This window comes from Coregonus lavaretus (genome assembly GCF_964263955.1).
Source record: "Coregonus lavaretus genome assembly, chromosome: 1".
NCBI classification, from domain to species: Eukaryota; Metazoa; Chordata; class Actinopteri; order Salmoniformes; family Salmonidae; genus Coregonus; species Coregonus lavaretus.
This window is the reverse complement of record NC_139988.1, coordinates 73,136,573-73,280,751: the sequence shown is the minus strand read 5'-3', so window position 1 is coordinate 73,280,751 and position 144,179 is coordinate 73,136,573. Positions and strand designations below refer to the sequence as shown.

Below are 144,179 nucleotides of genomic sequence, written 5' to 3'. Positions count from 1 at the left end.
TCCTGAACTTATTTAGGCTTTCCATAACAAAGGGGTTGAATACTTATTGACTTAAGACATTTCAGCTTTTAATTTTATATTAATTTGTAAAAATGTCTAAAAACATAATTATGGGGTATTGTTTAGATCAGTGACACAAAATCTAAATTTTATGAATTTTAAATTCAGGCTGTAACACAACAAAATGTTGAAAAAGTCAAGGGGTGTGAATACTCTCAAGGCACTGTATATTTAAAATGTGATATTGAATTGTGTTTGGTTGTCAACGCAACCAAATATCAACATTTGAAGGAGATCCATCTGCTACACTGACTTAGTCTGGCTTTAATTCCAGTTTGTCTACAAATGTATAATTTACATGTTGGATTGAAGCCTTTCAAATGCTATATAGGTCTAAATATCATCATTGATGATTGAGCAATTATGGTCACATTTAATTTCCCTGTAAAACCTACCCTTTAGAACAGGGGTGTCAAACGTACGGCCCGCGGGCCGGATCAGGCCCGCAAACGGGTTTAATCCGGCCCGCGAGATGATTTTGAAGAAAGAAAAAAAAAGATTTTTTTTTTTTTTTTTTTTTTTTTAGTATAAAAATGCGCTGCAATTTTTCAATAAAATAAACTGCTGTTCCAATTGCGTCCACTGGATGGCGCAATAGCAATTTTGTTAAGCAAGCAAACTGTTTATATCGGGGCAGAGCAAGTAGGTCAAGCACGTGCAGCCAATGAGCTACTTTGTTTTGCCCGCGATATTTATTACGGCTTCTACTTTTAACATTGTGTGCTTTGGCACCCTCATTGCCCCAATATGTCTCTGTCAAAAAAGAGAAAAGTGGACGCAGAGTGCAGAGTGTTCCAAGAAAAATGGTCATCCTATTTAATCACGGAATTGAATGGGAAAGCTGTATGTTTGGTGTGTTCAGAGCATGTTGCAGTGCTGAAAGAATATAACCTTCGTCGCCACTATGTGAGTCTTCATGCCGACAAATATGACAACTTTCAAGGACAGCGGAGATGAGAGAAGGTGAATGAACTGTTGGCGGGTCTGAAGAAACAGCAGTCTGTGTTTACTCACAGCCGAGACATCAGTGACGCTGCAGTGAAAGCTAGCTACCTCATTGCTAATGAAATCGCAGTGGCTTCAAAACCATTTAGTGAGGGTGAATTTGTAAAAACATGCATGATGAAGGCAGCGGAGATTGTGTGCCCTGAAAAGCGGCAGGCTTTTGCAAATATCAGCCTGACAAGAAACACAGTTGCAGACAGGATTTCCGATCTTTCAGTGGATTTGGACAGCCAGTTGAAGCAAAAAGTAAAGTCATTTATTGCGTTTTCGGTTGCAATTGATGAAAGCACGGACATTACAGATGTTGCACAACTGGCCATTTTTTCATCCGCGGAGTTGATGACACATTGACCGTCACCGAGGAGTTTGTGGAGTTGGTGCCGATGACAGATACAACGACAGCAGCTGATATTTTTACCGCACTCGTCGGCGCGCTGGACAGGGTCGGAGTGGACTGGTCCCGCGCTGTCAGCCTGGCTACAGATGGTGCGCCCTCAATGATCGGGAAAAAAGCAGGCGTTGTGACAAAGTTCAGAGAGAAAGTGCAATCTGCAAATGGAGGACGTGATTTTTTGACTTTTCACTGTATTTTGCACCAGGAGGCTTTGTGTTGCAAGTCATTAAAGATGGATAACGTCATGAAGGTGGTCATCCAAACTGTTAATTTCATCCGATCCAGAAGCCTGAATCACCGTCAGTTTGACAGCCTTCTCAGAGAGAAAGACCACATCTATGGCCTGCCATACCACACTGAGGTAAGATGGTTCAGCCGAGGTGCTGTGCTGAGGCGTTTCTTTGATTTACGAGAAGAAATTGAACAGTTCATGGAAGAAAATGGCAAACCAGTGTTAGAATTTCATTCCGCAGAATGGATGCCGGACCTTGCATTTATGGTGGATGTTACAGAGCACCTGAATAACTTGAACAAACAGCTGCAAGGGCGCAACAAAGTTGTCACGCAGTATTATGACAGCATACGTTCTTTCAAGTTGAAGCTGTCATTGTGGGAGACGCAACTTGCCGGTGGTGATGCAGCTCACTTCCCCTGTCTGAAAAATGTGTGCGCGACCCAACATGTGGCAGACATGAAGCGGTTCAAAGATAAAATAACTGGACTGTTACGGGAGTTTGAGCAACGCTTTCAGATTTATGTTTATATGTTTTTATGTTGATGTGCTATTGTTTTTAATTGATTTTATTTTATTTGTATATTTAACCTATTCTTGACTCTGTGGTTCTTGCACTTGTTTGGGGAACAGGATTTCATTATTTTTATCTACATTTCTGCCTGAGAAATGACACCCTGATATAGTTCTGTGATCTGTGAAACAGTTCTGTTAATCACTGAGGCATTGTGTTCTTTTTCTTTAGAATTTTCAAATAAACTTGACGTGTTTTATGATTAATAGTGATGTTGTGCTTGTACTATTTTGGACACACTGTCCTCAGGCTCCAGCTTTATGTTGTATGTTGATCGTATTAAAACAAAGAAAACAATCTGAAGTTGTTGTTTTTAAGTTATATATACCATGATTTTTCCGGTCCGGCCCACTTGGGAATAGATTTTCCTCCATGTGGCCCCTGAGCTAAAATGAGTTTGACACCCCTGCTTTAGAATGACTTTGATAGCAATTTAGTTTTTAAGTGGAGATCTCGCAACAATCATTCTCACAATAGCAATGGTAATAGTCAAGTGACAAATATCATAGCAAAGCTGGGCTTGGTTAAAACCTTGGATGGGAGACCAAAGGGTCTTTTGTTTCTGATAGTGGATATAACTTTGAAAATCTGACATTGTTTTAAATGTACAAATTCAACATATTTTATTCAAGGTTTGTCTATGTTTGTAACGTAGACGCAGGGAGTCAGGAAGCAGGTGCAGTCGGCGAGTTTAATAAGAACGAACATAGTGAATACATGAACAAGTAGTGTCTGAACATAAACATAGAAACAATACTGCCTGATGGGTGATAACAATGGAGTACTAGATAAAGGGAGAGTGATCAGGGAAGTGATGAAGTCCAGGTTTGCCTAATGATGAGACGCAGGTGTGCGTAATAAAGGTTATCAGGTCTGCGTAATGATGGGTTGCCAGGACCGGTCTTTAGTAGACCAGCGATGTTGAGCCCGGATGTGAGGCTGACCGTGACCCCCAGCTTCTCCATAAAGGCTCTCTATTCCCGCGACGTGAATTGGGGACCACGGTCGGAGACGATGTCCTCTGGAAGACAATAGTGCCGGAAGAGCTGCTGAAATAGTGCCTCAGCGACCTGGAGAGCGGTAAGGAGACCAGAGAGAGGGATAAAACGGCAGGATTTGGAGAATCTGTCCACAACAACCAGAACAGTGGTGAAACCATCAGATAGGGGAAGATCAGTAACACAATCTATGGACAGATGGGACCAAGGCCGCTGAGGCATGGGGAGGGGAAGGAATTTCCCTGCTGGAGCCTGCCGGGAGGATTTGGTTTGAGCACATACGGAGCAGGAGTTGACGTAGCGGGCGACGTCCTGTGCCAAGGTGGGCCACCAGTACTTAACGGAGATGGATTGAGTGGTGCTGGTGATGCCTGGGTGTCCAGCGGCAAGGGATGTGTGCGCCCAGGTCAATAGCCGATCCCTTACCTCCGTGGGAACGTAGGTGGGCTCCGGAGGACAGGTAGCAGGCGCGGATTCCCTCTCCAGAGCCTGGCGGATGTCCACGTCTATGTCCCAAAGCGCGGCGGCAATGACTCGGGAGGGAGGTATGATGGGCGCACTCAGGACAGGAACCTCTGCCGAATCATGGAGACGAGACAGGGCATCGGATTTGATGTTCTTTGAACCTGGGCGGTATGACAGGGTGAAGTTGAATCTAGTAAAGGATAGGGCCCTCCTTGCATGGTGCGGGTACAGCCGTATGCACTCCAGGTTCCGATGATCGGTGAGGATGAGAATCGGGTCCGTGGCGCCCTCCAGCCAGTGTCTCCACTCCTCTCATGCCAACTTCACCGCCAGGAGTACGGTCACCGACGTCATAGTTCCTTTCTGCAGGAGACAGTTTTTTAGAGTAGTATGCACATGGGATACAATTTTTGTGGATTACCTTAACGTTGTGACAGAACGGTCCCCACGCCCACTTCTGAGGCGTCCACCTCCACCACGAAGGGCAGCGTAGGGTCTGGATGTTTCAGCAACAGGGCGGAGGTAAAATGCCCCTTCAGTAGGCGGAAGGCCTCATCGGCTGCAGGACTCCACACCAACTTACGGGGACCACCTTTGAGGACAGAGGTGAGGGGAGAGGCGATGGAGCTGAAGTTCCTAATGAAGCAGTGGTAGAAGTTGGAAAACCCCAAAAACCGTTGTATTCCATTTATGGTGGTTGAGTCTGGCCATGACTTGACTGCATCGACCTTCTTCTCTTCCATAATCACTCCCTGCGAGCTGATCCGATATCCCAAGAAGGAGACGGGGGCCTGATGGAACTGACACTTCTCCGCTTTGACGTACAGATGGTTCTCCAGGAGGCGTCCCAGGACTACCCGGACGTGGGTGATGTGCTCCTCCAAGTTGTCCGAGTAGATCAGGATGTCGTCGATATACATGACCACCTGATGCCTAAGCATGTCCCAGAACACCTCGTTCACGAATGCCTGGAACACCGACAGAGCATTGGCTAATCCATAAGGAATCACCAAGTACTCGTAGTGCCCAAACATTGTGCTGAAGGCCGTCTTCCATTCATCCCCCTCCCGGATGTGGATCAAATTGTAGGCACTCCGCAGGTCCAGTTAAGTTTAAAAAACGGGCCCTGCGGAACTGTTCAATGGCAGCCGGTACCAACGGGAGAGGGTAGCGGTACTTGGTGGTGATGGAGTTGGGACCTCTGTAGTCGATACACGGACGTAGACCACCCTCCTTTGTCACGAAGAAGAAGCCTGCCAACGCAGGGGAGGTGGATGGTTGGATTAAACCTTGTTGGAGCGCCTCCTGGATGTACTCCTCCATAGTTTCAGCCATCGACAGGGGGTAGACACGGCTGCGCGGAGGCGCTGAGTCTGATAGCAGGTCAATGGCACAGTCCCAGGGGCGATGAGGAGGGAGACATGTGGTGCTGGTCTTGGAGAAAACCTCCCGGAGATCCTGGCAAACCTCCGGGATGTCGGCCTGGAGGGCAACAACAGGACTCTCAACCGATGTGGAACCACAGGGTAAGGTATTCTGACATCCGGGTGCCCAGGCCGTAATTTCCATCCTCGACCAGGAAATGGTGGGGTCGTGGCGTTGGAGTCATGGGAGGCAGAGGATGACTTTGTGTACGGGTGCCTGGATGATGAGGAAGGGAATGCTTTCTTGGTGCAGGGGTCCCACAGTGATGGTGAGTGGTGCTGTGATGTGTGTGATTATCCCAGATCCCAGTGGTCGGTTCTCCAGCGCTTGAACCGAAAACAGAGAGGAGAGCGGGTATGATGTTATGTTCAGGGAGGAGGCAATAAAATTCCCCATGGCACCGGAATCCATTAGAGCTGTAGAAACAACACGAGGGACAGCCAGCTAGTGAAATCGGTACTACAAAGGGTTTGGTGGAAAGTGATGATGATGGAATACTCACACCTACCTCAGGAGATGGATGATCATGAGGCCGTCCCTCTGCTTTAGTGGCTTCCGGGTTGGGTCGTAGCGGACACAGTTGAAGCTGGTGCCCCTCCTGACCATAATAGGGACAGAGCCCCAGCTGTGTCCAATGGCGTCGCTCAGCCACGGGGAGGTGTGGCCCCTACCTCCATGGGTTCAGGCTCTGACTCAGAACGGTCAACGAAGGAGGGAGAGAGGCGATGGGGGTGCCGACGCTCCCGAAGGAGGTTATCCAGACAGATGGCCATCACGATGAGTGTGTCCAATGAGAGGGTGTTATCTCAGCATGTCAACTCCTTCTGGACCTCTTCATGCAAATCTCTTCTGAATAAGGTGCGGAGCGCCGGCTCATTCCATCCGCTGGATGCTGCCACTGTACGGAAGGTGAGGGAGTACTCCGCAACGGTCTGGCCATCCTGCTGTAGTTGGAGTAGGCGCTCACCCCCCTTTCTGCCCTCTGGTGGATGATCAAAGACTCCTCTGAACAGAGCCATGAACCCCTCATAGGAACCCAGCTCTTCCTCTCCACTCTCCCAGATGGCCGTAGCCCACTCCAATGCCCGCCCGGTCAGCAGGGAAATAAGGAGGAGGAAGCCATGGCATTTGGATGGAGTCCCATCATATTAGTCCGGGAGGGACAAATAGGCACCGCTGTTCTGGGCGGACTGCTGAATGGGCTGAAGTGCTGGCTCGCTGGGTCGACTCATGATGGAGAATCCTCCGCTTGTTGAAGGTGACGCTCATTGAGGAAGATCTGGACGTTGAAGAACGCGGAGGACCTCTTCTATAGCCGTTCCCAGTTGCGCCAGCTGGTCGTGGTGTTGGCGAAGTAGGTCTCCCTGTTCGCCGACCATTTGGGAGATGTCTCGGTTGGCTGCTGCTTCCATTTTGGGAGGCAGTATTCTGTAACGTAGACGCAAGGAGTCAGGAAGCAGGTGCAGTCAGTGAGTTTAATAAGAACGAACATAGAGTGAATACATGAACAAGAGTAATGTCTAAACATAAACATAGAAATGATTCTGCCTGATGGGTGATAACAACGGAGTGCTAGATAAAGGGGGATTAATCAGGGAAGTGATGAAGTCCAGGTGTGCCTAATGATGAGGCGCAGGTGTGCGTAATGAAGGTTGCCAGGTGTGTGTGTGTAATGATGGGTTGCCAGGACCGGTTGTTAGTAGACCGGCGACGTCGAGCTAACAGAATTTTGTATATATTTTTTTGCCTGTCGATGTATTACAATCCACAAATGTGGATTCAGATAAGAGTTGGCGATCTCCATTCATTGGGATAATCTTTGTTTCATGACACAAAGCAGTGTTTCATTCAGCCATTTCTTGGGAGAACGTTTTCTAGCTAGCTATAATAATAAAGAACAACTTCATGAAATGTGAGCATAATGTTTATTTATTCAAAAAATTATGTTGAAATGTTCAACTAATGACTTTCATATGAATGTTAAATTCGACCATTGGGGCATGCAATGCCGAGTGTGTGCTTTCGACCTCAGCCCACTAGTCAACCTAGCTAACTATATTAGGCGATCTCGTCAGCTGTTTAGATGAACAACCAAAGATAAAATTAACTAGTTAATTCAGGAATGTGTAAATTATGAAGAACCGCTCAGTTTTTAAATCTTGAATTGATGGCTAGCCAGCTAATGAGAAATGTTGGAAATCATATTTTTCAATCTGTTTTCTTTCAGGGACTAAACAGGGCAATTGTTGCTTGATGGCAGGATAAAGCACTCTTTCCCGACTGGTGTGGAGGTAAGAAATTGGAACATTATCTGATTAAAAACATTAGAAATTCAGCTAGCTGTTTTCTGCTCCATGTAGGCTTGCTTGCTAGCTAGCCAAGTCATTTGTTGTGCATCCTTAGCTACATTTATTAATATGTTAATTTCCTAGTCAATACATGCATTCCGTGTTTGATTACTGTCAGTTCCCTCCCTCACTCTTTATTGTGTTGCACCATTGGGTTGAGGGACTGGGCAATGTTACCAGTTAAATAAAAGGCAGTTATTGTTATTCGAATGTTATTGGTTCAAGATAATCTGATAATTGTTATAAAGAAAATGTTTCGATGTATGAAATTACCAATTAAAAGTAAACCTGTGACAACTTGATCAAGCTTATATGTAAAATTGCATAATGATGGCACATTGAAGTGCATAAACAATACATGCACTGATTCACACACATTGACACACCCTGTCATCCATCCATTCACACAAACACACACACACACACACACACGGAAGGAGTTAACAAGTCATCAGGAACAGCAACCGTGTGTTATTGGCTTGGGTTTCAGCATTTGGTCCTCTTGCCTCATTTTATTTACTTTTATTGAGTGACTCAATAAAATGACTAAAATGTCTTGTTCTGTGTAACAAGTCATCTGTGCAGTCATCTGTGCTGCCCAGTTGACATCTAACTCAATATTGTTATTCTAATGCTACTGTTCCCAAAGAGCTGTCCATTCTGAGTCAACCTAGAACCATGACCCCGCTTGGCCGGTTCTACCACTGACCAGCTGCTTTTGGACCCTACTGCAACTCCCCACTAATCAAGCTCCCGTTTCTTTCAGGCACTTGCTGAGTTATTTGATCTGACTGCTGACTCGGCCAAGAACCTATAGCAGCGTTTCCCAAACTCGGTCCTGGGGACCCCAAGGGGTGGACATTTTGAGGTTGATTCAAATAATCAACTCATAATAAAGCTTTGACTATTTGAATCAGCTGTGTAATGAAGTAAAAAAAAAAAAAAATATGCACCTCTTGGTGTCCCCAGATTCGAGTTTTGGTAACGCTGACCTAAAGAATATCATAAATTGTCAGAAGTGTGGTTCAGCATATAACTTTAAGGGATGATTTTACAGCCATTGTCCTTTGAATACAAGGAAGAGGAGGAGGTAGGCTAGTCTGTCCGAAACTGGTATCATTGTCCTTGGTTGTCATAACATGGGGATGATGATGGTAATGTGATGGTGAGGTTGATGATGGTGATGATAATGACGTTGCTGATGTTCTGCATATTTGTTATGATATTGACGTGATGATTTGAGGATGTGCACAGTGCACTGTTATGTAACTTTGTACTATTGCTATACTTTTGTGCTGCTGCTAATGTTGATCAAAGTATTGTAGATATGTGACTCGTTTCAGGAAACTAGGTGTATGTCGCGCGTCACTACTTCACAGGAGAGCCATTTGAAGGTAAACGTTTTTTTTTTTTTTTATGCGTTTTTTGGCAGAAATGCCTTTTGGAACATGTGAACTTTCATGTGCCTTAACAACAAACTTGTATGCCATCTGTAAATTACGAGCCTAGTTGGTTTAACCACAGAAAAAGACAGCAACCTTCCCGCTAGCCATGATTGGCTGAGATAATGAGTGGCTGGACATGCCGAGAGATGAGTTCGGATTGGTCTGCCATGTTGCACACTTCTGTTTATTTGAGCTGGTCAGTATGTGTGGGTAATCCTGTCTAACGCAGCTCTTTAAAAAAATATATTGCGTAGTAGAACTGCATAAGTGTTGCTCTCCACTTTCTGGAGGACCGAGTTTTGAAATCAGTGGAATTAGAGTATGATAGCTAAGGAGATGGAGAAAACACCTGTTTCCAAATTACATCTTACATTTTACATTTTAGTCATTTAGCAGACGCTCTTATCCAGAGCGACTTACAGGAGCAATTAGGGTTAAGTGCCTTGCTTAAGGGCACATCGACAGATTTTTCACCTAGTCGGCTCGGGGATTAGAACCAGCGACCTTTCGGTTACTGGCACAACGCTCTTACCCACTAAGCTACCTGCCGCCCTACTTCAAACTAAGGGCAACCATGGCATCCATGACAGAGAGTGAGAAGCGTCCATCCATGTATACGGGTAAGATAGTCTAGCTAGCTACATTTTCAGATATTACACGTTTCTAATTTTGTCAGAAAGTAGTTTATTTCAAGTTAAAGTGTACTGTTAGCTAGCTAGCTAATGTTAGCTGGCTTGCTCGCTAGCTTACATTACGTATAATGTCTGTGTAGTAATATTATTTGTATCTCAGAGCCATTTGATTTGCTAGTTAAAGCCTAGTGTTAGCTAGCTAACGTTGAACCTGGTTGGTTAGCTACCTGTAGATTCATGCAGCGTAGTAATGTCATGAATTGGGATTATGGTTAATTGTTTAGCTAGCTAGCTACATATCTTAACAAAAGACTCCACTATGCAAATAACATTGAACCTGGTTTTGAACCTGGTTGGTTAGCTACATGCAGATTCATGCAGGGTAGTAACGTCATGAGTTGGGATTATGGTTCTTGTTTAGCTAGCTAGCTAGCTAGCTACATGTCTTAACAAAATACTCCACTATGCAAGTAACCATTTCAATAGAATGTTAATGATGTCCTTGCGAAAACTGTTGATAGACGTAGCTGGTAAATTTGACAAATTTACGAACGCTCAACACCCGTTGAATATGGCCTGTGTCAGTAAACCTCATACTGGTCACTGGAAGTTCACTGGAATTTCAACATGGCACCTCATGGCAAAGATCTCTGAGGATCATGTGTATGACGGGACAGCGACGGGTGAGGCTGTCTCTCTCTCTGGCGGGAGGTAAGCTTGGCTCATATGGTGTCGAGTAAAGATTAAACCATGTATTTAGATTGTAGGTTGGTAGGTATTGTAGTTAGGTATTGTAGGTAGTTTATCTAGGTAGTTATTGTAGGTTATTGTAGGTAATTATTGTAGGTAAGTATTGTATTCGGCTGAGCCCGGTGAAGCACGAGGCTAGCTAACTCACTACCTGGACCAATAAAGCTAGCTAGCTAGCGGGTAGCTACTGGTAACTATTAGCAACTGTGGATAGTTGTTTCCAATGTTATTCCACGCTTAAGAGTACCTGTAATTATGCCAGCTAGCTACCTACCATTCAGCTGTTTTTCTAACCTCATTATCTGAAGCGTTAACGTTAGGTAGTTAGTAGCTACTGTACTCGAAATGTAGCTACCTGGATAGCTAACTAAACAATAGCTGGAACGACCTAGCGTTAATATTTGGAGACGCTTTCTCTCTGTTGGGACAGACGAACTGGCTGAATCGATTCAGTGGCTAGCTTTGCACTTAACTGGCTAACAGTAGCTACTAAGGGTAAGCTAAAACCTACATTTATTTTTGTTTTGTTTTTACATACTGGTAACCAGAGTCGTTCAAGGGAATTCGGGACATGGGTGACTAGCTAACGTTAGCTTGGCTCTCTGTGTGTTCGTGCTGTGGGAGGAGGGGTTAGTTCGTTGGCAGAGAGCAATGGCTAGCTAGTATGCTAACTATTCTAGCTAACTAACTGGCTGAATAAGTTGACGACGTACTCACTCAAACTGTCAAAACTACCCCAAAACTTTACACAACGTTAGACATGGACACAAATTATCTGCTTGGCGTGTTAACACACTGGTGGTTTGTTGTAACCGAGTATTGGTGCTAAACCCGTGTTATTGGAGGCTGGCATGCTAGTTGGCTTTGGCGTCATATGATTTGGTGTACCAAGTTAGCTAGCTGAAAAAACTAAGTTAGAGTCTATTCCTAGAAACATTGAACCGCTGTAGTTTACAAAAATTATGATTTCTAAAATGGAAGTTGGGAGAGTTATATTTGAGTGTTTCAGTGAAACGTGAGGGAGGCCCCGCTCTCTCGCTTTCCCAGATGTTTAGTTCATTTCATTCCGATCTCCTTTTGCATTATTGTAGCCTTTCTCTGTAGCCTGTCAACTATGTGTCTGTCTATCCCTGTTCTCTCCTCTCTGCACAGGCCATACAAACGCTTCACACCACGTGGCTGTTGCCACTCTAATCTGGTGGTCCCTGCGCGCACGAACTGCCGTTCTGCGGCCAACAAGGCAGAGTTCATCACAGCCTATGCTACCCTCCAGTCCCTCGACTTCTTGGCGCTGTTGGAAACATGGATTACCACAGAAAACACTGCTACTCCTACTGCTCTTTCCTCGTCTAACCATGTGTTCTCGCATACCCCGAGAGCATCTGGTCGGCGCGGCGGTGGCACAGGAATCCTCATCTCTCCAAAGTGGACATTCTCTCTTTTTCCCCTGACCTATCTCCTCATTTGAATTCCATGCTGTCACAGTCACTAGCCCATTCAAGCTTAACATCCTTGTTATTTATCGCCCTCCAGGTTCCCTTGGAGAGTTCATCAATGAGCTTGACAAGTTCCTTTCCTGAGGATGGCTCACCCCTCACAGTTCTGGGTGACTTTAACCTCCCTACGTCTGCCTTTGACTCATTTCCCTCTGCCTCCTTCTTTCCACTCCTTTCCTCTTTTGACCTCACCCTCTCACCGTCCCTCCCTACTCACAAGGCAGGCAATACGCTTGACCTCATCTTTACTAGATGCTGTTCTTCTACTAATCTCACTGCAACTCCCCTCCAAGTCTCCGACCACTACTTTGTATCCTTTTCTCTCTCGCTCTCCTCCAACACTACTCACTCTGCCCCTATTCAGATGGTAATGTGCCGTCGCAATTTCGCTCTCTCTCTCCCGCTACTCTCTCCTCTTCCATCCTATCATCTCTTCCCTCTGCTAAATCCTTCTCCCTCCGATCTCCTGATTCTGCCTCCTCAACCCTCCTCTCCTCCCTTTCTGCATCTTTTGACTCTCTATGTCCCCTATCCTCCCGGCCGGCTCGGTCCTCCCCTCCTGCTCCGTGGCTTGACGACTCATTGCGAGCTCACAGAAGAGGGCTCCGGGCAGCCGAGCGGAAATGGAGGAAAACTAGACTCCCTGCGGACCTGTCATCTTTTCACTCCCTCCTCTCTACATTCTCTTCCTCTGTTTCCGCTGCTAAAGCCACTTTCTACCACTCTAAAGTTCAAGCCTCTGCCTCTAACCCTAGGAAGCTCTTTGCCACCTTCTCCTCCCTGCTGAATCCTCCTCCTCCTCCCCCTCCCTCCTCCCTCTCTGTGGATGACTTCGTCAACCATTTTGAAAAGAAGGTTGACGACATCTGATCCTCATTAAGTCAAATGACACCGCTGGTCCTGTTCACACTGCCCTACCCTATGCTTTGATTTCTTTCTCCCCTCTCTCTCCAGATGAAATCTTGCGACTTGTGACGGCCGGCCGCCCAACAACCTGCCCGCTTGACCCTATCCCCTCCTCTCTTCTCCAGACCATTTCCGGAGACCTTCTCCCTTACCTCACCTCGCTCATCAACTCATCCTTGACCGCTGGCTATGTCCCTTCCGTCTTCAAGAGAGCGAGAGTTGCACCCCTCCTCAAAAAACCTACACTCAATCCCTCCGATGTCAACAACTACAGACCAGTATTCCTTCTTTCTTTTCTCTCCAAAACTCTTGAGCGTGCCGTCTCTAGCCAACTCTCCTGCTATCTCTCTCAGAATGACCTTCTTGATCCAAACCAGTCAGATTTCAAACTGGTCATTCAACAGAGACTGCTCTTCTCTGTGTCACGGAGGCTCTCCGCACTACTAAAGCTAACTCTCTCTCCTCTGCTCTTATCCTTCTAGACCTATCCGCTGCCTTTGATACTGTGAACCATCAGATCCTCCTCTCCACCCTCTCCGAGTTGGGCATCTCCGGCGCTGCTCACTCTTGGCTTGCGTCCTACCTGACAGGTCGGTCCTACCAGTTGGCGTGTTGAGAATCTGTCTCCGCACCACATGCTCTCACCACTGGTGTCCCCCAGGGCTCAGTTCTAGGCCCTCTCCTATTCTCTCTATACACCAAGTCATTTGGCTCTGTCATATCCTCACATGGTCTCTCCTATCATTGCTACGCAGACGACACACAATTCATTTTCTCCTTTCCCCCTTCTGATAACCAGGTGGCGAATCGCATCTCTGCATGTCTGGCAGACATATCAGTGTGGATGTCGGATCACCACCTCAAGCTGAACCTCGGCAAGACGGAGCTGAGTGCAAAGAGCCTTGGCGTGACCCTGGACATCACCCTGTCGTTCTCTGCTAACATCAAAGCTGTGACCCGATCCTGCAGGTTCATGCTCTACAACATTTGCAGAGTACGACCCTACCTTACACGGAAAGCGGCACAGGTCCTAATCCAGGCACTTGTCATCTCCCGTCTGGATTACTGCAACTCGCTGTTGGCTGGGCTCCCTGCCTGTGCCATTAAACCCCTACAACTTATCCAGAACGCCGCAGCCCGTCTGGTGTTCGACCTTCCCAAGTTCTCTCATGTCACCCAGCTCCTCCGCACACTCCACTGGCTTCCAGTTGAGGCTCGCATCTATTACAAGACCATGGTGCTTGCCAATGGAGCTGTGAGGGGAACGGCACCTCCTTACCTTCAGGCTCTGATCAGACCCTACACCCAAACGAGGGCACTACGTTCATCCACCTCTGGCCTGCTAGCTCCCCTACCTCTACAGAAGCACAGTTCCCGCTCAGCCCAGTCAAAGCTATTTGCTGCTCTGGCACCCCAATGGTGGAACAAGCTCCCCCACGACGCCAGGACAGCGGAGTCACTGACCACCTTCCGGAGACACTTGAAACCCTACCTCTTTAAGGAATACCTGGAATAGTATAAAGTAATCCTTCTACCCCCCCCCCTCCCCCCCCATAAAAAAAAAGAAGAAAAAAGTGGTTGTCCCACTTGCTATCATAAGTTGAATGCACCAATTTGTAAGTCGCTCTGGATAAGAGCGTCTGCTAAATGATGTAAATGTAAAATGTAAATGTAAACATTGGCAAAAAAGCGTACATCGTTGCCAGCAGCACAGTTGCCGTCACCAATGCTCTGGATAACATAAAAACAGTCTAACCAGCTCTGCTAGGGTGAGTAAAATGGTCAGTGAACTGTTCTCTCATTTGTGTCTGGAAGTAGCTAGCAAGCTAGCCAACGTTAGCCAGTTAGCTTGGGTGCTTGACTGCTGTTGTTAGGACAGAACGCTCGGATCAATCCTTAAAGAGATGGGTGGGGCTAAAGCTTAAGAGGGTGTGAACGATGCTGAATGGGTGTAGACAAAGAAGGGCTCTCCAGTAGTAGTACCAAAACATTCAAAGGCCATTTTCTCAAAAGTGAGGTTACAAGTTTATCAATTTTCAAAGCAGTATTACTTTCCCGTTGTTCCTCAACTGTAGTGTATCATATACCATTTTCTAGCTCTGAGTCTCTACTTTTATCCAATGTAAAAAACACAATTTCAAATTTTGCTACATAAGAACGATTTGAGCCGGTCGGTCACATATTTACATTGATGGTTGTCAGCCCATCACTGATTTACTAGCCCATTGTTAATTCAGTATCCTTGTGAATGTGGATTTTATATTCCACTGGGCAAAAACTGGTTGAATCAATGTTGTTTCCAAGTAATTTCAACCAAAGAAATCAATGTGATGACGTTGAATCAACGTGGAAAACTGATTGGGTTGCAGAAAGTCATCAACGTAAGGGCATTTCGTATTTTTTTCACCCAACTTTTAGCCTAAATCCAATGACATGGTGACATTTTTTTGTTGATTTCACATTGAATTCACATTAGTTGACAACACAACCAAATGTAAATCAAAACTAGACGTTGAACTGACGTCTGTGCCCAGTGGAATGTTTCTTATGTGCTCCTCTGCTGCAAAACCAGTTGCCTTCAGGGACAAATACATTTTAAACTTGAACTTGAGTTGAAAGGGAATTATATATTTTTTTAAATACTGGAATAAAGTATTATGATGTAAAAAAAAAATATGCTGGTTCAAGTAAGTGTTTAATAATTAATAATGAATATTTTAAATTTATATCCTCTCGGAATACACTGTACATCTTGTGGTATATGTTTTATACCCAAATAAATGCAGTTTAATTCTATTTCTTCCTCCTGAACCCATACAAGAGGTTTCAACAACTGTAAGCATACAATAGCCAGCTGAACCATATTGTTAAGAGGACAGCTTCCAAGTCCCATTTTAAAGCAACCATTGGAAGTCTGGAGAGGTCTTTCGATGGGGTTTACATAATGGGACAGTGGGCCGTTAATGCTCACATTTCATTGGCTACAATAAGACGTTATATAATCCTCCAGACATAGTCCTCAAGTCCTTCAGAAGATATTAATTGCATACTCCTTGTGTCTTCACTCATCTCCTTCTCAAAACCCATTGGAGGAGAAGGTCAGAGGGGAGGGACCTCTGCCTTTCTCATCCAATGGGTTTTGAGAAAGAGACTAGGAGAGAGGATACGAGGAGCATGCAATTGAGATCTTCCATTGGTTGCACACATTTCACATCTGGTCTATTCCTATTGTGCATCACGGAATCTGTGAGTCTGTCCTACACTCAGTTTGTTGTTTTTACCCAAAATCTTTTTTTACCCAAAGTTGAAGTTCTGATAGCAAGAATTCCCAACCCGGTTAGCTTTTTCGGCTGGGACCGCAATTCTGTGTCCCAGATTCCAGCTAAAAAAGCACAATAGTTAGTGGTTAGCCATCATGCTAACAGAGTAAGATAATGCTAGCAGTGCTAGAGTCAAAACACCAGTGGTATTTCTGTTTACGTCTGGGCTCAATTGCGCTAGATGGAACTGATAAATGAACAGAAATTATTTGTCTGTTCAAAATGTATCATCATCAAGCAGCTCAGGGAAGAGATTCTTTGGCGGCTAGCTCAGCTGCGGGAAAAACAAGATGTACTTTCTAAGTACTTTGATGCAGCTCAGGTACACAGAATTTCAGTTCTGAATGCCTCCTACAGCCAAGGGGTCGATGAGTCGGGCGGTACTGAATTGCTCCAATCCACTGGACAGATGGTAAGCTCAACTCTGCGGCCAGTGGAAGACTGGACACTGGCAAGGCATAGGAGGTTGGGTGGGAGGCAGTCTGGTCAGCCTCCAAATATCCTAGAAGATCAGATCCAGCTATTAAACAGCTTTGCCCCACTGGAGGCTCTGATCCTGGGAGTACACCAACAGCCAGCAGCCGTCCAGGGGCAGCCTCCTCCACAGCTCAGCTGGTCGCTGACCAAAGGAAGCAAGGTCTTGGGCCCTCCTTCACCTCCCGAGGACTCTGACACCATCTGCTGCTACTGGTACAGGTGTGGTAAGTCAGGCTGGCATGAGTTGTAGCACACCTCCTCCACCCTGACAGAGGCAAGCCAGTTCTGTTCCCTCTTCCTTCCCCATCGGATTCCATCACGACCACCATAGTCGTGGGTAGGTCCATTGTCACCCAGGCACCCGTGTCCAAGACGTCAACTCCCTCCTGCCCACAGTTTTAGCCAACTACTGTAATACTGGCACCATTGTCACTCACGTTGGATTTAACAACATTCACTTTCGGCAATCTGAGAAACTGAAGGAGGACTACAACATTCTCTTGAACATCCTTGTTTGCACAGGGAAGAGAACAATCCTCTCTGGCCCCCTGCTGTGCTATAGAAGGGGTTCGGAACATTACAGATGCCTTGCTGCCCTAAACGAGTTCCTGAAGAAACTCTGCAAAGATTTTTGTTTTGCTGTGGGAGCAACCAACACTCTTTAAAAGAGATAGGATTCATCCTAACCGCAGGGGTTCCAGGATTATATCCATCTACATAGTGAACTGCTTAAGAGACTGACGGTCTGGGTTTGGTAGCGCTCCAGTCCTCCCTGTCATAATAGACATCAGAGGACAGGGAAATCATATTATATCCCAGAGAAATAGAAGTACAGTGAATGTAAGTAACCTAATCTATCTTAGCTCTGAGGGTTTTATCTGCAATAATCATTTGCACATAATTGAATTCCACTGTTTGCACTGAAACTTTCTGCCTTAGGAAGAAGCCCACAGCCCACTCAGTACCATTCACTCAAATGTAAATGTCACTGACATGTCTATCTCGAATCAGCCTCTCAGAATAGCACTAAAAACAAACAAGCAACCCAGAAAATGACAAAAAATAGCCCATATTAACATATGTAGCCTGAGAAACAAGGTTCATGAAACGTCATAAAACTTTCATATTCTGGCCATCTCTGAAACACACTTAGATAATTCCTTTGATACTGCAGTAGTAGCTATACACGGTTATAGAATATATAGGAAATATAGAAATGCAAATGGAGAAGGTGTTGCCACGTACTGTAAATCATCTGTGTATTGATCAAATCTTACTAATGTTGCAGAAATCTGCTCTAATGCAGTATCCACACCCATCAGATGTAGTGATCATAATAGAATAGCCACATCTAGAAAAACCAAAGTTCCAAAGACTGGACCTAAAATTGTGTATAAACAATTATAGAAGAGGTTTTGCAATCATACCTATGTCGAAGATGTGAAAAATATTTGTTGGTCTGATGTGTGCAATGAGGAACATCCTGACGCTGCACTTAAAGCATTTATGAAACTGCATCTTCCAGTTACTGATAGGCATGCGTCCATCAAGAAACTGACTGTTAGAACTGCCAAATCCCCATGGATAGGTGATTAATTGAAAAACTGTATGGCTGAGAGGGATGAGACAAAGGCAATAGCAAATAAGTCTGACTTCACAGCAGACTGACAAACATACAGTACATTGAGAAATCACGTAACTAATCTAAACAAAAAGTAGAAGAAACTATACTATGGAACAAAGATAAATTATATAAATAAAAATATTGTTGACAATATTAGCAAATTTAGGCATGACATGCAAACAACAAATGCTGAGCCTTCATATTTATGCATAATGGACCACATAATGAAAGACAAGCACTGTAGTTTTGAGTTCCACAAAGTGGGTGTGGAAGAGGTGATTTCTTTTTGCTATCTATAAATAAGGACAAACCACCTGGTACTGACAACCTGGATGGTACATTGCTGAGGTTGGTAGCGGAATATATTGTGACTCCTGTTTGCCACATCTTCAATTTAAGCCTAGAAGACGGTGTGTGCCCTCAGACATGGAGGGAGGCAAAGGTCATTCCACTAGCCAAGAATAGCAGAGCACCCTTTAATGGTTCAAACAGCCGATCAATCAACCTGTTACAAGTGCTTAGAAAACGTTTTGAAAAAATTGTGTTTGATCAAATAAAAAGTAATTTTACAGAAAACAAATTAACAACATACTTTCAGAATGCTTATAGGGAAGGCCCTCAACATGCTCAGCACTGACACAAATGACTAATGATTGGCTATAAGACATTGATAGTAAGAAGATTATGGGAGCTGTCCTGTTAGACTTCAGTGCAGCTTTTGATCATAACCTATTGCTGAAAAAACATAGGTGTTATGGATTTGCATCCTCTACCTTGTTATAGATTGAGAGTTACTGTACCTATCTAATAGAACGTAGAGGGTTTTCATTAATGGAAGCCTCGCTCATGCAAATTCAGTTGAGTGTGGTGTACCGCAGGGCAGCCGGCTAGGGTCATTATTGTTTTCTGTTTTTACTAATGACCTTCCACTGACCTTTAACAGTGACTACTCAACAGTATACACGTTGGCTGAAACAGTTAAATAAATAACTAACACCTTTAACATAGAGCTCTAGTCAGTTTTAGAATGGTTAACTAGCAATAGGCTGGTGCTAAATATCTCAAAAATGAAAAGCATCACTTTAGGGAAAAATCTTGCTCAACGCTAAACCTTATTTAGATTTATTATTGAATAATGTGGCGATTGAGAAAGTTGAGAAGACTAAACTGCTGGGTGTATCTCTAGATAGCAAGGTGTCATGGTCAAAACATATAGACTCAATGGCTGCTAAAATGGGAAGAGGTCTGACCATGATAGGACGTTGCTCTGCCTTCTTGACATCTGAGTCAACCAGACAGGTCCTACAGGCCCTAGTTTTGTCGCACCTGGACTACTGCCCAGCTGTGTGGTCATGTGTGGCAAAGAGGGACAAAGGTAAATTGCAGTTGGTCCAGAACAAAGCAGAACGTATCGCACTTAGATATACACGGAGGGCAAGTGTCAGTAACATGCATGTCAATCTCTCCTGGGTCAAAATTGGGGAGAGATTGACTGCATCACTATTGGTCTTTGTGCAAGGTATTAATGTGTTGAAGGTACCGAACTGTCTGTACAACACAAGACATCTAACCAGAGGTCTCTTCACAGTCCCCAGGTCCAGAACAGAGGCTGGGAAACGCACAGTATTTAATAGAGCCATGACTACATGGAACTCTCTGCCATCCCAGGTAACTCAGGCTAGCAATAAAACCAGATGCAAAAACCAGATAAAAGAACACCTTACTGCAAAGGGGACTCTGAAGAGAGACATTTTATATATCTGTAATTTGCACTGTATTATGTATTAGACCTAGATATTGTGTGTTTGTACTGACATGTAGGCTATGTGTGACGTTTTACATGCATGTAGTGCACGCCTTGACTAATAATGTTCTGTACTATGTATTATGTCATGTTTCATCTGGAGCTCAGGAAGAGTAGCTGCTGTGTTTGAATAAATACCCAAAATACCAAACTCATTAAGTGCCAAAATATAGAATATAATACAAATTTGTAATGTTAAACTAGTGCTGTACCTTGAAGCAATGCCCGATAACACATCTGGACAAGAGGAACACCTATGTGAGAATGCTGTTCATTGACTACAGTTCAGGATTCAGCACTATTGCTCCCTTTCAAGCTCAGAGCCCTGGGTCTGGAGACCACCCTCTGCAATTGGATCCTGGACTTCCAGACGGGCAGACCACAGGCTGTGAGGATTGGCAACAACACCTCCTCCGCACTGACTCAACACAGGGGCCCCTCAGGAGTGTGTCCTTGACATAGACCAACAACACCACCACTCGTCAATCGGGTGCAATAGCGTCTACTTCCTAAGGCAGCTGAAGAAATTCGGCATGCCACCCTGGGTCCTCTCCAAATACTACTGCTGCACCATAGAGAGCGTCCTGACCGGTTGCGTCATGACCTGGTACGGGAATTGCTCCGTCCACAACTGAAAGGCCCTCCAGCGGGTGGTGAAGATGGCCCAGTACGCATGCCTCCCCCCTCCCCCCACCCCACACACAAACACACATCACTGCTGTTACCATACTCTTATGATTGTTAGCAATACTGCACAATTTAAACACATGCCCCCATTTCCCCCTTCCTCAAATCACATGTAAATATTGTACTATAAATTGTGCCTTCCTGTATTGTACTCATGCTAAAAATTGTATTTTACTGAGCCATTTACTTTATGTCCGTATTCTTATATTTTATTATTTCTTGTTGTTGCATTGTCGAGAAGGAACCTGCAAGTAAGCATTTCATTGGACGGTGTATACCATGTCTATCCCGTACATACGGCTAATAAAACTTTAAAATTGATATTATAGAGAGGACCTTATTCTTGTTTTCTATAACAATCTTAATGTAAATGACTTGTCTTTTCTCTCTTTGAATCCTTTCCAATTATTGTGTCAAACAGAGGGTGCATGACCTTACATGAAGCTTGGTATAACCTGTGTCCAAATCAGCCAAACATGCATATTTATTGAAAATGATCTTGCATTTTTAGCTTTCAAGAGGCCTGGGGGCTATGTCAAGTCCTATAGCAAGTCTTATAGAGACGAAAACAGTGATACCTTGCTCCATTCTGTGTTTAACATGTCAGTGTATCATTCAAATGCCTTTTGACAAGATAATCCAGTCTGATAGTATTATGGGTATTTGCTAATCATGGTGATATAAGCCTAATACTTTGAACTGATAGACTTCAAACCTGAATCAATTTGTTAATATATTCATTCAAAATGTATTGTAAATGCACATGTGGAATATTTCAAAACAAGTGTGATGTGTGCTGTCTGAGAGGGGAGGGTGGTAACACATGGACAATAAAGTTGTATTCTATTCTATATTTTGGCACTTAGTGAGCTGACAAATGTGTGCAACAAAGGGAATATCTCAATTGGATGTTCCTCGCGTTCTCTCGTCTCCTTCTCAAAAGCCATTGGATGAGAAAGCCAGAGATCCCTCCTCTCAATATGGTTCAGGTAGCTATTGAATGCTTACAGTTGTTGAAACCTCTTGTATGGGTTCTGGAGGAAGAAATACAATTGAACTGCATTTAGTTGGGTAAAAAACATATACCACAAGAGGTAGAATGTATTCCTAGAGGATATAACTTAAAAGTATTTATTATTAAGTATTAAACACTTATTTTAACCAGCGTTTTTTCCCCATATCATAATACTTTATTCCAGTATTATTTACATATCAGACCGTTTCAAGTTCAAGTTTAAACTTTATTTGTCCCTGAAGGCATTTGGTTTTGCAGCAGAGGAGAACATGATACATAAGAAACATCCCACTGGGCACAGACATCAGTTCAACGTCTAGCTTTGATTTACATTTGGTTGAGTTGTCAACTAACGTGAATTCAATAAAAAAATTAAAATAAATGTGTCAGCATGTCATTGGATTAAGGTCAAAAGTTGGGTGAAAAAAAATATGAAATGCCCTTAGGTAGAGGGCTTTTTGCAAATGCAATCAGTTTTCCACACTGATTCAATCAAGTTGTCACAAGTTTCTTCATCAAATTATCAAATTATCTTGAACCAATAACATAACATGGCCTGTGCATTGTTACACAATTAAACCCTCACTTTATTATTGTCAGGATAATACTTTTTTTTGGAAAAAAGTATTTACAGTATGAATAGAATAACTTTGCCTTTTATTTAACTGGTAACATTGCCCAGCCCCTCAAACCCAATGGTGAAACCCAATACAGAGTGAGGGAGGGAACGGACAGTAATCAGACACGGAATGCATGTATTGACTAGGAAACAACATTTTAATAAATGTAGCTAAGGATGCACAACAAATGACTTGGCTAGCTAGCAAGCAAGCCTACCTGGAGCAGAAAACAGCTTAGCTGAATTTCCAACGTTTTTAATCAGATATTGTTACAATTCTTTACTTCCACATCAGTCGTGAAAGAGTGCTTTGTCCTGCTAAAGAAATCAATTGCCTTGTTTAGTCCATGAAAGAAAACAGTTCAAACAGTTCTCATTAGCTGGCTAGCCAGATCACCAATTTAGGATTTTAAAACTGAGCTGTTCTTCATAATTGACACATTCCTGAATTAACTAGTTAATTTACATTTTGGTTGTTCGTCTAAACAGCTGACGAGATCGCCTGCTATAACTATCTGTAGTGTCCAACATTAGCTAGTTAGCTAGGTATAGTGCCTTTTGTTTTGTTACAGCCTGAATTTAAAATGTATTAAATTGAGATGTTGTGTAACTGATCTACTCATAATGTCAAAGTGGAATTTTGTTTGTAGAACATTTCAGAAATTCAGAAACAATGTAAAGCTGAAATGTCTTAAGTCAATAAGTATTCAACCCCTTTGTTATGGCAAGCCTAAATAAGTTCAGGAGTAAAAATGTGCTTAACAAATCACATAAGTTGGATGGACTCATTCTGTATTCAATAATAGTGGTAAACATGATTTTTGAATGACTACCCCATCTCTGTACCACACATACACACAATTATCTGTAAGGTCCCTAAATCAAGTAGTGAAGTTCAAGCACAGATTCAACCACAAAGACCAGGGAGGTTTTTCAATGCCTCGCTAAGAAGGGCCCGATGAAGTTATTAATTAGGCTTTGGATGGTGTATCAATACAGGCGTACTTCATAACTCAGTTGCCGGAGAGGAAGGAAACTGCTCAGGGATTTCACAATGAGGCCAATGGGGATTTTAAAATAGTTAGCGTTTAACGGTTGTGATATGAGATGGATCAACAACATTGTACTTACTCCACAATACTAACCTAAATGACAGAGTGAAAAGAAGGAAGCCTGTACAGAATAAAACATCTTCCAAAACATGCATCTTGTTTGCAACAAGGCACTTAAGTAATACTGGAATAAAATTGGCAAAGCAATTAACTTTTTGTCCTGAATATAAAGTGTTATGTTTGGAGGAAATCCAACACAACACATCACTGAGTACCACTCTTCATATTTTCAAGCATGACTGCATCATGTTATGGGTATGCTTGTCATCGGCAAAGACTAGGGAGTTTTTTTAGAATGAAAATAAACCGAATAGAGCTAAGCACCGGCAAAATCCTAGAGGAAAACCTGGTTCAGTCTTCTTTCCAACAGACACTGGGAGACAAATTCACCTTTCAGCTGGAAAATATCCTAAAACACAAGGCCAAATATACACTGGAGTTGCATACCAACACGACATTGAATGTTCCTGAGTGGCCTAGTTACAGTTTGGACTTAAATCGGCTTGAAAATCTATGGCAAGACTTGAAAATCTAGCAAGTCTAGCAATGATCAACAACATACTTGACAGAGCTTGCAGAATAACAAATAAAATAAAATAGCATATATTGTACAATCCAGGTGTGCAAATCTCTTAGAGACTTACCCAAAAAGACCCAAAAAAAATATATATATATATATGGCAAATAGAAATCAAACTGGATGGACATCAGAAATAGATGGAAGAGGTTGAGGGTAGAGGAAGGACAGGACTAAAAACAAACAACATATAACTATTGTAAAATAGATTGTGTCCGTAAAATGTATATAGTGTGTATAAGATGGAAAGAGAAGCTTAAGTGTTGTTCTTCATTAGTTTACTCCAATTAGGGGAGGGATGGTAGGGTTAGTGGAAAATAATAAATAAATAACATATTTTTAAAAGATGTGTGTGTATATATATATATATATATATATATATATATATATATATATATATATATATATCTTTGTATGTACAATACCAGTCCAAAGTTTGAACACACGTACTCATTCAAGGGTTTTTCTTTATTTTTACTATTTTCTACATTAAAGAATAATAGTAAAGACATCAAAACTATGAAATAACACATATGGAATCATGTAGTAACCAAAAAAGTGTTAAACAAATCAAAATATATTTTAAATTTGAGATTCTTCAAAGTAGCCACCCTTTGCCTTGATGACAGCTTTTTTGGAATGCATTTCAATTAACAGGTGTGCCTTCTTAAAAGTTAATTTGTGGAATTTCTTTCCTTCTTAATGAGTTTGAGCCAATCAGTTGTGTTGTGACAAGGTAGGAGTGGTATACAGAAGATAGCCCTATTTGGTAAAAGTCCATATTATGGCAAGAACCGCTCAAATAAGCAAAGAGAAACAACAGTCCATCATTACTTTAAGAGATGAAAGTCAGTCAATCCGGAACATTTCAAGAACTTTGAAAGTTTATTCAAGTGCAGTCGCAAAAACCATCAAGCGCTATGATGAAACTGGCTCTCATGTGGACCACCACAGGAAAGGAAGACCAAGAGTTACCTCTACTGCAGAGGATAAGTTCATTAGATTGCATCCCAAATAAATGCTTTAAAGGGTTCAAGTAACAGACACATCAACATCAACTGTTCAGAGGAGACTGCGTGAATCAGGCATTTGTGGTCGAATTGCTGCAAAGAAACCACTACTAAAGGACACCAATAATAAGAAGAGACTTGCTTGGGCCAAGAAACACGAGCAATGGACATTAGACCAGTGGAAATCTGTCCTTTTGTCCAAATTTGAGATTTTTGGTTCCAACTGCCATGTCTTTGTGAGACGCAGAGTAGGTGAACGGATGATCTGCGCAAGTGTGGTTCCCACCGTGAAGCACGGAGGAGGAGGTGTGATGGTGCTTTGCTGGTGACACTGTCTGTGATTTATTTAGAATTCAAGGCACACTTAACCAGCATGGCTACCACAGCATTCTGCAGCGATATGCCATCCCATCTGGTTTGCGCTTAGTGGGACTATCATTTGTTGTTCAACAGGACAATGACCCAAAACACACCTCCAGGCTGTGTAAGGGCTATTTGACCAAGAAGGAGAGTGATGGAGTATAAAAAATGTATGCACTCACTAACTGTAAGTCGCTCTGGATAAGAGCGTCTGCTAAATGACTAAAATGTAATGTAAAATGAGTGCTGCATCAGATGACCTGGCCTCCACAATCACCTGGTCTCCACAAATATTTAGTAAATATTTTCTTAAATCTATTTCTTGAACTGCATTTTTCGTTAAGGGCTTGTTGTAAGCATTTTACGTTAAGGTCTACACCTGTTGTATTCGGCGCATGTGACAAAAAACAATTGATTTGATTTTGATCTGATCTGCTTCTACTTAAATGTATTATTTTGTTTATGTAAATAGTTCAAAAGTTTTCTGCTTGTACTGGCCGCCTACTTCTTTCTTGTTCTACACAAATACCATCAACACCTCCAGTGGTGTCATGTTACATACTGACTGCTGCTGGTCCACTGTCCATCAGTTCGCCTTGGCGTATAAGACAATGGAGTTTGACGTTTAACAATGTAGCTCTGAGGGACATGATTACAGGATATGATTACAGATTTGTCTGAGAGTTACAAAGCAATAATACCATAACAACCTGCAAGCTTGTATGAAATACACACAATATGTTAAAATACAATAGCTAAAAGATTAATGCATTAAAATGTTAGTCTGTTCGGCTGGGTGGCACATGGGCCAAACCAAGCACAGATTGAGCAATGTTTGTTGTTCCCTCCAGAGATTGGACAGTTTGATGATCTGAGCTGGTGATCCCTCTTCTCTGTGCCTGGGGGCATAGTGTCCATTAACAGGGCACAGATATCATCAGCCGGAGGAAGGAGGAGAATATGGTCAGAGGGAGAGTCACTGGGCGATAAAGGGTTTCCCTAGCCATGTGTGTGAAAATATAGTTGATGGGTATTATTGTGACCAGTCTACGTCATTGTAAGTCAAACACTTGTGCAACTAGAGATACACTACATTACCTAAAGTATGTGGACACCTGCTCATCGAATATCTCATTCCAAAATCATGGGCATTAGTATGGACTTGGTCCCCCCTTTGCTGCTATAACAGCCTCCACTCTTCTGGGAAGGCTTTCCACTAGATGTTGAAACATTGCTGCGGGCAATTGCTTCCATTCAGCCACAGGAGCATTAGTGAGGTTGGGCATTGATGTTGGGTGATTAGGCCTGGCTCGCAGTAGGCGTTCCAATTCATCCCAAAGGTGTTCGACGGGGTTGAGGTCAGGGCTCTGTGCAGGCCAGTTAAGTTCTTCCACACCGACCTCGACAAACTATTTCTGTATGGACCTCTGTGTACACGGGGGCATTGTCATACTGAAACAGGAAAGGACCTTCCCCAAACTGTTACCACAAAGTTGGAAGCACAGAATCGTCTAGAATGTCGTTGTATGCTGTAGCGTTAAGATTTCCCTTAACTGGAACTAAGGGGCCTAGCACGAACCATGAAAATCAGCCCCAGACCATTATTCCTCCTCCACCAAACTTTCAAGTTGGCACTATGCATTGGGTCAGGTAGCATTCTCCTGGCATCTGCCAAACCCAGATTTGTCCGTCGGACTGCCAGATGGTGAAGCGTGATTCATCACTCCAGAGAATGCGTTTCCAATGCTCCAGAGTCCAATGGCGGCAAGCTTTACACCACTCCAGCCGACGCTTGGCATTGCGCATGGTAATCTTAGGCTTGTGTGCGGCTGCTTGGCCATGGAAACCCATTTCATGAAGCTCCCGAAGAACAGTTGTTGTACTGACGTTGCTTCCAGAGGCAGTTTGGAACTCGGTAGTGAGTGTTGACAGTTGACCGGAACAGCTCTAGCAGGGCAGGAATTTGACGAACTGACTTGTTGGAAAGGTGGCATCCTATGATGGTGCCACATTGAAAGTCACTGAGCTCTTCAGTAAGGACATTCTACTGCCAATGTTTACCTATGGAGATTGCATGGCTGTGTGCTCGATTTTATACACCTGTCAGCAATGGGTGACAGGTGTATAATAATGTAATAGCCAAATCCACTAATTTGAAGGGGTGTCCACATACTTTTGTATATATAGTGTATATAACACATGCATACTTAAACTGTTTACCTTCTGAGCTGCCTTTTGGAGAGAGAGGGTTGAAGGCTCAGCTGTCTGTGGCGTTCACACAGGCATTGAACTTGATCAGGAAGGCCGCTATGTGCGTGTGCTGTAGAGGAGAGACGTGACAGAGGAGAGAAGAGAGGACAGAAGAGACAGGAGTGGAGTGAGAGAGACAGAGGACATAATTAAAAAATCTTCATGACTTGCCCAAAGAATGATGACATCCACGCTAATACTAGGTCTCTGTCATCACAGTGTAGTTGATGTTATTTTATGTGATGTATGGTTTTCTGTAAGGTTTTGTAAACTAAACAATGCATACGTCTTCTAAAGACTGATGACTTCCAAGCTGTTACATAGGCCACAATGTCACAGCGTACAGTATGTGTTTTGTATGCATTGTCTATGCCTATGTAAAAATCTTATGGCAAACCGTACAGCATGTAAAACGTCTTCAAAGGCCTGATGTTATCTTTGTAGTGACTCACCCCGTTTAAGGCAGCATCACAGATGATCACAATGAGCCAGATATTTCAACTGATGTATAAATGTGAAGAATCCGGTTGGCGTTTCCACTCACTACCAAATATGGTGATGAGAGGAAGCCCAGTGGCGGGCAGTGGGAGAAGATGGAGCTAAATGGATTTGGGCCAACATTCTGCAAATGTTTTCATCGATGAAACATTTGATCGCCATACAGTTTTTCCAAAACTATAATATGTAACAAACAGAGTGGACTGCATTTTGTAGACTTTACCCTTTGCCAAAGTTTCAAAAAATGCATTGTTTAGAAGAAGTGCCAGGGAGAATTGAGTTATTGCACACGTGCACTTCTCAGAGTAGGCGTTCCCTAATGGAAATATGCAAATAAATGCCAGAACGCGCCAATAGGATCTCACTAGCTCGTGCTTATCTCTGCCCACCTGCTTGCTTGTGCTGCCAACTATGATTAATTTGCTCCCATTGGAAACGACAGGCTCTGGTCAATCTTGGTTTAGTTATAAAAATCTTTGGCTGAGTTATGCAGGGAGATGAGGCCTCCTTTGACCTGAGCACTGTCGTCAGCCCCGTGCTCCAGGAGGACAGCATCTCCGTGCAGGTCCTGGGTGCCCGTGTCTCCCTCCTCCTTCATGTCCAAAGACATGTTACCATCACAGTTCTTCTTGGTGGGGATACACACAAACAGATAGATGTGTCATTAAAATGTATGAGAAGCATTTATCGTTATACATATTGCACGGTACTGACAAAAAAAAGCATCCTAGTAGCCTTCAGTCAATCAAACACAATTATTTTTGAAGAGCTATTATGAAAGGCACAGGAAGGAAGACTTACAGTTGAAGTCGGAAGTTTACATACACCTTAGCCAAATACATTTAAACCAAGTTTTTCACAATTCCTGACATTTAATCCTAGTAAAAATTCCCTGTCTTAGGTCAGTTAGGATCACCACTTTATTTTAAGAATGTGAAATGTCAGAGTAATAGTAGAGAGAATGATTTAGTTCAGCTTTTATTTCTTTCGTCACATTCCTAGTGGGTCAGAAGTTTACATACACTCAATTAGTGTTTGGTAGCATTGCCTTTAAATTGTTTAACTTGGGTAAAACATTTCGGGTAGCCTTCCACAAGCTTCCCACAATAAGTTGGGTGAATTTTGGCCCATTCCTCCTGACAGAGCTGGTGTAACTGAGTCAGGTTTGTAGGCCTCCTTGCTCGTACCCGCTTTTTCAGTTCTGCCCACAAATGTTCTATAGGATTGAGGTCAGGGCTTTGTGATGGCCACCCCAATACCTTGACTTTGTTGTCCTTAAGCCATTTGGCCACAACTTTGGAAGTATGCTTGGGGTCATTGTCCATTTGGAAGACCCATTTGCGACCAAGCTTTAACTTCCTGACTGATGTCTTGAGATGTTGCTTCAATATATCCACATAATTTTCCTTCCTCATGATGCCATCTATTTTGTGAAGTGCACCAGTCCCTCCTGGAGCAAAGCACCACCACAGCATGATGCTGCCACCCCCATGCTTCACGGTTGGGATGGTGTTCTTCGGCTTGCAAGCGGACCCCTTTTTCCTCCAAACATAACGATGGTCATTATGGCCAAACAGTTCTATTTTTGTTTCATCAGACCAGAGGACATTTCTCCAAAAGGTACAATCTTTGTCCCAATGTGCAGTTGCAAAACGTAGTCTGGCTTTTTTATGGCGGTTTTGGAGCAGTGGCTTCTTCCTTGCTGAGCGGCCTTTCAGGTTATGTGGATATAGATACTTTTGTACCCGTTTCCTCCAGCATCTTCACAAGGTCCTTTGTTGTTGTTCTGGGATTGATTTGCACTTTTCACACCAAAGTACGTTCATCTCTAGGAGACAGAACGTGTCTCCTTCCTGAGCGGTATGACGGCTGCGTGGTCCCATGGTGTTTATACTTGCGTACTATTGTTTGTACAGATGAACGTGGTACCTTCAGGCATTTGGAAATTGCTCCCAAGGATGAACCAGACTTGTGGAGGTCTACAATTTCTTTTCTGAGGTCTTGGCTGATTTCTTTTGATTTTCCCATGATGTCAAGCAAAGAGGCACGGAGTTTGAAGGTAGGCCTTGAAATACATCCACAGGTACACCTCCAATTGACTCAAATGATGTCAATTAGCCTATCAGAAGCTTCTAAAGCCATTACATCATTTTCTGGAATTTTCCAAGCTGTTTAAAGGCACAGTCAACTTAGTGTATGTAAACTTCTGACCCACTGGAATTGTGATACAGTGAATTATAAGTGAAATAATCTGTCTGTAAACAATTGTTGGATAAATTACTTCTGTCATGCACAAAGTAGATGTCGTAACCGACTTGCCAAAACTATAGTTTGTTAACAAGAAATGTGTGGAGTGGCTGAAAAATGAGTTTTAATGACTCCAACCTAAGTGTATGTAAACTTCCGACTTCAACTGTACCTTGAGCATCAGCAGATCTTTTGGCTATTTGCCCTTGGCTGCAGCATCAAAGAAAGGGGTGAAATTCCACAGGTCAGCTATGTTGACCGATGACCCGTTTCTCACCAGCATCTCAGCGACCTCATAGTGACAGTAGGAGCAGACACACAGGGACACCATTTAGAACACTGAACATTGAATTTACCGTATGTACTTAGTGCAAAACAAAATTCTATGATAAATATGTATTCAATCAATACAGAACTAAAGCCAACTCAGCCAGTAGGGCCAGACAGGTAGTAGGGTGTACTACTCAGACAACACATACCCAAATGTAGAGAGTAAAATATTAAAAAGAGAATCTTTGCATTTAACCAATACATTGTACTAATATACCACTGATTTTCTGCACAGTTTGTCTGTCTTGGATCCTCTCTGCTCAGCAAAGATGTGGGAACTTTGCCTGGTAAAATCAGCAGCTGGTAGCTCCACTGTAGTCAGCTAGGCAGTCAGCTGTAGTCTGCAGCTCCAGCGACAGGAACACACAAGTGGAGTAGGATAAATGGCATGTGATTAACAACGTTAGCTGTCACACTCTAATGAAGTCCATCCCTGTTTAAGTGAGTAGCTAGCAGAGTGTGAAGGGTTGTCTTTCTCGAAGCTGAAGGTGCAGCAGTGGTGGCAGCGTTATTTGGGCGTCAGGAGACTGGAACACACAGGAGGACCTCAGGTAAGTGGCATGTGAAGATAAACGGTAAAATGACACTCACGCTAATTAAGAAGTACGGAGAAAAAAAAATCCCTCTTTGTAGGGCTTCCTCCTGGGCGGCGTCCTGCCATTGTCTCTGTTGCTTCCATTATTATTGCAGATAAGATACCAGCCAATTACAGGCCACCAGGTGGGTAGGTCTGCCACACTGCGTCCGAGTCAAGTCACCTGAATATAACGAAAGCTAACAAAACACAGCACACCTAGTGGCACACAATAACACTGGAGCAGTATTCATAGTTCATAGTTAAATTTACACTCATTGTCCAATAACTACTCACTCTGTCATGTTGAATAGTTATGTTGCAGCTGCGACAGTCACACTTGGATCCATACAGAAAGTAGTCCTGCAGAAGGGAGAGGGAAATGGTACACAAACACAAGTGGTTATCTGAGCATTTTAAAGAAATTATACATGAATGGCATGTCTTTGTTTGAAGCCCACTCACCACGTCAAGGTACAGGCCACGAGTGGATTGTTAGTAGACAAAGACAATGTTAGTTAAGAGCAGATGCGGTAAAGAGATCAATGGAAACGCAGGATGCCGTCATTGGCGCACATTCAACAAATGTCCTTCTCCAATTTTAACTTATTTCGACATGTTTCCTGTTTGTCTCCTACTGAACTCAAGTTACGCTTGAGTGTTCTGGGTGATTCCATCACAGTGTAGTTGTGTTCAGGAACACAAGGGGTGTCCTGAACAGCATAACCAAGATCGATAGAGTCTGACACCACACTTTCCTTACATAAATCCACTGTCACAGCTAGATCATTGTGATGTAGGCCTACATCTGACACAAAAGTAGTATCATCATGCATATCCAGCATCACAGTGAAATCGCTGTGTTCAATGTCTGTATCATCATTATCAACTACCTCTACCTCATCAAGATCCTCAACCTCAGCACAGTAAGTGTGATCATGTGCAGCATCATAAACATTGCCACTTACCTCTATACTTACCTGACTCCTTTGTTTTTCCCTGGGGCCTTGTGACCGCTTTTATAGATGAGCTGGGAAGGGGAAAATGGTGGGCACAGCAGTCCTGGTGAGGCTGACTCTTTCCATGTAATTACAGCAAAACACCAATCTTCAAAGTGATGAGCACAGAGTTGAGAGTGACGGTTGTGTTCCCAATCCATCCGCCTGACATTTTCTACACACTGCTGCAGCCTTGGCCTGGCATGAAACGGAAACCTATGGAAAAGGATGATGTATTTAATAGTAGGCTAGAAAAGGAAGCAATCCTTTTTCTTAGTAGTTGCATAGCGGTTTCAATTTATACTAAACATTTCACAAAGAAAGGCCAACATCGCTGGTGATAAATTAAACAGACCGTGAAATGGTTTTCAGTAAAAGTCCAGTGTCCAAACACAAAATAATGACACAAGAGCGCATTCTTATAGTGTAAGAGGTCCTTAATTGACACTGAAAGGTTGTAGCCTATTCTTTACCCATTTGAAGAGAAAAAAGCCCCCCAGCACGTCATTTATGAGCATGTTTTCATCTGATTTGCCTCAAATAACTTTGCTGTCAGGCAATGTAGACACAATGACCAATGTAACTACACTCAGCCCAATTGTAGCTAATATTAACGAGCTAGCTAGATAGAAAAATATTAATGGTGTTTACCTAGCCAGCTAAGTGATTGTGAAAGCTAACGATATTTAGCTAATGCAAATTTGAAGCAGGCTACTAGCTAACGTTTGCTAGCTAGCTATCCTCAATGACATTGAATGTGGGCTAACCAAGTTAACTATAAGCAAATCACAAGGCAAACTAACAAGATGGCTAAAGTAAACTTTATTAGCTAGTTATTTATTACACAAAATCGATGAGCAACTTGAAATGTTTATGTAATGATATTATTTGGATCCAATCACTTGGGTTACATGCACACAATAATGTGATTATTGTGGATAGTCATATTAATATAATATTTGATTAAAATGTAAATGCTTCGCAAGAAGAATGATTTCCCTATTAATACTGTTTACATGGACACATCTGAAATCAGGCTACCTGATGGCACTCTGATAAATGAAGAAAATCGCCAATCAAAATTGGAATGGGTGGGTGATTGACAGACCTGAAGACCAATCAGATTGAGAGGGCCAGCCCTTTTTACATCTGCCCCTGGATTTCTTGTGGAAATCCACCCATCTTAAAAGGCCTCAATGGGGGGCTTAGTCATGAAATGGCCTAGTCCTATCCGGCAGGACAGGCAGGGGGGCAGAACAGTGAAGGGACCAAACAAGGTCGGGTCCAGTCCTACTGTGCATCTGGCCAAACTAGAAGGGCAGCTGATTACTACTGTCACTTTAGAGAACCATGGGGGCCAGGAGGGTACCGGCTCAAGTGCACGCAAGGGGCTTAGGGACCACCCTGTGAGCGAGATGCACAGGGACACAGAAGCAGTCTTGGGCCACCCCATGGAACGCCAAGGGTTTGGTGAAGGACACTAACTTAGCTGGTGCAGGGCCTCTGGGGCCCATCCGTTGTTGCTGAGTATGGTGCCGGAAGCTGGCCACGGCTGGAGGAGGTGGCTCGCCTACTGCGGCAGAGGAATGTGGCACGCCGCCCACAAATGTTGGTAGCCCACTGGTTGCTGCTAGGATTGGTGACTCTCACCATTGCTGAAGGCGATGGCTCCAATGGTGGAGCAGGTCGGGACCCCTGGCTGAGGCCCATCAGGGATCCGGAGGCAGGGGCTGGCTGGGCCCCAGAGACGAGGTCAGGTGGTTCCCCAGGTGCGAGGGCCAGAGGGTCTTCCAGTGCAGGAGGCGGGCGGCCCCCCTGAACTGGAGACAGCAGGCCCCCCGGGTCAGGGGACTGAGAGCCTAGCAGGGCAGGTAATTCAGGGCCTGACAGGGCAGGTGACTTGGAACCTACTACTAAAACTGAGGACTGCAAGCCAGGTATGACGGGAGGCTGCGAACCTAGCAGAGCAAGGAACTTGTAGCCTAGCGCTAGTATAGGTGACTGGGTGACGGCTGAGGCTGGAGGCAGAAAACTGGCTAGGAGCAGGGACTGCACACCTAGAGGAATAGATTACTCAGAGCCTAGCGGGACAGGAGACCCAGGGCCTAGAACTAGGGCAGGAGGTTTGGCATGTAGCACTGAGGGATTTGACTGCTTGCCAACTGAGGCTGGGGGCTGCGGACCAACTGAGGGCAGAGGCTTCAGACCTAGTGGGGCAGAGAACCTATAGCCTGGCAGAGCAGTGGACTGAGAGACGACTAGAGCTGGAGACAGCGAAACTAGAACGGCTGAAGGCTGGGAGCCTAGTGCTGAGTACTTTGGACCTGACAGGGAAAGTAAACTTAGATGCTACTACTGCAGGGGACTGTGGACTTAGAACGGCAAAGGACTGGGGCCCTAGTAATAAGGCAGCAGTCCACTGACCTAAGCCAGAACAGTGTTAGCCTGCAACTAGGGCCATAGACTGAAGGTCGGGTACAGACAGAAACTGAGAGCCTACTGGGAGGGGTATGTCTGACCAACCGAAGGGGCAGGATACTCCTGACCTACCAAGGAGGCTGGATAGACTGGACCTACTGGGAAGGCAGGGAACTCTAGACTTACTGGGAAGGCAGGCAAGTCTAGAATTACTGGGAAGGCAGGAAACACAAAACCCTAGAGGCAGGGAACTCTAAATCTTGCAGGGAAGCCCAGAACTCTGAATCTACCATGGTGGCAGGGAACTCTGATGACTCTGCTGGGAAGGAAGGGAACTCCGATGACCCTGCCGGGGAAGGAAGGGAACTCTGATGACCCTGCCGGGGAAGGAATGGAACTCTGACCCTACTGTGGAGGCAGGGAACTGGACATCTAGGTCAGGAGGGACATCGGGGTGACTTCTGGTGGGTCACCCATGGAAAGGACTGGATGGTCCCCTGAGGCGAGTTCTGGAATGTCTGGAAGTTGCAGGTCCCTCGAGGCTGGCGCTAGCAGGGGGCCAGCAGGGACCACAGGCCAATGACCGGCAGGTTCCACCAGGTAAGGGCTGACGTGGCCAGGCCAGCAGGAGCGGGCTGAGTCCTTGTGGCCGCAAGCTGAACTTGAAACACCGGAAGGAGCTGATCCCACCTGGCCATGACTGGAGAGGCCCCATTGTCCGGGCTGTCCTTAACCTCTGCAGTAGCTGCAGGCTGTGGCTATATCCTAGGCTTGAGACAATATGACTCTAGAACAGTATTACACTATTTTTAAAGGAAATGCTCAACAGTGATTTTTGATCTTTCGCTCTACCATTCTCTCTCTCTCTGCCATCCTCACAGTTCACTCACTCAGATGGTATGTAGGCTGGTTGATGGCACCTACAGGCCTGTTTGAAGGGACAACTGGACAGAACATATCAGAATGCTTGGACCTCAGCTGAGACCCTTCTCTCCTTCTCAGACTTTCAAGGAAAGCACCTTCTTTATACTTCCTGTTTGGCATGATGCTCTCAAGGTGTGTCTCTTTCCATGTTGTGTGGTATTACCTATAGATTACTCTTAGACACTTTCACATAGTTTGCCTCTGAATTGGTATCCACTTCAGGCTATGTACTTGTTACCTGTGTGTTAGAATACTGTATCCCTTTCACATAATTTGAATGATCCCTCCACTGCCACATGCTCTCACTCTTTCTCTCCAGGATACATTAGGGGAAGTTGCATTGCTGTTGTCACCAATCTCATGCTGCAAGAGAACATCAACGACTTTATCCCCCGATCCTAAACTTTTCTAACTCTTGTTCAACTGCTCTTTGATTAAATCGGTTGAATTAAATGTTTACATTAGCTTCAAGATGACACTGAGTTAGATGTTTCAAAAGGGTAACTTGAAGCTTTGCCCATTTTCCAGTTGGGTTTTTGGCTCCAAGGAAAACAAATTACACACACCAATCCCTGTCCTAATTTCAACAATGTGTACCAATGTGGTATATCTGGGGTTTTTTTTTAGTAAATCTCGCTCGTGTGCCCCTTGTCCGTAAACTCGTCATACTTTTATATCTATTTTCAACTTCAGTACAAAACATTTCTGGCTGCTCCCATGGGATATAGTAATTACAAACGTGTACAACGCTGAAAGTAGGACTTAGGTTTAAAAGCTCTCGTATGGTGTCTGCCTGATGCCTCTGAACCTGCAGGTAGATACAGAGAAAATATTGTCTCAACACTCACCAGCCAATCGGTGTTGGCACCTCGGTAGCATTGGAAATGATACCCTTCAAGTACTGAGCAAATGTCCAAATGAATTAAATTCCCTTAATTTGCACTGTGAATGTTGCTTTGATGGATACTAAATATGACTAGTTGTGATCAACAGTACGAATGTAAGTGTGGAAATGTAATGACTTACAGCAGCAGTATGTTTTATGATCCAGCAGATGGCAGTAATCTACCGTCAATAACTGAGTAGCCCAAATGAGCAGCCCAAAGGAGAAGGGGCAGAGAGCAGGGTGCACAAGGTTTAGGCTTGAGATCCAAAGGCCTTGAATTCACACAAAATGTGCATATAATCCAAATCAAGCAGATTGAGTGCCATTACTTGGTATTGAAGTAATTAAATCCACATTTCTGAAATGTTTTACTTGCTGTGCTCTGCTCACTATACTCTCAACCTAAAGTGCAACACATCCTCCTGTTTGGTAAAAAGAAATATGAACACATAGCAGTTTACAAGCTACATGTAAAATATAACACCAGAATTGGATGACCTTCCCTTAAATATAAATAAACACACAAAAAAACACTAGATCTGGAGAAAAAGTGACTGCTAAATAGGAGAGAAAAGTCTCTCTCTAAACCTGCATTGGAAACACTTATGAAATACACTGAGTGTACAAAACATTAGGAACACCTCTTTCCATGACAGACTGACCAGGTGAAACCTATAATCCCTTATTGATATCACTTGTTAAATCCAATTCAATCAGTTTAGATGAAGGGGAGGAGACTGGTTAAAGAAGGATTTTAAAGCCATGAGACATGTATTATGTACAGTGAGGGAAAAAAGTATTTGATCCCCTGCTGATTTTGTACGTTTGCCCACTGACAAAGAAATGATCAGTCTATCATTTTAATGGTAGGTTTATTTGAACAGTGAGAGACAGAATAACAACAAACAAACCCAGAAAAAAGCATGTCAAGTGCTTTCCTTGAAAGACAGGGAAGGAGAGGAGGGTCTCAGCCGAGGTCCAAGCATTCTGATATGTTCTGTCCAGCTGTCCCTCAAACAGGCCTGTAGGTGCCATCAACCAGCCTACATACCATCTGAGTGAGTAAACTGTGAGGATGGCAGAGCGAGAGATCAATAATCACTGTAGAGCATTTCATAAAAAAATAGTGTAATACTGTTCTAGAGTCAGATTGTCTCAGCATTGTAAAGTACAGCAGGGTTAGAGAGATATACAAACTGTCATTGGTCCAGGCTTTTTGCTTCTCATCAGGGTGTTGTAGGAGGAAGTAGTGTAGGACCTTGCAAGTTTCTGGATAGGGCTGAGTGACTGGACTGTGAATGAGCGAGAGGGAGAGAGAGTGTGGGGGAATCAGTAATCAAGTAATATCAGACTGGATCCGTATCATTGATTATCAGCCCCTCAAAAGGTGGTAGGTATACATTCAGAAAAGTAGGCCAATTGTCCTAGCAATTAATTTAGTATCCTCACACGAATGCCTTTTCTACGTCTGCCTTTCAGTAAGCAGGAAAGGAGGTTTGTAAATTATACCCACACCAATAAAAAGGCTTATCTTGTAGCAGGTTGAGGGACTAACTTACTTCCACTAGTTACTACTAGCTAGCATGACTATAGCCAGTAGCTAGATAGGGCTGGCCAGCCAGCCAGCCTGCTAGTTAGTCAGCTTGTTATTTAGTCAGCAGTAACATCAGCTGGCTAATGCTAGCTACCCAGGTAGGGCAAGCCAACTTGTTGTTGAGTTAGTTCTATTGGCATGCTAACTACATGATAAGTTAACTATCTTAGCTAACATTACTATTTTTATCTTCCTGTCACACAAATGTCTAATCCCTTTGCTGTGCTGCTGACACTGCAGTTCAACCCAGACTGTAAACAAACACCTACTATGCCAGTAAATATTCAATTAGGGTGTGTGTACTTCCAGATATGAACAAAATGAAAAATGGGATACATTTTGTCATTATTTGTTTTCTGTTAATCGATGCCTCATTTGGACACCATAAATGAGAAAACGAGTTGATATCCGATTTTAGTTCATAAAATTCTGAAACCAAACAATACATGAGCCATATCCCGTTTTTTCACTTCCTGGTTTGAATGGAATAACCAATGAATGGAGGATACACAGACCGCTAGCCTATGCCTATTGAAATGACAAATCAATCTCGCAAATATGCCATTTATAAGGGCTTGTAGTCTTAATATCTGGCACATAATAATGGCACAATTGCCAGAAAATAGCCTAACATTGGTTTTTTTAAGTTTGTACAAGTATTTATTTCACAGAGACAGATCCTCTGTCCAACTTTCATCACTCAAACTCTCCTGTCGGATTTATCTATATTTGTGTAATTGCGCAAATGGGATTTAATTACAATCATAGTCAAATGAGTTAAATCGACATCCATTGATGGAAAAGGATCTGGCGAGTTTAATACGTGCAAATGATCTCTCTTGCGACATTCAAATTCCTTTATTACGAAACATTAGCGCACAAGATTTAGGCTATTATTATGATGGAAACCCGAATGTAGCTTTATACGCCGTTACAAGTTATGTTGATATTGCTTCTTAATTCTCTCGATAACGTTATAGAAAAACTTCTCTCTTGCTGCCCCAAATAAATTGGACGCTAGTTTTCAGGAGTTGTGGGCGGGTTTTGAGTTGTCTTTGAATACAAAAACTTAGCTTGACCTGGCAACCCTGATCGTGTTGATTCTGCCGCACACTTGATGAAAATCTGCAATGGTCCCTGAGACGGAGAACATATAATAGACACGCCGTGCCTTTCACATTCAACATTTAAATCGGCTACTAGGCCTTACCTTCTAATATATTGTCAATATAGGATTTCTGTCTTTAAAAACTGTGAAGGAGTGAACAAGAACCTGAGGTTGTAGGACACAGACTACATCCATAAAAACATTTTATTTACGCACAATTTGAGAGTTTGGAGCCGCGGTGTAAACTTCAGTTTGTCACTGCCTCTATAGCGCGATCTCTGGAAGACGCGTCGCAATGGACCGGTGAGTTGGGGTGTCGCCGAATATGGATTTTAGATCATGCATATTGTAATGTCATTATTTTCCTACAACATGGGTTAATTGCCATTCATAGATAATGCCACTGCATGTCTTTAAAAAAAAGTATAGACGTCATGTGACATGATATCATGAAATACGAGCAAAATACACAAATTAATCTAGGCCTAGATTAACAAGTAAGCAATTGTTTAATAATTTGCTCCACTTTGTGACTTTTACATGATTGATTATCCATTGTAAATGTTCAAGATGCCAACTGAACACTCATTTAAGTCTGTTTGTTTAAAATTATAATACAATTATTGGTCATTCCTACCATCCTGTGCCTTTTGGAACTCATCATTTTTTGGGGGAAAGTTGTATTTATATATACAGCTCTGGAAAAAATTAAGAGACCACTGCAAAAATATAAGTTTCTCTGGTTTTACTATTTATAGGTATGTGTTTGGGTGAAATTAACATTTTTGTTTTATTCTATAAACTACTGACAACATTTCTCCCAAATTCCAAATAAAAATTATAATTTAGAGCATTTATTTGCAGAAATGAAAACTGGTCAAAATAACAAAAAAGATGCAGTGTTGTTAGACCTCGAATAATGCAAAGAAAATAAGTTCATGTTCATTTTTAAACAACACAATACTAATGTTTTAACTTAGGAAGAGTTCAGAAATCAATATTTGGTGGAATAACCCTGATTTTCAATCACAGCTTTCATGTTTCTTGGCATGCTCTCCACCAGTCTTTCACATTGATGTTGGGTGACTTCATGCCACTCCTGGCGCAAAAATTCAAGCAGCTCGGCTTTGTTTGATTGCTTGTGACCATCCATCTTCCTCTTGATCACATTCCAGAAGTTTTCAATGGGGTTCAGGTCTGGAGATTGGGCTGGCCATGACAGGGTCTTGATCTGGTGGTCCTCCAGCCACACCTTGATTGACTTGACAAAGACAAATCTGCCCGATTCCAGCCTTGCTGAAGGACCCCCAAATCATCACCGATCCTCCACCAAATTTCACAGTGGGTGCGAGACACTGGCCTGTAGGCCTCTCCAGGTCTCCATCTAACCATTAGACGACCAGGTGTTGAGCAAAGCTGAAAATTGGACTCATCAGAGAAGATTACCTTACTCCAGTCCTCTACGGTCCAATCCTTATGGTCTTTTGCAAACCTCAGCCTGGCTCTTCTTTGTTTCTCATTGATGAAGGGCTTTTTTCTAGCTTTGCACGACTTCAGCCCTGCCCCTAGGAGCCTGTTTCGAGCCGTCCTCGCCTTGCACTTCACCCAAGCTGCTGTTTGCCATTATTTTTGGAGGTCACTTTGTCATCCTACGGTTGTTGAGTGACATTCGAATTAGTTGGCGGTCATCCCTGTCAGTAGAGAGTCGTTTTCGCCCTCTGCCGGTCTGTAGCTTTGTTGTCCCCAATGTCTGCTGCTTGACCTTGTTCTTATGAACCGCCGTCTTTGAAATTTTAAGGATGGAAGCAACCTGACGCTCACTGTATCCCTCTGCCAGTAAAGCCAGAATTGAACCCTTCTTTTCCTCACTCAACTTTCCTTTTCAACTCTTTTGGCATGGTCAATAGTTATTTTTTGATTAATATTACTTTTAAGGTACTATTAGCACAGTTTTTGCCATCCAGCTGGTCCTATTGCAAGATGATAGTGATGGCCATAGCAGTGGTTTTTATACTTTTCCTCATTAAATAAGATTTGGTTCAGGTGATCACCTAATCAGTACCTAATTCAGTAGAATGAGGTGTGCCTGTGTTGGAATTCAACAGACACTGGAATGGAGTGGCTGTCATACATGTAGAGATGCTGATTTAAGAAAAACTTGCAGTGGTCTCTTAATTTTTTCCAGAGCTATATATTTTACACACACACATACAGTACCAGTCAAATAGTTAAGACATCAAAACTATGAAATCACACAAATGGAATCATGTACTAACCAAAAAAAGTGTTAAACAAATCAAAATATATTTTATATTTGACATTCTTCAAAGTAGCTACCCTTTGCCTTGATTACAGCTTTACACTCTCTTGGAATTCTCTCAACCAGCTTCATGAGGTAGTCACCTGGAATGCATTTCAATTAACAGGTGTGCCTTCTTAAAAGTTAATGCGTTTGAGCCAATCAGTTGTGTTGTGACAAGGTAGGGGTGGTATACAGAAGATAGCCCTATTTGGTAAAAGACCAAGTCCATATTATGTCAAGAACAGCTCAAATAAGCAAAGAGAAACGACATTCCATCATTACTTTAAGACATGAAGGTCAGTCAATCCGGAAAATGTCAAGAACTTTTTAAGTTTCTTCAAGTGCAGTTGCAAAAACCATCAAGCGCTATGATGCAACTGGCTCTCATGTTACCTCTGCTGCAGAGAATAAGTTAATTATAGTTAGCTGCACCTCAGATTGCAGCCCAAATAGATGCTTCAGAGTTCAAGTAACAGACACATCTCAACATCAACTGTTCAGAGTAGACTGCCTGAAATTCCCTGTCTTAGGTCAGTTAGGATCACCACTTTATTTTAAGAATGTGAAATATCAGATTAATAGTAGAGAGAATTATTTATTTCAGCTTTTATTTCTTTCATCACATTCCCAGTGGGTCAGAAGTTTACATACACTCCATTAATATTTGGTAGCATTGCCTTTAAATTGTTTACTTGGGTCAAACGTTTCAGGTAGCCTTCCACAAGCTTCCCACAATAAGTTGGGTGAATTTTGGCCCATTCCTCCTGACAGAGCTGGTGTAACTGAGTCAGGTGCTCGCACACGCTTTTTCAGTTCTGCCCACACATTTTCTATAGGATTGAGGTCAGGGCTTTGTGATGCCACTCCAATACCTTGACTTTGTTGTCCTTAAGCCATTTTGGCACAACTTTGGAAGGGTGCTTGGGGTCCTTTTCCATTTGGAAGACCCATTTGCGACCAAGCTTCAACTTCCCACTGATGTCTTGAGATGTTGCTTCAATATATACACATAATTTTCCTTCCTCATGATGCCATCAATTTTGTGAAGTGCACCAGTCCCTCCTGCAGCAAAGCACCCCCACAGCATGATGCTGCCACCCCCGTGCTTCACGGTTGGGATGGTGTTCTTCGGCTTGCAAGCTACCCCCTTTTTCCTCCAAACATAACGATGGTCATTATGGCCAAACAGTTCTATTTTTGTTTCATCAGACCAGAGGACATTTCTCCCAAAAGTACAATCTTTGTCCCCATTTGCAGTTGCAAACCGTAGTCTGGCTTTTTTATGGCGGTTTTGGAGCAGTGGCTTCTTCCTTGCTGAGCGGCCTTTCAGGTTATGTCGATATAGGACTCGTTTTACTATGGATATACATACTTTTGTACCGGTTTCCTCCAGCATCTTCACAAGGACCTTTGCTGTTGTTCTGGGATTGATTTGCACTTTTCGCACCAAAGTACGTTCATCTCTAGCAGACAGAACGCGTCTCCTTCCTGAGCGGTATGACGGCTGCGTGGTCCCATGGTGTTTATACTTGCGTACTATTGTTTGTACAGATGAATGTGGTACCTTCAGGCATTTGGAAATATCTCCCAAGGATGAACCAGACTTGTGGAGGTCAACCATTTTTTTTCTGAGGTCTTGGCTGATTTCTTTTGATTTTCCCATGATGTCAAGCAAAGAGGCACTGAGTTTGAAGGTAGGCCTTGAAATGCATCCACAGGTACACCTCCAATTGACTAAAATGATGTCAATTAGCCTATCAGAAGCTTCTAAAGCCATGACATTTTCTGGAATTTTCTAAGCTGTTTAAAGGCACAGTCAACTTAGTGTATGTAAACTTCTGACCAACTGGAATTGTGATACAGTGAAATATAATGTCTGTAAACAATTGTTGGAAATATTACTTGTGTCATGCAAAGTAGATGTCCTAACCGACTTGCCAAAACTATAGTTAGTTAACAAGAAATTTGTGGAGTGGCTGAAAAACGAGTTTTAATGACTCCAACCTAAGTGTATGTAAACTTCCGACTTCAACTGTAAATATATATATGTGTGTGTGTAATCCAAAGTGTAATTAATAACTTCACCATGCTCAAAGGGATATTCAATGTCTGCTTTTTTTTTTCTTCCCCCAATCTACCAATAGGTGCCCTTCTTTGCGAGGCATTGGAAACCCTCCCTGGTCTTTGCAGTTGAATCTATTTGAAATTCACTGCTCGACTGAGGGACCTTACAGATAATTGTATGAGTGGGGTACAGAGATGAAGTAGTTATTGAAAAATCATGTTAAACACCTCAGGAAGATATCAGCTTGATGTCGAAATGTCAGTCATCTGTTCGCATCCTGTACAATGGATTAAAGTGAGCAAAAATAAATCACTACCTTTTTGTTGAGTGCTCCAACTCCTTTTTACCTCGAATTAGTCCTTTTGGAAGTTTTTCCTTGGTAAGCCATTCTCATGTTAAACACTATTATTGCACACAGAGTGAGTCCATGCAACTTATTATGCGACTTGTCAAGCAAATCTTTACTCCTAAACTTATTTAGGCTTGCCATAACAAAGGGGTTGAATAGTTATTGACTCAAGACATTTCAGCTTTTGATTTGTAATTAATTTGTAAAAATGTCTACTAACATAATTCCGCTTTGACATTATGGGGTAGTGTTTAGGCCAGTGACGCAATCTTAATTTAATCCATTTTAAATTAAGGCTGTAACGCAATGTGGAAAAAGTCAAAGGGTGTGAATACTTTCTGAAGGCACTGTAACCTTATCTTTAAAGCCTTTTGGAATCCACATTTAACACTAAATAAGAAGTGATATTTCAGGTGGACAGAAAAGGCATCAGACAGTAGAATGAACCTTATAAATTGGTTATTTGACATGTAAGCCTACATCTTACAGGCAGAGCTCTTTCCCACTCAATTGATACTTCATATTTAAAAGTGTCTAGACTAGAGCCGTACCATGATTGAACCCAGTCAACTAAACCTACTCAGAGCCACAACCGATGGTATTAACTCATTCCCTCCTGTACACCCATCCCTGCCTCCCCTCTGCTAGGCCTGCCACCCTCCAGGACTACAAGGCTGCCATGCTGCTGAGTGGGGTTGGCGATGCCCTGGGCTACCGCAACCAGCTGTGGGAGTATAACGAGTCAGGGACAGCCATTCACCAGGTGGGCAATCTGGAAATGACCCTATAAAATCCCCAGGAGGATGGGTTCCCTCATTCCAGTAGCCTGGTTCCCAACTGCATTGCACTATTTGACTTTATCGTGAAGTGAAATGGAAACAGTTTGGATTCAGGTTATCATTCAATGGCATTCAGTACTACTCACATTCATATGACTGGTTCCAAGTTTAACCTTAGGACCTATAGACACCAGGCACTAGTATACGTCTGAAAGGATTGGATAATGTTTAAGCAGTAAGTGGTATAATGTGTAACCACCTAGCTAGCCTTTTAAAGAGAAAGGTTGAGCCATTATCATACCACTGCTAATAGGCCTACCTATCCAATCTTTCAGTTCTACATGAAGTACACCTAGACCGAGGTGTTGGGGCAAAGGGGTTATTTAGAATTGGGCTACACTCACATCTTTGTTTCCTCAGGAGTTGCAAGAGCTTGGTGGGCTGAAGAACATCACAGCACAACTTCCTGATTGGCCGGTCAGTGATGACACAGTCTTGCACCTGGCCACTGCAGAAGCGCTCGCCACCGGTGAGGCCTAAATCAAATTGTTTGCTCATAGTTTCCAGATTTCTACGTACCTAAAGGAGTTTGGTTTGAGGTCGTGTTCGAGGGTTGTCTCTGTGTGAATAGGTTTGGTTTGACTCTCTCGCAGGAAAGGAAGGGGAGGAGCTTCTGCAGGATGTGGCCGCTCGTTATGTCGAGGGCATGAAAGACATGGAAGGGAGGAAACCAGGGCCATCAAGCATCTTAGGCAACACATACTACTTTGTCCTAACAATGTTTTGATAAAAATAATTTTTCTAGTAAAGCTCCTCAGATTTTTTTGTGTAGTGTGCTTTCGTAAAGTAATCAATCAGACCCCATCCCCTTTTCCACATTGTTACATTACAGCCTTATTCTAAAATGGATTCAATCTTTTTTTTCCCTCATCAATCTACACACAATACCCCATAATGACGAAGCAAAAACAAGTTTAGACATTTTTGCAAATGTATAAAAAATTAACCGTATTTACATAAGTATTCAGACCCTATGCTATGATCAATGGAAACAGGTGCATCCTGTTTCCATTGATCATCCTTGAGATGTTTCTACAACTTGGAGTCCACCTGTGGTAAATTCAATTAATTGGACATGATTTGGAAAGGCACACACGTGTCTATATAAGGTCCCACAGTTGACAGTGCATATCAGAAGAAAAACCAAGCCATGAGGTCGAAGGAATTGTCCGTAGAGGTCCGAGACAGAATGGTGACGAGGCACAGATCTGTGGAAGGGTACCAACAAATTTCTGCAGCATTGAAGGTCCCCAAGAACACCGTGGCCTCCATCATTCTTAAAATGGAAGAAGTTTGGATCCACCAAGACTCTTCCTAGAGCTGGCCGCCCGGCCAAACTGAGCAATCGGGGGAGAAGGGCCTTGGTCAGGGAGGTGACCAAGAACCCAATGGTCACTCTGACAGAGCTCCAGGGTTCCTCTGTGGAGATGGTTGTCCTTCTGGAAGGTTCTCTCATCTCTGCAGCAATCCACCAGTTAGGCCTTTATGGTAGACTGGCCAGATGTAAGCCAATCCTCAGTAAAAGGCACATGACAGCCCGCTTGGAGTTTGCCAAAAGGCACCTAAAGGAAACAAGATTCTCTGGTCTGATGAAACCAAGATTGAACTCTTTGGCCTGAATGCCAAGCTCCACGTCTGGAGGAAACCTTGCACCATCTGTACGGTGAAGCATGGTGGTGGCAGCATCATGCTGTGGGATGTTTTTCACTGGCAGGGACTGGGAGACTAGTCAGGATCGAGGCAAAGATGAACAGAGCAAAGTACAGAGAGATCCTTGATGAAAACCTGCTCCAGAGCGCTCAGGACCTCAGACTGGGGCGAAGGTTCACCTTCCAACAGGACAACAACCCTAAGCACACAGCCAAGACAACGCAGGAGTGGCTTCAGGACAAGTCTCTGAATGTCCTTGAGTGGCCCAGCCAGAGCCCGGACTTGAACCTGATCGAACATCTCTGGAGAGACCTGAAAATAGCTGTGCAGCGACGCTCCCCATCCAACCTGACAGAGCTTGAGAGGATCTGCAGAGAAGAATGGGAGAATCTCCCCAAATACAGGTGTGCCAAGCTTGTAGCATCATACCCAAGAAGACTTGAGGCTGTAATCGCTGCCAAAGATGCTTCAACAAAGTCCTGAGTGAAGGGTCTGAATACTTATGTAAATGTAATCCGTTTTTTTTTATATATACATTTGCAAACATTTCTAAAAACCTGTTTTTGCTTTGTCATTATGGGGTATTTTGTGTAGATTGATGAGGGGGAAAAAACACTAATCAATTTTAGAATAAGGCTGTAACATAACAAAATGTGGAAAAAGTCAAGGGGTCTGAATACTTTCCCAATGCACTATATATCAAAATGTTTCTTTGTTCCTAAATGTATTTTTTGTACTTTGACAGAAACGCTCTAGACCTCATTTGTACTCTCTTGTACCCTAAGGAGTGTCCCAGTTGAGGCCGGGAACTGAAGGGGGCTTCAGAGTGCCCTACAACCCTGATGGCACCGGATGTGGGGCAGCCATGAGGTCTATGTGCATCGGTCTGAGGTGTGAGTGAGAGGTCGAGAGAGTGTGGTTATATACACTGAACAAAAATATAAAACGCAACATGCAACAATTTCAAAGATTTTACTGAGTTACAGTTCATAGAAGGAAATCAGTCAATTGAAATAAATAAATTAGGCCCTAAGCTATGGATTTCACATGACTGGGCAGGGGCGCAGCCATGGGTTGGCCTGGGAGGTCATAGGCCCACCCACTTGGGAGCCAGGCCCACAGAACTACTCTTCACCAGTGTAATGAAAAAAAAAAATGAAAAAAACATGTATGCACTCACTAACTGTAAGTAGCTCTGGATAAGAGCGTCTGCTAAATGACTAAAATGTAAATGTAAAATGTAATGATCATGCCGTTTAATCAGCTTCTTGATATGCCACACCTGTCAGGTGGATGGATTATCTTGGCAAAAGAGACATGCTCACTAACAAATGTATTTTATTTTTTGTGCGTCTGGAAGATTTCTGGGATCTTTTATTTCAGCTCATGAAACATGGGACCAACACTTTACATGTTGCATTTATATTTTTTGTTCAGTGTAGATAGACCTGGTTAGAAGTCAGGGCCTGTATCCATAAAGCGTCTCAGAGTAGGAGTGCTGCTTTAGGATCAGTTTTGCCTTTTAGATAATAATCAATAAGATTATATGGACAGATCCTAGATCAGCACTCCTACTCTGGGACGCTTTATGAATACGAGCCCAGGTAATATTAAAGTTGCACAGCTGAACTATTTTACATACACTACCAGTCAAAAGTTTGGACACACCTACTCATTCAAGGGTTTTTCTTTATTTTTTAAACTATTTTCTACATTGTAGAATAATAGTAAGGGATTGAGTCACAATATAATCATACATGCGCCTACCATGATCAGATCCACCACCACATAGCTCCCGCTCTAGGTACCCGTGGCCAGAGCAGCTGTCCACTCTGGTGGCCATTGCTGTGGAAACAGGAAGGATGACCCACCCTCACCCGACTGGTTTCCTCGGTGCCGTGGCGTCGGCGCTCTTCACCTCATACGCTGTCCAGCGCCGGCCAATCACGACCTGGGGGCTGGGCCTGGTCAAGGAGGCCTGTCCAATCTCCAAGAGCTTTGTTCAGTCGAGGGGCTTTGCTGTCAGAGAGACTGAGAGAGACTGGGGCTACTTCACTGAGAAGTGGGAGTGGTAAGAATAACCAATAACATCAATGATAACATGAAAATCGATAGGGGGCGGGTGTGTTTTGGTTGAGCTGCCATATAATTTAAAGTTAATTATTTGCTAATTCAATAGATTATTTTTTAATGTTAAGGTCAGAAACATTGAATGACATTTATACAGTATAATACAGAATCAAATGACTGTCAACATTCCATTTCAATCATGTGGATGGATACAGATCTTAGCTTATGATTTCAAACCATAACTCTCAGCAAGTCAAGGCAGCCAGCTGAAAGGTGAAATCAATTACATGCTGATGTACAGTATATAAGGAATGAAAAAACAAAATCAATGTAAAAGCATCCATGTCTCTGCTCTGGAGTGACGTTTCCCCGAGGTACAGATCTAGGATCAGCTTCCCCTCCCCCAAATCTAACCTTAACCATTAGTGGGTAAAATTCAAAACCGACCCAAGATCATTATCTAGGGGCAACTTCACCCCACACCTCCATCCCCTTTTATGACCCCTTCCCCCTCCATAGGTACCTGGAGCTGAGAGGCCTCTCAGAGAGGACGGGCCCCGTGCTTTGGCCAGCGTCCTATGGGCCGGCTGAGAGAGACAAGGTCTATAAGAGCTTCAGCCTGAAGGGCTGGGCGGGCCGCAGTGGCCACGACGCTCCAATGATCGCCCTGGATGCCCTGCTGGGGGCGGGTTCAGACTGGGAGGAGCTGATGAGCCGCGGGGCCTTCCATGGAGGTCAGTTCACAGTGCAGCGTTTGGCCCAAGAGAATGATAGAGGCCTCTAGTGGCCAAAAGGCCGTATTAGAATGGGCAGCGCCATTGAGGGCTTCCACCATTTTAATGTAGTTAACTGGGTGGGACTTCCAACTTCATTGGCTGATCCCTCCTGGTGACCCTGTTGGAGTCATGTCCAACTGGGTCATCAGGAGGGATCAGCCAATCGTGAAGAAGAAAATGGACTACTTCAAAATGGAGATTGCCTCAATGGCGATGCCCATTCTGTCACAGACGCTATAATGGCACAGATACAAAGATGAGTCCTATCTATCTCTATGGTTTGGCCGCATTCCAGGCTGACTACATTGCAGACGCTTGCCAGATCTTACAACACCTGGATAGCTGTTGAAAATTTCAGCGAACCACATCATATGATATCGCAATCTCATGTTCGACTGCGCAGTAAAGGATGTGGCATACAACCATTGGTTGATGCAATGCAATGTGATCCGCCAGGAATGCGACACATATCTCTGTTTATGTCACAATTTCTAGGTAGTGAGTGATTTGATGGCCATCTTAGAACGGACAATATTGACAATACTGTCCGAATTGAGGAAATACATATAATTTACTATATGCTTAAATTAAGGTTAGTGTGGTCTCTCGGGGGACACTGTGGCCCTTTACGACGAAACCCCAGACAGGGCCAACCAGGCAGGATATAACCCCCACACCACTAGCATAGCCCCCACACCACTAGTGGGATCTCAACAGACCACTAACGTACTACCCTGAGACAAGGCTGAGTATAGCCCACGAAGATCTCCTCCACCGCATGAGCCCGAGGGGGCGCAAGACCGGACAGGAAGATCACGTCAAGTAGAGTATAGCAAAAAATGCTTGGCATGACGTGACGCACCCCTCCTAGGGACGGCATGGAGGAGCACTAGTAAGCCAGTGACTCAGCCCCCGTAATAGGGTCAGAGACAGAGAATTCCAGTGGAGAGAGGGGAGCCGGCCAGGCAGAGACAGCAAGGGCGGTTCGTCACTCCTATGCCTTGCCGTTCACCTTCGCACCCCTAGGCCAGACTACACTCAATCATAGGACCTACTGAAGAGATTAGTCTTCAGTAAAGACTTAAAGGTCGAGACCGAGTCTGCGTCTCTCACATGGATAGGCAGACCATTCCATAAAAATGTAGCTCTATAGGAGAAAGCCCTGCCTCCAGCAGTTTGTTTAGAAATTCTAGGGACAATACAGAGGCCTGCGTCTTGTGACCGTAGCGTACGTGTAGGTATGTACGGCAGGATCAAATCGGAGAGATAGGTAGGAGCAAGTCCATGTAATGCTTTGTAGGTTAGCAGTAAAACCATGTTTCATCTAAATGTACAGCTGTGTGTCGTCCGCATAGCAGTGAAAGTTGGCATTGTGTTTCTGAATGACATCACCAAGAGGTAGAATATATAGTGAAAACAATAGTGGTCCTAAAACGGAACCTTGAGGTACACCGAAACTTACAAATGATTTGTCAGAGGACAAACCACCCACAGAGACGAACTGATATCTTTCCGACAGATAAGATCTAAACCAGGCAAGAACATGTCCGTGTAGACAAATTAGGGTTTCCAATCTCTCCAAAAGAATGTGGATCCAGGGTATTACTGTGGCAATGAGTAGGTCCGGAGCCTATTTTGAGTGGATTTGTTGACTTTTCCATGTGAATATTGAAGTCATCAAAAAATTTGAATATTATCTGCCATGACTACAAGGTCCGATAGGAATTCAGGGAACTCAGTGAGGAACTCTGTATACATTCCAGGAGGCCTGTAAACAGTAGCTATAAAAAGTGATTGAGTAGGCTGCATAGATTTCTTGACCCAGAAGCTCAAAATACGAAAACACAGTATTTTGGGGGGGGATAAATTGACATTTGCTGTCGTAAATGTTGGCAACACCGCCGCCTTTGTGGGATGCGCGGGGGATATGGTCACTAGTGTAACCAGGAGGAGAGGCCTCATTTAACACAGGAAATTCATCAGGCTTGAGCCATGTTTCAGTCAGGTCAATCACATCAAGGTTATGATCAGTGATTAGTTCATTGACTATGATTGCCTTGGAAGTGAGGGATCTAACATTAAGTAGTCCTATTTTGATCTCTTTCATTAATGACAGGAATGGAGGTGGTCTTTATTCCAGTGAGATTTCTAAGGCGAACACAGTCATGTTTAGTTTTGCCCGACCTAGATGGAGGCACAGACACGGTCTCAATAAGCTGTCTATACTGACTGTGCTAGTGGCAGACTCCACTAAGCTGGCAGGCTGGCTAACAGCCTGATGCCTGCACCCTATCTCATTGTGGAGCTAGAGGAGTTAGAGCCCTGTATGTTGATAGATAGGATGAGAGCACCCTTCCAGCTTGGATGGAGTCCATCACTCCTCAGCAGGCCAAGCTTGGTCATGTTTGTGGGAGAGTCCCAGAAAGAGGGCCAGTTATCTTTAGTTAGCTCTGACTCAGACTTGATGCTTAGTGGGGAAAACTGGTTGAAAGTTTATATCGGCTAAATGAGCGACACCGGTTGTGCATGCCGAAAGCATTTATTTCCAGAAGCCATGAGAAAATTGTCCGGCTGCGGGGACTGTGCAGGGGGATTAACAATACTACCAGATTTGTACCTGTGTGCACTGAAAGTGGTGGCACAAATTACAAGACCAACCCCAGGCCACATGGTTGCATTAGAATTCACTTCCACATAACTTCACCTCAGTAACTCACCCACCTCCATCTACTTCATTCCTAACTGTACACCCATCTCTCTCGCCCCTCCTCCTTCTCCCACATTCCTTATCTTTACCTCCCTCTCCCGCCTCTTCCTTCCCCTCTCACTTTCTCTCATCTATTTTATATCCACATCTATATCCATCTCACTCCCCCATTCACCTACCTCTCCCCCCTCCCCCTCCATTCCTCCCTCAATTCCAGGTGACAGTGACAGTACGGCGGTGATCGCCTGTTGCTGCTGGGGGCTGCTCCATGGCACGGAGGGCGTCCCGCCCGGCAACTACACCCACCTGGAGTACAGGGAGCGGCTGGAGAGCAGCGCTGAAAAGCTCTATGCCCTGTCACACAGAGGAGGTGACAAGTACGATCCATAAAGCGCTGAGGGGGAGACGAAGAGAGAAAATGTGTGAGAGAGGGAGACTGTGTGAGTGAGTGAATGAGACTCCCTAATGTTTTACTGTCTTAACCACATGCATTGTCGCTGTACTCAGTCTTGCCCAAAAGTAACTACGCTTGGTAGGAAGTCAATTGATCCGGTGTAGCGCTTACACAGTGTAATAGAAAAACTTATGTCAAAGTAGATGCCTAGAGGGAATGGTTCCGTCCCACTGACCTAGAGCAAGATGTATCCCAAATAGAACTCTATTCCCTATGGGCTCATGTCAAAAGTAGGGCACTATGTAGGGAATAGGGTTCCATTTGGGACACATATAAAGTCTACACCCAAGCACAATGAGGAGGAGGATTCAGTCATAGAAGAGGCATGCTATTGAGCATTGCCAAGACATGATAAATAAAGGGAGTACAGTGCATTAGGAAAGTAGTCAGACCCCTTGAGTTTTTCCACATTTTGTTACATTACGGCCTAATTCTAAAATTGCTTACATTTTTCCTCATTAATCTACACACAATACTCCATAATGACAAAGCGAAAACCGGGTTTTAGAAATGTTTGCAAATGTATAAAAAAAACTAAACATAAGTATTCAGACCCTTTCCTATGAGACTCGAAATTGAGCTCAGGTGCATCCTGTTTCCATTGATCATACTTGAGATGTTTCTACGACTTGGAATCCACCTGTGGTAAATTCAATTGATTGGACATGATTTGGAAAGGCACACACCTGTCTATATAAGGTCCCACAGTTGACAGTGCATGTCAGAGCAAAAACCAAGCCATGAGGTCGAGGGAATTGTCCGTAGAGCACCGAGACAGGATTCTGTCGAAGCACAGATCTGGGGAAGGGTACCAAAACATTTATGTAGCATTGAAAGTCCCCTAGAACACAGTGGCTTCCATCATTCTTAAATGGAAGAAGTTTGTAACCACCAAGACTCTTCCTAGAGCTGGTCGCCCGGCCAAACTGAGCAATCGTGGGAGAAGGGCCTTGGTCAAGGAGGTGACCAAGAACACGATGATCACTCTGACAGAGCTCCAGAGTTCCTCTGTGGAGATGGGAGAACCTTCCAGAAGGACAACCATCTCTGCAGGATTCTCAGACCATGAGAAACAAGATTCTCTGGTCTGATGAAACCGAGATCGAACTCTTTGGCCTGAATGCCAAGTGTCACCTCTGGAGGAAACCTGGCACCATCCCTATTGGGGAAGCATGGTGGTGTCAGCATCATGCTGTGGGGATGTTTTTCAGCAGCAGGGACTGGGAGACTAGTCAGGATTGAGGGAAAAGTACAGAGAGATCCTTGATGAAAACCTGCTCCAGCGCGATCAGGACCTCAGACTGGGGCGAAGGTTCACCTTCCAACAGGACAACAACCTAAGCACACAGCCAAGACAACGCAGGAGTGGCTTCGGGACAAGTCTCTGAATGTCCTTGAGTGGCCCAGCCAGAGCCCGGACTTGAACCCAATCAAACATCTCTGGAGAGACCTGAAAATAGCTGTGCAGCGACACTCCACATCCAACCTGACAGACCTTGAGAGGATCTGAAGAGAACAATGGGAGAAACTCCCCAAATACAGGTGTGCCAAGCTTGTAACGTCATACCCAAGAAGACTCAAGGCTGTAATCGCTGCCAAAGGTACTTCAACAAAGTACTGAGTAACGGGTCTGAATACTTATGTAAATGTGATATTTCAGTTGTTTATTTTTAATACATTTGCAAACATTTCCAAAAAACAGTTTTTGCTTTGTCATTATGAGGTATTGTGTGTAGATTGAGGGAAAAAAATGATTTAATCCATTTTGGAATAAGGCTGTAACGTAACAAAATGTGGAAAAAGTCAAGGGGTCTGAATACTTTCTGAATGCACTGTATTTACAATAATCAGAGCTAGATAAGTGACTAAATTAGGGCTGGGAATTGCCAGGGACCTCACGATATGATATTACCATGATACTTCGGTACCGATACGATATGTATTGCGATTCTATGTATGCGATTCGATACTGCAATTTTATTGCGATTTGATGTTCCAAACATATTGCTCACTATATGTCTGCTGCAGAGGAACAAGAGAGCCATGAGAAAGCACATTTTGTAGAAAAATACTCAAAACATGATGGCTCACCATTTAAAAAGAAGATGGAGAACAAGCTATAGGATGAGAAATACCGTAGTTTTGGCGCAAGTACAGCCGACTAGCGCTAGCTAATGTTAACTACCTAGCAAATCGATAGTCAGTATCAATATAAAATTGTCAAATTATATCACGATACTCTAGATTTCTTGCCCCATCACTACATAAAATGTGAACATTTAAGAACTCCAGGTTGGACTGACAAATGCGACATTTTGGAACCACGATTCATGTAATGTGTAGACAGGTTTATGTGTGAATGTTAATTGTTAATCTGCCAAGTGTTAAACAGTAAACACAAAACTCCAGTAGAAGTGTAACCAAAACCTCTTAAGTGGCTAAAATACAATGGATACCCATGACGTAAGAACTGCTTAAACCTCGGTTTTAACTGTGGGAACTGCATTTGATTTGTTTGTTGAAATTACATGATTACTTTGTTAGTGTCTTCTTTACATTGAAATGTGTCTTACAAATGGTTCCCCTTTGGTTGAACATATTGGTTTTTACGAGATGATAAGACTTGACAACTAACGTATTCTTCCAATAAAAAAAGTAATACATTCAACAAACAAGATGTTTCTGTAGTTAAGTTTAAAACTTTATTTTTTGGTCATTGTAGTTTTAAGTATTTTTTAGTATTTTCCATATTTTGTTAATTATTATTTATAATAAGCTATAAGAGAGAGGAAAGGGGAAGGGTGGGTTGATACCGGGTAAAGTAAAAATCCAATCTCCTCTCCAACTCCCTCCTTTTATGCCGTTCCATTCGGTCACTCCTCCTTTTTGCGACACTAAACGATTTCTGAGCAAGTGTTTGTTTTTCTTCTGTCCATTCGCCCAATATCAAGGAACTTAACTAAAGGAGTCAGTCACAAAGCGATTTTACGTTGTCAAACATTGTGTCCTTCGCTCGTTTGGCGTCCATGTCTTTTCTCTCCGCTATGATGATCTCACATGGTCGCCTTTGTCTTTAAAATGGAAGGAGCTGGAAGGGAAGGTTTGGATTGGGTGCGGCTTCTGTTGGTGTACCTGACCAATGAGGTCTTGCCGCTTCTCCCTGCAAGCCCGTCACTGTGTCACGTGATTGTGTCACTTCCTGGTTGGGCGTGGTCATGTCCAGAGGGCAGAACAGAGGGGCTCAGTTTCCAGGAGGGTGGAAGGGAGAGGGGTGCGTCTGTACCTGCATCGCTGTGGGGAAAAAAACGGAAGTAAGAATCAAGTATTGATTAACACAATATTACTATGGACGAAAAAAGAACAAGATGAGTAGTAGTGTTTCAGTTCAATGGGCACCATGCACCTATTTGATATTTAGACAAAATATTACAAAAGTACTTTTCAACTACAGTCATCACAAAACACATTAGAAACCAGCATCTATAACTACAGTTTTAGACAAGTTCCATATAAACGGCCAACAACAAGACTGCATCAAATACAATATATGCGAAGAGGTCCAGATACTGCTTCTCCAATAGAAATCCCAGATCACGCTTGTAGGCGATGTCATGGCAGCTAAGCTCATGCGCAAAAACACATCATGGGCCTAACGATGTCGTGCCGAACTACGCATGTGCAAGCCCGTTAAATGAAAGGCACTTATTCGCTATAGTTTTGGACAAATTTAAACGTGTCAGTTCGTAACTTTCACAAGGTTACAGTAATGACATGTTCAGCTACTTAAGACATTGAATCAGGGGTGAAAGTAGATTTAATTTCTTACTGGTATGGCACACGCAAGCTTGCGTAATCATAGAATTACATATAGAATTAATTAATTAAATATATGGTATTTCTATAAATAATGGGACCAATGTGTTACATTAGCATAAACATTTCTAAATGTTTTGAAACAAAGATAAGGATTTTCATGCAGTTCCACGTGTACTAGAGGAATAAAAGCAAATTGACCCACCCATAACTCCACCTATACAACAACATAGGCCTAGGACTATACATCCTTTAAGCAGGGTTCAAAAATAAATTGGCAAGTGAAATTCAAGACCTTTCAGGGACTTTTTCAAGCAAATCATTCAAATTTTCAAGAACCTCAATGTTATACAATTGTATAATTTACATAATTGTACATACAGTGCATTCGGAAAGTATTCAGACCCCTTGACTTTTTCCACATTTTAAGTTACAGCCTTATTCTAAAATGGATTAAATTGTTATTGTTCCCTCAATCTACACACAATACTTCATAATGACAAAGCAAAAATAGGTTCTCCCATTCTTCTCTGCAGATCCTCTCAAGCGCTGTCAGGTTGGATGGGGAGCGTCGCTTCACAGCTATTTTCAGGTCTCTCCAGAGATGTTAGATTGGGTTCAAGTCCGGGCTCTGGCTGGGCCACTCAAGGACATTCAGAGACTTGTCCTGAAGCCACTCCTGCGTTGTCTTGGCTGTGTACTTAGGGTTGTTGTCCTGTTGGAAGGTGAACCTTCGCCCCAGTCTGAGGTCCTGAGCGCTCTGGAGCAGGTTTTCATCAAGGATCTCTCTGTACTTCGCTCCGTTCATCTTTCCCTCGATCCTGACTAGTCTCGCAGTCCCTGCCACTGAAAAACATCCCCACAGCATGATGCTGCCACCACCATGCTTGACCGTAGTGATGGTGCCAGGTTTTCTCCAGACGTGAAGCTTGGCATTCAGGCCAAATAGTTCAATTTTGGTTCCATCAGACCAGAGAATCTTGTTTCTCATTGTCTGAGAGTCCTTTAGGTGCCCTTTGGCAAATTCCAAGCGGGCTGTCATGTGCCTTTTACAGAGGAGTGGCTTCTGTCTGGCCACTCTCCAATAAAGGCCTGATTGGTGGAGTGCTGGAGAGATGGTTGTCCTTCTGGAAGGCTCTCCCATCTCCACAGAGGAACTCTGGAGCTCTGTTAGAGTGACCATCGGGTTCTTGGTCACCTCCCTGACCAAGGCCCTTCTCCCCCGATTGCTCAGTTTGGCCAGGCGGCCAGCTCTAGGAAGAGTCTTGGTGGTTCCAAATTTCTTCCATTTAAGAATGATGGAGTCCACTGTGTACTTGGGGACCTTCAATGCTGCAGACATTTTTTGGTACCCTTCCCCAGATCTGTACCTCGACACAATCCTGTCTCGGAGCTCTACGGACAATTCCTTCGACCTCAAGGCTTGGTTTTTGCTCTGATATGTACTGTCAGCTGTGGGACCTTATATAGGCAGGTGTGTGCCTTTCCAAATCATGTCCAATCAATTTAATTTACCACAGGTGGCCTCCAATCAAGTTGTAGAAACAGCTCAAGAATGACCAATGGAAACAGGATGCACCTGATCTTAATTTCGAGTCTCATAGCAAAGGGTCTGAATACTTATGTAAATAAGGTATTTCTGTTTTATTGAAAACATTTGTATTTATTTTTTTATCTTGCTTTGTCATTATGGGGTATTGTGTGTAGATTGAGGGGAAAAATTAATTTAATCAATTTTAGAATAAGGCTGTAACGTAACAAAATATGGAAAAAGTAAAGGAAAATATTTTGTATAGGGCTTAATATAGAGATGTAAACACATTTCTGCACAACATTTGAGATAAATAATATTTTTGTGCGTATGGAACATTTCTGGGATCTTTTATTTCAGCTCAAGAAACATGGGACCAACACTTTACATGTTGCATTTATATTTCTGTTCAGTATAATTCAATTTACATTAGCGAAAGCTTAGCTTCCCCTAGCCTTATGGACATGCCGCCTATGCCTTTTAAATGTGACAAACACAACCAGTCATGTTTCCATCCGATTGTTTGACAATCACTTAAAAAAGGGGCTCCTGTAGTCTACCCGTGCATGTTCGTCCACTCATAAAATATTTCCAGCATCCAAACCCCAACACTGTGCACCTGCAATTCGATGAATGGAAAGAGGCATCTGTTACAAAACACCTACAGTTGAAGTTGGAAGTTTACATACACTTTAGCCAAATACATTTAAACTCAGTTTTTCACAATTCCTGACATTTAATCCTAGTAAAAATTCCCTGTCTTAGGTCAGTTAGGATCACCACTTTATTTTAAGAATGTGAAATGTCAGAATAATAGTAGAGAGAATGATTTATTTCAGCTTTTATTTCTTTCATCACATTCCCAGTGGGTCAGAAGTTTACATACACTCAATTAGTATTTGGTAGCATTGCCTTTAAATTGTTTAACTTGGGTCAAACGTTTCGGGTAGCCTTCCACAAGCTTCCTACAATAAGTTGGGTGAATTTTGGCCCATTCCTCCAGACAGAGCTCCTGTAACTGAGTCAGGTTTGTAGGCCTCCTTGCTCGTACACGCTTTTTCAGTTCTGCCCACACATTTTCTATAGGATTGAGGTCAGGGCTTTGTGATGGCCACTCCAATACCTTGACTTTGTTGTCCTTAAGCCATTTTGCCACAACTTTGGAAGTATGCTTGGGGTCATTGTCCATTTGGAAGACCCATTTGCGACCAAGCTTTAACTTCCTGACTGATGTCTTGAGATGTTGCTTCAATATATCCACATAATGTTCCTTCCTCATGATGCCATCTATTTTGTGAAGTGCACGAGTCCCTCCTGCAGCAAAGCACCCCCACAGCATGATGCTGCCACCCCTGTGCTTCACGGTTGGGATGGTGTTCTTCGGCTTGCAAGCAGCCCCCTTTTTCCTCCAAACATAACAATGGTCATTATAGCCAAACAGTTCTATTTTTGTTTAATAAAGACCAGAGGACATTTCTCCAAAAAGTACGATCTTTGTCCCCATGTGCAGTTGCAAACTGTAGTCTGGCTTTTTTATGGCGGTTTTGGAGCAGTGGCTTCTTCCTTGCTAAGCGGCCTTTCAGGTCATGTCGATATAGGACTCGTTTTATTGTGGATATAGATACTTTTGTACCTGTTTCCTCCAGCATGTTCACAAGGTCCTTTGCTGTTGTTCTGGGATTGATTTGCACCAAAGTACGTTAATCTCTAGGAGACAGAACGCGTCTCCTTCCTGAGTGGTATGACGGCTGCGTGGTCCCATGGTGTTTATACTTGCGTACTATTGTTTGTACAGATGAACGTGGTACCTTCAGGCGTTTGGAAATTGCTCCCAAGGATGAAACAGACTTGTGGAGGTCTACAATATTTTTTCTGAGGTCTTGGCTGATTTCTTTTGATTTTCCCATGATGTCAAACAAAGAGGCACTGAGTTTGAAGGTAGGCCTTGAAATACATCCACAGGTACACCTCCAATTGACGTCAATTAGCCTATTAGAAGCTTCTAAAGCCATGACATCATTTTCTGGAATTTTCCAAGCTGTTTAAAGGCACAGTCAACTTAGTGTACAGTGGGGAAAAAAGTATTTAGTCAGCCACCAATTGTGCAAGTTCTCCCACTTAAAAAGATGAGAGAGGCCTGTAATTTTCATCATAGGTACACGTCAACTATGACAGACAAAATGAGGAAAAAAAATCCAGAAAATCACATTGTAGGATTTTTAATGAATTTATTTGCAAATTATGGTGGAAAATAAGTATTTGGTCACCTACAAACAAGCAAGATTTCTGGCTCTCACAGACCTGTAACTTCTTCTTTAAGAGGCTCCTCTGTCCTCCACTCGTTACCTGTATTAATGGCACCTGTTTGAACTTGTTATCAGTATAAAAGACACCTGTCCACAACCTCAAACAGTCACACTCCAAACTCCACTATGGCCAAGACCAAAGAGCTGTCAAAGGACACCAGAAACAAAATTGTAGACCTGCACCAGCCTGGGAAGACTGAATCTGCAATAGGTAAGCAGCTTGGTTTGAAGAAATCAACTGTGGGAGCAATTATTAGGAAATGGAAGACATACTTATTGTCCACCATAATTTGCAAATAAATTCATGACAGACACAATTAGATTTTTTTCTCTCCAGAAAATCACATTGTAGGATATTTTATGAAATTATTTGCAAATTATGGTGGAAAATAAGTATTTGGTCAATAACAAAAGTTTCTCAATACTTTGTTATATACCCTTTGTTGGCAATGACACAGGTCAAACGTTTTCTGTAAGTCTTCACAAGGTTTTCACACACTGTTGCTGGTATTTTGGCCCATTCCTCCATGCAGATCTCCTCTAGAGCAGTGATGTTTTGGGGCTGTCGCTGGGCAACACTGACTTTCAACTCCCTCCAAAGATTTTCTATGGGGTTGAGATCTGGAGACTGGCTAGGCCACTCCAGGACCTTGAAATGCTTCTTACGAAGCAACTCCTTCGTTGCCCGGGCGGTGTGTTTGGGATCATTGTCATGCTGAAAGACCCAGCCACGTTTCATCTTCAATGCCCTTGCTGATGGAAGGAGGTTTTCACTCAAAATCTCATGATACATGGCCCCATTCATTCTTTCCTTTACACGGATCAGTCGTCCTGGTCCCTTTGCAGAAAAACAGCCCCAAAGCATGATGTTTCCACCCCCATGCTTCACAGTAGGTATGGTGTTCTTTGGATGCAACTCAGCATTCTTTGTCCTCCAAACACGACGAGTTGAGTTTTTACGAAGAAGTTCTATTTTGGTTTCATCTGACCATATGACATTCTCCCAATCCTCTTCTGGATCATCCAAATGCACTCTAGCAAACTTCAGACGGGCCTGGACATGTACTGGCTTAAGCAGGGGGACACGTCTGGCACTGCAGGATTTGAGTCCCTGGCGGCGTAGTGTGTTACTGATGGTAGGCTTTGTTACTTTGGTCCCAGCTCTCTGCAGGTCATTCACTAGGTCCCCCCGTGTGGTTCTGGGATTTTTGCTCACTGTTCTTGTGATTATTTTGACCCCACGGGGTGAGATCTTGCGTGGAGCCCCAGATCGAGGGAGATTATCAGTGGTCTTGTATGTCTTCCATTTCCTAATAATTGCTCCCACAGTTGATTTCTTCAAACCAAGCTGCTTACCTATTGCAGATTCAGTCTTCCCAGCCTGGTGCAGGTCTACAATTTTGTTTCTGGTGTCCTTTGACAGCTCTTTGGTCTTGGCCATAGTGGAGTTTGGAGTGTGACTGTTTGAGGTTGTGGACAGGTGTCTTTCATACTGATAACAAGTTCAAACAGGTGCCATTAATACAGGTAACGAGTGGAGGACAGAGGAGGCTCTTAAAGAAGAAGTTACAGGTCTGTAAGAGCCAGAAATCTTGCTTGTTTGTAGGTGACCAAATACTTATTTTCCACCATAATTTGCAAATAAATTTATTAAAAATCCTACAATGTGATTTTCTGGATTTTTTCCCTCACTTTGTCTGTCATAGTTGACGTGTACCTATGATGAAATTTACAGGCCTCTCTCATCTTTTTAAGTGGGAGAACTTGCACAATTGGCGGTTGACTAAATACTTTTTTTCCCCACTGTATGTAAACTTCTGACCCACTGGAATTGTGATACAGTGAATTATAAGTGAAATAATCTGTCTGTAAACAATTGTTGGAAAAATTACTTGTGTCATGCACAAAGTACATGTCCTAACAAGGAATTTGTGAATTTGTTAGTGTATGTAAACTTCCGACTTCAACTGTATGTCTAATCTAATGACATTCTGCAATTGTATAATTTAATTGTGTCCACTCATCTCCGCATCGTCTCGATCTCGGCCACTCATCTCCGCCTTGGCAAAAGTGTTCTTGTCGAACCACAACAGAATTTGGAGCGTATACCACCCTTTTTTTGGGGTCAATTTTGCACTACGGAAATGTCGCCCCTCTAGTATAACACTCTGGTCCCCTTCTCTGCAGTAATACAAGCTTAGGGCACCTTCATACCTTGTGGATGTCCTATGTAGAAGTGTTGGTGGGCCCCTTGCTGGAGGCCATGTTGGGGGTGCTGGGAGACCTGTCCAAGGCCCTGCTGGGGGGGCGGGGCCTGGAGCATCACTACCTGCGGGTGGCCGTGTTGGCCCTGGTGGTGGGGTCCCTGCATGGCCCCTTGGACGTGAGCCTACGGAGAGGGACCAGGGACATTTAGGTTTAGGTGTATTTGAACATCTTGGTACATACGCAGAAATATACATAAAATGTGTCACACAATATATAAAACACAGGTATAACGACATGATTTGCCTAAATATAAACATTAGGACATTGTTCTTACAATCACTCTAAATTTCTTATTGATGGACAGTTATGCTTTTTCATTTTAGTCATTTAGCAGACTAATCCAGAGCGATTTACAGGAGCAATTAGGGTTGAGTGCCTTGCTTAAAGAAACAGCGACAGTTTTTTACCTAGTGGGCTCTGGGATTCGAACCAGCTACCTTTCAATTACTGGACCAACGACCACCTGCCACCCTTTTTGAATGGAATTGAGTGTAATTCTTTTCACTCCTTCCAAAAGGTGTTTACTTTACTAATCTGGCATTAGAGAATATATTTTTGAAGGCTTCGAATAGATACGCAATAGAGCCAGGAAAAGACGGATATCTGTTTGCGGGTTGGCCAATTTCAATTATGAAAGACTTGAGAAAAGTGAGGAATTCCTGATAAGATCAACAACATTATTATCTCTGCTTACAGTCATAACCAGGGTTGTGTGAAAAATGAAATAAATATGGACTTTTCCAATAAGGCACATTTTCATTTTATTTATCAAATTTTTAAAAAAAATGTACACTAATGAACAGGACCCAGAGTAACTCCAGCAGTGTTAATGTACCTGTGTTATCTGCCCCAGACTGGCGTACGTGTGCGGGATTCCCTGGTGGCCATGCAGGCTGTAGCCCTGAAGGGGGTACGAGCCCTGGGGCGACGTGTGTCCGGGGGGCATGTTAGGGGGGGTGGGGGCCGAGAGGGACCCGGAGTGATATAGAGACTGGGGCTGGGGTCCCGACTGGGCAGAGATAGAGAAGGAAATCATTAGCATAGGATAAACTTAGAGAAGACATAACATAGAATGTCAGGGGAGAATAAAAGCTCAGACTCAGCGATATGACATGACCACGAGTAGTGGTGTGAAACAAAGATATTGCAGATTGTGATAGCTGTGTGACAACAACTGTTGAGAAGATTAATCTCTTGCTTCACGCTCTTTGTATTGAAAGTCAGCCCACTTCCTATCGCTGTCTGAGTATACCTTTAACATACACCTTCAAAATGCCCAACAATGCTGTATGTCGATAAAAAACGTGATCAAGATAAAAAGGGGTATGTTCTAGAACTGGTATGTGGTCAGGAGAGGGATGGTGAGATTTGAAGCTGGGATGCGGGGTGTTGGTCTTACCTGTCCAGGGCTGGGGGCGTGCTGCTGAGGGGGGGGCTGGTTACACGTAGGGGTGCTGGAGGGCTGGGGCTGATGCACTGCACCTTGGTGATGGGAAAACGACTGGGGGGCTAGAGAGGGGTGAGAAAGAGAGCAGAAAAACAATCAGATTTCAGAAAATATTATTTGGCTGAAGACACTTTCCGTATTACACTCATGTTTTATTATAAATTCCCCAAAACAATGATCCAGTAGCCTGGTACAAGATCTGTTTGTGCTGCATACACTCCTATGGTCGTTGGTTGGCTATACAGCACAAACAGCAAACAGATCTTGGACTAGGCTACCCTCAAAACAATGATCCAGTCCAAATTCAGGATCCAACCAGTGTTGTTGCCTTTGAGTTTTGGACTCACCATAGATACCCTGCTGTGGCACCTGAGGCCCCTCACCTTGGCCGGGGAACTGGGGGCCCCCTGGAGGGCCCATGGCCTGGGGGTGACTTCCTCCCTGGCCCAACATCCTGGCACCGCCCTGCAGCATGGAGTACATCGGCTGGGGAAGGGAGAGAGGGTGAGATACATAGAGAAAGACAGACATTGTTTTCAGTATCTGACTGCTACAGTTATGACGACCAAAACTGGATAGAGATTTATCACCACGAAGGCAAAGGGAGGCCGTTCAATTCAAAACTCTGGGGATAGGAAATTGAGGTCTATCCCCTGCCCCCCGCCCCCACACAGTACAGCCACGCACAAACACACTTTCCCACCCACACACTGACCTGTCCGGAGTAAGGCGTCATGGCCTGGATGACCTGCTGCTGGCTGTACTGCAGGTAGGACTGGGGGTAGGGTGACGGCACCAGGGGGGCTCCGGCTGCAGACGCCGCCACCTGTAGCATGGCCTGCGGCGGGCCCGAGTTGCCATGGTCCGAGCGGAGGGCCCCCACCACTGAGCCTGGGGGAGACCAAAACATGACTGCATAACAACGTTGACAGGGAGGGGAACTCGCTCACAGTCACATAGACCACACTGCCCGAAATGACGCACTAGTAGTTATGAACATGCTTTAAAAAGAACAATACAGAACTGAATTGATCCCCAGGGGGATATTAAGTCACATGCTTACGATTTAAAGTTGGTTTTGCCCGACATTCAACTTTACTGTAGAACTACAACAGTTTGCCATGCATTACTAGATAAAGAAGTTTGAATACAAAGAAGTAGTAATAATAATAATATGTATTAGTAAGGTAAGTAAGATGTGTTATATATATAGCTTGGTCATAGATGTGTTTGTAATGTCTTGCCAACTCCACTTGATACTGACCATAGTAGTTGGCCAGACAGCACAAACAGATCTGGGATCAGCTAGAGTATGTCAAGGTGTAAACAATGCATGCACACTGGTAGAGAGTCGGAGAAGAGGCGTGCAGAGAGCGTGTACCTTTGGCTCGGGGGTATTTCCCCTGGCTGACTGTAGACATGGTATACTGGTACATCTGTGGCGGCTGGAGGGAAACAGAAACCAGGAGACAAGAGGTCAACACAAAGCTACAAGCCACATTGGCTTTTCAATGAGGGGATATAGGCAATTTTAACATTAACTAATACTAGACCCTAAACTGCGCTCAAACAATAGCATAACACTGTATATAGTCACACACTACATCACTACTGGCGAAACTCAAGTATAGTATTGACTATAATATTACCAATAATCCCAAAGCCTCACATTCATAGGGACTAACTTTTCAGACAAACAGGGGGAGGAGCAGTATTTGATGGGGAAACAGAATGCCCCACAGCATGCAGTCAATTCAATCAAAGTGTCAGTGTAAGAAGTGTCTTGTGTGTGTGGGTTACCTGTACAGTTTGGATCTGTGTGTGTGTGTGTGTGTGTGTGTGTTACCTGTACAGAGTGGATCTGGGAGACGTAGGAGAGGTAGGGGGCGTTGTAGATGGGACCCTGGCTGCCTGGGTGCTGCAGCACCACCGCGTTGCTGGGAGGGGGTTGCCGAGGGGGCGTGGGTGAAGGGTTGGGCTTAGTCTGCAGAAACAGAGGGAAGGGGAACAACCATTTATATCAGTTTTGTAAGTAGATGTCTAGGCAGTGTTTGGTACACTCCAGGGTGAAGTTTCCCCTAGATACAGATAAGATCAGCTTCCCCTCCCCCAATCTAGGGATGGGCACGGTTATTTGAATATTCGATATCTCCCCGAAATTAATGACATTATTTGAATATTGAAATTATTTCAAATGCCCATCCCTTCCCCAATCCTAAACCATTAGTGCGGAAAATCCAAAACGGACACAAAAATCAGCATCTAGAGGCAACTATACCCTACACCAGGGATGGGAAAATATTATTATTTAAAAAATTGGGAACTCGGGGTCTCAACTTACTGTTGAGAGTCAGAATAGTAGAATACACACGGTGAATTTTATTTATTTTTTGCATCAGCAGTTTCTCTTATGTCAGACAGTAGCTAGGTTTTCATCCAATTTGCGACAGATTTTCATGCAAAGTCTAAAATCTGCATAAAATAATATGCGCATTTCCCCAACAGAGATGTGTTTCCATCAAACTGACTTATTGCGGATAAAAGTCTGTGCGAGATGACGTCGCACACATAAAAATAACGTTTGCTGTCAAATTCCCATGTACCGAATGAAAAATACTAGTTAAATGGGTTTCCATCGCATTTTCAACTCTACTGATGGTTTTGTCACAAAAGCTGATGCGTTATATAGCAAATGTGCCTACTCTGGTCTTGGCACGTGCGCTCTAGCAGCTCGCAGATACAGTGGGGTTAGACCATCTACAGTGCCGTGAAAAAGTATTTGCTCCCTTTATGATTTTCTCTATTTTGGCATATTTTTGATACTGAATGTTATCAGATCTTCAACCAAAACCTAATATGCAGTGTTTGGTTTTCGCCAGACATAAAATGGGACCCATCTCGTCCAAAAAGTTGACTCAAGTTTGCCGAAAGCACCTGGATGATCATCAAGACTCTTAGAAGAATGTTCTATGGACAGATGAGTCAAAAGTATAACTTTTTGGACGACATGGGTCCCATTACGCCTGGCGAAAACCAAACATTCCACAGTAAGAACCTTATACCAATGGTAAATAATAATAATATAATATGCCATTTAGCAGACGCTTTTATCCAAAGCGACTTACAGTCATGCGTGCATACATTTTTGTGTATGGGTGGTCCCGGGGATCGAACCCACTACCTTGGCGTTACAAGCGCCATGCTCTACCAGCTGAGCTACAGAGGACCACCCATAAAGCATGGTTGTGGTAGTGTGATGGTTTGGGGATGCTTTGCTGCCTCAGGACCTGGATGCCTTAATAGAAGGAACCATAAATTCTGCTCTGTATCAGAGAATTCTACAGGAGAATGTCAGGCCATCCGTCTGTGAGCTGAAGCGCAGCTGGGTCATGCAGCAAGACAATGATCCAAAACACACAATCAAGTCTACATAAAAATGGTTAAAAAGCAACACATTTTAAGTTTTGGAATGGCCTAGTTAAAGTCCAGACCTAATCCCAATTTAGATATTGTGGCAGGACTTGAAACGAGCAGTTCATGCTTGAAAACCCACAAATGTTGCCGATGTTAAAGCAGTTCTGCATGGAAGAGTGGGCCAAAATTCCTCCACAGTGATGTGAGAGATTGATCAACAACTACAGGAAGCGTTTGGTTGGAGTCATTGCAGCTAAAGGTGGTACAACCAGTTAATGAGTGTAAGGGTGCAATACCTTTTCACACAGGGGAATTGGGTGTTGCAGAAATGTGTTAATTAAATAAATAAAATAAGTATCAATTGTTTTTGTTATTTGTAAACTCAGGTTCCCTTTATCTAATATTATGTTTTGGTTGAAGATCTGATAACATTCAGTATAAAAAAATATGCAATACTAGAGAAAATTAGAAAGGGGGCAAATACTTTTTCACAGCACTGTACATTATGAGATTATTCAAATCAAATCACATTTTATTTGTCACATACACGTGTTTAGCAGATGTTATTGCGGGTGTAGCGAAATGCTTGTATTATGGATAAGAGCGATATTATTTTTACTTGTCAAACGGCAGCGAAGCATCGATCATCATGTCACAAGAATAAGACCCTCGATATTTATTGGAAAGGAACATCAAGCACATCACGTGCAATTTCACCACCCTGTGAAGTTCATCATAACGAACAAATTCTCTGTCGGCATTTATCAAATTGAACTGGCATATCTTTTTTCCCCATCTGCCCGGCCGTGACTCACGCATCAGGTAAATCATCTGCATGAAATGGTTAGAAACTCAAAAAATGCAAAACATTTCTAAAATCTAAATTTCACTTAGGGCCCTCAAAAAAGGCTGACTGCATGTGTTGGTAAGCAGACCCGCGAGCCACTGCGGCCCCTCATAATGAGTTCAGTTTCTTTTGTGGCCTTCACCCCCATCAAAGTTGCCCATCCCTGCCCTACACGTTGGTGCGTAGACCTGTAGACATCGTTTGGTACGTAGACCTCTAGACATCGTTTGGTAAGTAGACGTCTAGACATTGTTTGGTACGTAGACGTCAAGACATCGTTTGGTACATAGGCGCGTCTAGACAGTGTTTGGTAGTATAGATACAGTAGATAGATGATAGATAGCAGACGCTTTTAACCAAAGCGACTTACAGTCATGTGTGCAAGCACCATGCTCTACCAACTGAGCCACATGTCAAGACATATCAAGACATTGTTTGGTTAGTAGACATGTCAAGACATTTTAGATCCTAATTATCTTGCTCTTCTTGACGTGGTATTACACATTCTTGCTTACCAGAGTGAGTGCGATTTTGTTGGGGTTGAACTCTTTGGCGTTGGGATTCAGAGTTGACTTCTTGACTTCACTGAGAGAGGACACTGTTAGTACTGTATACACAATGATATCCACTGCTTTGTAACCAAATCCATCTATAAACCAGAAAGTAGTGCTGAGCGATTTTAGCTTTTTGGAGGTAGGTTCGGTTTCGATTCTTTTATTTTTTATCATCACGGTTTTCGATTTAGGCTTAGATTATTTTAAACATTAAATGCACTATGGTGAGTTGAATGCTTTAACAGAATAAAACAATTATTAAAAGTCCCATGATGGTAGTGACTGCTCATTAACACTTATTAACCATAATATATTCACATTACTTCAATAAAATATTTCAGTTGTGTATATTATTATATTTGTTTTATTTGATTACTTTATTATTTAATTCTAATTTCTATAGAGCTGCTGTCTATACTGTGACAAAATCCCAATTTTAGTAGTTCTTCAAAGTAAATAAGGCATACTTATGACTGCTAAATACCAACTATCGATCATTAGATTATGTATTTTCAGGTAGAGATACCTCGTGAAGCAACTGCTCTCTATCCCTCTGGATAGCACGTCTCCTTTCTCTTCTCTCCCTTTCAGTGTCTGGACAAGTAGACGCGCAATTGATTATGGTCAATGCGCTAAACTATGTAGAATATTGGCCTGTTGGGAACTACAACTCCCTACTACATTGCACAGTTTGGGCTTGATCTGATTCATCTCTAGAGAAACAAACGAAATGGAATTCTAATAATTGAACCGATGTTGGTCAATTTGTTGTTTAAAAAATGAAAAATAACCAACATTTTGGTTAATCGCTCAGCACTACCAGAAAGAAATCCCCTTTCCGTCTTCCGCAAAACTCACTCAATCACACCCTCCACTCGATCCACCTTCTCCTGTCTGGACTCCTCACTTCCTGGGGTCCTGGCGGACTGGGATTGTCCTGGCGATTGCCTGTCTGAAATGGGGCCAGCGGTGGTGGCGGCTGTACTGGTGGTGGCGGCTGCGCTGGCACTGGGCTCCTTGGCGGGGTCCCCTGAGGGGGAAGCGGTGGGCTGGGAGGGACTTTGGGGGGCGAAGGTCTGTTTGGAGTCTGAGGAGGCGGGGCTGGCGTCCGAGGGAGAGGGCTTGGCCGTGTCGGAGGGAGATACCGCTGCAGCACTGGAGCCACATCCGCTGGGCTGAAGCTGAGGAGAATCACAAATCAATATTTATTTATACAGCACAATTCATATGAAGCAACTGCATCCCAATGCACTCTATGCTAAAAATAAAGAAACACGAGGGAAATAAAATGACAAGGAGTATGAAACTTTAGTAAGGGGTGCTAGACCGCTTGCATTTCTCAAAACACATTTCCAAGTTAATTTAAAAATACATGCTTAAAAGGGTCAAACAGTTGACGGTTGATACTAAGCCATCCATTTTCAGAATTCTTTATAAACAAGAAATGCAAGTAATTTATTTCCGACTACTTATAGAAGTTCCCATCTGTCCAACTTGGTCCTGCTCCTGAAATACCACCAGCTCAGGACTTGACAGAACAAATCTTCTCATCAAGAGAATTTAGCTGAGGAGAAGCGACAGAAGTCTTACCCTGAATTCTTTGCCGAATTTCCGCAGCTCTTCAATTTGTGACCTTTGCTGAATGGAGGGGGCTGAGAGGAAAGGGAGAGAGAAAGGGTACAAAAGAGTCAACTTCATTACAAGTTCTCAAGCAGGATAGAAAGTGATGTGGCTGTTTTTGGCTGCACTTTTCTTTCAGACAGCACCTTATGGCAAACAAATGCTTTTCTACAGGGATACTCTTCTCATCTACGACAACAGTTGACTGACTCACTAACATGCACACACTAACACGCGCACATTTTTTGAGCCGAGACACACCGTGACGACAAACCGTTAAAAGTAAGGGGTGGCCACTAGCCATCCTACCAACCAGAATATCTGCCGTCATTTTCTGTTAATTTCCCAACGGTGTCTACATGTTGAATCAGCGCAAACAGTCACCGTTCAGCGACACCCAGCAGGTGCTTTAGCCATTCGTTGTCGAGGTGTGTCTGACCTCTAATACACACAAACTCCCTCCCAAAAACACAAATTACACACACAGAGACACACCTTTATTCTTGCCATCCTCCGTGCTGCCTGGACTCTCTGCTGATCGCTCTTTGGCAGCCGTGCAGAGAATCTCGTTCACTGTAGAACAGACAGACGGAATGAGAGATAGAGAAAAACACACAGGGGACCAATTAGCCACTGGAAAACCCCAACCACTTGAACAGATTCCCACAAAACACCTGTCTGGTTATTGTACAGGTGACCCTGTCCTGATGACAGTTGGGCCCTTTTCATTACCTAATATAGACTCAATAAGTAATGTGAAAAAAAATGGAGACCGGACGTGGAAGATGTAGTTGTGCTTTCAGCCAAATGTATGAAAGTCGGTTTTATAAATACTTATTATCATTAGCAATTTCATTGTCATCACTACTACTCAACAACCAAAACCTGTCTCCACTTGTTTATAAATATAGTTTGTTGATTGTTGTCATTGTTCGTACCATCTATGGGGAAGAGCGGGGCGGGGCCTGATGTTTTCTGGGCGGGCATGGAGAAGGATGACGTGTCCAGGTACTGCACTGAGTCCTGCGAGTCAGATTTCGGGGAGCGGGAGGCTGATGGAGGACGAGACAGAACAGAGGTCAGAGTGGAAGACAATGAGTCGTTATGAATGGTTAGAATTTTTGGCTGTGTCTGAAATGGCACCCTGTTCCCTTTAAAGTGCACTACTTTGTGCCCTGGCACCCTATTCCCTATGTAGGGACAAAAGTAGTGCACTATATATATAGGGAATAGTGTGCCATATCAGACGCACATGAAATGTGAGTTAGTAGTTAGTTTACTAACCAACATCAACCATTAGTAGCAATTTTCATTGGACTTAGTCTATGATGAGGCAGAATGTCTGTGTCTTGAGTTCTGGAGTGTGTCTTGAACAAGTGTGTAAACAAAGTGTGAGATAAAAGGCATAGTTGTATGTTAACCTGTGGACTGTGTGTGTGAGTTAGGTGTCCGGACCGGTCGGTTTGACTGGGCGGGTCTCTGTGATTTGGGGGACAACCTGGAAGACACTGGGGCAGGGAAAAGGAAGAGAGGAGGTTCAATTTCCCTACAATTAACTGACAATATATTATTGGAAGCTTCACCTATTACTTTTCAAGACTGCACACACAGTGCAAACTTAAGTTATAAGGCCCGAGGAGGACACAGCCCTTAGCCGTGGTACATTGGCCATATATCACAAACCCCTGAGGTGACTTATTGCTATTATAAACTGGTTACCAACGTAATTAGAGCAGCCAATCAGCATTCAGGGCTAGAACCCCCCAGTTTATAAAAACAAATAATTCATGACTGCCATGTATGCTTTCTGGTGTAACACATCCACGTAGGCACACAGACATCCCATTACAACACAGATAACTCCCCAAACACACAGCAATATTTTCACTCACCTCCGTTGACGGGCCTACCAGTGTCCGACAGCGAGTTGGAATGGGGGGTGGGGGGACTAGCTGAAGTGGGGGCGGCGTTGGCTGAGGCCAGACCCCCGGGGGAGGTAGGGGCGTAGGGGCTGGCGGTGCCAGGGCAGCCCTGGGGGTGGTGGGGGGAGTAACCTCTACCAGAGAGGGGGCTGCTGCACTCCGAGGAGGGGGGAGGGGGCTGGGGGCCGCCGGTGGCAAAGGGCAGGGGAGGTCTGGGGGAGGAAGAGGAGGGAATGGCAGAGCGGTAGCTCATGCGGTTGTGACCTTGGGGTCCGCCGCTTCCTCCTCCAGGGCCTCGCTCTGCCCGCCCGCGTTCTCCTCTCATGCTGCCCCCCGACACGCCCATCTCCCTCGCTCGCTGGGGTAACGAAATGTATTTGCCTTCCCTGAGAGAGTGAGAAACAGAAAGAGTGAAAGGGGGGGGGGGCGGGGTACCATGGGAACATGCCTAATACTGTATATCATGCTTTTCCCAATCTGACCATCCACTGCTGCCAAAGCACTAAGACTTCCAGCATGATCAGGGGATCAGTTTGAGCAAGGTGAGGCGCAGAATCACTAATCTTGATCACATAATGAGTAGTTAATTGGGATGCCAGTTGATTTGTAGAGCAGCGATTCTACTCAGTCCGACTGAAATGTGGTCCATCTCAAATACACAAATCACTTAGCAGTAGCCAATAGTGACACCCCCCCACACACTAGCCAAAGGCTATATCGCAATTCTCCACCCTTCTCTCCAAGTGTGCACTTTTTCACTCACCATTGTGTATTTAAAAACATTAAATAATTGGCTAGAAATAGTTAATTTCCACCATTGTTGAATCCATGAAGTGCACACTTCTGGAAAAGGGTGGTGAATTGTGACATAGCCAAAGAATACAGCCTGACCGGAGCACTCACCTGCTGACTATGCCGGGGCTGTCGCAGCCCTTCTCCCTGGGGCTCTCCCTCCCCCGCTCCCCCCCCCCCCGCTCGCCACCGCGCACCACAGCGCTGTACTTGTCCTCCTCGCTCTTGCCCTCCCCGTTCTCCAGCAAGACGCGGTGGCGGTACTGGGGGCTGGACTCGATCTCACTAGCCATGCGGGCGGCACGCGCCTCCCGCTGCCGGAAGCCCTCCGTGCTGTCCCTCTCCAGATGGACCCTGAAGGACAGGGAGGGAGACAGAGAGAGAAAAGAAGAGAGAGATTGTGAACATCAACACTATGCATAGATGCATACACTACCGTTCAAAGGTTTGGGGTCACTTAGAAATGTCCTTGTTTTTTAAAGAAAAGCAATTTTTTTGTGTAGACATTAATGTTGTAAATGGCTATTATAGCTGGAAACGGCTGATTTTTTAATGGAATATCTACATAGGCGTAGAGAGGCCCATTATCAGCAACCATCAGTCCTGTGTTCCAATAGCACGTTGTGTTTGCTAATCCAAGTTTATCATTTTAAAAGGCTAATTGATCATTAGAAAACCCTTTTGCAATTATGTTAGCACAGCTGAAAACTGTTGTGCTGATTAAAGAAGCAATAAAACTGGCCTTCTTGAGACTAGTTGAGTATCTGGAGCATAAGCAATTTTGGGTTTGATTACAGGCTCAAAATGGCCAGAAACAAATAACTTTTCCAGCTACAATAGCCATTTACAACATTAACAATGTCTACACTGTATTTCTGATCAATTTGATGTTATTTTAATGTACAAATAAATTGTTTTTCTTTCGAAAACAAGGACATTTCTAAGTGACCCCTAACTTTTGAACAAGTAGTGTACATACAAACAATCATGTATGAAGATCAGATCTGGGTTCAAATACTTTGTGATTGCTCAAGTGTGCCTGGAGTGCCAGATGGGAGAGATTTGCAGTTTTGGGACTTCTCTATTGGTTTATTAAGCCAGGCATGCTCAAACAGGCACAGATTAAGTATTTGAAATGATCTTTCAAGTATTTTAAACCCAGCTCTGATAGAGATTCAGGGGCATATTAATTTCAAAAGGTTGACTCTGTTTAGGCCTTGAAGACCTTGAAGGTTTATTGGTTTGTGTGTTGACATGGAGGTGGACTTACGTGTACATTGAGAGGCTGGAGTCGTAGGTAGACTCGACGCCGAAGTTCACCTTGTTGTAATGAAACATTTCGTTGGCATCCCAACCGTTGGACTGAGAGGGAGCGAGAAAACTTTGTGAGTAAGTTGCCAAAGCGTGTGGCGGTAAGAAGCTCCAGGTTGTGTGCATCAATGGAGCTCCTCGGAGGAGGAAGGGGAGGACCATCCTCCTCAGTAAATTTGATAAAACTACACTAAATATATTCATATTGCCAAATAATTATAACACACTGTTTTGCAATGAAGGTCTACAGTAGCCTCAACAGCACTCTCTGGGGTAGCACCATGGTGTAGCCGGAGGACAGCTAGTTTCCGTCCTCCTCTGGGTACACTGACTTCAATACAATACATAGGACGCTCATGGTTCTCACCCCCTTCAATAATTATGACAACTTCTGGAGGCTGTCCTCCAACCTATCAGAACTCTTGCAGCATGAACTTACATCTTGTCCATCTAATCAAAAGGATCAGAGAATTATGCATACAATGTGGTGAGTAGTTGACTCAAAGAGAAAGACAATAGTTGAACTGTTTTGAACAAATTAATTTCCTCAAAAATGAAGGAGGAGAGAGACCGAGAGAGAGCTAGCTATATTTCGTTTTATTTTTATAATTTTTTTCACTTGCTTAACTAGCGAAGGCAGCTAGCTAGTTTAGCCTACTCAAACAGAGAGGGATACTATGTAAACTAGCTGGCTATCCAACACTGGAACTCTTCCGAGTCAAGGTAAGCGTTTGGTTTTATTAACTTATTGCCACCAGAGCCCGCCGGTGTAACTGCTAAACTGCTTGCTGTACTGCATCATTGTAGCGGGTTTACTAACACGTTAGTTCTAGTAGCTATGTTGACAACGATGTAGGCAGTGTGTAGCGGTTATGGTATGAAGGTTTGGCTTGGAAAGGTTCTCTCGCCTGGTCACAGATAGCTGTTGTGCATTGAAATCCACAAGCGAAGGGAAAAGGTGAGAGGAGGAGAGCACGTAGATGCGAGAAGGAATTATACAACGAACAAAGTGATCATGCGGTTTGTATATGGCAGCTATGAAAGTGAACTGTGTTTGCGGGTGATCAGGGGTGTATTCATTCCGCCGATTCTGTTGAAAAACGTTTCTTAAACAGAACGAAACGGGGATAAACATAACTGAATTTGTCCAATAGAAACTCTCATTTGCAACTGTTGGACTAATGATTACACCCTAGATCAGCTAGATGCAGGCAAGAGTGTTCAAGGTAGGTGGGGGCGGTCCATCCTGTATAAACACGAACTCACTTCCTTGACAACTTCCTACACAATAACTCTGCTCTGCACCGCTAAGCACAAGAAGTATGAAAGCCCTGAAGTCTGGATCTCAGTAAATGCTGTACGGCCACTTCAGACCGCGCAGAGCCTTTCAGCCTACCTATTGTATTAAAAGCACATATTTTTCGGATTATTCACACACTCAGAATTCACTGCTTCAACTTCAGTAGCCTACCTCTCCTCTCCTAGTTGGGCGTGCGAGTTCATGGGCGGAGAATCACGTGGCAGTTAATTTCATATCAAGTTAACTTAAATATGATTACACTGTATCATCAAGAACTTCAAGGAGAGAGGTTCAATTGTTGTGAAGGCGTCAGGGCGCCCAAGAAAGTCCAGCAAGCGCCAGGACCGTCTCCTAAAGTTGATTCAGCTGCGAGATCGGGGCACCACCAGTGCAGAGCTTGCTCAGGAATGGCAGCAGGCAGGTGCGAGTGCATCTGCACGCACAGTGAGGCGAAGACTTTTGGAGGATGGCCTGGTGTCAAGAAGGGCAGCGAGGAAGCCACTTCTATCCAGGAAAAACATCAGATTGTTTGGGGCATCCGGAAAACACCTTGTCCGGAGAAGACAAGGTGAGCGCTACCATCAGTCCTGTGTCATGCCAACAGTAAAGCATCCTGAGACCATTCATGTGTGGGGTTGCTTCTCAGCCAAGGGAGTGGGCTCACTCACAATTTTGCCTAAGAACACAGACATGAATAAAGAATGGTACCAACACATCCTCCGAGAGCAACTTCTCCCAACCATCCAAGAACAGTTTGGTGACGAACAATGCCTTTTCCAGCATGATGGAGCATCTTGCCATAAGGCAAAAGTGATAACTAAGTGGCTCAGGGAACAAAACATTGACATTTTGGGTCCATGGCCAGGAAACTCCCCAGACCTTAATCCCATTGAGAACTTGTGGTCTATCCTCAAGAGGCAGGTGGACAAACAAAAACCCACAAATTCTGACAAACTCCAAGCATTGATTATGCAAGAATGGTGTGCCATCAGTCAGGATGTGGCCCAGAAGTTAATTGACAGCATGCCAGGGCGGATTGCAGAGGTCTTGAAAAAGAAGGGTCAACACTGCAAATATTGACTCTTTGCATAAACTTAATGTAATTGTCAATAAAAGCCTTTGACACTTATGGAATGCTTGTAATTATACTTCAGTATACCATAGTAACATCTGACAAAAATATCTCATAACACTGAAGCAGCGAACTTTGTGAAGACCGATACTTGTGTCATTCTCAAAACTTTTGACCACGACTGTAGTTTACTAAAGTGTCTGTAAATAAATATTGATAATGGAAAGAAGTGGAGGGCGCTCAACCAACGTGAGTCGAGGAGCAATTAGAAAATATAATCATTGAAAAGCGAGCGCTGCAACCTTTTCATTTTCAATAAGTATTGATTACCCATTTACTTGTCTCTGCCTGTAAATTGGCCTCCTAGAAGGTAGGCTATATTCTATACGCAAAATGTGTCGCTGTCATCATTCTTGCTGCTTCAAGTTCAGTAGCCATACGTGCGAGGTCCGGTGGGCGTGTGGTCTCAATTAAATAGAGTAGGCTTTAGCCTATGCATGGGCGGAGAAGCACGGGGCAGTTATCTTTCCAAGAAAATGTACTTCCTAAATATGATTAGGCTATAGTTTACCACATTGCCTAGAAATAAATATTGATCAACCATATTTCTCCGTCTTAAAATCTTCCCACTTCTAAAAGATAAGCTATAAAAATAGCTCAAGAGAAAGTGCAAGTCTCTCCAATCTAGCATATTGGCTGATATAGCCCAGTAATACAGATAGCCTAATATAAATGGGCCACGTGAGAATCTGATACTTTAACCTATCAAGTTATTTTTGTGCATTTGATATTGCCTACGGGGCGCAAAATTGCTGAGACCATGGCGGGCAAGTGAGCTACGTCACATACGCCTAAAATAATATTGCTGGTTTGGAACCAGTTCTTGCGGTAGCGGGTGGGAGTCGGACAGAAAGGCAGCAGGTGCGGGCGGGGTGCGGTATGAAAAGCTGCGGGTGTGGGCGGGAGCAGGATGACGAAAACAGTCCTGTGCAGACCTCTACAAGGCAGTATTGAATGTGTCACTGTCACCTTGCTTACTCAAATTTCTCTCTTGACCTGTGCACCTACGTTGTAAACTTTCATTCGTAGGTTGTAGCAACCTCATGATGTGTACAGTACAGGGAAAATGTGAGTATCATGTGGTAGCCTAAACCTATCAATGTTACATTGAGCTGGGTGAATGGAATATGAATGATAGTCATCCAATATGCTGTAATAGAAATAAGGCCTCGCGCATAAAACATGTAATCGTCCTCCCTCATCTTAAAAGGCACAGACCGCCACTGGTGTGTGTGTGTGTGTGTCAAAAAGAGTGATGATGTGTGTGATTGTCAGAGTGAATGAGCGAGTATGAGCGTTTGTGTGTGTGCATACATATAAGAGTGTGTTAGACTCACAGCATCGTTCTCCAGATCGAAGGCCTCTCCGTTGCTATCACCTCCCTCCCACCTCTGCAGCACCTTCTCTTTGTGTTCCCCATTGACACGGGTCGAGCTGATGGCCGTGTCTATGAATGTGTCTGCACATACAGGGTAGAAACACAACCATTATCCAAAAAGTAATGCGTTAGACAGAGAAGAGGTATTGATCTTTATACGACCCATAGACTGTCCCCACAACGTGTGTTTATCGTAAGCAGACAACACATTACATTCTTACACAATATAACTATGACCCCATGCAAATTACCTTGACTTCTTATTAGTTTAGCACTCAGTTGTGCATTAGGATCTCAACGTGGAATTCTGCCTTTAAGGAATAATCCACTCAAAATCCCCTTTTATATTTTTTATTGGTACATTGTTGATACAGTCCCAAAAGGTTTCGCATGACAGCAATCATGTTTTCAAGATATAGGACTTTCAAAAAGCAAATTGCAACTTGCCACATCATCATGATGACGATGCATTTTGCATCATATGATGCATTTTTACAATTAGCTTTCTGAAAGTCCTATATCTTGAAAACATATGATTGCTGACATGCAAAACATTTTGGGACTCTATAGCTAGGTTTCCATCCAATTGGTGACAGATTTATGTGAATATTCTAAAAGAAACAGAAGTTCAATGTGATACCATTGCATTTTCTACTGATGGTTTGGTCACAAAAACTATTGCGATAAATAGCATACTTGTCCAATTTGGTTTTGCCGCATGCTCTGTACATTTTAGTCATTTAGCAGACGCTCTTATCCAGAGCGACTTCCAGTTAAGTGAGTGCATACATTTTCATACTGGCCCCCGTGGGAAATGAACCCACAACCCTGGCGTTGCAAGCGCCATGCTCTACCAACTGAGCTACAGGGGACTGTAGCCAATAGTTCGCTGATAAAGTGGACAGGGTAGGTTATATGATGATATGGATAAAAGCAAGATCATTTTTATGTGATAATTGGCAGCAAAGCACCAATCATGTCACCAGCATCATTCAAATAATAGCCTACCCTCTATATTTATTTGCATGGCGCTCATCACCGTGCACTTAACCACACTAAGTTATGAAGTTATGAAATAAGTTATGAAGTGCATAATAACTTATTCTAAATGCCTATGCTTTTCCATGTCGTGGTGGTGGTAGTAGTAGTACAACGTAACATATCATTGCGTGACATACAGTGGGGAGAACAAGTATTTGATACACTGCCGATTTTGCAGGTTTTCCTACTTACAAAGCATGTAGAGGTCTGTAATATTTATCATAGGTACACTTCAACTGTGAGAGACGGAATCTAAAACAAAAATCCAGAAAATCACATTGTATGATTTTTAAGTAATTAATTTGCATTTTATTGCATGACATAAGTATTTGATCACCTACCAACCAGTAAGAATTCCGGCTCTCACAGACCTGTTAGTTTTTCTTTAAGAAGCCCTCCTGTTCTCCACTCATTACCTGTATTAACTGCACCTGTTTGAACTCGTTACCTGTATAAAAGACACCTGTCCACACACTCAAAGACTCCAACCTCTCCACAATGGCCAAGAGCAGAGAGCTGTGTAAGGACATCAGGGATAAAATTGTAGACCTGCACAAGGCTGGGATGGGCTACAGGACAATAGGCAAGCAGCTTGGTGAGAAGGCAACAACTGTTGGCGCAATTATTAGAAAATGGAAGAAGTTCAAGATGATGGTCAATCACCCTCGGTCTGGGGCTCCATGCAAGATCTCACCTCGTGGGGCATCAATGATCATGAGGAAGGTGAGGGATCAGCCCAGAACTGCACGGCAGGACCTGGTCAATGACCTGAAGAGAGCTGGGACCACAGTCTCAAAGAAAACCATTAGTAACACACTACGCCGTCATGGATTAAAATCCTGCGGCGCACGCAAGGTCCCCCTGCTCAAGACAGCGCATGTCCAGGCCCGTCTGAAGTTTGCCAATGACCATCTGGATGATCCAGAGGAGGAATGGGAGAAGGTCATGTGGTCTGATGAGACAAAAATAGAGCTTTTTGGTCTAAACTCCACTCGCCGTGTTTGGAGGAAGAAGAAGGGTGAGTACAACCCCAAGAACACCATCCCAACCGTGAAGCATGGAGGTGGAAACATCATTCTTTGGGGATGCTTTTCTGCAAAGGGGACAGGACGACTGCACCGTATTGAGGGGAGGATGGATGGGGCCATGTATCGCGAGATCTTGGCCAACAACCTCCTTCCCTCAGTAAGAGCATTGAAGATGGGTCGTGGCTGGGTCTTTCAGCATGACAATGACCTGAAACACACAGCCAGGGCAACTAAGGAGTGGCTCCGTAAGAAGCATCGCAAGGTCCTGGAGTGGCCTAGCCAGTCTCCAGACCTGAACCCAATAGAAAATCTTTGGAGGGAGCTGAAAGTCCGTATTGCCCAGCGACAGCCCCGAAACCTGAAGGATCTGGAGAAGGTCTGTATGGAGGAGTGGGCCAAAATCCCTGCTGCAGTGTGTGCAAACCTGGTCAAGACCTACAGGAAACGTATGATCTCTGTAATTGCAAACAAAGGTTTCTGTACCAAATATTAAGTTCTGCTTTTCTGATGTATCAAATACTTATGTCATGCAATAAAATGCAAATGAATTACTTAAAAATCATACAATGTGATTTTCTGGATTTTTGTTTTAGATTCCGTCTCTCACAGTTGAAGTGTACCTATGATAAAATGTACAGGCCTCTACATGCTTTGTAAGTAGGTAAACCTGCAAAATCGGCAGTGTATCAAATACTTGTTCTCCCCACTGTATTAAAAGCATGTCCACCGCAATTGTCGCATTATCTATTTCACCGGCAAAAAAATAATCCACTCGTCTAGCGTATTCTGATTTGTCGACATTAGGACATTTCACTGACAAATGTCCTGTTTCCATCAGGACTGTCATGACTTTTTATATGCGTCAGGAAATTCATCCAAATGAAATGGTTGGATGGAAACCTGGTTAATGTAACCATCGACAATGACCTACAAATGCATTAAACCACTCATCCCTTACCGGACAATGCAGACAATCTACACGTTGATCAACCACTAACCTATAACACAAACCTCCCTCTGTCCAACCCTCCCTATCTCACTTCTCCCTAGCTGTCGCAATTGCTTCAAAGTTCGTCCTTCTTCCTCTGCACTTGAGAAATGAAAACAATATGGTGTAAGATCATCATTAGGTTGGCTTTCACCTGGTCTGTTCTTACAGACCAGTGAAGATGAAGGAGAGGTGAGGGGATGACGGATTTTATACAATTGAGAAAAAGCACTCATCTGTACCTCTGGTGGCATAGTTTAGGTCCACGTCTCGGCAGGTCATGGTGACCACATCGTAGGGGCTGAAGATCATGGTGTCTGTGATCTGCTCCCTCCGGGGCTGGGCGGGCCACTCGTCTTCGCCTCGCTTGTGGACTGCGTCCACCGCCAGCTCACACTGCAGACAGAAGAACATTTAAGTCAGAGGGAAGTAGGATTGTCCCCGACACAAAAATTATCTTTAAATCGACCAAGAGTCGTCTGTTCTTTCGACTAATCGATTGGTTGACATTTTAAAACGTGTATTTTTCCATATATAGAAACACTCTGTGTTTAATTAAAAGACCTACACACAAAAAAAATATCTGTAGCTCAGCTGGTAGAGCACGGCGCTTGTAACGCCAAGGTAGTGGGTTCGATCCCCGGGACCACCCATACACAAAAAAATGTATGCACGCATGACTAAGTCGCTTTGGATAAAAGCGTCTGCTAAATGGCATATTATTATTATTGTTATTATTATACACTACCAGTCAAAGGTTAGGACACACCTACTCATTCAAGGGTTTTTCTTAATTTTTTTCCTATTTTAGAATAATAGTGAAGACATCAAAACTATGAAAAAACATATGGAATCATGTAGTAACCAAAAAAGTGTTAAACAAATCAAAAAAACATTTTATATTTGCGATTCTTCAAATAGCCACCCTTTGCCTTGATTACAGCTTTGGCATTCTCTCAACCAGCTTCATGAGGTAGTGCCTTCTTAAAAAGTTAACTTGTGGAATTTCTTTCCTTCTTAATTAATGCGTTTGAGCCAATCGGTTGTGTTGTGACAAGGTTGGGTGGGTATACAGAAGATAGCCGTATTTGGTAAAAGACCAAGTCCATATTATGGCAAGAACAGCTCAAATAAGGAAAGAGAAATGACAGTCCATCATTACTTTAAGACATGAAGGTCAGTCAATACGGACATTTTCAAGAACTTTGAAAGTTTCTTCAAGTGCAGTCGCAAAACCCATCAAGCGCTATGATGAAACTGGCTCTCACGAGGACCGCCACAGGAATGGAAGACCCAGTTACCTCTGCTGCAGAGGATAAATTCATTAGAGTTACCAGCCTCAGAAATTGCAGCCCAAATAAATGCTTCACAGAGTTCAAGTCACAGACGCATCTCAACATCAACTGTTCAGAGGAGACTGTGTGAAGCAGGCCTTCATAGTTGAATTGCTGCAAAGACACCACTACTAAAGGACACCAATAAGAAGAAGAGACCTGCTTGGGCCACGAAACCTGAGCAATGGACATTAGACCGGTGGAAATGTATCCTTTGGTCTGGAGTCCAAATTTGAGATTTTTTGTTCAAACCACTGTGTCTTTGTGAGATGCGGTGTGGGTGAACGGATGATCTCTCCATGTTTAGTTCCCACCGTAAAGCATGGAGGAGGTGGTGTTATGGTGCTTTGCTGGTGACACTGTCTGTGATTTATTTAGAATTCAAGGCACACTTGACACCAGAATGGCTACCACAGCATTCTGCAGCGATACACCATCCAATCTGGTTTGGGCTTAGTGGGACTATCATTTGTTTTTCAACAGGACAATGACCCAACACACCTCCAGGCTTTGTAAGGGCTATTTTACCAAGAAGGAGAGTGATGGAGTGCTGCATCAGATGACCTGGCCTCCACAATTCCCCGACCTCAACCCAATTGAGATGGTTTGGGATGAGTCGGACGGCAGAGTGAAGGAAAAGCAGCCAACAAGTGCTCAGCATATGTGGGAACTCCTTCAAGACTGTTGGAAAAGCATTCCTCATGAAGCTGGTTGAGAGAATGCCAAGAGTGTGCAAAGCTGTCATCAAGGCAAAGAGTGGCTATTTGAAGAATCTCAAATATAAAATATATTTTGATTTGTTTAACACTTTTTTGGTTACTATATGATTCCATATGTGTTATTTCATAGTTTTGATGTCTTCACTATTATTCTACAATGTAGAAAATAGTAAAAATAAAGAAAAACCCTTGAATGAGTAGGTGTCCAAACCTTTGAATGGTACTGTATATACACTACCGTTCAAAAGTTTGGGGTCACTTCGAAATGTCCTTGTTTGGACTGAGCAAGAGAACAAATACATTAGAGTGTTTAGTTTGAGAAACAGGCGCCTCACAGGTCCTCAACTGGCAGCTTCATTAAATAGTACCCGCAAAACACCAGTCTCAACGTCAACAGCGAAGAGGCGACTCCGGGATGCTGACCTTCTAGGCAGAGTTGCAAAGAAAAAGCCATATCTCAGACTGCCCAATAAAAAGAAAAGATTAAGATGGGCAGTCTGAGATATGGCTTTTTCTTTGCACAATGTAGATGTCCTAACAGACTTGCCAAAACTATAGTTTGTTAACAAGACATTTGTGGAGTGGTTGAAAAACAAGTTTTAATGACTCCAACCTAAGTGTATGTAAACTTCCGACTTCAACTGTATATAAATAAATAAATAAATGTGTTGGTCCCATGTTTCATGAGCTGAAATAACAGCTCCCAGGTCGCAATATGCAACAATTCAAAAGATTTGACTGATTTACAGTTCATAAGGAAATCAGTCAATTGACAATTAATTAGGCCCTAATCCAGGGTTCTTCAATTCCGGTCCTGGAGGGCCGAAACACTTCTGTTTTTTATTTCTACCTGGTTGTTAATTGCACTCACCTGATGTCCCAGGTCTGAATTAGCCCCTGATTAGAAGGAGAGGATGAAAAACAGAGGTGTTTCGGCCCCCCAGGACCGGAATTGAAGAACCCTGCCCTAATCTATGGATTTCACATGACTGGGAATACAGATATGAATCTGTTGGTCGCAGATACCTTAAAGAAAAAATGTAGGAGAATGGATCAGAAAACCAGTGAGTATCTTGGTGTGACCACCATTTGCCTCATGCAGCGCGACATCTCCTTCGCATAGAGTTGATCAGGCTGTTGATTGTGGCCTGTAGAATGTTGTCCCACTGCTCTTCAATGGCTGTGTGAAGTTGGTGGATATTGGCGGGAACTAGAACACACTGTCGTACACATCGATCCAGAGCAGCCCAAGTGAGTATGCAAACAATGGAAGAACTGGACATTTTCAGCTTCCAGGAATTGTGTACAGATCCTTGCGACATGGGGCCATGATGAAACAAGAGGTGATAGCGGCGGATGAATGGCACGACAATGGGCCTTCGTCACGGTATCTTTGTGCATTCAAATTCCCATCGATAAAATGTAATTGTGTTCGTTGCCCGAAGCTTATGCCTGCCCATACCATAACCCCACAATGGGGCACTCTGTTCACAACGTTGACATCAGCAAACCGCTCGCCCACACGACGCCTTACACGTGGTCTAAGGTTGTGAGGCCGGTTAGACGTACTGCCAAATTGTCTAAAACGACGTTGGAGGCGGCTTATGGTAGAAAAATGAACATTAAATTCTCTGGCAACAGCTCTGGTCGACATTCCTGCAGTCACCACCATGGCAATTGCACGCTCTCTCAAAACTTGAGACATCTGTGGCATTGTGCTGTGTGACAAAACTGCACATTTTAAAGTGGCCTTTTATTGTCCCCAGCACAAGGTGCACCTGTGTAATTATCATGCCATTTAATCAGCTTCTTGATATGCCACACCTGTCAGCTGGATGAATTATCTTGGCAAAGGGTGAATGCTCACTAACAGGGATGCAAAAACAATTGTGCACAGAATTTGAGATTAATAATATTTTTGTTTGTATGGAAATTGTCTGGGATATTGTGGGCCCTCAGAGTTTCCCGCGCTAGTGAGCTCAGGACAGACACAGCTGTAGTCTATTTGTGCAAGGGATAAGAAGTAATAAGGTATTTTATGAGATTTCCACTGGATAAGAGGATTTTTTTTATATATTTCCAGCTCTTTCCCTTTCGAGTGGTTATCGAAAAATATTGTTTTAATACATTGAGGAACCATTGTCATTCTCAAAGTATTCTAAAAACAGACTTCCTTGTTTTAAAAAAATATATAAAATAAGACTTCCTTTACTTGCTGTGTGACGTGAATAGAAAATTACTTTGAGAAGCTCCACAGCTCATTAGTGGTGGTGAGTTAAGACAATCAGAAATGCTATCAGACATCCACAAATGGGCACATTTATAGGCCTACATTTGCGCGCAGGCCAGGTAGCCTACCTCTATATTACTCAACATTGACAGGAGCGCTCCAAACAAAAGACAATGAATAAATTGACAAAACTCATAAATGGAATGAAATAAACCTAAACTTGTTTCTCACAAGTGTAGCATAGGTTATGAGCTCTGAAAATAACGTGTCCACTCTGACAATGAGAACGGTAAACGACTGTAATAATTATAATTTTAAACGCATTAACAGAAATTACCGTAACAAAACAAACATTGTAGATGAGAAATTATGGGAATTAACTGTAAATGTAGGCTACTACTGATGATACTGTATATGTAATGGGGAATTGATAGACACTAACAATCAAAGGGCAAACAATTTACACAGTGAAGTTATGAAAATACGAATGCACACGAAGTGGCGGGAAAGAGCCGTGCATCTTACCCACACTCCCCTTCTTCTTGGACCATGCCATCTACGCGGCCTCTGCAATGGATTAGTCCACTGAGACAGGCCCAAATAAGACAGGTGTCTCGTGTGTCATGAAAATGGTTATCTATAAATCTATTTGCGATTGCGACTGCTCTACTAAAATAATCTTGGTCGACCAACAGCCTATCTACCAAACAATTGATCAGTCGACTAAATGGGGTCAGCCCTAGAGGGAAGACAACCTTCTTTAGACCGCAAGGACTAGTAGAGACATCAGAGCCGCGAACACCAACCCTGGTCCCTGGTCAAGGAGAACTACAGGGTGTGGTTTGGATCTTTGAGGTTCTCATGTACTTACCCGTGAGCCGAGGGTCTTGAAGATGCCCTCGTACACATTGCCGTTCTTCACTCTTACATCACAGGTGGAGCCCTGTAAAGGAGGCAAAAAAGAGAGTGATGTGGAGAGAGGAATGAAGGCAGGAGAATAAGAGAAGAGGTAGGAGATAGTGTGTTAGATTTAAGAAAATACTATGATGAGCTATTTCAACAACATTATGGTTAGACGTGACAAGATGCTAAATGTCCGTGCAGACATAGCCCTGAAAATTGGCTGTAGACTCCATTGACACCAGAATTCTACAGCCATGTCTCAGGACTAAAACAGACAAAGAAACTGAGCAGTGGTAAAAATGACTCACCACCACAGCTGTGAGGAAATGTATCATTCTGGCATTGTTGTAGACGCCCTCAAACACCTAGGAAAGGGACCAGCACACACAGAGTCATTCACCTTGAAGGAGACTACAGCTATGTGCAGTATGGCCAATGATTCAGAAATCGACAACTATGTACACTAGCAGTCAAAAGTTTGTACACACCTACTCATTCAAGGTGTTCTTTATTTTTACTATTTTCTACATTGTAGAATAATAGTGAAGACATCAAAACTATGAAAAAACACATGGAATCATGTTAAACAAATGAAGATGTATTTTATATTTGAGATTATTCAAATAGCCACCCTTTGCCTTGATGACAGCTTTGCACACTATTGGCATTCTCTCAACCAGCTTCATGAGGTAGTCACCTGGAATGCATTTCAATTAACAGGTGTGCCTTCTTAAAGTTAATTTGTGGAATTTCTTTCATTCTTAATGCATCTGAGACAATCAATTTTGTTGTGACAAGGTAGGGGGGGGGGGGGGGGGGGGGGTATACAGAAGATAGCCCTATTTGGTAAAAGACCAAGTCCATATTATGGCAAAAACAGCTCAAATAAGCAAAGAGAAACGACAGTCCATCATTACTTTAAGACATAAAGGTCAGTCAATCCGGAAAATGTCAAGAACTTTGAAAGTTTCTTCAAGTGCAGTCGCAAAAACCATCAAGCGCTATGATGAAACTGGCTCTCATGAGGACCGCCACAGGAAAGGAAGACCCAGTGTTACCTCTGCTGCAGAGGATAAGTTCATTAGAGATACCAGCCTCAGAAATTTCAGCCCAAATAAATGCTTCAGAGTCCAAGTCACAGACACATCTCAACATCAACTGTTCAGAGGGGACTGTGTGAATCAGGCCTTCATGGTCGAATTGCATGCAAAGAAACCACTACTAAAGGACACCAATAAGAAGAAGAGACCTGCTTGGGCCAAGAAACACGAGCAATGGACATTAGACCAGTGGAAATTTGTCCTTTGGTCTGGAGTCCAAATTGGAGACTTTTGGTTGCAACCGCTGTGTCTTTGTGAGACGCGTGTGGGTGAACAGATGATCTCTGCATGTGTATTTCCCACCGTAAAGTATGGAGGAGGAGGTGTTATGGTGTGGGGGTGCTTTGCTGGTGACACTGTGATTTATTTAGAATTCAAGGCACACTTAACCAGCATGGCTACCACATCATTCTGCAGCGATACGCCATCCCATCTGGTTTGGGCTTAGTGGGACTATCATTTGTTTTTCAACAGGACAATGACCCAACACACCTCCAGGCTGTGTCAGGGCTATTTTACCAAGAAGGAGAGTGATGGAGTGCTGCATCAGATGACCTGGCCTCCACAATCCCCCGACCTCAACCCAATTGAAATGGTTTGGGATGAGTCGGACGGCAGAGTGAAGGAAAAGCAGCCAACAAGTGCTCAGCATATGTGGGAACTCCTTCAAGACTGTTGGAAAAGCATTCCTCATGAAGCTGGTTGAGAGAATGCCAAGAGTGTGCAAAGCTGTCATCAAGGCAAAGGGTGGCTATTTGAAGAATCTCAAATATAAAATACATTTTGCTTTGTTTAACGCTTTTTTTGTTACTATGTGTTATTTCATAGTTTTTAAGTCTTCACTATTATTCTGCAATGTAGAAAATAGTAAAAATAAAGAAAAACCTTTGAATGAGTAGGTGTCCAAACTTTTGACTGGTACTGTATGTGATCTTCAAATATCGAAGGACAAAAAATTACACCGCTTCACGTTTAAAACTGAGAACAGATGTTAATTGCGTGCCTATTTCTTAACTGATATAATACAACAGCTGAAGACATAACATACAAAAGTATTGAAAGGGGATGCATTTTAAAACGGAACTTGGGGGTAATAATTATGTAGGTCTATGGGGCTTTGGATTTGTTGTTCTACAACCTTTCAGTCATACTCACAGGAGAGGACAGGAAAGGTGGCTTCACAGAGGTTCGACTCCTGGGGGGAAAACGAGTACAATGGGGTTAGAACAGATTTGACATTGAACAAAAATGCAACGGTCCTTTCAGTATATGAAAGGCTGGTCCTACTATATACATTGCTATGACATTAGCACACCTAATGCAAACCACAAAAATGAGGAAAGTCACATTTCTAAATGTACTCCTACAAAAGGTATGCACTTGACAAAACTGTGAATGTAGAACTTGCTTGTTTAGCATTAAAATTGCAATACAAAGCAAAGGTTTGGTGACTAAACCAACCAGCTAACGTTAGACAACTTATTTCCTGACAAACCTAGCATGACAATTGGAAAATAGCGAGATAACCTTGTATACCTTTTCATCGGACAATCTCTGAATGAATTTATGACTCAGCGCTTGCTTTATTAGCAAAAAGTATGCAGTTAAAAATGATTTATTTTAGCTTCACTAAAAAAAAAATGCTTAGAGTCAACGCCCTCCTCCTCGGAAACAAAGTGAGTGGTTGGCAGAACGTTCAATATCCCATATTCTCCCGCCTTATTTGCTCAACAAAGCTTTCAAATTAAACTTTTTATCGTCTATTTGCCAAAACCCGGCCAGTCTTGATATGCAAACTCGGATTGGCTAGTATGTATGAAAGACCGTTCCCGCCACCCCCCAAAACAAATCTGACTAGGAGTTATGAGATAGCAAGTCATAATTATGAGATAGCAAGTCATAATTATGAGATAGCAAGTTATACTAATGGGATACTAAGCCATTATTATGAGATGGTAAGTAGAGCCCGACCAATATATTTGGCCGATATTATTTTTTCACATTTATATTATTTTTTATTCAACACATAAAGCGGCGATATTATATACATAGAATAAACAAATGTATACATCTGCTCATTCCTGGTCATTTTTATGATTTTTTCAACGGTTGTCTGAAGAGGGCGCTCTACGAGCTACTCATTGAACATCATATAGCTCGTAAGTCACGATGAGAGAGTGGACATTGTGGTTTGACGGTGAGTAGCTTGCAACAGCCAGCGTACTTGAATAAGTAAATAATCAAAAATACACATCACCAAGAAAGCAGCCCTGTCCTCATCACATTCTCAATTAGGAAGAATGGCGGAGGTGGTGATGGCTGCCATTTTACGGGCTCCAAACCAATTGTGCTATTGTGTGTGTTTTCTTGCATTGTTTGTAAATTATTTTGTACATAATGTTGATGCTACCGTCTCTTATGACCAAAAAGAGCTTCTGGATATCAGAACAGTGATTACTCACCTCGAACTGGACAAAGATTGTTTCTTTAATGAGTCGACGCAAAGGACATTATGTTGCTCCTGGACAAGGCCCAAATCCCCGTCATTCATATGAAGAAAATAAGGAAATATAGGGGGCGCAGATCAGTGTGCTTTGTGAGAATTAGTCGGCGGTAACCCGCCACTATCATCCGTTCTATTGGCCAACGTGCAATCACTGGAGAATAAACTGGATGAGCTCCATTCGAGACTATCCTACCAACGGGACATTCAAAACTGTAACATCTTATGTTTCACCGAGTCGTGGCTGAACGACGACACAGATAAGGACAGGACAGAACAGCTACGTCAGGTAAGACGGGGGTGGGGGTGTGTGTCTGTTTGTCAATAACAGCTGGTGCGCGATGTCTAATATTAAGGTAGTCTTGAGTTATTGCTCACCTGAGGTAGAGTACCTCATGATAAGCTGTAGACCACACTATCTACCAAGAGAGTTTTAATCTATATTTCTCGTAGCTGTCTATTTACCACCACAAACCGACGCTGGCACTAAGACCGCACTCAACTAGCTGTATAAGGCCATAAGCAAACAAGAAAATGCTCATCCAGAAGCGGCGCTCCTAGTGGCCGGGGACTTTAATGCAGACAAACTTAAATCCGTTTCACCTCATTTCTACCAGTATGTCACATGTTCAACCAGAGGAAAACAAAACTCTAGACCAACTTTACTCCACACACAGAGATGCATACAAAGCTCTCCCTCGCCCTCCATTTGGCAAATCTGACCATAATTCTATCCTCCTGATTCCGGCTTACAAGCAAAAACTAAAGCAGGACGTACCAGTGACTCGCTCAATACAGAAGTGGTCTGATGAAGCGGATGCTACAGGACTGTTTTGTAGCACAGACTGGTATATGTTCCGGGATTCATCCAATGGCATTGAGGAGTATACCACCTCAGTCACCGGCTTCATCAATAAGTGCATCGACGACGTCGTCCCCACAGTGACCGTACGTACATATCCCAACCAGAAGCCATGGATTACAGGCAACATCTGCACTGAGCTAAAGGCTAGAGCTAGCGATTTCAAGGAGTGGGACACTAATCCGGATGCTTATAAGAAATCTGCTATGCTCTCAGACGAACCATCAAACAGGCAAAGCGTCAATACAAGACAAAGATTGAATCCTACTACACCAGCTCTGATGCTCGTCGGATGTGGCAGGGCTTGCAAACTATTACAGACTACAAAGGGAAACCCAGCCGCGAGCTGCCCAGTGACGCGAGCCTACCAGATGGGCTAAATGCCTTTTATGCTAGCTTCAAGGCAAGCAACACTGAAGCATGCATGAGAGCACCAGCTGTTCCGGACGACTGTGTGATCACGCTCTCCATAGCCGATGTGAGCAAGACCTTTAAACAGGTCAGCATTCACAAGGCTGCGGGGCCAGACGGATTACCAGAACGTGTACTCAAGAGTATGCGAGGACCAACTGGCAAGTGTCTTCACTGACATTTTCAACCTATACCTGACCGAGTCTGTAATACCTACATGTTTCAAGCACACCACCATAGTCCCTGTGCCCAAGAAAGGGAAGGTAACCTGCCTAAATGACTACCGCCCTGTAGCACTCACGTCGGTAGCCATGAAGTGCTTTGAAAGGCTGGTCATGGCTCACATAAACACCATCATCCCGGAAACCCTAGACCCACTCCAATTCGCATACCGCCCCAACAGATCCACAGATGACGCAATCTCAAATCGCACTTCACACTGCCCTTTCCCACCTGAACAAAAGGAACACCTAATGTGAGAATGCTGTTCATTGACTACAGCTCAGCGTTCAACACCACAGTTCCCACAAAGCTCATCACTAAGCTAAGAACCCTGGGACTAAACACCTCCCTCTGCAACTGGATCCTGGACTTCCTGACGGGCAACCCCCAGGTGGTAAGGGTAGGCAACAACACATCTGCCATGCTGATCCTCAACACAGGGGCCCCTCAGGGGTGCGTGCTTAGTCCCCTCCTGTACTCCCTGTTCACCCACAACTGCGTGGCCAAGCACGACTCCAACACAATCATAAAGTTTGCTGGCAACACAACATGATCACCGACAATGATGAGACAACCTATAGGGAGGACGTCAGACACCTGGCAGTGTGGTGCCAGGACAACAACTTCACCCCTCAACGTGAGCAAGACAAAGGAGATGATTGTGAACTACAGGAAAAGGAGGGCTGAACACGCCCCAATTCACATCGACAGGGCTGTCGTGGAGCAGGTCGAGAGTTATGTTCCTTGGTGTCCACATCACCAACAATAGATTATGGTCCAACCACACCAAGAAAGTCGTGAAGAGGACACGACAACGCCTCAGGAGACCGAAAAGATTTGGCATGGGTCACCAGCTCCTCAAAAAGTTCTACAGCTGCACCATCGAGATTATCCTGACCGGTTGCATCACCGCCTGGTATGAAAACTGCTCGGAATTCTGACCGTAAGGCGCTACAGAGAGTAGTGCGTACGGCCCAATACAACACTGGAGCCTCGTTTCCTGCCATCCAGGACCTATATACTAGGCGGTATCAGAGGAAGACCCAAAAAATAGTCAAAGACCCCAGTCACCAAAGTCATAGACTGTTCTCTCTGCTACCGCAAGGCAAGCGGTACCGGAGCACCCAGTCTAGGTCCAAAAGGCTCCTTAAGAGCTTCTACCCCCAAGCCATAAGACTGCTGATCAATTAATAAAATGGCCACCTGGACTATTTGCATTAAGCCCCCCCCTTTGTTTTTACACTGCTGCTACTTGCTGTTCATTATCTATGCAGTCACTTTCAACCTACCTACATGTACAAATTACCTCGATTAACCTGTACCCCCTCACATTGACTCGGTACCTGTACCCCCTGTATATAGCCTCATTACTGTCATTTTATTGTGCTACTTTTTTATGTAAAAATAAAGAAAAACCCTTGTCAGGATCGAGGGAAAGATGAACGGAGCAAAGTACAGAGAGATCCTTGACAAACAGGTGCTGTTAGATTACAATATTATTTTTCTGCCTGTTTGGAACAGTGTAAACACTAAATAAATTATAAGAAATACCAGTCTGTTCTAGTGATTTTTTTTTATAAAGCCTTTATTACAGCATAGCAAAGATTAAAAACAGCCAAATCTGTGATATTGCTTTATCCGACATTTTGCTATTGCATGAGGCTTGGTGCTCACGGAACCAGTAGACTATTAAACAAACACTCAAACAGGCAACTGAAGGAAGATCTGTCTTATTTCTGTAGATATGGATGATTTATAAAGGCAGGCACATTTAACAGTTACGCTATTGATTATAGAACTAATTAGGTTGGGATTTATGCTCTCTCCTCAATTTTCTTTGACAATTAGGCTAAGCCTTATTCGCACGGGACTAGTATTACTAGAAAACGTTGGTTATGTAATTATTACCCCAGAATGTCTGTTAATCCATAGGCCGATAAGGACAGGATTAGTTTTTTCCCCCAAACTGCCCCCTGTAATTTTATAAATTGACAGTTATGATGGAAGCCTGGATGTTTTTTTCTAGGCGTGAAGATATTTCAACAAGTCCAGGTGATAACAGGGCTACACTGATAACTAGAGCTTGATTCCCAAGATTCTAAACCATGCAAAACCATCTTTAGTATAGTGTTGCCATAATATTCGAATTGAGGAAGTGTGCTCATAATCATTAGGATATTTTAGCGATCCACAGTAGACGTCCTAAATGCCCCCCAGCCTTCAGATGTGTGCTAAACTTGCACTTGAGATGCGTTTTAAGGCTATGGATGCGAAAGTGAATTTATCATTTCCAAACGTTTAGGTCAGTTGTATGCTGCTTTGCGATCTATTGACAGCAATGGTTACATTAAATAGGCGCAATGTTTTGCTGATGCATTTGGCAATATTCAATTCATATGCAAAAGCATTCACTGTGAAAGATGATACATGTAGGCCCTTCATATATAGGCTATGCGCAGCACTTTGTTCAATTTATCAAATCAGTTATTGTTCTTGCTCAAACCGTGAGCAACATCTGTCAAACTCAGATATTTCTCTCAAAACACAGGGATGTTGATTCGCACGGGACTAGTATTATCAGAGGACTTTGGAGTTTGCCAAAAAAAAAGGTAGGTTATTCTGGCTAGAATTGTTACTCTCCTGCCATGTACAAAATTACTGACATGGCAGATTCGGACCGGACTAAAATCACAGATGTGGTGTTTTGTGCTTGTACACATAATTACATTACCCGACCACCCCCAATAAAAATAATCCTGTCCTAATAGGGTTTAAAGCAAGGGCTGTTTTCTCATCTCTGCTGCATCCGCCTCATTGTTCTCAATCCCAATATGCTGCTTAATTTTGCTACCATGCCCATAGCAACATAGGGAAAGGAGCCAAGATTGTTTCAGGACCGGGAACAGCAACCATATCCAGCGCGGGAGAAAGTTCATTTGTTATAAAATATTAGCAGATTTATTAGTGTTGCAACATTATTTTTACATAATATAACCATATACAATTTCAGTATAACATGTCTTAAGAGTGATGGACTGTGCCATCCCCGTGGCCTCCACAATGGATTAGTCCACTGAGACAGGCGCGAATTAGACAGGTGCCTTGTGCACCATGAAAAATGTGTTTTGCGACTGCTTGACTAAAGAAATCTCAGTCTACAACAGCCTATCGACCAAACAATCGACCAAATGGGGTCAGCCCTACTAGTTACAGTTTTGACTTAAACTGGCTTGAAGATCTATGGCAAGACTTGAAAATGGCTGTCTAGCAATGATCAACAACCAACTTGACAGAGCTTGAAGAATTCTTTAAAGAATAAATGTGCAAATATTGTACAATCCAGGTGTGCAAAGCTCTTAGAAACGTACCCAGAAAGACTCACAGCTGTAATCGCAGCCAAAGGTGATTCTATTCTAACATGTATTGACTTAGGGGTGTGAATACTTATGTAAATGAGATACATTACATAGCAAAAGTATGTGGACACCTGCTCGTCGAACATCTAATTCCAAAATCATTGGCATTAATATAGAGTTGGTCCCCCCCCTTTTCAGCTATAACAGCCTCCAATGTTCTGGAAAGGTTTTTCACTAGATGTTGGAACATTGCTGCGGGACTTGCTTCCATTCAGCCACAAGTGAGGTCGGGCACTGATGTTAGGCGATTAGGCCTGGCTCGCACTCAGCGTTCCAATTCATCCCAAAGGTGTTCGATGGGGTTGAGGTCAGGGCTCTGTGCAGGCCAGTCAAGTTCTTCCACACCATTTTTGTATGGAACTCGCTTTGTGCACAGGGGCATTGTCATGCTGAAACAGGAAAGGGCCTTCCCCAAACTGTTGCCACAAAGTTGGAAGCACTGAAACGTCTAGAATGTCATTGAATGCTGTAGCGTTAAGATTTCTCTTCACTGGCACTAAGGTGCCTAGCCCGAACCTTGATAAACAGCCCCAGACCATTATTTCTCCAACACCTAACTTTACAGTTGGCACTATGAATTCGGGCAGGTAGCGTTCTCCTGGCATCCGCCAAACCCAGATTCGTACATCGGACTGCCAGATGGTGAAACGTGATTCATCACTCCAGAGAATGCGTTTCTACTGCTCCAGAGTCCAATGGTGGCGAGCTTTACACCACTTCAGCCAACGCTTGACATTGTGCATGGTGATCGTAGGCTTGTGTGCGGCTGCTCGGCCATGGAAACCCATTTCATGAAGCTCCTGACGAACAGTTATTGTGCTGACATTACTTCCAGAGGCAGTTTGGAACTCAGTAGTGAGTGTTGCAACCGAGGACAGATGTATTTTACGCGCTACGCGCTTCAGCACTCGTTCTGTGAGCTTGTGTGGCCTACCACTTCGCGGCTGAGCCATTGTTCCTCCTAGACATTTCCACTTCACAATAACAACACTTACAGTTGACCGGGACAGCTCTAGCAGGGCAGAAATTTGACAAACTGACTTGTTGGAAAGGTGGCATCCTATGCAGTGCCACGTTGAAAGTCACTGAGCTCTTCAGTTCTACTGCCAATGTTTGTCTATGGCCATTGCTTGACTGTGTGATCGATTTTATACACCTGTCAGCAACGGGTGTGGCTGAAATAGCCAAATCCACTAATGTCAAGGGGTGTCCACATCCTTTTGGCCATGTAGTGTATTTCTGTATTTCAATTTCAATAAATTTGAAAACATTTCTAAAAACATGTTTTCACTTTGGCATTATGGGTTATTGTGTGTAGATGGGTGAGATATTTTTTTTTAAATTCATTTTGAATTCAGGCTGTAACGCAACAAAATGTGGAATAAGTCAATGGGTTTGAATACTTTCTGAAGGTACTGTAGTTGCTTTTTGGTGGTTTTCTTAAATGTTAATTTTAATATAATTTAGAGTATCTGTTAATAATTACATTGTTTACAAACAATGGACTAAAACAAGCTTATATGTTGGGTTCTGATGGGGTAAGACCATTGCTCATGAGGCATTTCTAAGTTACACATTCTTCAATATGAAAGCCTATGGAAGTCCGTTCCTGCCCACCCCCCAAAAACATTGATGTCACCAAGTGCAATATAACTTCAGCCTGTAAATTAGCCATTTAGAGTGAGTGATGAGCTCTACAGCAGTCTCACAACATCACTGGTTGAAAACTGTTTTCTGACCCTCCCAAAAGATTACATTTGTAGATAATTGGCCCTCTTTCTGAGACTCACCCACAAACAGGACCAAGCCTGGCCTGCTGAGAAGTGACAGACTCCATCCTAGCTGGAGGGGAGCTCTCATCTTACCTGTCAACATAGACAGGGCTCTAACTCCTCTGCAGGCCAGGTAGCAGGCTGTTAGCCAGCCCGCCAGCTTAGTGGAGTCTGCCACTAGCAGTCAGCTTAGTGCTCCCCATTGAGACCGTGTCTGTGCCTCGATCTAGGTTGGGAAAATCTAAACATGGCGGTGTTCGCCTTAGCAATCTCACTGGAATAAAGACCTCCTCCATCCCTGTCATTTTTTAACGAGACTGTGATAATACCTCAACTCAAAATAGGACTACTTAATGTTAGATCCCTCACTTCCAAGGCAGTCATAGTCAATGAACTAATCACTGATCATAAACTTGATGTGATTGGCTTGACTGAAACATGGCTTAAGCCCGATGAGTTAAATGAGGCCTCTCCACCTGGTTACACTAGTGACCATATCCCCCAGCACATCCCTCAAAAGGCAGAGGTGTTACTAACATTTGTGAGAGCAAATTTATATTTATAAAAACAACAGCTTTTTCATTTTTTGAGGTTCTAGTCATGAAATCTATGCAGGCCTCCTGGGCAATATACAGCGTTCCTCACTGAGTTCAATGAATTCCTATTGCATCTTATAGTCATGGCAGATAAGGCACATTTTTGGTGACTTCAATATTCACATGGAGAAGTCCACAGACCCACTCAAAGGCTTTCGCAACCATCATCGACTCAGTGGGTTTTATCCAACAAAGCAAGGTATAGGCACACGTGATGACGGTTTTAAAGTAAAGATTCACCCATTTTGAATGTTATATTGTTTTTGTGCATCTCTGAGCGATGTTCTATCAATTCCCTGGGTCATTTCATGTTTATCTGAGCTATTGCTGTTCAAGCAGGCAGAAATTTGGCCGGTATGCCATAGCATTGCGATAAAGCCGCTCTCACTACGCTGAAAGTTAATAGGAATACGACTTTTAGATCGCGAAAACGTATATCATACATGTCAGATTTAAATACTTGCCTATGTCATAACGCAGGAGGTTGTCTTCTCTTGAATGAGCCATTTATCATATTTTTGTGATATTCCTACCTCGAGAAATGTTTAATTTAACAGAGGGTCTAACAGATTTCCACAATGATTTTCCCATGTTGCTACCAACCCTATTATAACGACAATATGAAACATTTGTTCACAAAAAATATTGTTCTCACATATTAGTGTTACGTAAAACTGTAAATTATAGGAATTACATTTACGTCATTTAGCAGACGCTCTTATCCAGAGCGACTTATTATAGGAATGAGTGGTTTTGGGTGGAATTTTCCTTTAAGGCGGTACATATTTACATTGGCGTACATTTAAAATCGATGGTAATGCCTGCCTCCTGAATCCAAGCGTTTGACATGGGAGGAGGGGACCAATAACTTTATCAATGTACCAGCTACAGTCATTTTTCATACTTAGGTCACCCTACTTTCAACTGGTTTTATCCAAATATCATCCAATTTGATGAAAAACATGATTTTCACTGTTCAGGACCTTTAATATACAGCTATTGCAGGGTTCTCCCCAAAGAATGAAAGAGGGGCGCTGCACCACCTTGTGGACTGGCTGCGCCATTATGTAAATACATAAATGAAGTAAATGTAAATACAATTGTTTTTATTTGTCACCATTTAAGACCAGGCACCACACCCTAATACAATATTTTTTGGGCTGTAGATTGCAGGAAATGGCAGTTAAAGGTGTTTAAAAATGCCTAAATCTATGACTTACAGTACTCTCTCATAATTATGACTTACTATTATAGTAAGTCAGATTTGTTTGGGAGGGGTGGCAGGAACGGGCTTCCATACTTCAAGAAACAATAGCTATACTGTATAAAAATGTGATGTACCAACACCAGATTGCCCTTTTAATGGATTTAATTGAATTAATGAATTAAATCTGATGTCAAGCAGATGTCAAACATGCACCAACTCACATCAACAAAACTCTCCAATCCATTAATACGGCACAATAACTCTCGCGCGTACACACTGTGTGATTGACTATAGGATATCCATAAGGTTATCCTTGAAAGTTGAGGCGGGCCTGATGCAAAGTGTTGTGATACAGCATGTGATACAGATCGCCTAAACGTATCTCATAATAACAACTTACTGACTCACAATTACGACTTACTATCTCACAATAACGACTTACTATTTCACAACTATCTCATAACTCCATCTGCGGACCGCAGTTACTACATGCCATTGAGGCTGCTAGCTATCTACTTCCCTTGGCGTAACGTTAACAGAGCTGCCTGAAAGCAGTGTTCGGCAGGCGGGGGCGAAAGACACTGGGAGAATCTCAATTTCATACTCTGTGTCCTCTCTCCTCAACTCCTTCTCAAAACCCATTGGAGGAGAAGGTCAGAGAGGAGGGACCTCTGGCTTTCTCATCCAATGGGTTTTGAGAAAGAAGCGAGGTGAAAGGACAGAGGATGCGAGGAGTAGGCAATTGAGATTCTCTCATAGTGCACCGGTGTCCCCTAGCTAACTAGCAGCCTCTTTCGGTGGGGTTTTCGGCGGGTGGCATCCAACCTTATTGGTGCACTATCTCCACCTACTGTGCTGGAGTGTGGGCCAGCGACACTGCTAGCAGACTCAATGGCAGTGGGCGTGGCATGTTGTGGGCGTGGCATGTAGTAACCACTTATCTGCTTATAGATTACGTTATCTTTTTTTGGTGCCTTGAAATAGCTTCAATAAGTATTTATTGTCAATCACCCGCAATCTATTTTCATAGGCCCATCAACGAAATCCCATTTCCCACGACATGCCCACTTTAACAAGCTACACATGCTTTGACCGGTAGGCCTTGAAGCCATGAGAAAATGCTCAGCCTTTCCTATCTGGACGTCCTAATTTCACTCACCTCCCAACCTGTGCTCTGTTGTTGATCCCACTGGCCGTGGACGACATACTGGTGGGGCCCGGAGTCCCGTTGGAGGTTTTTCGCCCGCCGGAGCTGGGCTGTTGTTGTTTCAACATGGCCAAGCAGCAAGCTTATAAAACTAAATATTATTCCAGTCAAATAATTGGAGATAACCTAAAAACACACTTCGATACAGCTACAACGGGAAATGACTTTACGTAGCAGGTTTTGAGAATTAACGTAGAAGGAAAAGGTTTAGGGTTAGCGAAAATGCTCTCATAACCTGCTACGGATAGTCACTTCCGGACGTAACTGTATCGAAGTGGTGTGCTTTTAGGGAGTCCCAAATAATTCGCCGACTGGCCAACGTTTAGCTAGCAATCAAAACAATACCGTTAGCCTGTATTAACCTCAATGACTGAGAACAGCTATGCTAGCTAACGCTAATAGCAATTGGCCTCGCAAACGGGAAAGCTATTGCAAGGTGGCTCGCAATTAAAATATACCTTGATTTCGGATTGTATTCTCTGGCTGGCTACTTTGCTGTTTCGTATCGATTTATTCGCTAAGTAGCAACAATGTTTAAACACGAGATCGTGGTTTAGGCTTCTACTGATCCTAGCTAGCTGGCAGTCTCTTCGGACATTCGCATGGTAGCTTCCCTGTCTGGATTACTTGCTTCTTTAGGTAGACTTGAAGTATTCTTCTTGAAGGTTAAACCTTAGAATACCAGTTATGATGCTAGTATACTTGTTTTGGGATGAAAACCCGCGGTCGGTCACCACCTCTCGAGGTAAGTTTCACTCGATCAACCGCGCGCTGCTCAGTGGTCATCACAGGCACCGCTGTGAAGCAGCCAAGAATAACTAAGTAGTTCCGGGTCAGGTTTTTTTGGAATCCTTCAGAATAAGAGTTCCGTCCTGTATAGTTTGTAAATGAATAATTAAGGTGAAAATGATGCACAATTATCGATATATTTTCTACTAGTTATCATACAATGAGTAAAAGTATTTCTATGAGATAAGTGATTTAAAAAAAAAGGGGCAGTGGCGATTTTAGCTTGTAAATCTTGGTGGGGCAAAAAAACAAAAACGTGGGATGCATGCCAGCAAAGCCACTACACTACACAACACAACACAACACAATACATGAATTGCACTATAACAGTGACAAACGGTGTCCACAAACTGTTAGTGCCTACGTAAAGCTGTCCCAACAGCAGTCCCAACATCTTACCACTGCTACACCTGGCTATCAGCAGAGCCTTGTCTGGCCGTGAAACAGTTAATTCAGCCTCATTTACTGCCTTTAAAAAAACATTGCTGATATGGCTGACTTGCTTAAATAAATGTGGTTTCTAATGACAATGGAGATGTACGAACTATGGCATAAGGGGACGACAAGCGGATTAAAGCCAATCCGTAATTTCGATTAAGACATTAATGAGCGAGCTAGGACGGACGTAGTCAATATAACTATTTGTTTAGCACTTTTAAAATGTACAGCGACAGAATTCAGAACATGTGCCGTTCTTACAGTGTTCTCCCTGTACACCAAGTCAGAACCGTAGGATAAATAAAGGGGGCATATAAGCAGACAATGAAAGCTCTTACAATATTCGATGATTACATTTCTCTAAAACAGGTTATAGGCTACATGTGCACCACCAAGTCAGAACAGTAGGCTAAGTTCTGAGGGGGAAAGGAACCAAATTATTAGGCGAAGGCACATGGGCTACTAATAGCTTAGTACACAACATACACATCTGCCACGCTGATCCTCAACACGGGAGCCCCTCAGGGGTGCGTGCTCAGTCCCCTCCTATACTCCCTGTTCACCCATGACTGCATGGCCAGGCACAACTCCAACACCATCATTACGTTTGCCGACGACACAACAGGCCTGATTACCGACAACGATGAGACAGCCTATAGGGAGGAGGTCAGAGACCTGGCCGTGTGGTGCCAGGATAACAACCTCTCCCTCAACGTGATCAAGACAAAGGAGATGATTGTGGACTACAGGGAAAAAAATAGGACTGAGCATGCCCCCATTGTCATCAAAGGGGCTGTAGTGGAACAGGTTGAGAGCTTCAAGTTCCTTGGTGTCCACATCACCAGCAAACTATCATGGTCCAAACACACCAAGACAGTCATGAAGAGGGCATGACAAAGCCTATTCCCCCTCAGGAGACTGAAAATATTTGGCATGGGTCCTCAGATCCTCAGATCCTCAAAAAGTTCTACAGCTGCACCATCGAGAGCATCCTGACTGGCTGCATCACCGCCTGGTATGGTAACTGCTCGGCCTCCGACCACAAGGCACTACAGAGAGTAGTGCGTACGGCCCAGTACATCACTGGGGCCAAACTTCCTGCCATCCAGGACCTCTATACCAAGCAGTGTCAGAGGAAGGCCCTAAAAATTGTCACCGACTCCAGCCACCCTAGTCATAGACTGTTCTCTCTGCTACCGCATGGCAAACTTTACCGGAGTGCCAAGTCTAGGTCCAAAAGGCTTCTTAACAGCTTCTACCCCCAAGCCATAAGACTCCTGAACAGCTAATCATGGCTACCAGGACTATTTGCTTTTTTTATGACTTCCCAGTTGTCTTGAACTCACTGAAGTCTAAGATTTCCCAGTTCAGATTTTCCAGTTGTTTTGAATGCAGCAGAAGTCATGCTGGATTGACAGCATGACCAATTTATTCAACCTTTTCTGGCCCATGGTGTTGCGTGTGAATGTTGATCTTTTTAAGCTTGGAAAAGAGACCCTTTTTAAGCTCCAGACATGGACCACACACCCTCTCCACCGAATTGCAGGCAGGGGAAGCAAAATAGTGATTGCTTTGCAATGCTTGCTGTTAGCCACTGATTCCTTCCAAACCACTCAATGTTGAATTTGCAATTTCCGACTTGTTGTGTAATGTTTATGTCCAATGGCCGACGAGCACCGATACATTTTATCTATAATTTATCTTCATATGACAACGATTGAAAAGGATTTTCCAGTAGATTGTCGACGTGATTCATGATGATGACTGCTTGCTAGCTAAGATTTTCAAAGTATGATGTTGACATGATCAGGCCAATCAAAGCTACGGTAGATATAACGTGATTTGTAGTAATTTTATCTGTGGCCAATGACCTTGAGCCTTCTTGGATGGGCACTTCTAATGTAAATATATGGCAGCACCCAAGGGGGCTTGAACTGCCTATCTCTCCCTGTGCATTATGCGGTGACTTAGTGAAGAAGAAGATTACCAACACCTACGCTCAGTATTTTCTGCTGGCTGTCTCTCCACCACAGAAAGCACTGAGCTAGGCTGAAACATCTGTATTTTGGAGCTGCCTTACTCAAGAAAGCAAGAACGAGACCATGTTTGTATGCGGCTTTATTCACTCAATAAATGTGTTTTTACAATGTTTGCAAACTGATATGACACGAATTAATGCCAAAATAACATGCAAAACAGGCAAAATAATTATTGTCATAAAAAAAATAAAAAAAGATTTAAAGGAGCCCCATCTGCCCTGAATGACGGGTTGCTGCTGAGTATGTCCAATATGAAAAACGTACTGAACATTGTGGAATTTGAATGGGCTAATTTACAATGGGATTTAAAAGTGTTTTTTAAAGTTGATTATTATAACTATAACAATAATATGAATATTGTTATTTGTATTACTGTTGTTACCATAATAACTATCTGGTAATCATTACTTTTAATGCTGTTAACAATCATGTCAATGCTATACAATTATTTATGCTATAACGGCGATTAACTTTTGTTCCTTTCTTCATACTGTAAAAAAAAATCGAAGTCTGCTAACATTTCCTCATAACATTTTAAGAATTTCGACAATTTTAATATTTTTTACCATCTTCATTGCGGGACTTTTATTTTGAAGGGATATCGCCGAGGTCACGGCTTTATTGCTGCTAGGGCGTCTTTTTTCCCCCCAAACGAGGGTTAGCCAAAGCCACGCCCCTTTTCAACTAGGGGCGTATTCCAGCCTACATAGTCCAGGTATTTAGTCAACAGCATAAGAGCGGAGAGCCTGGAGAAAATAAGGCTCGTACAGGAATGCGGTCAAAATCAGTGCTTGACTTGGGCCGGGGCTGTCTGGAACGCCGTACAGGCACTTGTAATTTTTGGGGAATTGTGTACCAGCACCTTTATGAAAGCGAAGTAGCCTATCGCTGGCCCAGATTCATACATCGAGGCAAAAAAGGTTGATCAAAGAGGAATGAAGGCGGGATCTTCATTGAATAGCAATGGGGTAGTGGACAATCATTTCCTAATTCCGCTTTGTTCAACTTTATTTGCTGCTAGTCTGTGAATCTGTGCGTGACAGTCAGTGTTGCCAATTTAGCGACACTTTTTCCAAAAAGCGACTAGCGACAAATCTAGCAACTTTTTCTGGTGTTATTCGAGACTTTTGGAGACTCTGACGTGAAAGCACGTATCGTTCCTACTCTTCTCAACGAGCAGCGGGTGCTGCCGTGGATGCTGCCGTGGGCCCCTGCCGTGGGCCCCACCCCCGTCCCAAAGCACTCACAGGTGGCCCAGTCCTCGCGCAGCAGTCCCTCCCAGCTGCAGTCAGAGCAGGAGATGTTCACCCCTCCGCGTCCAGACTGCAAATGAATCGCGCATGCGGGAAGCCGCCGCTGGCTGATCCCGCCCTGGCTTACATTCAGGGCGGGATGTAAATGTAGGGTGTTTATTACTCACTTTTTCTTTTCCCACAACGTTATTCCTCTATCCTACAGCGTCCATCACAATTACATGCACATGGCCAATTATGCAAATTAGGTGATGGCGTCACTTAGCGACTTCTAGCGACTTTTAGGACAGCCAATAGCTACTTTCCTTACTGAGGAGTTGGCAACACTGGTGACAGTAGGCTGTCAAAAAATTTTTTTAAGCGCCAGCCTGAATGGCATGATGCGCTGTTCCAAATGGTCAAATTAGGGTTTGTAAGGTCATGAAAAGTAATGGAAATGTTTTTCATAATTGTTGTTCATGTAATTTATGAAAGCACACTTTTAAATATGATCAATCAATAAAAAAATGACATATCAGCCATTATCGGAATAACAATTCAGTGCATGTCTGTGGCGCTGCGTGTGTGCCAGTGCGAGTGGGCGGTTGCCTGAGGAGAGAGAGTGCGACATTTCAGCAGCTGGTATAAAATAATGACAGAGAGACTAACTAGATCACCAATTCAAAACATAACTCGTAGCAGTTATCTCGCTAGTTAACTATAGCTAACTAAGCATTCATTTCGTTGTCGCCTTTCCACCGGCACTGTAGAGCCTAAATATATCTGCACCATTGGAAAGCTGGGATTTCCCTCTATTAACCAGTAGCCATGTAATTGCAAAAACATTAAAAATATTGACAAATAACTTGCTGTGCATGTATCTCCCCTGAAACATGAATATTTGAGCCTTATACACTATATATACAAAAGTATGTGAACACCCCTTAAAATTACTGGATTTGGCTATTTCAGCCACACCCGTTGCTGACAGGTGCATTCGGAAAGTATTAACTTTTTCCACATTTTGTTATGTTACAGCCTTATTCTAAAATTGATTAAATCGTTTTTTTCCCCTCATCAATCTACACACAATACCCCATAATGACAAAGCAAAAACAGGTTTTTAGAAATGTTTGTAAATCTATTAAAAATAAAAAACGGAAATATCACATTTACATAAGTATTCAGACCCTTTACTCAGTACTTTGTTGAAGCACCTTTGGCAGCAATTACAGCCTTGAGTCTTCTTGGGTATGATGCTACAAGCTTGGCACACCTGTATTTGGGTAGTTTCTCCCATTCTTCTCTGCAGATCCTCTCAAGTTCTGTCAGGTTGGATGGGGAGTGTCTCTGCACAGCTATTTTCAGGTCTGTCCAGAGATGTTCGATCGGGTTCAAGTCCGGGCTCTGGCTGGGCCACTCAAGGACATTCAGAGACTTGTCCTGAAGCCACTCCTGCGTTGTCTTTGCTGTGTGTTTAGGGTTGTTGTCCTGTTGGAAGGTGAAACTTTGTACCAGTCTGAGGTCCTGAGCGCTCTGGAGCAGGTTTTCATCAAGGATCTCTCTGTACTTTGCTCCGTTCATCTTTCCCTCGACCCTGACTAGTCTCCCAGTCCCTGCCGCTGAAAAACATCCCCACAGCATGATGCTGCCACCACCATGCTTCACCGTAGGGATGGTGCCAGGTTTCCTCCAGACGTGATGCTTGGCATTCAGGCCAAAGAGTTCAATCTTGGTTTCATCAGAACAGAGAAGCTTGTTTCTCATGGTCTGAGTCCTTTAGGTGCCTTTGGCAAACTCCAAGCGGGTTGTCATGTGCCTTTTACTGAGGAGTGGCTTCCGTCTGGCCACTCTACCATAAGGGCCTGATTGGTGAAGTGCTGCAGAGATGGTTGTCCTTCTGGAAGGTTCTCCCATCTCCACAGAGGAACTCTGGAGCTTTGTCAGAGTGACCATCGGGTTCATGGTCACCTCCTTGACCAAGGCCCTTCACAGCTTTGCCCAACACCTGGTCGTCTAATGGTTAAACGGAGACCTGGAGAGGCCTACAAGCCACAGTGTCTTGCACCCACTGTGAAATTTGGTGGAGGATCGGTGATGATCTGGGGGTGCTTCAGCAAGGCTGGAATCGGGCAGATTTGTCTTTGTGAAGGACGCATGAATCAAGCCATGTACAAGGTTGTCCTGGAAGAAAACTTGCTTCCTTTTGCTCTGACATTGTTCCCCAACTCTGAGGATTGGTTTTTCCAGCAGGACAATGTGCCATGCCACACAGCCAGGTCAATCAAGGTGTGGATGGAGGACCACCAGATCAAGACCCTGTCATGGCCAGCCCAATCTCCAGACCTGAACCCCATTGAAAACATCTGGAATGTGATCAAGAGGAAAATGGATTAAGCCATCAAACAAAGCCGAGCTGCTTGAATTTTTTGCGCCAGGAGTGGCATAAAGTCATCCAACATCAATGTGAAAGACTGGTGGAGAGCATGCCAAGACGCATGAAAGCTGTGATTGAAAATCAGGGTTATTCCACCAAATATTGATTTCTGAACTCTTCCTAAGTTAAAACATTAGTATTGTGTTGTTTAAAAATGAACATGAACTTATTTTCTTTGCATTATTCGAGGTCTGACAACACTGCATCTTTTTTGTTATTTTGATCAGTTGTCATTTTCTGCAATTAAATGCTCTAAATGACAATATTTTTATTTGGAATTTGGGAGAAATGTTGTCAGTAGTTTATAGAATAAAACAAACATGTTATTTTTACCCAAACACATACCTATAAATAGGAAAACCAGAGAAAGTGATCATTTTGCACTGGTCTCTTAATTTTTTCCGCAGCTGTATATGGAAAAGATACACGTATTAAAATTTAGACCAATCGTTTGTTCAAATGAAAAGACTACTCTTGGTGGACCAATTTTTTTTTTAGTTGGGACAGCCCTAGTAGGCTTTAGATGCCCCAGAAAATTAGGAGGGAGGACCCCCCAGACCCACCGCCAGGTTATGTCCCCCCCACTTCTAAAACAAAAATTGCGCCCCAGTGGGGGGCTAACTCTCTTGGTCAAGGCCACAATGGCAGGAGGTGGTAGGTTTACATGGGATCGGACACAGCAGCTTTCCAGTGTCAATTATGCTCTACTTTTTTATGTAGGCTATAATAATAGTCATGAAAATTTGGTTAAAAGTCATGGAGAAGTCATGGAAAATGTGTATAAACCATTAACAGTGAATAATCAGTATAATGTATTTAGTGAATTTCGGTGAACATAGTCTAATGGACCGACTTGGAAAAAGACAGCTCCTGCACTTAGTCCACCCCAAGTCAAGCACTGGTCAAAATACAGGAGAAAATGCAATTGAACACATTGAAGTACCCATAGTGGCTTGCCAAACTTGCTCTCAAAACAAGATTTTAGCAAGGAATGGATGCTTCAAACACGGTACTGTGAGGTAAGACTATTTCCAAATCCCTTAGCTATTATATACTGAACAAAAATAGTCCCTGTCTCTGAAATGTCCTCTGGCTCTGAAACCTCTAATTCTATTTCACTGTCACGGTCCAGAATTTGTGATAAGGCTTCATTGACTGAAAATCTTTTGGAGCTAATTTTTGAGTGTCTGTGTCAGAAATCTCCTGCTCTTGCACTGAGAAGGAGAAGCTTGGGAAAGCTCCTTTTCACCCAAACATAATTATAAAAGTGCAACCAGAACCAGTCAAAACAAAATACATCAAAGACACTTGTTTATTTTGGACCTGTGCAAATATCTATACACATGAAAGCCTCCAGGTCAAAATGACCGACAACATCATGTTTGTATACAAAATCTACACAGACATTCCACAACACATCAGTGTGTCCACATTTTGCAGTTAGGTTCATGAACTTAAATGAGGAAAAGTAATTTAATTTCATGGAGAAAAGGAGAGGTTAACTAGTATTTTAGACAACTCAAAAGTGGAAATGTGTCAAATTGACCCGCAACATAATAGGAGGGTAAAAAAAAAAAAAAACGTATTCTTACTAGTGAATAGAATAAAGTTCGATTTTTTTTTACATTTAAAGATCATTTGTTTATCTGGAACCATTCAGAAGATGTGGCCATATCTGAGTTGGCTTCATTAATTAGTGAGTCAAATTCTTGTGTTATAAAATCTAATTGGTATCATCAGCAAAGTGGATGGGAAGTACGGTAGAAGACACAGCAGCAAGGTCATTGATGTAGATTAGAAATAACAAAGGTCCAATTATCGAACCCTGTGGCACACCACAGGATATCTTAGCCCTGGTAGATGCACAGCCGTTTGCATAAACAAATTCTTCTACATTTACATTACATTTATCATAAACACAACACAACTACAGTGCATTCGGAAAGTATTCAGACCTTATTCAGACCTGTTAAAAAACTGTTTTCGCTTTGTCATTATGGGGTATTGTGTGTAGATTTATGAGGAAAAATATTAATTTAATCAATTTTAGAATAAGGCTGTAACATAACAAAGTGTGGAAAAAGTCAAGGGGTATGAATACTTTCTGAATGCACTGTATAGCAGAGTTATTTGCCATAGGCCTACGAGAGGGGGGGGGGGGGGGGGGGGTGAACAACCAGCTGATCATACTTCAGGTATAAGATGTAGCCTTTTTTTTCGTTCTTCAATTAGTTGTGGAAGCAGTTCCTTTCTATTGAAGCATACCTTTTCGGAGAAGTCTTAATTTATGAAGATTGTGGTTCCCTTCAGGCACTTGGCTCTTCTGAGAATCTCCTCCTTGTCTTTGAACCTGAGCAATTTGCCCACTATAGATCTGGGCCATCCATCGGGGAAGTAAGTGCCATTCCTATGCGCCCTCTCCATCTCAATGAGTTTAGGGTCCAGTTTGAGGTGATCTGCCAGGAGTTTCTTGGCCTTGACTTCTGTTTCATGCCAAGTTTCAGTCTTTACGTCCTCAATTCCATCGATTAAAATGTTATTGCGTCTCGATTGGTTTTCGAGGTAGTCTCCTTTGGAAGAGTGCTTGTCAAGTGGTGTTTGGAAATGGTTTTGAATGCGGTCTGGCTGGTGACAATCCCGCCCTCTAGCTCCTCCACCTCCGACTGCGTAAATTCCAAACTGTGTTTAAGTTCCATTACATCCTTAAACAGATCATCAACCCTTTCGTTGGTAGAATCCATAAAGAGTTGCAGGAAGGATTTAAAGTTATTTTCCTGCAGATCTATTATTTCTTCATACATTTGTATCCAGAACCTCTGGCTGAAACTAGCCAGCTAACTCTCTACTTGCGATTAGCCACTGTTAGCGGTCTGCACCTGTCACGCCCTGGCTCTGGGGACTCTAGTATGTTGAGCCAGGGTGTGAGTTTTCATTTGTTTATGTTCTAGTTGTTGTATATCTATGTTGGCCAGGGTGGCTCCCAATCAGAGACGGCTGTAGCTCGTTGTCTCTGATTGGGAGTCATACTTAGGTAGCCGTTAGGCATTCATTATTTGTGGTTTCTTGTTCCGTGTTGGTTTGTTTATGTAACCAGGGACGTCACGTTTTCGTTTTGTTGTTTTGATCGTGTGATCATTCTAATAAATAAAATGTTCGCATTCAACGCTGCGCCTTGGTCCTCCTCTATGAATGACGATCGTGACAGAAGAAACCACCAAGATGTGACCAAGCAGCGTGTCCAGGAGCCATCGCCAGGGAGATCCCTAACAGATCTCCTTCGCCTCCTCGACTGGGTCAAGCCGAGTGAGGAAGAGAAGGGCTTGACATTGTGGCAGAAGGGCGAAAGGCTGGCGAGGGACATGGAGACCTGGTCCACGGGTAGGGGAGACGCCCAGAATTTTTTTAGGGGGGGGCTAACGCCGTGGACGACGGGCCAGCAGGAGACCGCGGCAGAGCGGCCCAGCGGATTGGCAGAGGAGGCCGCCAGGTTACGGGGGCCACTGGTCGAAGAGGGGGTGGAAGATGTAGAGGCACGGCGAGAGGTACTGGCGTGTGTTGCCAGTCCGGTCCGGCCTGTTCCTGATCCCCACGTAGGGCCAGTGGTGTGTGTTCCCAGTACGGTCCGGCCTGTTCCTGCCACTCGCACCAAGTCTACGGTGCGCATCGCCAGCTCGGCCCGGCCCATTCCTGCTCCCCGCACCAAGTCAGTGGTGCGTTTCGTCAGCCCTGTCCGGCCCGTTCCTGCTCTCCGCACCAAGTCTGTGGTGCGCGTCGCCAGCCCAGTCCGGCTCATTCCTGCTCCCCGCACCAAGTCAGTGGTGCGTTTCGTCAGCCCTGTCCGGCCCGTTCCTGCTCCCCGCACCAAGTCAGTGGTGCGCGTCGTCAGCCCGGCACGGCCCGTTCCTGCTCCCCGCACCAAGTCAGTGGTGCGCTTCGTCAGCCCGGTCCGGCCCGCTCCTGCTCCCCGCACCAAGTCAGTGGTGCGTTTCGTCAGCCCGGCTCGGCCCGCTCCTGCTCCCCGCACCAAGTCAGTGGTGCGCGTCGTCAGCCCGGCACGGCCCGTTCCTGCTCCCCGCACCAAGTCAGTGGTGCGTTTCGTCAGCCCGGCTCGGCCCGCTCCTGCTCCCCACACCAAGCCAGTGGTGTGCGTCGTCAGTCCGGCACGGCCCGTGCCTGTTCCACCGGTGGCGGGTCCGGCACCGGTCAGGTGCTGCGTCACGCCGGAGCTAGAGCAATCCGCTCCACCAGTGTTCAGTTCAGCTCTGGTCAGCAGGGCCAGACCGGACCAGGGGTACTTTGGGGGGTTAGAGAAGGAGTGGGGGTCATGTCCGGAGCCGGATCCGCCGCCGAGGCGGAGTGCCCACCCGGTCCCTCCCCTGTTGTATTTGGTTGGCGCGGTCGGAGTCCGCGCCTTTAGGGGGGGGTACTGTCACGCCCTGGCTCTGGGGACTCTAGTATGTTGAGCCAGGGTGTGAGTTTTCATTTGTTTATGTTCTAGTTGTTGTATATCTATGTTGGCCAGGGTGGCTCCCAATCAGAGACGGCTGTAGCTCGTTGTCTCTGATTGGGAGTCATACTTAGGTAGCCGTTAGGCATTCATTATTTGTGGTTTCTTGTTCCGTGTTGGTTTGTTTATGTAACCAGGGACGTCACGTTTTCGTTTTGTTGTTTTGATCGTGTGATCATTCTAATAAATAAAATGTTCGCATTCAACGCTGCGCCTTGGTCCTCCTCTATGAATGACGATCGTGACAGCACCATTGTCCGTGGCCTGCACTACTTACCAGCCAGCTCTAGCCTGGACAATTATCGGCCAGTCTGCACAGTCTGCACATCGCGCTATCGAGCCAGAGCATATCGGATTTTCTGCCGGAATCACTGAATCACTGGACCTTAACACCGGATCATCGCAACTAGCTAGCTGCAACCGAATGGCTGTTGTCGTTGTTGGCTAATCACCACTGTCCTGAAGCTAACCCCAGTTAGCCTTGAGCTAGCCTCGAGCCAGGCCCATCTCCCGGCTATCTACCTCTCTGTCAACCAGACGGGACCTCCTAGTGTTGACACAGAGCCCCGCCGATCCATCACGACTGGTCTGCCGACGTAATTGTCTGATGTGGTTTCAACAGGCTTCCCGTTGCGACGACCACGAAGATCCATCTGCTAGCTCCGGCCCGCTAGCACACGCAATCAACAGCCGAGCCTGTAGCGTAGCAGCCACTGAACTGCTCCCGGACTTACTTATTGCTGTTCACTGGACCTTATGATCACTCAACTACACAGCTGATGCCTGCTGGACTGTTCCTTAATACGGTACCCCATCCTGTTGATCTGTTTAGCCTCAGCTCAAACTTTCGTCGCCATTACCAGCTGTTGTCTTAGCTCTCTCAAATAACACCTGTGACTGCTTTATGCCTATCTCCCATGTCAATATGCCTTGCCTATTGCTGTTTCGGTTAGTTCTAACTGTACTTTTTCAATGTAGAGCCCCCAGTCCTGCTCAACCTGTCTCAGATAGATCCTTTGTCCCACCCCCCACACACGTGGAGACCGGCTCAATCTGTGCCTCCAGTGATGCTATCTCTTTCATCTTTACCCAACGCTTAGGTTTACCTCCACTGTACTCATATCCTTCCATATCCTTGTCTGTACATAATGCCCTGAATCTATTCTACAACGCCCGGAAATCGGCCCCTTGTTTTCTCTGTTTTCCCAACGCACTAGAAGACCAGTTCTTAAAGCCTTTAGCTGTATCCTTATTCTACTCCTCCTCTGTTCCTCAGGTGATGTAGAGGTTAACCCAGGCCCTGTAGCCCCCAGTATCACTCCTGCTCCCCAGGCGCTATCATTTGTTGACTTCTGTAATCGCAAAAGCCTTGGTTTCTTGCATGTTAACATCAGAAGCCTCCTCCCTAAGTTTGAGTTATTCACTGCGTTAGCACACTCAGCCAACCCTGATGTTCTAGCAGTGTCTGAATCCTGGCTTAGGAAGGCCCCCAAAGATTCTGAAATGTCCATTCCCAACTACAACATTTTCCGTCCAGATAGAACTGCCAAAGGGGGCGGAGTTGCAATCTACTGTAGATATAGCCTGCAGAGCTCTATCATACTATCCAGGTCTGTGCCCAAACAGTTTGAGCTTCTACTTCTAAAAATCCACCTTTCCAGAAATAAGTATCTCACTGTTGCCGCTTGCTACAGACTCCCTCAGCCCCCAGCTGTGCCCTGAACACAATATGTCAATTGATTGCCCCCCATCTATCCTCAGCATTCGTATTGCTTGGTGACCTAAACTGGGATATGCTTAACACCCCGGCCGTACTACAATCTAAACTAGATGCCCTCAATCTCACACAAATTACCAGGTACAACCCTAAATCCGTTAACATGGGCACCCTCATAGATATCATCCTGACTAATTTACCCTCTAAATACACCTCCGCTGTCTTCAACCAGGATCTCAGCGATCACTGCCTCATTGCCTGCGTCCGTAATGGGTCCGCGGTCAAATGACCAGCCCTCATCACTGTCAAACGCTCCCTAAAACACTTCAGCGAGCAGGCCTTTCTAATTGACCTGGCCCGGGTATCCTGGATGGATATTGACCTCATTCCGTCAGTAGAGGATGCCTGGTTGATCTTTAAAAGTGCTTTCCTCTCCATCTTAAATAAGCATGCCCCATTAAAAAAATTCAGAACTAAGAACAGATATAGCCCCTGGTTCACCCCAGACTTGACTGCCCTTGACCAGCACAAAAACATCCTGTGGCGTACGGCATTAGCATCGAACAGCCCCTGCGATATGCAACTTTTCAGGGAAGTCAGGAACGAATATACACAATCAGTTAGGAAAGCAAAGGCTAACTTTTTCAAACCAAAATTTTCATCATGTAGCACTAACTCCAAAAAGTTTTGGGACACTCTAAAGTCCATGGAGAATAAGAGCACCTCCTCCCTAGATGCCCACTGCACTGAGGCTATGAAACACTGTCACTACCGATAAATCTACGATAATCGAAAATTTCAACAAGCATTTTGCTACGGCTGGCCATGCTTTCCACCTGGCTACCCCTACCCCGGCCACAAGCTCTGTAACCTCCGCTGCAACTTGCCTATGCCCCCCCCCCCGCTTCTCCTTCACCCAAATTCAGATAGCTGATGTTCTGAAAGAGCTGCAAAATCTGGACCCCTACACTCTAGATCCAAACTGTTACAGACCTATATCCATCCTGCCCTGCCTTTTGAAAGTATTTGAAAGCCAAGTTAACAAACAGATCACCGACCATTTAGAATCCCACCGTACCTTCTCCGCTATGCAATCTGGTTTCCGAGCTGGTTGTACCTCAGCCACGCTCAAGGTCCTAAATGAAATAATAACAGCGATCGATAAAAGACAGTACTGTGCAGCCATCTTCATTGACCTGGCCAAGGCTTTTGACTCTGTCAATTACCGCATTCTTATTGGCAGACTAAATAGCATTGGTTTCTCAAATGACTGCCTCGCCTGGTTCACCAACTACTTCTCAGATAGAGTTCAATGTGTCAAATTGGAGGGCCTGTTGTCTGGACCTCTGGCAGTCTCTATGGGGGTGCCACAGGGATCAATTCTCGGCCGACTCTATTCTCTGTGTATATCAATGATGTCGCTCTTGCTGCTGGTGACTCTCAGATCCACCTCTACGCAGACGACACCATTTTGTATACATCTGGCCCTTCATTGGACACTGTGTTAACAAACCTCCAAACAAGCTTCAATGCCATACAACACTCCTTCCGTGGCCTCCAACTGCTCTTAAACGCTAGTAAAACTAAATGCATGCTCTTCAATCGAACGCTGCTTGCACCCGCCTGCCCGACTAGAATCACTACTCTCGGCGGCTCTGACTTAGAATATGTGGATAACTACAAATACCTAGGTGTCTGGTTAGACTGGTAACTCTCCTTCCAGACTCACATTAAGCATCTCCAATCCAAAGTTAAATCTAGAATCGTCTTCCTATTTCGCAACAAAGCCTCCTTCACTCATGCTGCTAAACATGCCCTCGTAAAACTGACTATCCTACCGATCCTTGACTTCGGCGTTGTCATTTACAAAATAGCTTCCAACACTCTACTCAGCAAATTGGATGTAGTCTATCACAGTGCCATCCGCTTTGTCACCAAAGCCCCATATACTACCCACCATTGTGACCTGTACGCTCTCGTTGGCTGGCCCTCACTACATATTCGTCGCCAAACCCACTGGCTCCAGGTCACCTATAAATCCCTTCTAGGCAAATCCCCGCCTTATCTTAGCTCATTGGTCACCATAGCAACACCCACCCGTAGTATGCGTTCCAGAGGTATATCTCACTGGTCATCCCCAAAGCCAACACCTCCTTTGGTCGCCATTCCTTCCAGTTCTCTGCTGCAAATGACTGGAACGAACTGCAAAAATCTCTGAAGCTGGAGACACTTATCTCCCTCACTATCTTTAAGCATCAGTTGTCAGAGCAGCTTACCGATCACTGCACCTGTACACAGCCCATCTGTAATTAGCCCACCCAACTACCTCATCCCCATATTGTTATTTACATTGTTATTTATTTTGCTCATTTGCACCCCAGTATCTCTATTTGCACATTATCTTCTGCACATATATCACTCCAGTGTTAATACTAAATTATAATTGTAATTATTTTGCACTATGGCCTATTTATTGCATTACCTCCATAACTTACTACATTTGCACACACTGTATATAGATTTTCTATTGCGTTATTGACTGTACGTTTTGTTTATTCCATATGTAACTCTGTGTTGTTGTTGTTTTTTCTGCACTGCTTTGCTTTATCTTGGCCAGGTCGAAGTTGTAAATGAGAACTTGTTCTCAACTGGCTTACCTGGTTAAATAAAGGTTAAATAAAAAATTAACTATTTTTGTTGATCGAGTAGTTAATGGAGTGTAGTGCTTGATACGTATTCCTCTTCCGCATTGAGCTTTTCAGCGTTTTTCTGTCTCGTATTAGCCACGCTACAAGCTTGTTGTGAGCTAAAATGAGTTCGCAAACACAACCCACACCCCGCTTCCCGAAAAAATAAGCTCTGCCAGTGAAATGGCAAACACACACAAGCAACACACACCTGATCACACATGCACCAGTGCGATAAACAGAGAGAAAGCGGAGAACCTGCTCACCCTATGGACTAGAGGAATGCGTAATGATAAGGCCACTGACCGGTCTAGGAAATTGCCTGCAGCACTTGAGTCCACTAGGGCAGGACTCAGTGGGGGACCAGGATAGTCAGGGAAGGTGACAGGTTGGAGGACAGGCTGGGTGGACAGAGAGGAGCAAGGCACATCCACACCTACCTGGGAAGGTGCAGGAGCGCTCCTCGGCCTGCCGCTTCCTCGCCTGGTTCTCCTTCTGGGACAGGTGTTCCAGGGGTGGTCCGACTCCCCGCAGTAGGAGCAGAGACCCTGTTGACGGCGGCGTTGACGTTCCGCAGAAGGAAGGTGCGTCGTGCCCACCTCCATGGGCTCAGTCTCACTGGAGGTTTCTGGGAGAGACCCGACCCCCCGGGATGGGCGACGACGGGCTCGCAGGAGATTATCCAGGCAGATGGCCATGGCAATGAGCTGGTCCAGTGTGAGGTCCTCATCGCGACAGGCCAGCTTGGTCTGGACGTCCGCCTGTAGCCCGCTGTGGAAAACTGTCAACAGGGCCGGGTCGTTCCAGCCAGTGGACGCAGCCACCGTCCGGAAATCCTGAGCGTACTTCAACGCTGTCCTAGACCCCTGGCGTAGACGGAGGAGACGCTCACCTCCCTCTCGGCCCACTGTTGGGTGGTCGAAGACAGCACGGAAGAGTTGGGTGAAGCGCTCATAGGACTGCACTTCTGGACCACCCCTCTCCCAGACAGCGTGCGCCCACTCCAGAGCCCGGCCTGTCAGCACAGGGATCACCAAGGCATGACAGAGGCCGTCCCGGCATGACGGGCAAGGTGGAGGTCACACTGCAGGAGAAACCCCCTACAGTGAGCTGGGGTGCCGTCAAACCGCTCCAGGAGGGGCAGGTGGACGTTGCTGATCAGACCGGGTGATGTAGATGGTGGTGGGGTGGCTGGAACGACCGCGGGGAGCTGGGAAGGTGGTGATGTAGCCTGCAGTTGGCGTTAGGCCCGGAGCACCTCATCCATGGCAGTCCAGAGGCGCTCCAGGCATGAGTCGTGGTGGCGGAGCTTCACTCCTACAGCGGAGAGGTCGGGATGTCCTGCTGCTTCCTGTTTTCTTGAGTCGGTCATTCTGTCACTGGTGTAGAGAGGAGTAGACAGGAGGCAGTCGCAGGTTTAGAACTACTGAATTTATTTAAGCACCATAGATCAAAACGGGATGAAACCCAAACGCTGTTGTGCTCAAAATATATCTTCATAAACAAAAGGCACAGGGCGAACCCAAAGGAATATAAAGTACTCAGGAAATAGTAGGAGAGATTCCTCTCAGCAAAACAAGTAACATTTACAATGACCGACAAAGACAAATGGCAGTGGGAGTATACAGTTGAAATCTGAAGTTTACATACACCTTAGCCAAATACATTTAAACTCAGTTTTCCACAATTCCTGACATTTAATCCTAGTAAAAATTCCCTGTTTTAGGTCAGTTAGGATCACCACTATATTTTAAGAATGTGAAATGTCAGAATAATAGTAGAGATAATTATTTATTTCAGCATTTATTTATTTCATCACATTCCCATTGGGTTAGAAGTTTACATACACTCAATTAGTATTTGGTAGCATTGCCTTTAAATTGTTTAACTTGGGTCAAACGTTTCGGGTAGCCTTCCAGAAGCTTCCCACAATAAGTTGGGTGAATTTTGGCCCATTCCTCCTGACAAAGCTGGTGTAACTGAGTCAGGTTTGTAGGCCTCCTTGCTCGCACACGCTTTTTCAGTTCTACCCACACATTTCCTATAGGATTGAGGTCAGGGCTTTGTGATGGCCACTCCAATACGTTGACTTTGTTGTCCTTAAGCCATTTTGCCACAACTTTGGAAGTATGCTTGGGGTCATTGTCCATTTGGAAGACCCATTTGCGACCAAGCTTTAACTTCCTGACTGATGTCTTGAGATGTTGCTTCAATATATCCACATAATTTTCCTTCCTCATGATGTCATCTATTTTGTGAAGTGCACCAGTCCCTCCTGCAGCAAAGCACCCCCACAGCATGATGCTGCCACCCCCGTGCTTCACGGTTGGGATGGTCATTATGGCCAAACAGTTCTATTTTTGTTTCATCAGACCAGAGGACATTTCTCCAAAAAGTATGATCTTTGTCCCCTTGTGCAGTTGCAAACCGTAGTCTGGCTTTTTTATGGCAGTATTGGAGCAGTGGCTTCTTCCTTGCTGAGCGGCCTTTCAGGTCATGTCGATATAGGACTCGTTTTATTGTGGATATAGATACTTTTGTACCTGTTTCCTCCAGCATGTTCACAAGGTCCTTTGCTGTTGTTCTGGGATTGATTTGCACCAAAGTACGTTCATCTCTAGGAGACAGAACGCGTATCCTTCCTGAGTGGCATGACGGCTGCGTGGTCCCATGATGTTTATACTTGCGTACTATTGTTTGTACAGATGAACGTGGTACCTTCAGGTGTTTGGAAATTGCTCCCAAGAATGAACCAGACTTATGGAGGTTTACCATTTTTTTCTGAGGTCTTGGCTGATTTATTTTGATTTTCCCATGATGTCAAGCAAAGAGGCACTGAGTTTGAAGGTAGGCCTTGAAATACATCCACAGATACACCTCCAATTGACTCAAATGATGTCAATTAGCCTATCAGAAGCTTCTAAAGCCATGACATCATTTTCTGGAATTTTCCAAGCTGTTTAAAGGCACAGTCAACTTAGTGTATGTAAACTTCTGACCCACTGGAATTGTGATACAGTGAATTATAAGTGAAATAATCTGTCTGTAAACAATTGTTGGAAAAATTACTTGTGTCATGAACAAAGTAGATGTCCTAACCGACTTGCCAAAACTATCGTATGTTAACAAGAAATTTGTGGAGTGTTTGAAAAAAACGAGTTTTAATGACTCCAACCTAAGTGTATGTAAACTTCCGACTTCAACTGTATATACAGTGATAGAGTGGGGATTGGAACCAGGTGTGTGTAATGCAGGCCCGGCGCCACGAGGGTGCAAAAGGGGGCAATGCCCCCTTAGTTGGAATATTGTGCCCCCTCAGTTTTGTATCCCTATTCTGTCCCACAATCTGCCCCCTCCGTCATGCCCAACGGATTTGTTGTGTATGCTTCATTCATGCAACTCCCTTGCATGCATCAAACGTACGTTATACACATTTTACCTGTTGAAAAAAATATATATTTTTGATTGGCCTTCACATTAGAAGGGCGGGGTCAATTTGACCGTTTAGGTGTACTTTCAAAGTTACGTACTACAAAAAAAGATAAATAATCACAGCGCAGCTGGATGGAATTTAGCTAATGTTAACAGTTAGGTAGGTAGCGGATAGTTTGATGGATATTAGAAAGTGGCTTCGCCAGGGCACAACGGCAGCATCGGATCAAAGCAGCGGGGAGGGGGAGAAGCCTGCCACAGAGGCCAAGGCCGCTGAGCCGACGCTAATCACCGAGGCCAAGGCCGCCGAGCCCAGCAGCAAAGGCACCTGCGCAACCGTCTTGCGGCCTGGTGACATAGGAGGTAACCAACCCGAGGAGGGGCCTGCAGCCGCCAAGACCGAACCTAGCAGCAGCACCACCAGTATATTACAAGCACCGACGCCTCCGTTGGGGAAATACCTAACCCACCTGTACTGTGGGAGAAAATGGGCATTTTGTAGCACGTGGTTCAAAGGCAGAGAGTAACTGGAATATACCTGCAAGGCAGATGCTATTTGATGAGTTATGGGAGAAATACAAGCACACGGACACCCCCACTCCAAGCAAATGGCAAAGAGTAGTGAGTAGTAATCTGAAAGAGTATGTGGTCGAAACAACAATGAAGAGGATAATGAGAGGGAGGGCAAAAGACTGCTTTTCAGCACTCTGGATGCTGTACTGGGAGAAATGTCAGCAAGATTTAACGAACGAAACAGCCAACTTGTTGAGGCCCTGTGTGCCTTGCACCCAGAGAATGAAACCTTTATGGATTTGGAAAAAGTGAAACCACTGCTGGACTTAATCTCAGGAGATTTTGTGGAAACTGAGTTTACTGTCGCACGCCAGTTTCTACAGACTGAAATCGCCTGATCTGTAGTAGAAAAAAGGACAATGCAGAGCATTTTGGATAGATACTCCGGGCCTCTAACAGCAATGTCTACTGTGATGATGGCATTGAAGCTGGGATTAACATTTGGAGCATCCACGGCAACTTGCGAGAACTCTTTTTCAACATTGAAAAACGTATTCAGTGAGCACAGATGGAGCATGTTGCACAGGAGGAAAGCGCAGCTGATTCAACTGGCATTTGAGAGGGATCTTACAAACAAATTCCGTGGGGAGTGGAACGAGAGACTGCTGAGGAGGTTCAACACAGCATCAAGGCGGCTGCAACTCTTTTGAATCTTGGTAAGAACAGGCAGCCTGGCTGGGCTTGTATTATTTTGTTATTTGCTAGCTTTTGGAAATGCGTGGCAAATGTCAGAAATAGGCGTAGACGTGATTTTCTTTATTGGCGTTGCTGCCAAGTCTACTGCTTGATTTCTGTGATGTGATTGGATTGGAAATGTTTGGTTTATATTATAATCCGATTGTTTTTAATGTTTTATATAGTAGAAGAGGTGCTTTGCATTACATTGATGAGGGTGGGCAGACCTTGACCAATGGTTGAGTAATGATGTAGCTATAGTGTTGCCATAAACAACTTGTTGCTATGGAACACTAATTTCTCTGTTATCATACGCAGCGTAGTACCGCACTCTTGTGGGAAGACAGCTTGGTAGCTGAGTCCAAGCTGCATTGTACCGATAAGTCGTGGTAGTGCATTGTACATTATTGTTTGCTTTCCGCGATTGGAAATGCATTGTATTGGCATGGGGAAGTGTTATTACGGTAATTAGCAACAGTTTTGCATTGGATTGATGGGTATTGTGCATGTAGCTGTGTAGCGTTGTCATAACTTGCAATTTCTGGAGCCGGTTATGAATTGTCCATGTTTGTAAAGCGGTGCAGTAGCCTGTATTTTTGCGGCAAGACAGCCGTGCGTGGCTGCAAATACATTGTGTGTAATTGTACTATCAATTATTATCCATCCTGTGTTATAAGCAAGCGAAAATAGTTGTGCTCCCTTAGTCATTTCTGATGCCCCCTTGCCGAGTTAATCCTGTCGCCGGGCCTGGTGTAATGATGATGAGACAAGTCCGGGGTTGATGAGTGAATGGCGTTTGCCAGCAGTAGGTTCGGCAGCAACTAGAAGGCCGGCGACGCCGAACGCCTGAGCTGGACAGGAGGGCAGCCAAAGCGAAGGCTGGTGTGACAACAATCATCAACCACTGCCTTATATGAACTATAACTCAGTAAAATCTGGCTGGCAGGTTAAGTTTGGTATTATGCATGACTTGTGTTAAACCTTTTGGTATTATAATAATAATTTTGGTGGGTGCTTATATTTGTACTATTTAACAAATGTAGTGTGTTAATACTCATGTGTGAATTTGAAATGTGTTGTTTTGTATATCCCACTCTCCCTGAGCAAACGCCCTTCACTCATCAACCCCGGACTCCCTGAGAAGTTATGTGTGAGCAAACCTACCACAATGTCTTTCAGGTAGGAGTATAGAGAGCAGCTGGGTCCACAATTGGAGCAATGGTTTCAGATTAAGGCCCAATCCCAAATGGACCCCCAGACCATATGCACTTGTGGAGATCTGAAAGGATTTGACAGGTGCAATCAATATGGGAATGGATCCACCTTGTAATGAGAGATCTGTCACAATACAAAATACCATGTGAAAAAAGAGGAACACAATAAAGCAATCTATTAATTTACTAAATGTATTAATAAATAAATGAATAAATAAGTAAATATTTTAACATATCAATTATTATTATTAAACATATGTTGGGCTCTATCTGAACTGGAAAATTGTTAGTATAGAATTTATTATAACTAGGCCTTTTATAGGGTTACTGCTAGTCCTACATAGCTCGCCATCATGTATACAGTTAATAACAGTAAGTACAGTTATTTTAACAGTAAAAATCCTGTCTTAGGGCATATCATTGGAGAAGCGTGCGAGATATTTGCCAACCTGTGCCTGTTTGGCGACACTTTTACCATGTCAGGAAGAATGAAACGCAAACATTGACATCCATATTTGCTTTTGATTTGGAGTGTGGTGGTAGCATCTAAAAATTGGATTTCATTCTTTGTTGGGCACCGCTCGGCAACGCAAATGACACATTCCTTATCAGAACCGCCCACCAACCACTGGAAAAGCGTCGGTAAACAGGCACAAGTACGGGTCGGCAAATAACTCGCAAGGTGGCTAAATGTTATACAGCTAGACCAGAGTTCCACTGTGATCTGGGAAATGGGCTAGGTTACTGCATGATATTTAATAAACTAGTATGCCTATCTTCAACGGCTAGTATGAACATCCATCCATGCATGCTCTCCTGCCAGATGTTATGACAACAGAATATCAAACACCATAAATAGACAACTTGAAGCAACCACATAAAAACTAACAACTAACTCCTCACTTCTGGTGTGAACAATTCATTGCCACAGACTCTGACAACTTGTGATGCCCAAAACTGGCAGGCCTTTTCCTCTTTTTGTCTAAGTAGTAAGGGCGCTCAGGACCGCTGTTCCTGGTTTTGGGACGTCCAGCAGTCAGACGCCTCTTCGCTCCAACCTTGCTTGCTCTACAGCCAACTGCAGTAGGTTGACAGGGGATCATGGGGCCGGGACGTCTAGCTGCTCATCGTAGTGCAGTTGCTCTCTTGGCTGCTGGGCTGACATGGGCTTTGCCGAAGCAATGCATTGCAGACACCAGCCTTGATGGATTTGTTTTCATTGCTCTGTATTGCTTGGCCATTGCTACCAAAGCCTCACTGTAGTAGTCATCCTTGGTCAAGGAACAAAAACCCTTTAGCATGCCTTCCACCAGGTCAGACGAATCGGGCAGAATGTCTGTTACATAAACACATGATATAGATGAGAGGGGAACTTAAACAAACTATTCGAGACAAACAGTATCATTCAAATTTAATATTTATATATTTCTTCATTCCTTTTATATTTTTCTGATTTGAGTGTTTTGTTTTGTATGGTTAGGTATTACTGCACTGTTGGAGATAGGAACATAAGAATTTTGCTACACCCGCAATAATATCTACTAAATATGTGTACGCGACCAATAAAATTTGATTTGATTTGAGTTAAATGTTGCATGCACTCTTCGAGACAAACAGTATCATTCAAATGGATTTGAGTCAAATGTTGTATGCTGGGACTTTTAGTTACTTAAACTCATTAACTATTGATATACCAATTTATATATGTGCTGTAGCGATACATATATATTATCCTATAATAACAGAAAATAGCAAATTCTTTGAAGATCTGGCCTTATTTACTCACCCCCTTCTGAGTCGCTTGGCACAGCGAGAGGCTGGTGGTCAGGAGCACTGGAGGTTGCATCTTCCCTCTCCAAGCCAGTGGGTATGTCTGTCAAGTGAGTGCAGTAACATCATTGTTAGTCTCGGCATGAACAGAAGATTGTTAGTCTAGAATCTAGATATGTTGAAATTATTAGATGATGTATCTGTTAACCAACCGTTTGCAAGGTCGTCTTGTGGAAGTCGTTGCGTCGCCTGAACTGTAGCTGTTAAAGACATAATATATACTGTATAAATTCAATAATAAAACAAATATTATACTTTATAATACTGTTTCATAAAGCAAATAAGTAACATAGCTGTGGTAATTCTAAAGTAATAAAAGGACTGCATCAAACTTGTTACTTGTCACGAGCTGGGGTGTGACGTCACCAATTTGTCCAGATGCTTATGAATTCTTCAAATGGGGATTTGAAACTCTTCAAACCAGTTGCATGTTTTCATTGTGAAATGCTAAAATAGATATCTATAAAAAAATACACTAAAATAAAACAGGACATTCTGTATTGTTGCCTCATATTCATAAATTGTCTGTTTTGTGTGCTCACTCACCATCTAATGACTGACTTGGCTGTCTCAGTGGCAGCAGAAAATCCAGAAGTATTGTTACTGTAAGAGATATTTAATCAACTTCAGCACTCTGATTTGGTACATAAAATATTCACATGAAAATGATTGTCTAGCCATAAACAAAAATAAAATAGCCACTATTTTACTTCCTGTTATCCTCAGCAACTCAGCCCTCATCTCCGGTGTTGTCAGGAGGAAGTTGCTGGACAGGCATTTGTATATCTGGACCACAGCAGCCTGGTGCTTGCATGGAGCTCCTGTGTGCCCTACTGGACAATTGCAGAGGTCCATCTCCATGTCCACAGTATAGGTCTGGCCTGGTGTGGTGCCCTTCACCCTGTACTGCTTCTCCCCCACCTGACAGACATTAGGAGAGAGAGGATAGACATTCTTCTAATATAATATAAGATACCACAAATAATAAAAGACCACATGATGGATTTTTGTAATATAACAAACCTGTATTCATCACTATTTTACCTGCTCTATGTCAGATGGGTTGACGTTGCTCTCCTGGGCCAGAAAACGTGAGCACTGGAACGTTTCCCAGCGGCGAAGGGCAACGTCAGTCACCCGCAGTGGTGGAAAAAGTACCCAAATGTCTTACTTGAGTAAAAGTAAAGATACCTTAATAGAAAATGACTCAAGTAAAAGTGAAAGTCACCCAGTCAAATACTACTTTAGTAAAAGTCTAAAAGTGTTAAGTTTCAAAAGTAAATGTAATTGCTAAAATGTACTTAAGTATCAAAAGTAAAAGTATATATCATTTCAAATTCCCTATATTAAGCAAACCAGACGGCACAATTTTCAATTTTTTATTTATTTACGGATAGCCAGGGAAACACTCCAACACTCAGACATAATTTACAAACGAAGCATGTGTGTTTAGTGAGTTGGCCAGATTAGAAGCAGTAGGGATGACCAGGGATGTTCTCTTGATAAGTGTGTGAATTGGACCATTTCCTGTCCTGCTAAGCAATCAAAATGTAACAAGTACTTTTTGGTGTCAGGGAATTATTGTTATTATTTTCATTAGGACTGTAGTGAAGTAAAAGTAAAAGTTGTCAAAAATATAAATAGTAAAGTACAGATACCCAAAACAACTACTTAAGTCGTACTTTAAAGTATTTTTACTTAAGTACTTTACACCACTGGTCACCCGTGCCTCATAGTAGTTCTCCAGGCACGATGTCAGCAGGTCAAATAAGGCAGGGAGATTGAACGCTTTCGTCCTCTGGAGGATTTTATCCTTAAGGACCTGCATTGCTGCCTCCACAAAGTTATTTGTGTCATTCACTCGGGTTGGCAGCTCCTCCCAATAGCTGAGTGCCCAACAGTCTTGACTACTGAACAGTCGATCGAAGTCTGCTGTGAATTTCTTGTACCTGTAATTAGGGTAAAATATGTAATGAACAATGTCTAGTACTATCACATATTGGTTACAAAATATAAGGGAAAATTTATCCCAAATAACAACATATCTCAAACAAGGACTGGGCAAATTTCAATTAGAAAAGACTAAAACTGATCAGCAAGTCCTTTTTTTACCGTAAAAAAGTTACTGAGAATAAAGCATGAGTTAATAGATTGCGCCTCATTATACTGTTATAATACACTAACCTGGCTACAACTGGGTTTTGTTTTGCCTGCTGATAGTGTCACGGTTTCGGCCGAGGCTGCTCCTCCTCCTTGCTCGGGCAGACTTTGGCGGTTGTCGTCCCCGGAGTACTAGCTACCACCGTTGTTTTCGATGTTCGTTTGGTTTTGTCTGATTGTGTACACCTGTTATCGTTTAGCGTTTATTATGTGTCCTATAAGTTCTCGTTTTGTTAGTCATGTGTTGTGTGTGATTGCTCATTCTGTCATCTGTTGACTGTGCGTGTTTTTGCTCCTTTGTTTAGGAGAGTTTGTCGCACGTGTGTGCGCGTTAGTTTGCTCTGTGTTAGTTTACGCGTGTTGCGTAATCGCTCGTCTCCGGGCTCGTTGAGGCTCGTTTCTTGTTTTTATTTACTAAAGTCTGTTGGACTAAGCTTCTGTGTCCTGCGCCTGATTCCTGCACCACATTCCACATACAGCACTCCTGACAGAATCACACACCAACGATGGAATCAGCAGGCGCAGCAGCAGCACCCGAGTCACTGGAGGAGCGCGTCCGCGAGCAGAACGACCAGATCCTTCGCATCGGGACCGCCCTTCAGGAAGTTATCAACACTCTGCACCGATGGGATAACAGAGGGACACCCACACCTCCACCTACCTTGCCATCACCATCGGCCAGTCCGCCCATCCAAGCTCCGGAACCCAGTGGGATTCGGCTCTCGCTCCCGAGGGCGTATGATGGCACCGCTGCCGGGTGTCAGGGGTTCCTTCTGCAGGTGGAACTCTACCTGGCCACTGTACACCCGGCACCCTCGGGACACGAGAGCGTTTCCGCCCTCATCACCTGTCTCACCGGCAAGGCGTAGGAGTGGGCCAACGCCGAATGGAGGAGGATAGACGCCGCCGCGATCACATACGCGGAGTTCTCCCGCCGCTTCAAGGCCGTGTTCGACCATCCACCTGAGGGGAAGGCGGCGGGGGAGCGTCTATTCTACCTCCGGCAGGGGAAGAGGAGCGCCCAGGAGTTCGCTTTAGAATTCCGGACTCTAGCGGCGGATGCAGGGTGGAATGAGCGGGCCCTCATCGATCACTACCGTTGTAGTCTACGGGAGGACGTCCGTCGAGAGCTGGCCTGCAGGGATACCAGCCTCACGTTCGACCAGTTGGTGGACATGTCCATCCGGCTGGACACCCTGCTGGCCACCCGCGGACGTTCCGAGTGGGGTTCGTCCATTCCACCCTCCAGCACCTCCGAGCCGAGCCCTATGGAGCTTGGGGGTGCTGGCGCTAGAGAGAGGAGGGGAAGGAGCACGAGGGGGGCCGTCCCCTGCACCAACTGTGGCCGTGGAGGACACACCGCGGCTAGGTGCTGGGGAGGGTCTCCTAGGGGAGAAGACGGCAGGCCACGCACTGGGGAGTCCTTCCAGGTGAGTAGGCGTCCCACTTTCCCAGAGCTCTCTGTTGTGCACTTCTGTATATCTGTGCGATTTCCACAGGTTGCACCTCATTCCCAGCATAAGGCGCTAGTAGATTCAGGCGCAGCTGGGAATTTTGTTGATCGAAAGTTTTGTTTAGAATTAGGGATTCCCCTTCTTCCTGTTGACGTCCCATTTCCCGTTCATGCCCTAGATAGCCGTCCGTTGGGATCGGGGTTGATCAGGGAGGTCACAGCGCCACTTAGGATGTGTACGCAGGGGGGTCATGAGGAGACTATCCAGCTATATCTGATCGACTCTCCTGTGTATCCGGTGGTGCTGGGAATTCCCTGGTTGAGTACCCATAATCCGTCTATTTCGTGGCAACAGAGGGCTCTTAAGGAGTGGTCTGCCCAGTGTGAGGGGCGATGTTTGGGTGTTTCCGTAGGGGCGACCTCGGTGGAGAGTCCAAACCAGGTGTCCGCACTGCGAGTATGAGGATTTGGCACTTGTGTTCAGTAAATCGAGGGCGACGCGTTTGCCTCCTCATAGACAGGGGGATTGTGCGATAGACCTCCAAGCAGGAGCAGCGCTTCCACGGAGCCATGTGTATCCTCTGTCCCAAGAGGAGAAGAGGGCTATGGAGACTTACATAGCCGAATCTCTGAGACAAGGATACATACGGCCCTCCACTTCTCCTGTGTCCTCAAGCTTCTTTTTTTGTGAAGAAAAAGGATGGAGGGTTGCGCCCGTGCATTGATTACCGTAGTCTCAATCAGATCACTGTGAAGTACAGTTATCCACTCCCTCTGATTGCGACTATGACAGAGTCTTTGCACGGAGCCCGTTTCTTCACAAAACTGGATCTCAGGAGTGCATATAACTTGGTGCGCATTAGGGAGGGCGATGAATGGAAGACGGCATTTAGTCTCCCGAGTCTCCCGAGTCTCCCGAGTGGCGCAGTGGTCTAAGGCACTGCATCGCAGTGTTAACTGTGCCACCAGAGATCCTGGTTCGAATCCAGGCTCTGTCGCAGCCGGCCGCGACCGGGAGACTCATGGGCGGCGCACAATTGGCCCAGCGTCGTCCAAGGTAGGGGAGGGAATGGCCGGCAGGGATGTAGCTCAGTTGATAGAGCATGGCGTTTGCAACGCCAGGGTTGTGGGTTTGATTCCCACGGGGGGCCAGTATAAAAAATAAAAATAAAAAATAGAAAAAAAATAGATCTATTCACTAACTGTAAGTCGCTCTGGATAAGAGCGTCTGCTAAACGACTTAAATGTAAATGTAATGATTTAGTACCACCTCGGGTCATTACGAGTATCTCGTCATGCCATACGGGTTGATGAATGCTCCTTCAGTCTTCCAATCCTTCGTGGATGAGATCTTCCGGGACATGCAGGGGCAGGGTGTGGTCGTGTACATAGATGACATCCTGGTGTACTCGTCTACCCGAGCCGAGCATGTAGCCCTGGTGCGTCGAGTGTTGGGTAGGCTGTTGGAGCACGACCTGTATGTCAAGGCAGAGAAATGTCTGTTTTTCCAGGAGTCGGTCTCCTTTCTGGGTTATCAGTTGTCCGCGTCAGGGGTGAAGATGGAGGTTGACCGGGTGTCAGCCGTGCGTAATTGGCAAATCCCAACCACCGTTAAAGAGGTGCAGCAGTTCTTGGGTTTTGCGAATTACTACCGGAGGTTTATCCGGGGTTTTGGACAGGTGGCAGCTCCCATAACGTCTCTTCTGAAGGGGGGTCCGGTGCACTTGCAGTGGTCAGCGGAAGCGGACAGGGCTTTTGGGAGACTGAAGGCCCTGTTTACTTCGGCTCCGGTGCTTGCGCATCCGGATCCCGCCTTACCATTTCAGGTAGAGGTGGACGCGTCTGAGGCCGGTATAGGGGCCGTGCTATCTCAACGGTCCGGCACGCCACCTAAACTCCGCCCCTGTGCTTTTTACTCCAAAAAGCTCAGCCCGGCGGAGCGTAATTATGACGTAGGTGACAGGGAGCTGTTAGCCGTGGTTCAAGCCCTAAAGTTGTGGAGGCATTGGCTTGAGGGGGCTCAACTTTCTTTCCTCATTTTGACTGACCACCGTAACCTGGAGTACATTCGGGCAGCTAGGAGACTGAACCCTCGCCAGGCTCGGTGGAACATGTTTCTAACCCGGTTTGTATTTAAGATCACGTACATCCCTGGGTCCCAAAACGATAAGGCAGACGCCCTGTCCCGGCGGTATGACACAGAGGAGAGGTCCGTTGAACCCACTCCCATACTGCCAGAGTCTTGTCTAGTGGCACCGGTAGTGTGGGAGGTCGATGCTGAAATTGAGCGGGCGTTGCGTACCGACCCTAGCCCTCCACAGTGTCCGGTGGGTCGGACGTACGTTCCCCTCGAGGTTCGGGATCGACTTATTTATTGGGCTCACACGTCACCCTCCTCTGGACATCCAGGTATTGGCCGGACAGTGCACTGCCTTAGCGCTAAGTACTGGTGGCCAACGTTAGCCAGGGATGTGAGGGTCTATGTCTCCTCCTGTTCGGTGTGCGCCCAGTGTAAGGCGCCCCGACATCTGCCCAGGGGTAAGTTACAACCCCTGCCCGTTCCACAACGACCCTGGTCTCACCTCTCGGTGGATTTTGTTACAGACCTTCCCCCCTCTCAGGGGAATACCACTATACTGGTCGTTGTGGATCGGTTCTCTAAAGCCTGTCGTCTACTCCCAATGCCGGGTCTTCCTACTGCCTTACAGACCGCTGAGGCACTATTCACCCACGTCTTCTGGCATTACGGGGTACCCGAGGATATAGTGTCTGATCGAGGTCCCCAGTTCACCTCCCGAGTCTGGAGAGCGTTCATGGAGCGCTTGGGGGTCTCTGTGAGCCTTACCTCGGGGTACCACCCGGAGAGCAATGGGCAGGTAGAACGTGTGAACCAGGATGTGGATAGGTTTCTGAGGTCGTATTGCCAGGGCCGGCCGGAGGAGTGGGCGAGGTATATTCCCTGGGCAGAGATGGCCCAGAACTCTCTCCGCCACTCCTCCACCAAACTAACCCCGTTCCAATGTGTGTTAGGTTACCAGCCGGTTCTGGCACCGTGGCATCAGAGCCAGATCGAGGCCCCTGCGGTGGATGAGTGGGTAAGGCGCTCGGAGGAAACGTGGAACGCTGCACACGTCCATCTGCAGCGGGCCATCTGTCGACAAAAGGCGAGCGCCGATCTCCACCGCAGTGAGGGGCCGGTGTACGCACCTGGAGATCGAGTCTGGCTCTCAACCAGAAACCTACCCCTCCGCCTGCCCTGCCGGAAGCTGGGTCGGCGGTTTGTAGGGCCTTTTAAAGTCCTGAGGAGATTGAACGAGGTGTGTTACAGGTTACTACTGCCTATTGAGTATAATAATATTAACCCCTCGTTCCATGTGTCTCTTCTCAGGCCGGTGGTAGCTGGTCCACTCCAGGACAATGAGATCAGAGAGACTCCTCCGCCCCCACTGGACATCGAGGGGACTCCGGCGTACACAGTTCGGTCCATCTTGGATTCGAGACGTCGGATGGGGGGTCTCCAATATCTTGTGGAGTGGGAGGGGTACGGCCCGGAGGAGCGGTGCTGGGTGCCGAGGAGGGACATCCTAGACCCGTCTCTCCTGACAGAGTTACACCGTAGTCACCCTACGCTCCCTGCTCAGCGTCCTCCTGGTCGTCCCCGAGGCCGGGGTCGGCGCACGGCTGGAGCCGCGCGTCAAGGGGGGGGGTACTGTCACGGTTTCGGCCGAGGCTGCTCCTCCTCCTTGCTCGGGCAGACTTCGGCGGTCGTCGTCCCCGGAGTACTAGCTACCACCGTTGTATGTTTTCGATGTTCGTTTGGTTTTGTCTGATTGTGTACACCTGTTATCGTTTAGCGCTTATTATGTGTCCTATAAGTTCTCGTTTTGTTAGTCATGTGTTGTGTGTGGTTGCTCATTCTGTCGTCTGTTGACTGTGCGTGTTTTTGCTCCTTTGTTTAGGAGAGTTTGTTGCACGTGTGTGCGCGTTAGTTTGCTCTGTGTTAGTTTACGCGTGTTGCGTAATCGCTCATCTCCGGGCTCGTTGAGGCTCGTTTCTTGTTTTGATTTACTAAAGTCTGTTGGACTAAGCTTCTGTGTCCTGCGCCTGATTCCTGCACCACATTCCACATACAGCACTCCTGACAGATAGAGGGGCTCAACCATCTCTTCCCTGGCATACATGATGTCTTTCTCAACAGTGAAGAGGGTCTGCCTGTCTCTCAGGTCTACTCCACTCGCCTTTCTCCACAGCCACTGCCTGGAGTAGGTGGAAGGTGCAGAGGAGCAGTTTGGCCCCTGGAAATGCCCTCCCTAATTCTCTGTAATGAAGAGGCGAGGACCAGCCTGATCTCTCCCTGCAAAGGCGTCCTTCCTCAGCATGTCCTTCAACAGTTGAAGGCCCTCAAGGATTGTGGGCTCATCCTCAGACTGAGTCAGGATAACCCCAAGGGGGAGACCGCCAGCACAGGTGTGGGAAAGGAGAAGAAAAACTCTGCAGTTTTCTCTGTCCATGTTCCCAGAGGAATCAATGAAGCAGAGCTGTGTCTGGTTTGATGGACATGCTTCATCATTGGGGAGCAGATAGCCACGAGAGGGGTTCCTCCAGAAGATTTCTCAATACTGGCGCAGATCTCGCCACACCAGAGATTATACTCCTCAACCTGCCTCTCTAGGACTGAGAGCATCTCAGAACCATTCTGTTCCCTATACTCCTTCCTGAACACTTTGTGGTACAATCTGTGCAAAAGGTAAAAGTAGCACAACGATGTGTCCAGAACTTCCTACACCTGTTCGCTACTAATACTGTAGCACTTACCACGATACAAAAGGAAATGATCATAATCATCATAACACAAGACTGTCCTGAATTCTAAAAATATCACCCAGTTTCATAGTCACCAATCTTAAAAAATATGAATTTACCGGTAACAGAACTGGAGGTCTGGACAGAGGGATCTGTTTGCCGAGGTGAAGATGTAGTCCTCTCCGTACTCCATCTGCAGGTCGTTCTTCAGGACCGTCAGGGCAGATGAGGGGGAGTGCCCGATTTCAAAGAGCTGGGTCAGTGTCTCTATGGCTTTGGCCCCCACATCCCTGTGCCCGAGGGCGTCTGCCACAAACATGTTGTGGTTGTGTACATTGTACACGCACACAAAGGCCGAATATTCCAGAAGATGAGGGTCTTTGCTCCTGGGACCAACCACACACAGAATTGTGTCAAATTGAGTCAGAGAACAAAGAAGGGATAACTGGATTAACAAACAGGTTTATTAGACATGTGAATCGCTGACCCACCTGCTCAATCTTCCGGTCTTGTCAGCCTATGTCAGCAGAGTACAGGTAATCATTGCCTCGCAGCAGGTGATCTTTGACAGTCTTCTGTCATTGGCTGTTTGGGATCTGACGGCCACATTGTGTTGACACCTATAATGAGCCCCTGGCTGAGGGAAGGTTCTCACCCAAGATTTGACGGTACATGGCCCCGTCCATCGTCCCTTTGATGCGGTGAAGTTGTCCTGTCCCCTTAGCAGAAAAACACCCCCAAAGCATAATGTTTCCACCTCCATGTTTGACGGTGGGGGTGGTGTTCTTGGGGTCATAGGCAACATTCCTCCTCCTCCAAACACAGTGAGTTGTTGATGCCAAAGAGCTCCATTTTGGTCTCATCTGACCACAACACTTTCACCCAGTTCTCCTCTGAATCATTCAGATGTTCATTGGCAAACTTCAGACGGGCATGTATATGTGCTTTTTTGAGCAGGGGGACCTTGCGGGCGCTGCAGGATTTCAGTCCTTCACGGCGTAGTGTGTTACCAATTGTTTTCTTGGTGACTATGGTCCCAGCTGCCTTGAGATCATTGACAAGATCCTCCCGTGTAGTTCTGGGCTGATTCCTCACCGTTCTCATGATCATTGCAACTCCACGAGGTGAGATCTTGCATGGAGCCCCAGGCCGAGGTAGATTGACAGGTCTTTTGTGTTTCTTCCATTTGCGATTAATCGCACCAACTCTTGTCACCTTCTCACCAAGCTGCTTGGCGATGGCCTTGTAGCCCATTCCAGCCTTGTGTAGGTCTACAATCTTGTCCCTGACATCCTTGGAGAGCTCTTTGGTCTTGGCCATGGTGGAGAGTTTGGAATCTGATTGATTGATTGCTTCTGTGGACAGGTGTCTTTTATACAGGTAACAAGCTGAGATTAGGAGCACTCCCTTTAAGAGTGTGCTCCTAATCTCAGCTCGTTACCTGTATAAAAGACACCTGGGAGCCAGAAATCTTTCTGATTGAGAGGGGGTCAAATACTTATTTAATTCATTAAAATGCAAATCAATTGATAACATTTTTGACATGCGTTTTTCTGGATTTTGTTGTTGTTATTCTGTCTCTCACTGTTCAAATAAACCTACCATTAAAATTATAGACTGATCATTTCTTTGTCAGTGGGCAAACGTACAAAATCAGCAGGGGATCAAATACTTTTTTCCCTCACTGTATCAGTGCTCATCGACAAAAACATTACACAACAAGTTGGAAATCGCAAATTCAACAATGAGTGGTTTGGAAGGAATCAGTGGCTAACTGCAAGCGTTGCAAAGCAATCACAATTTTGCTTCCCCTGCCTGCTATTAGGTGGAGAGGGTATGTGGTCTAAGTATGGGTTTAAGTGTCTCTTTTCCAAGCTTAAAAGGATAAACATTCACACAGGTCACCATGGGCCAGAAAAGGTTGAATACATTGGCTATGCTGTGAATCCAGCATGACTTCTGCTGCATTCAAAACAACTGGAAACTCAGAACTGGGAAATGTCAGACTTCAGTGAGTTCAAGACAACTGGGAACTCGGAAAAAACGAGCTCCGACTGGGAAAATATGTTTTGAATGGTCATCCAACTTAGAATTCAAAGTCGGGAACTCAGGCCTCTTTGTAGAGCTCCGACCTGAAGATCACTGACGTCATAATTTGACCTTGTTTTTCCCAGTTGTCTTGAAAGCACCATAAATCCAAAGAATGACAGACTTTGATGACAGAATTTGCCCACAAGAAGGACCGTCGTGCCACCTTCCAGTTCAAGTGAGCAAGGCACAACGGTGAGTCCAAAAATGTATTGTATGCTGCTGCATAAATGATGTAATATGCCAGCTACTGTATACTGTATCTAAAAAAGTAATACTACGTTTATGTTGTGCAGTAAGCTGTTATTAGCTCATGTGTCTCACCCTAATAATTTGGTTCCTTTTCCCCCTCATAACTTAGCCTACTGTTCTGACTTGGTGGTGCACATGTAGCCTATAGCCTGTTTTAGAGAAATGTCATCATTGAATATTGTAAGAGCTTTCATTGTCTGCTTATATGCCCCCTTTATTTACTCTATGGTTCTGACTTGGTGTACAGGGAGAATACTGTAAGAATGGCCCATATTCTGAATTCTGTCTCTGTACATTTCAAAAGTGCTGAACAAATAGTTATATTGACTACATTCGTCTTAGCTTGCTCATTGATGTCTTAATCGAAATTACGGATTGCCTCTTATCCGCTCATCGTTCCGTTATGCCATAGTTTGTACATCTCAATTGTCAGTAGAAACCACATTTGTTTAAGCAAGTCAGACATATCAGCTATGTTTTTTAAGAAGGCAGTAAATGAGGCTGAATGAACTGTTTTGCTGCCAGACAAGGCTCCGCTGATAGCCAGGTGTAGCAGTGGTAAGGATTCACTCCATGGTGCTGAAAAGAAAGCTCTACTGTTGGGACAGCTTTATGTAGGACCTAACAGTTTGTGGGCACCATTTGTCACCGGTATAGTGCAATTAATGCATTGTTTAGTGTTGTGTTGTGTAGTGGCTTTGCTGTCATTGTCACGCCTACTCCTGCTCCCTCCCTCCGGCGCTCGACGTTGCCGGTCTGGTCTACTAACCGGTCTGGTCTACTAACCACCGGTCCTGGCATCTCACATTGCGCAAACCTGGCAACCATCATTGGGCACACCTGCTCATCATTTTCTCCTTGATTACTCCACATTTATCTAGCCCTCAGTTGTCTTCAGTCACTAGGTGTTATTGTTTTCTCTCACGTTATATACGCGCCTCATGTTTGTTGAGTTGCTTCGGTTCTTTATCAAAATCACCTTCTGGGGGCACTATAAAGGTATTTGTTACTCTATTGTTAATTCTATAGAAGTTGTCACTAATAAAGGGGGGTGATTTGAAATCCTCAGAGACTGTACTAATAGGATCTGGTGTCATACGATGAAGATTTGGTCATTAGGGTCTTTTTCCGGCAGAAAACTACGGCCACCGCTGATTAACATTTTGATTTTCAATGAAGGCTTCTATGACAGCACTATACAGCTATTTGTTACTGTCACACCCTGGCTATGGGGACTCTAATATGTTGAGCCAGGGTGTGTAGAGTCTATGTGTTTTGGTTCTACGTTCTATTCTAGTATTGTGTTTCTATGTTGGCCAGTGTGGTTCTCAATCAGAGGCAACGAGTATCAGCTGTTGCTTGTTGTCTCTGATTGGGAGCCATACTTAAGCAGCCAGTTTTCCCACAGTGTTTGTGGGATCTTGTTCCGTGTTGGTTTATATTTGTTAAACCAAGGACTTCACGTTATCGTTTGTTGTTTTGTTCGGGTGATGCTCTAATTAAATTAAATATGTTCACCTTCCATGCTGCGCCTTGGTCCTCCTTCGACGATCGTGACAGTAACTGTACTGTTGGAACTATACAAGTTGTCTCTAATAAAGGGGGGGTGATTTGGAATCCTCAGACATTCTGCTAATAGGATCTGGTGTTATACCATAAAGATATGTGACGTTCAATAGTTATTTAGAGGAAAACCCACTGTCAACTGTTACCAAAACCGTTTTTTCATTGTAGCACTATACAGGTCTTAGTTACTGTATTGTTAATTCTATAGATGTTGTCTCCAATAAGGGGGGTTGATTTTGAATCCTCAGACACTCTGCTAAAAGAATCCAGTGTCATACCATTTAGATTTGCATTATTAGGGTATTTTTCCGGCAGAAAACTACAGCCACCTCTGGCGAAAATCGCCATTTGCAATACAGACCTCTCTTACAGTACTATACATCTATTTTCTACTGTACTGTTAATTCTGTAGATGATTTCTCCAATAAAGGGGGGTGATTTGGAATCCTCAGACACTCTGCTAATATGATCCAGTGTCATATCATTAAGGTTTGCATCTCAGTGCTTGAGTCGTCACTACAGACCCCCTGGTTCGATTCCAGGCTGTATCACAACCGGCCGTGATTGGGAGTCCCATTGGGCGGTGCACAATTGGCACAGCGTCATCCGGGTTTGGCCGGTGTAGGCAGTCATTGTAAATAAGAATTTGTTCTTAACTGACTTGCCTAGTTAAATAAAGGTAAAATTGAAAAAAAAAAAAAAGTGAAATCCTCAGATACTCTGCTAATAGGATATAGTGTCCTACCATTCAGATTTGCGTCATTAGGGTGTTTTTCCGGCAGAAAGCTACTTCCAGTGCAAAGTGAGTTGTCTAACGTTTGTATATTGTTCTTCATAGTTAATTACTACTATTGCCCCTCTGTGTTTACTGTGTTGTGTAATACTCTGCAGGTAGCATATGCAATCTATAGTCCTTTGCCATTTATTCTGTAAGATTCTGTATCTGTGCATGCCCTGGTGTATTCATTCGGTATACATTACAGAACCGACAGATTTTATTGTAGGGCATGGGACAGTCATATGGAGTGCGGCAGCAAGATGCCCTCTCTCCAGCCCTGGCAACATTGCAATTTACAACTGTGACTAGGGTGTGAGCTTTCTACCTTTTCGGCCCTGGGATACGTCATGTCCCCAACCCCCGCTGGTCATCAGGAGCTGCCTGCTATAGAGACTGAGACCACACCGGATGTCATTCCCAATCCCCCCTCGACTGCTGTGGAGTCTGGGGGAACCCTCTCCCCGGCTCGGGCGGCCTATGCGACTCGGGCAGCAACGCTACGCGGTAGTGAGCCTATGTTGCTGACCAGACCCTATTCCGCACCGCCACCAGATCATCACCAGCCAAAGTTACCCGGCGAGCCGTCGCCAACAAGAGGCCCTGTCTCCCTATGACTCTCTGCCTGTCCATGCACTAATGGGGCCCTCCAGCAGCGCCGGAACTGTCTGCTGCTACCTCCGATGACCGGTCCAGCCCTGACCTGGGCCCATCGGGGGACCCGGCCACACCACTGTAACCAGCTGCTGACAGTACAACTTCACCTGACCCAGCCACAGCCCTGGGTCCCATTCCAGGTGTCCAGGCTGCCTCTGCCCAGCGTGCACCACCTGACCCAGCTCCAGTCCTGGTCCTGCTGACGTGACTGTGGAGGACACACCAGACCTCATCGGGGGCGACCACCATTCCAGGGACACTACCTGTTCCTGCTCTTGGGGTTCAGTCTGATCTGCCATCTGCACTGGACTTACTACCATTACCTCCTGATCTGGGCCCACCTCTGGTTCCTGCGCAGGGGGACTTGCCTACCTCGGTTAGCGAACCATCGCCACCGCGCCTGCTCTCCTCTGCTGGTGCACAGCCCACCTCTGTTGGGGATCCACTGCCGACACGCTTGCTATCCTCTGCTGGGACACAGCCCGCCTCAGTTGGAGAGCCTCCGCCGCTGGGCTTGTTCTCCTCTGCTGCCCCTGCCAAGGGGGCACATCTGCTCTTCTCTGCTATGGTATGGTCTGCCTCAGTTGGGGAGCCGCTGCTGCTGGGCCTGCTCTCCTCCCCGGCTCTGGTCACAGGGGCTGTCCTGGCCCGTCTAGGGGCCTGGCTCGCCTCTGTGGGGGAGCCTCCCCAACCACATGATTTGTTACAGTGGACTGACCCTACTCTGACGTGCCATCCGTATTGACACTGCTGTTTGCCTGCCTCTGATGTGGTGGCCACACAGGGTCGCCGGGAATGTCTTATTTTGTAAATATGCTGCTTAAATTTAGGTGTGGCTGTTATGAATTACGTATCATTCTGTACGTAAATCTAAACCACCATACTTTCAAGTAACCATCTGTCTTATGTAACCATACCAAAGGTAACATCTCGGGTTTACATTTACTATGTTACGTCTAGTCTATGAGACCAGGCTTCAACCTCCCGACGTCTGCCTTCGATTCATTTCTTTCCAACTCTCTCTTTCCCCTCCTTGCCTCTTTTGACCTCACCCTTTCCCAATCCCCTCCAACTCACAAGACAGGCAATACGCTTGACTTCATCTTTACTAGAGGCTGCTCACCTACTAATCTCACTGTAACCCTCCTCCAGGTCTCTGATCACTACTTTGTTTCCTTTTCTGTCTCCCTTTCCTCCAAACCTAACCACTCAGCCCCTACCCAGATGGTCATGCTTCGTCGCAATCTTCTCTCTCTCTCCCACTACTCTCTCCTCTTCTATCCTATAATTTCTCCCTTCTGCTAAATCCTTCTCCCTTCTGTCTCCTGATTCTGCCTCTTCGACCCTACTCTCCTCCCTTTCCGCATCCGATGACTCGCACTGCTCCTTTCCTCCCCACCGGCTCGGCCCTCCCCTTCCTGCTCCATGGCTGAGTGACTCATTGCGAGCTTACAGAACCGGGCTGCGGGCAGCTGAGCGAAAATGGAGGAAAACTAAACTTCCGGAGGACCTATCATCCTTTCACTCCCTCCTCTCTACCTTATCTTCCTCTGTATCCGCTGCTAAAGCCACTTTCTACCACTTTACATTTCAAGATTCTGCATCTTAACCTTCTCCTCCGTCCTTAATCCTCCACCCCTCCCCCTCCCTCCTCCCTTTCTGCGGACGACTTTGTCAACCACTTTGAAAAAAAGGTTGACGACATCCGCTACTCATTCACTATTGAGTCCACTGGTTTCACTCACACAGAACTACCCTAAGCCTTGATCTCTTTCTCCCCTCTCTCTCCAGACAACATCCTGCGACAAATCAAAAAGTAAAAGAATATATAAATATTAGGATGAGCAATGTCGGAATGGCATTGACTAAAATACAGTGTAATACAGCATATACATATGAAATGAGTAAAGCAGTATGTAAACATTATTCAAGTGACCAGTGATTCTATTTCTATGTACATAGGGCAGCAGCAGGGTTGAGTGACCCGTCTTGAAGCCTGACTGGTTATGGTCAAGAAGATCGTTCTGAGAGAAAGAAGGGAGGAGGGGATGGGGTCGAGCGGGCAGGTTGGGGCCGCCCGACAACCTGCCTGCTCGACCCCATCCCCTCCTCCCTTCTCTCTCAGAACGATCTTCTTGACCCCATCCCCTCCTCCCTTCTCCAGACCATCTCTGGAGACCTTCTCCTATTCCTCACTTCCCTCATCAACTCATCCCTGACCACTGGCTGCGTCCCCTCTGACTTCAAAATGGCCAGAGTTGCTCCCCTCCTCAAGAAACCAACACTCAACTCATCTGACGTCAAAAACTATAGACCTGTGTCCCTTTATTTTCTTTCCAAAACAATTGAGCTTGCTGTATCTGATCAACTTTCTCGTTATCTCTCTCAGAACGATCTTCTTGACCCTAACCAGTCAGGCTTCAAGACGGGTCACTCAAACGAGACTTCTCTTCTCTGTGTCACGGAGGCTCTCCGCACTGCCAAAGCTGACCACCTCAGCTCCTCATCATCCTAGATGACACTGTGAACCATCAAATCCTCCTCTCCACCCTCTCAAGGCTGGGCGTCTCAGGCTATGCACACTATTGGATTGCATCCTACCTGGCAGGCCGCTCCTACCAGGTGACGTGGAGAGGAATTGTGTCTGCACCACATACTCTGACTACTGGTGTCCTCCAGGGCTCGGTTCTAGGCCCTCTTCTCTCTATACACCAAGTCATACGGCTCCGCAATATCTTCACATGGTCTCTCCTACCATTGCTATGCGAATGACACTCAACTACTTTTCTCCTTCCCCCTTCTGACACCCTGGTGGCAACACCCATTTCTGCGTGCCTGGCAGATATCTCAACTTGGATGTCGTCCCACCACCTCAAGCTCAACCTCGACAAGATGGAACTACTCTTCCTCCCGGGGAAGGCCTGCCCGCTCAAAGACCTCTCCATCACGGTTGACAACTCCACAGTGTCGTCCTCCCAGAGTGCAAAGAACCTTGGCGTGACCCTGGACAATACCCTGTCGTTCTCTGCAAACATCAAAGTAGTGACCCGCTCCTGCAGGTTCATGCTCTAAAACATCCGTAGAGTACGACCTTATCTCACACAGAAAGCGGCGCAGGTCCTAATCCAGGCACTTGTCCTCTCCCGTCTGGAGTACTGCAACTCACTGTTGGCTGGGCTCCCCTCTTGTGCCATCAAACCCCTGCAACTTATCCAGAATGCTGAAGCCCACCTGGTTTTCAACCTTCCCAAGTCACCCCACTCCTCCGCACACTCCACAGGGTTCCAGTCAAAGCTTGCATCCACTACAAGACCATGGTACTTACCTATGGAACAGCAAGAGGAACTGCCCCTCCGTACCTTCAAGCTATGCTCAAACCCTACACCCCAACCCGAGCACTCCGTTCTGCCACCTCGAGTCTCTTGGCCCTCCCACCCCTACGGGAGGGCAGCTCCCGTTCAGCTTAGTCCAAGCTCTTCTCTTTCCTGGCACCCCGATGGTGGAACCCTGAAGCTAAATCAAATCAAATGTTATTGGTCACATACACATATTTAGCAGATGTTATTGCGGGTGTAGCAAAACACTTGTGTTCCTAGCTCCAACAGTGCAGTAGTATCTAACAATTCACAACAATACACACAAATCTAACCTAATATAGATATTAGGATGAGCAATGTCGGAATGGCATTGACTAAAATACAGTAGAATACATATACATGAAATGAGTAAGCAGTATGTAAACATTAATAAAGTGACTAGTGTTGCATTATTAAAGTGACCAGTGATTCCATGTCTATGTACATAGGGCAGCAGCAGGGTTGAGTAACCGGGTGGTAGCCAGCTAGTGATGGCTATTTAACAGTCTGATGGCCTTGAGATAGAAGCTGTTTCAGTCTCTCAGTCCCAGATTTGTTGCACCTGTACTGACCTCGCCTTCTGGATGAAAGCGGGGTGAACAGGCCGTTGATGTCCTTGATGATCTTTCTGGCCTTCCTGTGACATCGGGTGCTGTAGGTGTCCTGGAGGGCAGGCAGTGTGCCCCCGGTGATGCGTTGGGCTGACCACACCACCCTCTGGAGAGCCCTGTGGTGGCGGGTAGTGCAGTTGCCGTACCAGGCGGTGATACAGCCCGACAGGATGCTTTCAATTGTGCATCTGAAAAAGTTTGAGGGTCTTAGGGACCAAGCCGAATTTCTTCAGCCTCCTGAGGTTGAAGTCGCGCTGTTGCGCCTTCTTCATGACACTGTCTGTGTGGGTGTACCATTTCAGATTGTCAGTGATGTGTACTCTGAGGAACATGAAGCTTTTCACCTCCTCCATTGCGGTCCCGTCAATGTGGATAGGGGCATGCTCCCTCTGGGGTCTCCTGAAGTCCACGATCAGCTCCTTCGTTTTGTTGAAGTTAAGGGAGAGATTATTTTCCTGGCACCACTCCTCCAGGGCCCTCACTTCCTCCCTGTAGCCTGCCTCGTCATAGTTGGTAATCAGGCCTACTACTGTTGTGTCATCTGCAAACTTGATGATTGAGTTGGAGGCGTGCGTGGCCACGTAGTCATGGTGAACAGGGAGTACAGGATGGGGCTGAGCACTCACCCTTGTGGGGCCCCTGTGTTGAGGATCAGCGTAGTGGAGGTGTTGTTTCCTACCTTCACCACCTGGGGCGGCCCGTCAGGAAGTCCAGGACCCAGTTGCACTGGGCGGGGTTCAGATCCAGGGCCCAGAGTTTAATGATGAGCTTGGAGGGTACTATGGTGTTGAAGGCTGAGCTATAATCAATTAACAGCATTTTGACATAGGTATTCCTCTTGTCCAGATGGGATAGGCCAGTGTGCAGTGTGATGGCGATTGCATCGTCTGTGGATCTATTGGGGCAGTATGCAAATTGAAGTGGGTCTAGGATGTCAGGTAATGTGGAGGTGATATGATCCTTAACTAGCCTCAAAGCACTTCATGATGACAGAATTGAGTGCTATGGGGCAATAGTCATTTTGTTCAGTTACCTTTGGGTACAGGAACAATGGTGGACATATTGAAGCAAGTGGGGACAGCAGACTGGGATAGGGAGAGACTGAATATGTCTGTAAACACTCCAGCCAGCTGGTCTGCGCATGCTCTGAGGACGCGGCTAGGGATGCTGTCTGGGCCAGCAGCCTTGCGAGGGTTAACATGCTTAAATGTCTTACGTCGGCCACGGAGAATGAGAGCCCACAGTCCTTGGGAGGGGGCCGCATCGGTGGCACTGTGTTATCCTCAAAGCTGGCGAAGAAGGTGTTTAGGTTGTTCGGGACAAGACGTCGGTGTTCGCGACGTGGCTGGTTTTCCCTTTGTAATCCGTGATTGTCTGTAGACCCTGCCACATACGTCTCGTGCTGAGCCGTTGAATTGCGATTCCACTTTGTCTCTGTACTGACGTTTTTGCCTGTTTTATTTCCTTACGGAGGGAATAACTACACTGTTTGTATTCAAACATATTCCCAGTCACCTTGCCGTGGTTAACGGCGGTGGTTCACGCTTTCAGTTTTGCGCAAATGCTGCCATCTATCTACGGTTTTTGGTTTGGGTAGGTTTTAATAGTCACAGTGGGAACAACATCCCCTATACACTTCCTGATGAACTCACTGTGTACGTGTATAGGTCAATGTTATTCTCAGAGGCAACCCGGAACATATTCCAGTTCCTGTACATTATCACAATCACACCATCAGTAGTTAATCATGATACATACACCACTGCCTTTCTTCTTGCCGGAGAGTTCTTTATTCCTGTCTGCGCAATGTACTGAGAACCCAGCTGGCTGTATGGCTGGGGACAGTAAATCCAGAGAGAGCCATGATTCCATGAAACAGAGTATGTTACAGTCCCTGATGTCTCTCTGGAAGGAGATCCTCGCCCTGAGCTCGTCTACTTTATTGTCCAGGGACTGAACATTAGCGAGTAATATACATGGACGCGGTGGATGGTGTGTACGCCTCCTGAGTCGGACTAGAAGGCCACTCCGAATACCTCTTCTCCGCCGGCGGTGTCTTGGAGCAGCCTCTGGGATAAGTTAAATTGCCCTGGGGGCACGAACAAAGGATCCAATTTGAGAAAGTTGTATTTTTGGTCGTAATGCTGGTGAGTTACCGCCGCTCTGATATCCAAACGTTATTTGCGGCTGTATGTAATAACACAAACGTTCTGAACTAATAATGTAAGAAATAACACACAAAAAAACAAAATACTGCAAAGTTGCTTAGGAACTAGAAGCAGAGCTGCCATGTCTGTTAGCGCTATCTTACAGCTAGGACAGCAGAGTCCCTGCCCATCTCTCGAAAACATCTGAAACCCTACCTCTTCAAACAGTATCTTAAACAATCCTCCTCTTTACTTAACCAGCACGTGCACTAGACACCCCCCCACCCGCCCTTCTAGCTCTGACTATACTGATAGCTACGTTATTGAGGAAAACATTTATTTCTATGCCTGTGATATGTGGTTGTCCCATCTAGCTATTTTAAGATAAATGCACTAACTGTAAGACGCTCTGGATAAGAGCGTCTGCTAAATGCCTAAAATGTAAATATAAAATGGCAGGCAGAGTTGTGACTTGGACTCGCGACTGACTCCAGTCACAAATTTGATTTGGCCAGGTTTCGTAACGTTTGTCATTCATTTTGTGGCACAGTCTCCGTACTTACTCTCCACGCAGCCAGAGAAAGTAGCCGCATCATCGCCCTTGCAACAAAAACTGGGCAACAGATTGGCTAGTGAAACGCAGACTCGGCCCTTTGATTGGACCAACAAACTGTCAATCAACACAGGTCGTGTGGCTCGGATGCAGCGCAAACATCAAAATTGTAGGGAGAGAATTGCCAATAATAAATATGCAACTCCAAAAATGGTTTGGCGATCAAGAATATTAACTGTTTAGTAGTGATGGGGAAACTAAGCTTCCTGAAGCATTGAGGCTTTCCAGGAAATTGTGTCGAAAATAGGTTAATTACTCTGAGCTTCATTATCCGATCACAATGCTCATTAGTGACATCTGCTGGTCAGCAATAAATAGCAATGTGTGATTATCAGATAAAGGTTATTTTTTCTCTACCAATTTCATCAAAACTCCGTCCCTCCATGGCGCAGCGGTAAATCATTGGCTTAAATAGCCTACAATCCGTTGGATTGCCAGGTTCGCACCTTACATCATGCTTCCCTTTTTTGCCTTCAAGTTTACTATTTAAAAAAAAAATGAATCTATAGCATTATTTAGGATGCTTCAGACAGAAGTGTATACTATACTAAATAAAACAAAGTATTTGAACAACAGTGCA

At 44.5% G+C, this 144,179-nt stretch overlaps 2 protein-coding genes and 1 long non-coding RNA gene across 5 annotated transcripts; 1 reads left to right on the top strand and 2 right to left on the bottom strand.

The window, feature by feature from the left end:
• Positions 1-37,317: 37,317 nt before the first annotated feature.
• Positions 37,318-45,325, bottom strand: LOC311128231. Its single transcript, XR_014613199.1, has 2 exons — positions 45,237-45,325; positions 37,318-37,752 (listed from the first exon to the last, which is right to left on the bottom strand). It is a non-coding gene; the product is annotated as an uncharacterized lncRNA (long non-coding RNA).
• Positions 37,748-55,035, top strand: adprh (ADP-ribosylarginine hydrolase). Of its 2 annotated transcripts, none has more exons than XM_084160240.1 (8): positions 37,748-39,465; positions 44,527-44,641; positions 45,078-45,186; positions 45,311-45,409; positions 47,153-47,258; positions 48,172-48,438; positions 48,957-49,171; positions 52,138-55,035. In XM_084160240.1, the coding sequence occupies exons 1-8, from the start codon at positions 39,458-39,460 to the stop codon at positions 52,308-52,310; spliced, it is 1,092 nt and encodes a 363-aa protein (XP_084016366.1). In that variant the 5' UTR covers positions 37,748-39,457; the 3' UTR covers positions 52,311-55,035. The 2 variants fall into 2 exon arrangements, with proteins under 2 accessions (XP_084016366.1, XP_084016365.1); XM_084160239.1 differs by having other exon boundaries at positions 48,160-48,438.
• Positions 54,702-100,323, bottom strand: LOC311128172 (ataxin-2-like protein). 2 transcript variants are annotated; one of them, XM_084160163.1, is made up of 23 exons: positions 99,501-100,323; positions 88,508-88,547; positions 86,561-86,617; positions 86,221-86,292; positions 81,309-81,462; positions 77,969-78,090; positions 74,159-74,250; positions 73,000-73,242; positions 72,067-72,482; positions 71,596-71,682; positions 71,113-71,226; positions 70,670-70,747; positions 70,145-70,206; positions 69,413-69,735; positions 68,516-68,585; positions 65,586-65,723; positions 65,121-65,184; positions 64,455-64,651; positions 64,087-64,225; positions 63,692-63,801; positions 63,128-63,301; positions 62,239-62,413; positions 54,702-55,665 (listed from the first exon to the last, which is right to left on the bottom strand). In XM_084160163.1, the coding sequence occupies exons 1-23, from the start codon at positions 99,614-99,616 to the stop codon at positions 55,616-55,618; spliced, it is 3,093 nt and encodes a 1,030-aa protein (XP_084016289.1). In that variant the 5' UTR covers positions 99,617-100,323; the 3' UTR covers positions 54,702-55,615. The 2 variants fall into 2 exon arrangements, with proteins under 2 accessions (XP_084016289.1, XP_084016290.1); XM_084160164.1 differs by having other exon boundaries at positions 64,455-64,630.
• Between the last annotated feature and the right edge of the window lie 43,856 nt (positions 100,324-144,179).

Excerpts from the sequence above, each read along its gene's own strand:
- adprh (XM_084160239.1), top strand. Across the intron at positions 44,642-45,077 it reads CAGGGACAGCCATTCACCAG|GAGTTGCAAGAGCTTGGTGG; the intron begins GTGGGCAATCTG and ends TTGTTTCCTCAG. Across the intron at positions 48,439-48,956 it reads TTCACTGAGAAGTGGGAGTG|GTACCTGGAGCTGAGAGGCC; the intron begins GTAAGAATAACC and ends CCCCCTCCATAG.
- LOC311128172 (XM_084160163.1), bottom strand. The coding sequence starts at position 99,616 with ATGTTGAAACAACAACAGCCCAGCTCCGGCGGGCGAAAAACCTCCAAC. Across the intron at positions 68,586-69,412 it reads CGAGTGGAGGGTGTGATTGA|TGAAGTCAAGAAGTCAACTC; the intron begins GTGAGTTTTGCG and ends GTCCTCTCTCAG. Across the intron at positions 64,226-64,454 it reads TGACGCCTTACTCCGGACAG|CCGATGTACTCCATGCTGCA; the intron begins GTCAGTGTGTGG and ends TCCCTTCCCCAG.